Genomic DNA, 141,733 nt, shown 5'->3' with positions numbered 1-141,733 from the left:
GCTCAGAGGTGGCACCTGGGCTTTGGACACTGCAGGGACAGAACAGCAGCCAGGGGGGTTGGCAGCCCTGAAACACAACAGGGGAGCCACGAGTCCGTGTGGGACAAACCCCTGGGGCCAGAGCAAGAATCATTTCTGGGAACAAAGGGCTGAGCCCTGCATTGCTGATTGTTCAAGGGCAGGGGGGCTGGGGGACACACAGAGCCAGCCCGAGGGGACAGGGACAGGGACAGGGATGGGACAGGGACAGGGACAGCAGGGACAGCAGGGACAGGGACAGGGACAGGGACAGGGACTGGGACAGGAATTGGGACAGGGACAGGGACAGGGACAGGGACAGGGACAGCAGGGACGGGGACAGGGACAGGGACAGCAGGGACAGCAGGGACAGGGACAGGGGCAGGGACAGCAGGGACAGCAGGGACAGGGACAGGGACAGGGACAGCAGGGACAGGGAAAGGGACAGGGACAGTAGGGACAGGGACAGGGAAAGGGACAGGGACAGGGACAGGGACAGGGACAGGGACAGGGACAGCAGGGGCAGGAGGAGCAGGCTGGGCAGGGAAGGAGCTGCAGATGAATTTGGCAGTGCCCAAATCACATCGTGCAGAGCAGCAGCAAAGCCCGTGCCTGCCCAGGCTCTGCTCCTGAGATGAATTTTCTGTCCCAGCACCGAACACCCCCCCTGCAGCTCCTGGGATGAGCAAGGCAAGGGAAATTCAAACCCTTCCTCTTGGAAAGCCCCTTCTGAGCCCTGCCTGCCTCTGGGCTCACCTCACCGGGCTCTTCAGCTACTCAAATGATATTTTACAGACAGGATTTTTTCCACTTAACAAATTCCTTGCCTTTGTATGGTGCTGAATCAATGCTGAATCCGTGCAGCCTCTCCAGAGGATGTTTCCAGCTCTCCAGCTGCATCCCCTGGATCTCACTGTCCCTGCAGTGCTGGGGGCTGTGCCAGGTGTGCACACCTGGAGCCACCCTCAGCCCAGGGCTCCGTGGGCTGCTCCAGGACTGGGACAGTGGCCCAGACCAGCCCGAGTGCCACATTCCCCCTGGGAATGCCCAGCCCAGTTGTGCTGCTGGAGCCAGAGAAGGCTCCTGTTTTGGGGGGAGGACAAAGGATGGAGCCCGGGGGTGGGGCAGAGCTGTGCAGCAGCTGTGGCACCTCCAGGAGCATTTCCCACTCTGGCTGAGTGGAAGGAGCAGCGATCCAGGATGTCCCAGCTCCAGCCAGGGGATGGATGGATGGATGGATGCAGGTTCCCTGCTAGCCCAGGGCTGAGGCAGCATTTGCATTTAGATGGGAGCAGTTAAGAGCTCAAACAGCCTTTTGTCACCACAGCTGCTGCTCACAGCTGCTCCCCGATGGAAAAAGGTCCCTTCTGGTGGTCAGGCACTGCAGTGCTGGGGTGTCTTCCCCCCTTCATCCCAATAAAAATGTTAAAAGAGGTGCCAGACAACACAAAATTCCCCGGTGGAATTTCCCTTTCCTCTCTGACAGAGGGGTGGGAGGGGGAGGCTGTGCCCCCCCAAGAGCATTTCTGTGTCAGGGGTGACCCAGGACAGGGAAGGGGCTGCACATCATCCACACGGGCTGCAAAGGGACACAGCTCCTCTGGTCCCCAAAGGGACACGGCTCCCCTGGGCCGCAAAGGGACACAGCTCCCCTTGTCCCCAAAGGGACACGGCTCCCCTGGGCTGCAAAGGGACACAGCTCCCCTGGGCTGCAAAGGGACACAGCTCCCCTGGTCCCCAAAGGGACACAGCTCCCCTGGTCTGCGGGCACAGAACACTAAAGACAATTTAATTTAATTTAATTTAATCCCACCCCTACCAGGGAACAATTCCTGCCCCAGATCCCACCATTCCTGTCTCTCCAGGCCCTGTCCCAAGCCCCTCTCCAGATCTCTTGTGCCAATCCTGGTGCAACCCCTGCAGCTCTCCATGCAGGGACCCTCCAGGTCAGACACCCCAAGTGCCAGCACCCCTCTGCCTGCCAGGAGAGGAGCCAAGCCCAGCAAACACAGCCTGGGGCTTGGGCATGTGATAATTGATAAAAGATCCGTGTCAATCACAGAAATATTGGGGTTTGTATAAACCAAAATACAAAGTGAAGTGAAGCATGGACCCTTGACGGAGGAAAAATGTGATTAAATCATTCTGGTTTAAACCCCCCTGTTATGAATATTATGTTCCTAAACAATTTGTATCTACTACCAGTTTGTAAAATCAGACTTTGCAATAGTCTGATTGATTTTGCAAACTCAGACTTCCTGCCTTTGTTTCATCAATGACTGCCTAACTACAAAGATGAGAATGTCCCAATTTCTGCCAGTTTTATCTACCAAGGCCATGATCCCACTGATCCCACTGATCCTGCTGATCCCACTGATCCCACTGATCCCATTGATTCGTGCATTGCCAGGATATCCCACTGATCCCAGTGATCCCATTGATCCCATTGATCCCACTGATCCCAGTGATCCCATTGATCCCATTGATCCCACTGATCCCGCTGATCCCATTGATCCCATTGATTCCTGCAGTGCCAGGATATCCCACTGATCCCACTGATCCCACTGATCCCACTGATCCCTGCAGTGCCAGGATATCCCACTGATCCCACTGATCCCATTGATCCCATTAATCCCATTGATCCCTGCAGTGCCAGGATATCCCACTGACCCCACTGACCCCATTGATCCCATTGATCCCACTGATCCCTGCAGTGCCAGGATATCCCACTGATCCCACTGATCCCACTGATCCCTGCAGTGCCAGGATATCCCACTGATCCCACTGATCCCACTGATCCCTGCAGTGCCAGGATATCCCACTGATCCCACTGATCCCACTGATCCCACTGATCCCACTGACCCCACTGATCCCACTGACCCCACTGATCCCACTGATCCCATTGATCCCTGCAGTGCCAGGATATCCCAGTGATCCCACTGATCCCACTGATCCCACTGATCCCACTGACCCCACTGATCTCACTGACCCCACTGATCCCATTGATCCCATTGATCCCAGTGATCCCAGTGATCCCAGTGATCCCACTGATCCCATTGATCCCACTGATCCCACTGATCCCACTGATCCCAGTAATCCCACTGACCCCACTGATCCCACTGATCCCAGTGATCCCATTGATCCCATTGATCCCACTGATCCCAGTGATCCCTGCAGTGTCAGGATATCCCACTGATCCCATTGATCCCACTGATCCCACTGATCCCACTGATCCCATCGATCCCACTGATCCCACTGATCCCACTGATCCCACTGATCCCTGCAGTGCCAGGATATCCCATTGATCCCATTGATCCCAGTGACCCCACTGACCCCACTGATCCCATTGATCCTACTGATCCCACTGATCCCATTGATCCCATTGATCCCATTGATCCCACTGATCCCACTGATCCCATTGATCCCACTGATCCCACAGATCCCATTGATCCCATTGATCCCATTGATCCCACTGATCCCACAGATCCCATTGATCCCATTGATCCCACTGATCCCAGTGATCCCATTGATCCCACTGATCCCACTGATCCCTGCAGTGCCAGGATATCCCATTGATCCCATTGATCCCACTGATCCCACTGATCCCATTGATCCCATTGATCCCATTGATCCCACTGATCCCACTGATCCCATTGATCCCACTGATCCCAGTGATCCCATTGATCCCACTGATCCCACTGATCCCACTGATCCCATTGATCCCACTGATCCCATTGATCCCAGTGTTTTGGGGATGGGAAATGACCCCGGATGTGGGGGAGCTGCCCCTGTCCCCTCCTGAGCTGGGATGGGATGGAAGCCAAGCAGCCAGGAGCTGTCCAGGGACACAACCCCGCTGGTTCCCTCTCCACAAGTGCCCCCTGCCCCTGCAGATCCACTGCTGATTTGTTTACCAACCTAATTTCAAAACCAATATTAACCAGCATTAGGCTCTTGACAGGGATGGGTTTTTCCCCTTCAGTGGTGAAATTGGATGTGAATTTTGAATTTTCCAGTCAATTGAGCAGGCTAAGCACTGGTGATGCAACAGGCCCTGTAACGTGTGCATGTTTTATTCCATTTTTCCTTGAGGGATCTGTAGCAGAATAGACACAAGGAAAAGACAAAAAGAATGGGAGATACTGTAAATTACAGGGTCAGTCCTTAGGGGACCCTGAAATCCTTTCCAGGTGATTTTCCTTTGCATCCTGGGGCTGCCCCAGGCTCCCCCCAGGCAGTGACACCCCTGGCACTCCACACCTGCCAGGTTTGGGGGCTGCAAGGAAAAAGGGTTTGAACAGAGCTGGGAGGAGCAGAGGCTGGAAATGGGACCCTTGCTCAGCACAGACAGCAGGAAATGGCCATTCTGGGATGGAAATGGCAATTCTGGGACGGAAATGGCCATTCTGGGATGGAAATGGCAATTCTGGGATGGAAATGGCCATTCTGGGATGGAAATGGCAATTCTGGGATGGAAATGGCAATTCTGGGATGGAAATGGCAATTCTGGGATGGAAATGGCCATTCTGGGATGGAAATGGCAATTCTGGGATGGAAATGGCCATTCTGGGATGGAAATGGCAATTCTGGGGTGGAAATGGCAGATTTCCCATGGAACCAGGAGTCCTGGGCCAGGTTTAGGAGTTCAGGAGCAATTCTGGAAATCCTGGATTTAGGAGGGGTCAGGGCAAACCTGGAGCTCAGACCCGGACTGGGGTAACCCAGGAAAGCAAAGATGAACCAGTCTGGGCTCTTCCCATGGATCCATCCCCATCCCTGCAGCACCAGGGGAGGTTCCCAGTGCCAAACCCTGGACACAGACCCCAGCAGCTCCAGGGGCCACACAGCTATGGGTCTGTCCCCAGTGCATTTTTATTACAAACAAATTTTTATTTACAAATTTCCCAATGAGCTAGAAACACGAATCTGAAGCATTTCTTCTAAACCTGATAGAATTCTGGTTCTGTAGTACAAAAGTGGTGTTAATCCTTAAGCATATATATATATTAGATCTATGTCTATCTATCTCTATCTCATCTATATCTATATATTTATATATATCTGTATGTCTATATATCTATATATATAGATATCTATATAGCTATATATATGTCTCTGTCTATATTTATACAACTAATTCTATCTGTTCTAGCTGAGGAATATAAGCAATATTCTTACCATGTTTTTATTATGTCCAGAACTATGTTGTTGAGCTCTCACTTGTTTTTTACACTTGATTCCAAGGCTTTTGCTCTTTAAGGCACTTAAAACATAATTAACTTACTTAAAACTTAGACTTGCACCTTTATTTCATATCTGTGCAACTTAATAATATTTCTACTTACTTAAAACTGAACCTTACACATCTATTTCATGTCTGAGTGGCTTAATATATTTTAATTTCTCTCAAAGCTGTGATTCAAACCCCACATTTTGATCTCCCTCTGAGGAACTCAGAGATCTCTGTTTTTCCCTCTCCAGTTTCAGGATGAGGAGGAGCTGAGGGTCGGGCCCTTACTGCCTGCAGAGCTCCCAGAGCACAGATCCAGTGGGACAAAGGCGAGTTCCACCAGCAGGGAGCTGGCCCTGGCTCTGAGCAGCCTTTAAATCTGCATTTGGGCAAGCAGGGCTTATTCACCATATGCTCCTCTTGACACAGTTTGTTTTATGTGAGGATGGATTTGCATCAGGAGCGCCCTGGGGAGCGGCAGATGGGCACGAACAGCAGGGCAGGGAGGGCTGTGCCAGGGCTTGGCTCTGCTCACCCTGCTCAGAGCTCATCCTGCTCAGGGCTGGGCTGGGCTCTGCTCACCCTGCTCAGAGCTCAGGGCTCATCCTGCTCAGGGCTGGGCTGGGCTCTGCTCACCCTGCTCAGAGCTCAGGGCTCATCCTGCTCAGGGCTGGGCTGGGCTCTGCTCACCCTGCTCAGAGCTCATCCTGCTCAGGGCTGGGCTCTGCTCACCCTGCTCAGAGCTCACTCTGCTCAGAGCTGGGCTCTGCTCACCCAGCTCAGAGCTCAGGGCTCATCCTGCTCAGGGCTCATCCTGCTCAGGGCTGGGCTCTGCTCACCCAGCTCAGAGCTCAGGGCTCACCCTGCTCAGGGCTCATCCTGCTCAGGGCTGGGCTCTGCTCACCCAGCTCAGAGCTCAGGGCTCATCCTGCTCAGGGCTGGGCTCTGCTCACCCTGCTCAGAGCTCAGCATCTCCTCACCCTGCTCAGGGCTGGGCAGTCCTCATCCTGCTCAGGGCTCAGCATCTCCTCATCCTGCTCAGAGCTGGGCTCTGCTCATCCTGCTCAGGACTGGGCTCTGCTCATCCTGCTCAGGGCTGGGCTCTGCTCACCCAGCTCAGAGCTCAGGGCTCACCCTGCTCAGGGCTGGGCTCTGCTCACCCTGCTCAGGGCTGGGCAGTCCTCATCCTGCTCAGGGCTCAGCATCTCCTCATCCTGCTCAGAGCTGGGCTCTGCTCATCCTGCTCAGGGCTGGGCTCTGCTCATCCTGCTCAGGGCTGGGCTCTGCTCATCCTGCTCAGGGCTGGGCTCTGCTCAGAGCTGGGGTCTGCTCAGGGCTGGGCTCTGCTCACCCTGCTGGGCACTCATCCTGCTCACGGCTGGGCACTCATCCTGCTCAGGGCTCAGAGCTCATCCTGCTCAGGGCTGAGCTCTCCCCACCCTGCTCAAGGCTCAGCATCTCTTCATCCTGCTCAGGGCTGAGCTCTGCTCATCCTGCTCAGGGCTCCTTCCTCCCCCAGCCTGGGCTGGGTGTCCAGTCCCAGTGTGAGTCAGGGCACTGACAGAGAGTCCCTTTCCTGTCCCCTGTGTGACTGTCCCCAGCCTGAGCAGGGTTTGCAGGAGCTCTGCTTCCCAGGTGCTCTGCATCCAAACCTTTGGGATGTTCTTACAACAGACAGGGACAGAGTTCCTATTTTTAACCTGAATTTTGATGCCCAGAGAACAGTTCTGTCTGAAATGCTGCTCAGGTTTCCCATTTCTTTAGGATTTCCACTCTCCCCAGTTCCCTCCTGCCTCCTGGCTGTTCTGAGCTCCCAGCTCAGACATTTCCCTGTTCCCTTGCAAGGGTTAACAAATCACCTGTGAGTCCCAGGCTCCCACTCCCAGAACCTGTTCTCAGGGACCTGCTGCCAGTGCCAGAACACATTTGTGTCCCACAGCTCCCAGCCGTGTCCAGGGCACTGTGAGTCACAGTGAATTTGCTGTGCTCCTGCAGCTCTGTCACCGAGCGTTTGCTGCGGCTCTGCAGGAGATGTCCCTGCTCTGGGCAGGGCTGCAGAGGGGACACGCTCATTTCCCAGCTCACACGGGGTGTCATAATTTTATTAAACCCCAGACAAGCCTGACACCTTGGTGACAGAATATAATTTCCCTAACCAAGTGTCTTGACACCAAAAATTAGGCTAAATTGCATTATTTCAAAGGAGCAGATGGGAATGCTAAACATGTGGCCAGGGAGAAGCTCGGACTGCCACAGTCCTTGGTGCCAGCAGGGCTGGGAGCCAGAGCCAACCCTGGCTGGGATCCTGTGCTGCTTCCCAAGCACAGCTCTGCTCCTTCCCAGGGAACAGCTCAGCTCCTTCCCAGGGAACAGCTCTGCTCCTTCTCTGCTCCTTCCCAAGGAACAGCTCTGCTCCTTCCCAAGCACAGCACTGCTCCTTCCCAAGGAACAGCTCAGCTCCTTCCCAGGGAACAGCTCTGCTCCTTCCCAAGGAACAGCTCAGCTCCTTCCCAAGGAACAGCTCTGCTCCTTCCCAGGGAACAGCTCTGCTCCTTCCCAAGGAACAGCTCTGCTCCTTCCCAAGGAACAGCTCAGCTCCTTCCCAGGGAACAGCTCAGCTCCTTCCCAGGGAACAGCTCAGCTCCTTCCCAGGGAACAGCTCAGCTCCTTCCCGAGGAACAGCTCTGCTCCTTCCCAGGGAACAGCTCTGCTCCTTCCCAAGGAACAGCTCTGCTCCTTCCCAAGGAACAGCTCAGCTCCTTCCCAGGGAACAGCTCTGCTCCTTCCCAAGGAACAGCTCAGCTCCTTCCCAAGGAACAGCTCAGCTCCTTCCCGAGGAACAGCTCTGCTCCTTCCCAAGGAACAGCTCTACTCCTTCCCAAGGAACAGCTCTGCTCCTTCCCAGGGAACAGCTCTGCTCCTTCCCGAGGAACAGCTCAGCTCCTTCCCGAGGAACAGCTCTGCTCCTTCCCAAGGAACAGCTCTGCTCCTTCCCAAGCACAGCACTGCTCCTTCCCAAGGAATAGCTCTGCTCCTTCCCAAGCACGGCACAGGGTGCTGGGTGCAGAATCCTGGGGTCACTGGGGCTGGAAAATCCCTCCCAGGTCACCAATGCACCCTTGATCCCCCCCTTGTCCCCAGCCCAGGGCACTGAGTGCCACCTCCAGCCCTTCCTGTGCCACCTCCAGGGATGGGAACCCCTCCCTGCCAGTGCCCATCCCACCCCAGTCCATGGGGAAATCCCTGGGGACACAGGACACGACAGGCTGAGCCTCCCAGCCTCGTCCCTGTGCCTTGGAACCCCTCTGCCCACACTGCCCTGGGGGCAGCAGCAGAGAGGGGAACCCCTGGGAGAATGGGCTCTGGAAAGGCTGACCTGGAACAGAGACAGGCAGAGCAAAAGGAATAAAACAGGGATTTATGGAAGGGAATCAAACAGGGACTTGTTGAAAGGATTCACCTTGGGCAGAGCAAGAGCTCAGCCAGGGCTGCACCCCAATCAAATCCCAGATGGGCACGAGTTTCACACTTTTATGAGTTTTGGTTCACCTTGGGGTCATTCTCTAAGCACAGCCCCAGGCTGTGAAGTCTCAGCCCCTGGCTCTGCCCCCTTCCCCTCATTTCTGATTTTTGGGTACCAGATGTCCTTGGTTCTCACTGGGAAGGAATTATTTTGTCACTCCCTGTGAACAGAACTCACTGACACCTCACATGAAATTTCAGAGTTGCACACCAAGCAGCAGAGATTCTGGAAAACACAAAAGCTCGACCCCAAGGCATCGAGAGGAGGGAGGGGAAGGAAGGAAGGATGAGCAATCTGTGTGACCATGGCAGGAGCTGCAGGAGGGACAGCAGAGGGGACAGCAGAGGGGACAGCCCTGCCAGGTCAGTGCCACCCCTGGCACCCAGGGCTCCTTGCAGGGCTCAGCTGAGCCCAGCCCAGCCCAGCCCAGCCCAGCCCAGCCCAGCTGCCCAGGCCAGGCTGCACTGGAGCACTCTCAGCCCCAGAGCTGGGAAAGCCCCCGATTGTGCCAAATGAGCCTCTCGTGCCCCCTGGAGCTGTTTGGAGCTGCAGCAGCGAGCAGCAGTGACAGTGACAGTGACAGTGACAGTGACAGTGACATCCAGGCTGGCACTGCCCTGCACAGCCAGGCTGTCACAGCCTGCACTTAGAGCAGCTCCTCTCAGGAGGCTTTCCAAGGGCTCAGGGTGCTGCTGGATCCCAGGCTCCAGCTCCACTGTCACACCCACAGCCACACTTTGGAGCAGGGTGACACGTTTGGCCCTCTGAGCACTCCCCTGTTCCGTGTGCAGCTCCTCATCCCTGGTCTGGAACACCACCAGCTGGAAGTCCCTGCACAAATAAAACAGCCCAAAAGCTCCGGGGGATTTCTGTAAATGCCAACCCAAGAGCAAATCGGAGCAGATTGGGCAATTTCTGCACACTCAGGAAGCAGAAATGCAAAGAGATTTTAGGAAACAGTTGGGGAGAAAGCAATCAAAAGGACAACAACAACAACAATCAAAAAAAAAGAGATGTAGATGTGGGGAAAAAAATGGTGTGCTGGAAATGGCAGCGTTTATCTGGAAAGGAACCCCCCAGGAGAGCAAACAGAAAATGCTGAGGGAGCAGGAGGTGGGGAAGCAGCAAAAGGAGCAGAGGCTGAGCTGGGGGAAGAGAGAACACAAACCATGGTTAATTAGGGGAGCAAACAGCAATAATGAGCAGCAGATTGCAGGGAGCTTTGGCAACGAGCAGCCCTGCTCCTGAGAGCAGCTCTGCCCCTGCAGGGACAGCAGCCCAAGGCAGGGGGCACAGCTGGCACAGCTGGCACAGGTTTGGCACAGGGAACTTACAGCTGGGATTTACAGCACAGGACAGAAGGGTTTCATCAGCCTGGGCACAGAAATGACCTGAGGAGCCCAGATCTGTTCTGGGAGTACATCTGGGCACCTGCCCTGCCTTTCCCTCCGTGTTTCCAAGGCCTTTCCCAGCTGTGCAGGCAAGGCCATGGAACAAGCTCTAACTCCTGCAGAGCTGAAGGAAAATAAACCAAACAAACCACGGAGTCCCCTTGAAACCCACTGGGCTGGGACACAGTGAGTGAAATATTTATGACAGTTCCTCCATCCCAAGGGATGAGGGAAACCTGGGCTGAGGCTGTGGGTGAGGAGCAGGGGCAGGCTCTGTCAGTCTGCTGCAGCCACAAGAATTTCAGATGCAAACACATTGGTGTTTGAAAAGAAACTGCTTGGTGTGGCTTTGTTTGCTTGGGAGAGCTCTCCTTTTTCATCTTTTCTTATTCTTGGAATTATTGAAGTATTCAAGACAACTCTTGCAAATCAGATGTGAGCCCTTCCACCTTTCACTTCTCCCTCAAAGAAACCTTTTCACCAATTAAAAACGAGGGGAGTTCAAAGCCTGACTGAAGGCACATCTCATTGTCTGGAAATCTTGGAAAACACAAAGTGTTCCAATTGCAGTTTAGCTCTGTTTTATATCTCTGTCATTCTGGGGGAACAGTGCAAGCCCCACTCTTGCCCGTGGGTCTGGGAACTGATTCCAGAGCATCCCATGGCAGGAACCCTCCCAGGCTGCAGCTCAGGCTGAACCTCACCCCTGTGCTGGTATTTATTGGTCACCATCCCTTGCTCTTCCTCCTCAGCTGACTTTGCTCCTGCTCCTCTCAGAGTGCCATTCATTTCTCAGCTAAACATTTCATTCAGGAGCAATGCATTCTTTTTTGGGCTAAATGGCTGTCACTGTCTCCTCTCAGCAGCAATTAAAGCTCTCAGCATCCCAGGTGACGAGCAGTTCGTGCCTCCTGTCACGGGTGACAAGTTCTGGGGAAGGAGCTGGCAGCAATCCCACTGCCAGGAGCCCCTGCCAGCTCCTGCATCTCCAGGGAAAAGGCACTGGGGCCCAGCACGCTGCTCTGGGGATGCATTCGGATTTCAGCTTTTCTATTTCCACAGATTTGTAATCCTGCAGTTCTTTGGTGTAGAACTCCCAACTCCATATCCAGTGGGAGCTGCTGCTTCCTCATTTGGGTCAGACACAACAATTCCTGCCCATCCCATCCCATCCCATCCCATCCCTTTATTCCATCCCATCCCATTCCATCCCTGTATCCCATCCCTGTATCCCATCCCATTCCCATTTTTCTCCTCTCTCCCATTCCCATTCCCATTCCCATCCCATCCAGTTCCTCTCCCGTTCCCATTTTTCTCCTCTCTCCCATTCCCATTTTTCCCCTCTCTCCCATTCCCATTTTTCTCCTCTCTCCCATTCCCATTTTTCCCCTCTCTCCCATTCCCATTGTTCTCCTCTCTCCCGTTCCTCTCCCATTCCCATTTTTCTCCTCTCTCCCATTCCCATTTTTCCCCTCTCTCCCATTCCCATTGTTCTCCTCTCTCCCGTTCCTCTCCCATTCCCATTTTTCTTCTCTCTCCCATTCCCATTTTTCTCCTCTCTCCCATTCCCATTCCATCCAGTTCCTCTCCTCTCTCCTGTTCCTCTCCTCTCTCCCATTCCCATTTTTCTCCTCTCTCCCATTCCCACTGTTCTCCTCTCTCCCATTCCCATTTTTCTCCTCTCCTCTCTCCCATTCCCATTTTTCTCCTCTCCTCTCTCCCATTCCCATTTTTCTCCTCTCTCCCATTCCCATTTTTCTCTCTCCCATTCCCATTCCCATTGCTCTCCTCTCTCCCATTCCCATTTTTCTCCTCTCTCCCATTCCCATTTTAATCCTCTCTCCCATTCCCATTCCTCTCCTCTCTCCCTTTCCTCTCCCATTCCCATTCCCATTCCCATTCCTCTCCTCTCTCCCATTCCCATTCCTGTCCTCTCTCCCATTCCCATTTTCCTCTTCTCTCCCATTCCCATTTTTCTCCTCTCTCCCATTCCCATTCTCTCCCCCCTCCCACCCCGCTCGGTTCCATCCCACCCCAGCAGGACTCCCGGTGCAGCAGTGGATCCCTTCCAAGGCAATCAGAGCACAGAACTCCCCGGTGTCCGGGTGTGCCGGAGCCGGAGCGTGTCCCTGATTTGCATTTCCATTGTCCCCGAGCAGCAGCGCAGCGCCGTGCCCGTGTTCGGACCGAGCACACACCGAGAGGTTTTGTCGCTTCCCTGAGTGCAGAAGGATTAACCCCAATTACACATTTTCTGTTCTCCCCGTTCGCAGCTCCTGCTCCACCTTTGCTGGAGTCCAGGTTTGATCCTGTCTGAGGTGCACCCCATCATTTCTCAAACATCCTGCAGCCCCAGAAGGAAATCGGTGTTCTGGGGGTGGGACCTGCATTTCTGTGCTCTGTGGACCTGCATTTCTGTGCTCTGTGGACCTGCATTTCTGTGCTCTCTGGACCTGCATTTCTGATTTCTGTGCCCACTCTCTCTGTTCACCCCGCCAGGAGAAGCCAAGGAGGTTTCAGGGCTCTTTGTGGCTCCTTTCCAGGCACATCCTGCCAGGGTTATTCCACTTTTCACTCCCCAGCCCCAGGATCCGAGCTGTCACCAATTAACACCCTTTTCTCACACTTCCCCGGCTGCAGGGAGAGCAGGAACAGACACCTGGGTTTGTTTTTCTGCTCAAACAGAGAAACTCTCCCGGCTCAGCCTCATCCACAGCCCAGCAAATGGATCTGCTTTCCACAGAACCGCTGGAAGTGCAACCAGAACCGTGGGGAGCGAGGACCAGCTCCAGCTCAAATCGGCTCCTTCATCAATAAATAACACAGGGAGACGTTTGTGGGTGCTGGGAGTGCTCTGAGGGTCTCCATCCATGGGGGAAAACATTCCCAGCAGGGGAGGAAGCAGCACCAGGCACGGGGGCTTGGGAGGGCAGAGGGAACTGCTGGGGCTGGGGTGGGATGGGAGCAGAGGAATCCCCAGGAGGAGGGAGGGGCTCAGAGGGGATGGGGATGAGAAATCGGCTGTGTCAGGAGGTGTGGAGGGTGCTCAGGGTGAGCATCTGGGGTGAGGGGACTTGGACTTCAGCCCCACAGCCTGGGCAGGGAGCGCAGCTGTGCACCCCCAGAGCTGCACCCCAGCACAAAACCAGGGGAAACTGGAACCAGGGGAAAAACTGGAACCATGGAACCAGGGGAAACCTGGAACCAGGGAAACCTGGAACCAGGGGAAACATGGAACCAGGGGAAACCTGGAACCATGAAAAAACCTGAAATAATGGGAAACCTGGAACCATGGAACCAGGGGAAACTGGAACCAGGGGAATCTGTAACCAGGGAACATCCTGAAACCATGGAACCATGGAACATCCTGGAACCAGGGGAAACCTGGAACCAGGGGAAACTGGAACCAGGGGAAACCTGGAACCATGGAAAACCTGAAATAATGGGAAACCTGGAACCAGGGGAAACCTGGAACCATGGAACCATGGGACATCCTGGAACCAGGGGAAACCCGGAACCATGGAAAAACCTGAAATCATGGGAAAACCTGGAACCATGGAAAACCTGAAATAATGGAACCATGAAAAAACCTGGAACCAGGGGAAACATGGAACCAGGGGAAACCTGGAACCATGGAACATCCTGGAAGCAGGGGAAACATGGAACCAGGGAAACCTGGAACCAGGGGAAACCTGGAACCAGGGGAAACATGGAACCAGGGGAAACCTGGAACCATGAAAAAACCTGAAATAATGGGAAACCTGGAACCATGGAACCAGGGGAAACTGGAACCAGGGAAATCTGGAACCATGGAACATCCTGGAACCAGGGGAAACCTGGAACCATGGAACCATGGAAAAACGTGAAATCCTGAAACCATGGAAAAACCTGAAATAATGGGAAACCTGGAACCATGGAACATCCTGAAACCATGGGAAACCTGGAACCATGGGAAAACCTGAAACCACGGAAAAACCTGAAATAATGAGAAACCTGGAACCAGGGGAAAACCTGGAACCATGGAACCATGGAACATCCTGGAACCATGGAACATCCTGAAATCATGGAAAAACCTGAAATCATGGGAAAACCTGAAATCCTGAAACCATGGAAAAACCTGAAACCATGGAAAAACCTGGAACCATGGAACATCCTGAAGCCATGGAAAAACTGAAATCATGGGAAAACCAGAAATCATGGGAAAACCTGAAATCCTGAAACCATGGGAAAATCTGGAACCATGGAACCATGGAAAAACCTGGAACCATGGAAAACCTGAAACCATGGAACATCCTGAGCTGGCAGGGACCCCAGGGACCATCAGTGCCACTCCTGCCCAGGACACCCCAAGGCTCTAAAGTGTGCCCCAGGCACAGCTCGGTGGGAACCAGGGGGATTGCATGCAGCAGGGAAATCTCCTGTTCTTTCTGAAAGGATCCTGTGAAAGGGTTTCAGTGTCACGTCCTCCAGGATCCACAGCACCGGGAAAGGATCCTGGAACGCCGAGCTTGGACTGAGTTCCACTGCCAGAACCTTCTCCAGGGCCTGACCCTGCTCAGGTGTGCACACCTGGCTCAGGTAAGAGCAGGACCCTGCTCAGGTGTGCACACCTGGCTCAGGTAAGAGCAGGACCCTGCTCAGGTGTGCACACCTGGCTCAGGTAAGAGCAGGACCCTGCTCAGGTGTGCACACCTGGCTCAGGTAAGAGCAGGGCTGTGCTCAGGTGTGCACACCTGGCTCAGGTAAGAGCAGGGCTGTGCTCAGGTGTGCACACCTGGCTCAGGTAAGAGCAGGACCCTGCTCAGGTGTGCACACCTGGCTCAGGTAAGAGCAGGACCCTGCTCAGGTGTGCACACCTGGCTCAGGTACCAGGACAGGAACAGGACCCTGCTCAGGTGTGCACACCTGGCTCAGGTAAGAGCAGGGCTGTGCTCAGGTGTGCACACCTGGCTCAGGTAAGAGCAGGGCTGTGCTCAGGTGTGCACACCTGGCTCAGGTAAGAGCAGGACCCTGCTCAGGTGTGCACACCTGGCTCAGGTAAGAGCAGGGCTGTGCTCAGGTGTGCACACCTGGCTCAGGTACCAGGACAGGAACAGGAAACCCCTCCCTGCTCCAGCAGGGCTCCCTGCAGCTCCTCATGCCGCAGTTTGGGATCCTGGCCTGGGAGGGGCTGAGCACAGCTCTGGGATTAAGGCATGGAACCGAAGCAAAACCTCCCTTTGCTCCATCCCCAAAGCTGCACTTTTCCATTTCTCACTGGAACAAAATAAACACATTTTGTGTACGTGGAAACTTCCCACTTAAAATAAATACTTGTGTTTTAAGCTGAAGTGAAACGAGGGAAATATTGTTTCAAACAGAGACGTCAAATGGTTTTTTTGGGGGTAAAAAAGGTAAATTGAAGCTTTTCTCTTTCAAAATTGTCTGGTTTGGTTATTTCAACCCAAACAAGAGACTGAGATTGATATAAAACCACAGCATGTTGCAGGTGACCTGAAAGTGGATCTGTCAGAGGAAAAAGTTCCAAGTGAGAATGTTTTCCTGGCTCCACAACAATTGATTCCTGAGCAGAATTAGGAGTTAAAGCCTGGGCCACACAGTTTAATCCACTCCCCCCAAACCCAGTGAAATCCTTTTGGGGCACCACGGGGAGGAGGAGAAGGGGGGCAGAGAAATCTGCAGGGGAAATGAAGGAGCAGACACAGAGGGCTCTGGTATCCACTCAACTTGAAAATGAGAAAGAAAGCAGGGAAAGAATAGCACAATTAGAGCCCGAGCATCACAGCCCTTCCCAAAGCTGAGAGGCAGCAGGGGGAATTAATGGACAGAAATGCAACCCAGTAATTAATTGATAAATGGCATTAGAGAGTTTTCTAAAGGAGAGCCGACGTGACTTATCTTCCCCCAGGCAGGAGAGAACTTCTCCCTCCTTTCACCTTGCAGATAAGGACAGGGGAGGGGAATCTTTCCTTTGGAGGCCCGGGAGGGATCTGGAAGGTGAAGACAAAAGCAGCAGCAGCTCAGGGCTGAGTGATGAGCAGCTGGGGAAGAACAGCCGGGAGCCACCCAGGAATTCCTGCAGGGATGGGGGCAAAGGGGGAATGGGACTGAGGTGACTCCTGAGCACAGGGATCACCCCTGGAAGGAGGAGAGTGACCAGGACTCACCTTCCCCAGCTCTGCAGCAGGGCCTCTCCTGGCTGGGGTTCCCTGAAGGATTCCTGGAATGGTGAATGCCTCCTGGAGGCTCTGGGCTCTCCAGCTGTGCCCTGTGAATTCCTCCTGGACAGCTCTGGGCTCTCCAGCTGTGCCCTGTGAATTCCTCCTGGACAGCTCTGGGCTCTCAGCTGTGCCCTGTGAATTCCTCCTGGACAGCTCTGGGCTCTCAGCTGTGCCCTGTGAATTCCTCCTGGACAGCTCTGGACTCTCAGCTGTGCCCTGTGAATTCCTCCTGGACAGCTCTGGGCTCTCAGCTGTGCCCTGTGAATTCCTCCTGGACAGCTCTGGACTCTCAGCTGTGCCCTGTGAATTCCTCCTGGACAGCTCTGGGCTCTCCAGCTCTGCCCTGTGAATTCCTCCTGGACAGCTCTGGGCTCTCAGCTGTGCCCTGTGAATTCCTCCTGGAGGCTCTGGGCTCTCAGCTGTGCCCTGTGAATTCCTCCTGGACAGCTCTGGGCTCTCAGCTGTGCCCTGTGAATTCCTCCTGGAGGCTCTGGGCTCTCCAGCTGTGCCCTGTGAATTCCTCCTGGAGGCTCTGGGCTCTCCAGCTGTGCCCTGTGAATTCCTCCTGGACAGCTCTGGGCTCTCAGCTGTGCCCTGTGAATTCCTCCTGGACAGCTCTGGGCTCTCAGCTGTGCCCTGTGAATTCCTCCTGGACAGCTCTGGGCTCTCAGCTGTGCCCTGTGAATTCCCCCTGGACAGCTCTGGGCTCTCAGCTGTGCCCTGTGAATTCCTCCTGAATGCCTCTGGGCTCTCAGCTGTGCCCTGTGAATTCCTCCTGGACAGCTCTGGGCTCTCCAGCTGTGCCCTGTGAATTCCTCCTGGAGGCTCTGGGCTCTCAACTGTGCCCTGTGAATTCCTCCTGGACAGCTCTGGGCTCTCAGCTGTGCCCTGCTGCTGCAGCTGTCCCCATGCCCTGCTGTCCCCTCCTGACACATCCCACCTGTGCATCCCACAGGGACCAGCCCTGCAGAAATCATTCTTCAAGGGTGAATAAACCAAATAATTGTGACACTTCTCTGCTGCCCTGGCAGACCCTTCTGTTCCCAGGCACACGGGATCCCTCAGGCAGGACTGGTGGGAGCACAAAAACCCCAGAGTCTGAGTGAGACCACTCCTGTCACAGCCAGGCTGAGCCAGGCTCAGCCCAGGGGCCTGGATCAGTTCTGTGTGATCCCAGAGCTCAGCTCAGTGACCTGGATCAGTTCTGTGTGATCCCAGAGCTCAGCCCAGGGGCCTGGATCAGTTCTGTGTGATCCCAGAGCTCAGCTCAGTGACCTGGATCAGTTCTGTGTGATCCCAGAGCTCAGCCCAGGGGCCTGGATCAGTTCTGTGATCCCAGAGCTCAGCTCAGTGACCTGGATCAGTTCTGTGTGATCCCAGAGCTCAGCCCAGTGACCTGGATCAGTTCTGTGTGATCCCAGAGCTCAGCCCAGGGACCTGGATCAGTTCTGTGTGATCCCAGAGCCCAGCTCAGTGACCTGGATCAGTTCTGTGTGATCCCAGAGCTCAGCTCAGTGACCTGGATCAGTTCTGTGATCCCAGAGCTCAGCTCAGTGACCTGGATCAGTTCTGTGTGATCCCAGAGCTCAGCTCAGTGACCTGGATCAGTTCTGTGTGATCCCAGAGCCCAGCTCAGTGACCTGGATCAGTTCTGTGTGATCCCAGAGCTCAGCTCAGTGACCTGGATCAGTTCTGTGTGATCCCAGAGCTCAGCTCAGTGACCTGGATCAGTTCTGTGTGATCCCAGAGCTCAGCTCAGTGACCTGGATCAGTTCTGTGTGATCCCAGAGCCCAGCTCAGTGACCTGGATCAGTTCTGTGTGATCCCAGAGCCCAGCTCAGTGACCTGGATCAGTTCTGTGTGATCCCAGAGCTCAGCTCAGTGACCTGGATCAGTTCTGTGGGATTTAAGGTCCCTTCCCACCCATCCCATCCCAGGATTCCATGAAAGGGGCAGGACACCGGGATATTTGGGGTTGCTCAGGGCAGGAATTTCTCCCCAGCCAATTGTCCCTGGGGTTTTTCACTCGGCCTCGTGCCAGGGGTCCCAGAGGTACCAGAGGTTCCATGTGTACCAGGGGTCCCAGATGTACCAGGGGTCCCAGAGGTGCCAGGGGTCCCAGGGGTGCCAGGGCTGCTTTTCTCATCCACCACACCTGAGCACAGGCACGGCTGATTTGATTAACGCCGTGTTCTGAAACCTTTCTGCATCTCGTTCAAATTGATTTTCTTTTGCTTCTGCTCAGAAAGGGGAAGGGAAGAAAAGCACACAACAGAACAGAACCCAAAAAGAGCTGCAGCCAAGGGAACATCAAAGGAGCTGGGCTGTTTTCGGTGCTGCTGCACAAACCACAGCCATGCAGAGAGCAAACTGCACCAGTGATGATAATAAAGTGCCCGGGAACAGAGCCCTGCAGAGGGCTTGACTCAGGCCTGAGATGTTTGCAACACAAAAGCTTCACATGAGCTAAACCCTCGCGGGAAGGGCTCTGCTGAGGAGAAAAACCCTGCCAGGAATCCTTTGGAGCTCAAAGAATGACTAAGCTTTGTCTCAGAGCCACGGCTTTTCTTCCTGCAAAGGGCAGCCAGGGGCACCAAACAGAGCGAGCAGGAGGATAAACAGTGGGAAAAGCCACCTGTGCTTGTGTGAGAGCAGGAAATGAGGCTGGCTCCACTGAGCCAGGCCAGCAGAGAGGTTTGGGTCACCTCAGTGGGGACCAGGTCCCTGCTGTCCCTTTGGTCACCCCAGGTCAGTCATTGGGGACCAGGTCCCTGCTGTCCCTTTGGTCACCCCAGTGGGACCAGGTCCTGCTGTCCCTTGGGTCACCTCAGTGGGGACCAGGTCCCTGCTGTCCCTTTGGTCACCCCAGGTCAGTCATTGGGGACCAGGTCCCTGCTGTCCCTTTGGTCACCTCAGTGGGGACCAGGTCCCTGCTGTCCCTTTGGTCACCCCAGGTCAGTCATTGGGGACCAGGTCCCTGCTGTCCCTTTGGTCACCCCAGGTCAGTCATTGGGGACCAGGTCCCTGCTGTCCCTTTGGTCACCCCAGGTCAGTCATTGGGGACCAGGTCCCTGCTGTCCCTTTGGTCACCCCAGTGGGGACCAGGTCCCTGCTGTCCCTTTGGTCACCCCAGTGGGGACCAGGTCCCTGCTGTCTCTTGTCCCTGGGTGACATTTGCACTCTTTCCATCAAAAGCCTCGTCCTCATCCTCACCTTTGCCATGGTCCCAGCTCACCTTCACCTCACAGCACCAGGGCTGGACAGGCTCTGAGCTCTCCAGGATCACCTCAGAACTCAGGAGATGAGGCTGGACAGGCTCACACCCTCCAGGATCACCTCAGAACTCAGGAGATGGGGCTGGACAGGCTCTGAGCTCTCCAGGATCACCTCAGAACTCAGGAGATGGGGCTGGACAGGCTCTGAGCTCTCCAGAATCATCTCAGAATTTGGGAGATGGGGCTGGACAGGCTCTGACCCTCCAGAATCACCTCAGAATTTGGGAGATGGGGCTGGACAGGCTCTGACCCTCCAGGATCACCTCAGAACTCAGGAGATGGGGCTGGACAGGCTCTGACCCTCCAGGATCACCTCAGAACTCAGGAGATGAGGCTGGACAGGCTCTGAGCTCTCCAGGATCACCTCAGAACTCAGGAGATGGGGCTGGACAGGCTCTGAGCTCTCCAGGATCACCTCAGAATTTGGGAGATGAGGCTGGACAGGCTCTCACCCTCCAGGATCACCTCAGAATTTGGCAGAGAGCCATGGGCTCTGGGCAGCCCTTCAGCACCAGCACTCCCCAGTGTCTGACACGGGCTGTGCCACTCTAAAGGATTTTTCTCCCTCTCTCCATGTGCACAGAAGAGCAGATGCAGAGAGCCCAAACCCAGCTGAGCTCTGTGATTCCATTTCTGATGGAATTCCATTTCTGTCCCTGGCCCCAGGAGGGCCTGGCCAGCCTGGGTGGCTGCAGAGAGCTCCTGCCCAAGCCAAGCCCAGCAGGGACAGAGCAGGGCTGCAGGGTGATGAATGGCCCGGCTCCTGGGCTGCAGGAGCTCTTCATTACCCGCTCCACTGCTTGTTTTCCCTTTCTCTTTGATTTCCTCCTTTGGTCTGTGCGTGTCTGGCTGCCTGCAGCTCCTGTGCTGGGATGTGCTGCTTGCCCAAGGCTGGGTGCTCCTGCTCCAGGAGCCCGTTCCCCTCCTCTCCTGCAGCCCAGCACGCTGCACAGAGGGAGAAAATAAAAGAGAAAAGAAATTTAAAAAAAAAAAAAAAAGAGAGAAAAAAAATAAAAGGGAAGGGAAAATTTTAAAAAAAAAAAAAAAAGAGAGAGAAAAAAAGAAAATATAAAAGGATGAGAAAATAAATGGAGTTGTTCAAAAGTCATTTGGCAGGGCACTCAGGCATGGGGTGAGGTTCTTGGAGTGTCCTGCACAGGGCAGGAGTTGGCCTGGATGATCCTGCTGGGTCCCTTCCAGCCCAGGATATTCCATGGTTTTCCATGGTTTTATTCCAAGGTTCACAGCAGCAGTGTCACTGTGTCCTGCACCCTGGGGACAGAGCCTGCCTGGGCCAGGACACCCCAGCAAACTGGGCCAGGACACCACAGCCTGCCTGGGCCAGGACACCACAGCCTGCCTGGGCCAGGACACCACAGCAAACCGGGCCAGGACACCCCAGCAAACTGGGCCAGGACACCACAGCAAACCGGGCCAGGACACCCCAGCAAACTGGGCCAGGACACCCCAGCCTGCCTGGGCCAGGACACCCCAGCAAACTGGGCCAGGACACCACAGCAAACTGGGCCAGGACACCCCAGCAAACCGGGCCAGGACACCCCAGCAAACTGGGCCAGGACACCCCAGCAAACCGGGCCGGGACACCACAGCAAACCGGGCCGGGACACCACAGCAAACCGGGCCGGGACACCACAGCAAACTGGGCCGGGACACCACAGCAAACTGGGCCGGGACACCCCAGCAAACCGGGCTGGGACACCCCAGCAAACTGGGCCAGGACACCACAGCAAACTGGGCCAGTTCACCACAGCAAACCGGGCCAGGACACCCCAGCCTGGCTGGGCCAGGACACCCCAGCAAACTGGGCTGGGACACCCCAGCAAACTGGGCCAGGACACCACAGCAAACTGGGCCAGGACACCACAGCAAACCGGGCCAGGACACCACAGCAAACCGGGCCAGGACACCCCAGCAAACTGGGCCAGGACACCACAGCCTGCCTGGGCCAGGACACCACAGCAAACCGGGCCAGGACACCACAGCAAACCGGGCCAGGACACCACAGCAAACCAGGCCAGGACACCACAGCAAACTGGGCCAGGACACCACAGCAAACCGGGCCAGGACACCACAGCAAACTGGGCCAGGACACCACAGCAAACTGGGCCGGGACACCCCAGCAAACTGGGCCAGTTCACCACAGCAAACTGGGCCAGTTCACCACAGCAAACTGGGCCAGGACACCACAGCAAACTGGGCCAGGACACCACAGCAAACTGGGCCAGGACACCACAGCAAACTGGGCCAGGACACCACAGCAAACCGGGCAGTGCTGGGCCACTCCCAGTCCGGGCTCCAGGAGGAAACGTCCCCAGCTGAGGGGTTTGGTTTGGTTTGGTTTGGTTTGGTTTCCCCAAAGTGCCCCAGGAAAGCTCCAAGGGCTGAACTCCCCGGGCACTGCAGGGATCCAGGGGCAGCCACAGCAAATCTGGGAATTCCAGCCCAGGCAGGAATTCCTTGCCCACATCCCAGCCCAATCTCCCCTTTCCCAGTGAAGCCATTCCCTGTGTCCTGTCCCTCCAGCCCTTGTCCCCAGTCCCTCTCCAGCTCTCCTGGAGCCCCTGCAGGGACTCTGAGCATTCCCTGGCATTTTCCCTTCTCCAGGGGAACATTCCCAGCTCTCCCAGCCTTGCACAAATTCCACTCGGTAAAAGGAAAGCTCCACAGAGAGCAGCTGGAAGCTGAGCGAGTCACCAGGAGCGCTCAGCAGCCTCGGCTCACCCAGCCGATGATTTTAATGGGTTTGTAAATGATGGGGCAGGGGAGAGAGATCAAGGGGAATAGCAGCGCTTGAGGCTGCGGTCCATGGAAATCGCAGCAGTTTAGAGAGGAGGAGCAGGAGATCCGCGGCCGTCTGCTGCCACCTGGTGCCACCGGGCACCCGAACTGAATTGCTCCTTCATCCCGAACTGATCCAGCACCCGAACTGAACTGCTCCTTCATCCCGAACTGATCCCGCAGCCCAAACCCCAGCCCTGCCCGTCCCACGGACCACTCGTGTGGGTGTGCCAGGATGGACACGGACACCTGAGTGCCCCACCCTGAACCAGCAGGATCCCACACCCCTGAACCAGCAGGGTCCCACACCCCTGAACCAGCAGTGTCCCCTGTCCCAGCAGTGTCCCACACCACTGAACCAGCAGTGTCCCCTGTCCCAGCGGTGTCCCACACACCTGAACCAGCAGTGTCCCCTGTCCCAGCAGTGTCCCACATCCCTGAACCAGCAGGGTCCCACACCCCTGTCCCAGCAGGGTCCCACACCCCTGAACCAGCAGTGTCCCCTGAACCAGCAGGGTCCCACACCCCTGAACCAGCAGTGTCCCCTGAACCAGCAGGGTCCCACACCCCTGAACCAGCAGTGTCCCACACCCCTGTCCCAGCAGGATCCCACACCCCTGAACCAGCAGGATCCCCTGTCCCAGCAGGGTCCCACACCCCTGAACCAGCAGTGTCCCACACCCCTGTCCCAGCAGGATCCCACACCCCTGAACCAGAGGATCCCACACCCCTGAACCAGCAGTGTCCCACACCCCTGAACCAGCAGTGTCCCCTGTCCCAGCAGGGTCCCACACCCCTGAACCAGCAGTGTCCCCTGTCCCAGCAGTGTCCCACACCCCTGAACCAGCGAGGATCCATCCCCGAACTGGTCCGGACTGGGCTGTCTGTGCTGCTCCCTCTGAAAACGGGCTGGGAGGGCTGGTCCTGCCTCAGCCTGTCCCGGGCCAGCCCGGGCTGTGCAGGGACATCCCGGAGAGGGCAGAGGGGTCTGTGGGCACGGGTTGTGCTGTGAGCCCAGCCCCGGGCCAGCCCAGCAGCCCTGGGGCACGAAGGGGGCTCTGCCAAGTCCTCCCAGCTCAATCCTGTCCTGCCCTGCCCAGGTGTGTGTGAGCCAGCCCAGCCCAGCCCAGCCCAGGTGTGTGTGAGCCAGCCCAGCCCAGCCCGGCCCGGCCCGGCCCAGCCCAGCCCGGCCCAGCCCAGCCCAGCCCAGCCCGGCCCAGCCCAGCCCGGCCCAGCCCAGCCCAGCCCAGCCCAGGTGTGTGTGAGCCAGCCCAGCCCAGCCCAGCCCAGCCTAGCCCAGCCCAGGTGTGTGTGAGCCAGTCCTGCCCAGCCCAGCCCAGTCCAGCCCAGCCCAGGTGTGTGTGAGCCAGCCCAGCCCAGCCCAGCCCAGCCCAGCCCAGCCCAGGTGTGTGTGAGCCAGCCCAGCCCAGCCCAGCCCAGCCTAGCCCAGCCCAGGTGTGTGTGAGCCAGTCCTGCCCAGCCCAGCCCAGTCCAGTCCAGCCCAGCCCAGGTGTGTGAGCCAGACCAGCCCAGCCCAGCCCAGCCCAGCCCAGCTCAGGTGTGTGTGAGCCAGTCCTGTCCAGCCCAGCCCAGCCCAGCCCAGCCCAGCTCAGGTGTGTGTGAGCCAGTCCTGCCCAGCCCAGCCCAGCCCAGCCCAGCCCAGCCCAGCCCAGGTGTGTGAGCCAGCCCAGCCCAGCCCAGCCCAGCCTAGCCCAGGTGTGTGAGCCAGTCCTGCCCAGCCCAGCCCAGCCCAGCCCAGCCCAGGTGTGTGTGAGCCAGTCCTGCCCTGCCCAGCCCAGGTGTGTGAGCCAGGTCCTTGTCCCTCAGGGCTTGTGACCACAGCGCTGCCACCCCTCCTCTGTCACTGAGCTGAAGGTCTGATCCTCCAGAGGGGTTTTCTGCAACCACCTCAGCACTGCAGGGACTCCAAACCTTCTCTGCACTGCTGAACACCCACAGGGAGCTGCCTCCCTCTCCAGCAGCTCCACAGGCTCTCCCTCAACTCTGACCATGCCAGAAATCCTTGGGAGATCCCTAAAGAAATGGGACTTTGGGAATGTTTAGGGATCAGTTCATTAATCCTGTCCTGGAGCTCGTCTGAGGATGAATTCGAGAGATCCTTTCCAACCTCTGATTTTATACCAGAGTAAGAGGAGATGTTGGATCCTTGATCCCAGCTGCATATCCACGAACCAAGAAAGATCTGGAGGTACCAGGGATCACAGAACCCCAGAATGATTTAGCTTGGAAAATCCCTCCAAGGTCACTGAGTCCCAGCTGTGCCCAGTCCCCACCTTGTCCCCAGCCCCAAGCACTGAGTGCCACCTCCAGGGATGGGCACTCCCAACCTCCCTGCCAATGCCCATTCCACCCCTTTCCATGGAAAACTCCTCCTGAAGATGCTTCAGGGAAGAACCAGGTGCAACAACTTCAAAACAAACCTGGGGGTAAGGGCAGTTTAAGGGTTAAGGTGGCCCCAGCCAGTTCTGTCCCTTCTTCTGTGACAGTGGGACAATGGAACACCACAGCAGCTGCCCAAGGGCTGTCCCTGAGCCCACACATGGCTGGACAGTCCCCAAAGGGTTTTTCCCAGGTGGGATGGGAGCTGTGCTGCTGTAGCTGACAGGTCACACACAGCTGGAGCCTGGTTCATGGGACCCCTGGGACCTGTTTGGATCAGGTCACAGCCTGGAGATCCCCTGCAGTGTGAAGGGTCAGGGGACAGGGAGCAAAAAAAGAGCCAGAGGAGCCAGGGGACTTCACAAAGTCTTTGTTGTCATTTCAGACCCTGATCGAGCCGCAGGTCAAGTCACAGGAAAGTGGCACCAACTGTGCAGGTCAACAGCACCTGGGATGGAGGGCTGGGAATCCCTCCCAAGAATCCCTTTGTCAAACCTCACAACAGCCCTGTGAGGTAGGAAACACCCCCGAGGGGGGACTGAGGCACAGAGAAATGCAGCCAAGGCTTCGGACAAGCCAAAGACACGGGCAGGAACCATCCTGTTCCTTTGGGCAGGAACAATCCTGTTCCTGTTCCCTTGGGCAGGAGCCATCCCGTTCCCTTGGGCAGGAACAATCCTATTCTCTCAGGCAGGAACAATCCTGCTCCTGTTCCTTGGGCAGGAGCCATCCTGCTCCTGTTCCTTTGGGCAGGAACCATCCTGCTCCTGTTACTTGGGCAGGAGCCATCCTGCTCCTGTTCCCTGGGGCAGGAACAATCCTGCTCCTGTTCCTTGGGCAGGAACAATCCTGTTCCTTTGGGCAGGAACCATCCTGCTCCTGTTCCCTGGGGCAGGAACCATCCTGCTCCTGTTCCCTTGGGCAGGAACCATCCTGCTCCTGTTCCTTGGGCAGGAACAATCCTGCTCCTGTTCCCTTGGGCAGGAACAATCCTGCTCCTGTTCCCTTGGGCAGGAACCATCCTGCTCCTGTTCCTTGGGCAGGAACAATCCTGCTCCTGTTCCCTTGGGCAGGAACCATCCTGCTCCTGTTCCTTGGGCAGGAACCATCCTGCTCCTGTTCCTTGGGCAGGAACAATCCTGCTCCTGTTCCTTTGGGCAGGAACAATCCTGCTCCTGTTCCTTTGGGCAGGAACAATCCTGCTCCTGTTCCTTGGGCAGTAACCATCCTGCTCCTGTTCCCTGGGGCAGGAACAATCCTGCTCCTGTTCCCTGGGGCAGGAACCATCCTGCTCCTGTTCCCTTGGGCAGGAACCATCCTGCTCCTGTTCCTTGGGCAGGAACAATCCTGCTCCTGTTCCCTTGGGCAGGAACACTCCTGCTCCTGTTCCTTGGGCAGGAACCATCCTGCTCCTGTTCCTTGGGCAGGAACAATCCTGCTCCTGTTCCTTTGGGCAGGAACAATCCTGTTCCTCGGGCAGGAACCATCCTGCTCCTGTTCCCTGGGGCAGGAACCATCCTGCTCCTCTTCCCTTGGACAGCAACAATCCTGCTCCTGTTCCCTTGGGCAGGAACCATCCTGCTCCTGTTCCCTTGGGCAGGAACCATCCTGCTCCTGTTCCCTTGGGCAGGAACAATCCTGCTCCTGTTCCCTTGGACAGGAACAATCCTGTTCCCTTGGGCAGGAACCATCCTGCTCCTGTTCCCTTGGGCAGGAACCATCCTGCTCCTGTTCCTTGGGCAGGAACCATCCTGCTCCTGTTCTTATGGGCAGGAACCATCCTGCTCCTGTTCCTTTGGGCAGGAACAATCCTGCTCCTGTTCCCTGGGGCAGGAACCATCCTGCTCCTGTTCCTTTGGGCAGGAACCATCCTGTTCTTGTTCCCATGGGCAGGAACCATCCTGTTCCCTTGGGCAGGAACCATGCTGCTCCTGTTCCCTTGGGCAGGAACCATCCTGCTCCTGTTCCTTGGGCAGGAACCATCCTGCTCCTGTTCCTTTGGGCAGGAACAATCCTGCTCCTGTTCCCTTGGGCAGGAACCATCCTGCTCCTGTTCCTTTGGGCAGGAACAATCCTGCTCCTGTTCCTTTGGGCAGGAACCATCCTGCTCCTGTTCCCATGGCTGGCCTGGCCCAGGAGCAGGGAACAGGGAACAGGACACGTTGGGAGGGCTGCTGAGCCCCTCAAAAGCACCCTGGGAAGCGGCTGGCACCGGCTCTTTGGGCATTCAGTGCCCCAGTGGCACTTGGGGCATTCAGACATTCCCAGTTTCTCCCTGCAGGTGACCCCAGCGCCGTCACCTCTTCCTTGTGCAATCGGACAGGAGGTCAGGAGGAGCCTGAGAACTTGGATCCTTCATGGAAATGTCCCAGCACTGCTGTCATGGCAAAGGTCTCTGGAGCTGGGGGGGCTCACCAGGCCTGCAGGAGAAGGAGGAGGTAGCTACAAGGACACCACACTGTCACCAGCATCGTCCTTGGGTGGGGACGTCCCTGCCCGGTCACTTGTCCCAGCCCGTGTGCAGTGTCCGAAGGAGCTGGGGCTGGGAGGGGAACTGGCCAGGCAGCAGTGCCAGGAGCTGTGGTGGGATCTCCTCATGGAGACCACACCTGCAGCCAAGCCCTGGCTCAGCCGTGGTGCCAATGCCCCCTTGTCCACCCCCACCGGCAGTTCGTGTGCTGAGTACAAATTCTGTCCTACAAAAATAGTCTCTGGTATCAAAAGGGTTACTGAGACAAGAGGAACGGGAGAGCCCTGTGGCCACAGCAGTGCAAATCAGGAGAGCCAGCTCAGCAGGGGTGGGCAGGTGTCCTGGCATTGTCACTTCTTTGAGAAGGAGGATTGGGCTTTGATGGCTGGGACTGGCCTGGAGCAAGAGAGGAGAGAAAGGGGAGGGGGTGTGAGTGCAGGCACAGCCATCCCAGCACCACCTCCCCGGGTCAGGAATTCCTCCCTGGACACGGCTGGGCTCAGGAGAGGATCCTTGGGGCTCCTCTGCCCCACCCCAGAGGATTCAGCAGTGCTCAAGGGCTGGGAGCAGGAGTGACACTGCAAAGGACCTGGGCTTCACCTCCCAACTCTGAACTGGAAAACCCACATCTCCATTTCCTGGGACACAGAAACCCACATCCCCATTTCCTGGGACACAGAAACCCACATCCCCCATTCCCTGGGACACACAAACCCACATCCCCCATTCCCTGGGACACAGAAACCCACATCTCCATTCCCTGGGACACACAAACCCACATCCCCATTTCCTGGGACACACAAACCCACATCTCCATTCCCTGGGACACAGAAACCCTCATCTCCATTCCCTGGGACACAGAAACCCACATCCCCCATTCCTTGGGACACAGAAACCCTCATCTCCATTCCCTGGGACACAGAAACCCACATCTCCATTCCCTGGGACACAGAAACCCTCATCTCCATTCCCTGGGACACACAAACCCACATCTCCATTCCCTGGGACACACAAACCCTCATCCCCCCCTCCCTGGGACACACAGACCCTCATCCCCCACTCCTTGGGACACAGAAACCCTCATCCCCCCCTCCCTGGGACACAGGAGCCCCACCCCAGCTGGGACATGTCCTGCTCATCCAGGAGCCCCTGGGAAGGAGGGCTGCTCCCCATTTCCCACCCAGTGCTCACCCAAGGGCCAAGCCCAGCACAGGTAATATAAATGTTCTCTACTCACCTCTGAGGTGGCATTGGTCTGCAGAGGGAAGGGCAGAGGTCAGCAGCCATCCCTTCCCCCAGTGCCCAGCACAGCCCCAGCAGCTCCTGCCAGGCTCTGGGCACTCCCAGGGGTGGCACCTCCCTCACCCAGCACCTTCCACCTCCCAGCCTTGGCCATTTACCCATCCCAGCCAGACCTGGGGTCACTCCAGCCCTTGGGGAGGTCACTCCCACGAGGCCCCCAGTGCCCCCAGCATTGGGGACACCCAGCTGTGGGGGACACCCAGCTCCTCCCCACTCACTTGAACGGCCTCGAGGGGTGGCTCGAGCCACTTGTCCCCGACACTTTGAAGTTGGAAGGAGGGACCATGACCAGCAGGGTCTGTCCGTGGGCAGGAGGCAGCTCCTTGGCCAGGAGGGGACTGCCCGGCAGCGGCCGGCGCGGGGCTGGGTGCTTTGGGACCACCTGGGGGCATGGGGAGACAAAATCCTTAAAGGAACATCCAGGGAGCTCCCACAAACCTCCCTCCCCGGCAGAGCTGGGATCCCTCAAAGCACAGAACAGCCCCAAAACCCTTAAAAGATCCTCAGCTCTAAGGGGCTTCCTGCAGTGTTAGAGCAGCTCCAGCCCTCAGGGGCTGTGACAGATCCTAAACTGAGCCCAGCCCAGACCCAACCAAACCCAGCCCAGACCCAGCCCAAACTCAGCCCAAACCCAACTGAGATCCAACTGAGACCCAGCCCAAACCCAACCCAAACCAAACTCAACCAAGCCCAACCCAAACCAAACTCAACCAAGCTCAGCCCAAACCAAACCAAAGCAAACCAAACCAAAGCAAACCAAACCCAACCAAGCCCAGCCCAAACTCAGCCCAAACCCAGCCCAAATCCAACTGAGACCCAGCCCAAGCCCAGCCCAAATCCACCCCAAACCCAACCCAGCCCAAACTCAGCCCAAACCCAACTGAGATCCAACTGAGACCCAGCCCAAATCCACCCGAAACCCAGCCCAGACCCAGCCCAAACTCAGCCCAAACCCAGCCCAAACCCAACTGAGACCCAGCACAAGCCCAGCCCAAATCCACCCCAAACCCAGCCCAGATCCAGACCAGAACCAACCCAAACCCAGCCCAAACCAAACTCAACCAAGCTCAGCCCAAACCAAACCCAACCAAGCCCAGCCCAAACCAAACTCAACCAAGCCCAGCTCAAACCAAACCAAACCAAACCAAACCCAACCCAACCCAAACCCAGCCCAGCCCAAGCCCTGGGTCCCCAGTGTGGAATGGAGCAGAGCCAGGCAGGGCAGCTCACCTGAGTGCTGCTCCCCTCAGTGCTGCTCACCTGAGGGCTCCTCACGGGGCTGCAGGGCAGGGGTTTCCTCGGAGGGGGCAGCTTGGCCTGGGAGGCGCCGGCTTTGGGGGGCACCAGGGGGGATCTGCTGGCGGGGGGAGGGGGCCTGGCGGGTCTGGGGTCCCTGGGGCGGGCGGGCACGGCGTGGGCAGCGGGGCGAAGGGGGTGCACCACGTTGATGGGCTGGGAGCCGGGCGGGGCAGCGCTGGGCTTGGGGAGGAACGCGGTCCCTGGGCCCTGCAGGGGACAGAGAAGTGGGGGAAGATCCTGGGGCTGAGCTTTCCTGGGTGATAAACTGCACCTGTCCCCTTTTCCTGGCTGCTGAACACTGATGTTCCTTTTTCCTGGCTGCTGAACAGTTCTGTCCCCGCTTTTCCTGGGCTCTCCTCTTACAGCCACCACTTGCACCATCCCACCCAAAAGCTGCAGAGGGTGATCAGTGGGGAACCTGCCAGTGTTGATGGCTGGATTTGAGGATCTCACACATGGACATTAGAGGGCATTTCCAACCTTCCTGACTCTGTGGTTCTGTGTTTGCTCCTCACTCACCCCATGGGAACACACAGGGATGAGAAAGGGGCTGGAGATCCAGAGCAGAGTCAGCTCTGGTGAACCCACACCAGATCTCCAGCAGATGGGAGACATCATCCAAAAAACCTGAATTCTTCCTAAATTTGGCCCTGGTACTCAAAAAGCACCAGTGAAGGCTAAAAGTTAAAAATTCACTGAAGTGTGGTACAGGTTAAATAAAAAAAACTTCTGGAAAATGAGGGAATAACCAAATGAAGGAATAACCAAAGCTGCAGGAGCCAAAAGCAATGACTTGAGAAGGAAGAACAGGACACCACAAATCAAACTACAAAGCCAAAGACCAACTTGGTTTGAACGTTGGGCTCATTAACATGAAAGCCCAGGACAGGCTGTGATCATCCCTTGCTCCCATCCATCCCTTTTCCATATGGGAAATTTCCCAGTGGAGGCTCCAGGTGATCACCAGGGGAGTTGGAGCTCAACAAACTCAGTTCTAGGAGGGATGGGCACACCTGGCTCAGTGCACACACGAGGCAGGGCTTGCCCAGCTCCTGGGAGCAGGTGTGATGTCCTCAGGATTCACATCCCAGCAGGGAAAACAAACTTGGCAGCTGAGTTACCACTGCCCTGAGTGAGTTACTATAGCCTTTAATGAGTTACTACTGCCCTGAGTGAGTTACTATAGCCTTTAATGAGTTACTACTGCCCTGAGTTACCACTGTATTTATTAAGTAACCACTGCCCTGAGTTACCACTGTATTTATTAAGTAACCACTGCCCTGAGTTACCACTGTATTTATGAAGTTACCACTGCCCTGAGTGAGTTACTACTGTATTTATTAAGTTACCACTGCCTTTAGTGAGTTACCACTGTATTTATTAAGTTACCACTGCCCTGAGTGAGTTGCCACTGTATTTATTAAGTTACCACTGCCTTTAGTGAGTTACCACTGTATTTATTTTATTAAGTTTTCACTGTATTTATTAAGTTACCACTGCCCTGAGTGAGTTGCCACTGTATTTATTAAGTAACCACTGCCCTGAGTTACCACTGTATTTATTAAGTTACCACTGTATTTATTAAGTTACCACTGCCCTGAGTGAGTTACCACTGCATTTATGAAGTTACCACGGCCCTGAGTGAGCTGTCACTGACCTTAGAGGGGTGGCTGGAGGCTGAAATGTTCCTCAGGGTGAAAGCAGCTTTGGGATGGGCACTGCTCGACTTCCGCCCGATGGATTTGTTCCTGCTGGGGATTAGGGACGTGGCAAAACAAAACAACCAGGTGAGCACCAGCTGCCTCAAAAGCCAGCAGCTCCTTCTCAATTAACACCTCATTAACAGCCAGCCCTCACTGCTGGGGAGCAGAGATGGTCAGTGTGTGATGGGCAGGGATGGTCAGTTTGTGACAGGGATGGTCAGTGTGTGATGGGCAGGGATGGTCAGTGTGGGACAGGGATGGTCAGTGTGTGATGGGCAGGGATGGTCAGTGTGTGATGGGCAGGGATGGTCAGTGTGTGATGGGCAGGGATGGTCAGTGTGTGATGGGCAGGGATGGTCAGTGTGTGACAGTGACGGTCAGTGTGTGATGGGCAGTGATGGTCAGTGTGTGACAGTGATGGTCAGTGTGTGATGGGCAGGGATGGTCAGTGTGGGATGGGCAGTGATGGTCAGTGTGTGACAGGGATGGTCAGTGTGTGATGGGCAGGGATGGTCAGTGTGTGATGGGCAGTGATGGTCAGTGTGTGATGGGTAGGGATGGTCAGTGTGTATTGAGCAGTGATGGTCAGTGTGTGACGGGCAGCAGAGATGGTCACTCTGTGATGGGCAGCCTGCAGGGAATGTGAATTCTCCTCAATACCAGGAGGAGGATTCACCAGTCCCTGGGACTGTCCTGTCCAGGGGCCCATTCGTGTGCTGGGCTCAGGAACTGCTGAGCCTTGGACAAAGCTGCTCAGACTCAGAGCAGGGTCTGTGCAGCCCCAGCTCCCCACAGCCCTGCCAGGCTGTGACACAGCCCCAGACCCCAGTGGGAGCTGGGCAGGGCGGGTTTGGGGTGCCCCACAGCCCCAGACCCCAGTGGGAGCTGAGCAGAGCGGGTTTGGGGTGCCCCACAGCCCTGCCAGACTGTGACACAGCCCCAGACCCCAGTGGGAGCTGAGCAGAGCGGGTTTGGGGTGCCCCACAGCCCTGCCAGGCTGTGACACAGCCCCAGACCCCGGTGGGAGCTGGGCAGAGCAGGTTTGGGGTGCCCCACAGCCCCAGACCCCAGTGGGAGCTGGGCAGAGTGGGTTTGGGGTGCCCCACAGCCCCAGAGCCCAGTGGGAGCTGGGCAGAGTGGGTTTGGGGTGCCCCACAGCCCCAGAGCCCAGTGGGAGCTGGGCAGAGTGGGTTTGGGGTGCCCCACACACAGGCAGACCCCAGTGGGAGCGGGGCAGAGCGGGTTTGGGGAGCTCCACAGCCCTGCCAGGTTGTGACACGGTGGGAGCTGGGCAGAGCGGGTTTGGGGTGCCCCACAGCCCCAGACCCCAGTGGGAGCTGGGCAGGGCGGGTTTGGGGTGCCCCACACACCTGCCAGGCTGGGTCTGTGCAGCCCCAGACCCCAGTGGGAGCTGGGCAGAGCGGGTTTGGGGAGCCCCACAGCCCCAGACCCCGGTGGGAGCGGGGCAGAGCAGGTTTGGGGAGCCCCACAGCCCCAGACCCCAGTGGGAGCTGGGCAGAGTGGGTTTGGGGTGCCCCACACACAGGCAGACCCCAGTGGGAGCGGGGCAGAGCAGGTTTGGGGAGCTCCACAGCCCTGCCAGGTTGTGACACGGTGGGAGCTGGGCAGAGCGGGTTTGGGGTGCCCCACAGCCCCAGACCCCAGTGGGAGCTGGGCAGGGCGGGTTTGGGGTGCCCCACACACCTGCCAGGCTGGGTCTGTGCAGCCCCAGACCCCAGTGGGAGCTGGGCAGAGCGGGTTTGGGGAGCCCCACAGCCCCAGACCCCAGTGGGAGCGGGGCAGAGCAGGTTTGGGGAGCCCCACAGCCCCAGACCCCAGTGGGAGCTGGGCAGAGCGGGTTTGAGGAGCCCCACAGCCCCAGAGCCCGGTGGGAGCTGGGCAGGGCGGGTTTGGGGTGCCCCACACACCTGCAGGCCCCGTGGCTCCTGTGCCTCGTCTCCTTGAGCCACCTGCTGAGCAGGGAGTTCTCCTGCTGGTACCAGTAGTAGATGCTCAGCATCAGGGCGGGCAGGAGGAACAGCGAGACCACAACCAGGGCGATCAGGACGGACTCGTGCTCTGCAGGGCAGGCACAGGGACCAGTGAGGGGCTGCAGGGGCCACCAGCCCCTGGCCTCACTCCCTGTGAGTGCTGACCCCACCTGCCCATTCCTGGGCACCCCTCGGGGAAGGGAACAGGCCCTCAGTGGCCTCTGGTGACAATGGGTGCCACCAACAGCCAGAGCTGGGCACAGGGTGTGGGGCTGCCTGAACAGGTCCCACCCAGCCCCTCTGAAGCACCCAGACCCCCTGGTACCACTGGGACACCACTGCAGCCCCCCTGGCACCACTGGGGCACTCCTGGCACCACTCCAGCCCCCCTGGCACCACTGCAGCCCCTCAGGCACCTCTCCAGCCCCCCTGGCACCACTGCAGCCCCTCCTGGCACACTGAGCCCTGAGACACCCAGCCCCCTGGTACATTCCAGCCCCCCTGGCACCACTGCAGCCCCTCCTAGCACACTGCAGACCCCCAGCACCACTGCAGCCCCCCTGGCACCTCTCCAGCCCCCCTGGCACAGTGCAGCCCCCCTGGCACAGTGCAGCCCCCCTGGTACACTGAGCCCAGGCACACTGCAGCCCCCCTGGCACCACTCCAGCCCTCCTGGCACCACTGCAGCCCCCCTGGCACCACTCCAGCCCCCCTGGCACACTGCAGCCCCCCTGGCACAGTGCAGCCCCCCTGGCACCACTGGGGCACTCCTGGCACCACTCCAGCCCCCCTGGCACCACTGCAGCCCCCCGGCACACTGCAGCCCCCCTGGCACACTGAGCCCTGGCACCACTCCAGCCCCCCTGGCACCCAGCAGCCCCCCTGGCACCCTGAGCCCTGGCACCGCTGGCACTCACGGTGGCTCTGCACGGGGCCGCTGTCCACGCTGCCCCCCAGGCCCGGCTTGTCACAGAACGGGGGGGCCCAGCCCGGGTCACAGTGACAGTTCTTGTTGCTGTTGCAGACCTGGGGACACAGGAGAGGGTTGGACACCCCCGGGGATGTGTGGGAGCGATGCTCCATGGGCATGGACAGGTGGTGACACAGGTCTGGAGGAGCTTCACCCCTGACAAGGCTGCCCCTTGAGATCACAGAGTCCTGGGGTGGTTTGGGTTGGCAGAGACCTTAAAAATCACTCAGTGCCACCCCTGTCATGGCAGGGACACCTCCCCCTGTCCCAGGTGGATCCAGCCTGGCCTTGGGCACTGCCAGGGATGCAGGGGCAGCCACAGCTGCTCTGGGCACCCTGTGCCAGCCCTGCCCACCCTGCCAGGGAACAATTCCTGCCCCAAATCCCACCCAGCCCTGCCCACCCTGCCAGGGAACAATTCCTGCCCCAAATCCCATCCAGCCCTGCCCACCCTGCCAGGGAACAATTCCTGCCCCAAATCCCATCTCCATCTCTTCAGTTTGAAGCCATTCCCCCTGGTCCTGTCACTCTCTATTTTGTAAGCCCCTTTTAGTGCTGGAAGGTGCTGGAAGGGCTCCCCAGACCCTTCTCTCCTCCAGGCTGACCAGCTCCAGCCCTGAGAGCCTTAACCACTCTGGGCAGAACAAAAGGGTAGATCTGGATGTTCTATCTCTCACAAAAGGGCAAGTCAGATGTTTTATGTTTATGCTGTTTTATCCCTCCCATAACCCAGCAGGAATTCCCACAGCAGTTTCTGTTGCCTCATCTGGCAAAGCCCTGCTCTCCACAGAGCTCAAACCACTGGGACCTTCCAGCTTTGGTTCTCCTCCCATTCCTGACCCATTTCCTGCCTTTCTGCTGCCCCAGCTCTCTTTCCAGCTCCGGCTTTGCTCTCAGGGGGCCCAGGCACCTGCTCTGAGCTGCAAACACTCCCCAGCTGGGCTCAGACCTGATCCAAGTCCCCACAGCACCACCAGAGTCCTTCCCCTGGCTGGGACACGCTGAGCCCTGCTGGGGCTGGCACATGGGACAGAAAGCAGAAACCCTCGAGGTGCCAGAGCCCATTCCTGTGGCTGGTCTGGCCCCAAGCCCTGCCCCAGGCTCACCCCGTGGCCGTGGCAGCGCGACACGCACTTCTCCAGCTCAAACAGGGACACGTTCTGGCACCGGCGGTCCTTGCACACCTGCGAGGGACACGAGCTCAGACAAGGACCAGGGCAGGGGACAGTGGCACCGTGGGGTCCTCCAAAGGATCTGACTGCTGGAAAATTGCACCCTGGGGTTCTCCAAAGGATCTGACTGATGGAAAATTGCTCCAAACCTGACTGGTGGTGAAACTGTTCCAGCCCATGGATTTCCCTCCCGTTCCCATACAGGACGGCTCAGCCAAGCCCAGCCACCACCCCCAGCCCTCCACACACCTGCCAGCTCCTGGGAAACATTCCCCACTTGGCCCTAAAACCCAGGCCCTGGCCAAAATAAACAATGTTGGATTTCAAAACTGGCCATATTTCCTCATGAAAATGTCACTGCTTTGGCCTTCCCAATGAAAATTTCACTGTTCAAATGCCAGGCAGGGAAAGCTGTGTCTGCACAGCCAATTCTCTCTGGAACACATCCCTCCTTCCGTGTCCTCTGCCAGCCTCTGCCCTCTGTCAGCTCAACTGACCCCTCCAAAGCCCTTGGAGAGGCAGGGGCTGCAGAGACCCTGGATTTAGCCCTGGATTTGTGACACTGAATCCTGGCAGAGATCTCCTGCTTCCTCTGGGAAACAATCCCTTCAGGAGGGATCCACCAAATCCTGGGGCAATTCCTGCAGGGGCTGCTCCACTCTGAACTGATTTGGTGCAGAGAGAACAACTTGGTGACCTAACCATTCTGAGTATTTGGTGATGCCCACAAACGCCCCAGGTGAGAAGGTGTGGCCCAGGAACACCTGGGGACTGCAGGTGAGCTGTCACCGAGCCTGCAGGGGTGGAAGGAGCTGTCCCAGGGCCTGGCTGTGACCAGAAGAGCCCTGAGCACCCTGGGCTGGACCTACAGGACAGCCCAGCCCAGGGATGGGCACTCACACCACAGGGGACACTCACCCAGGGATGGACACTCACCCCAGGGATGGACACTCACCCCAGGGATGGGCACTCACCCAGGGATGGGCACTCACACCAGGGATGGACACTCACCCAGGGATGGACACTCACCCAGAGATGGACACTCACCCCAGGGATGGGCACTCACCCCAGGGATGGGCACTCACACCAGGGATGGACACTCACACCACAAGGGACACTCACCCAGGGATGGACACTCACCCAGAGATGGACACTCACCCCAGGGATGGACACTCACCCAGGGATGGACACTCACCCCAGGGATGGGCACTCACCCCAGGGATGGGCACTCACCCCAGGGATGGACACTCACCCAGGGATGGACACTCACCCCAGGGATGGACACTCACCCAGGGATGGACACTCACCCCAGGGATGGACACTCACCCCACGGATGGACACTCACCCCAGGGATGGGCACTCACCCCAGGGATGGGCACTCACCCCAGGGATGGACACTCACCCAGGGATGGACACTCACCCCAGGGATGGACACTCACCCAGGGATGGACACTCACCCCACAAGGGACACTCACCCCAGGGATGGACACTCACCCCACAAGGGACACTCACCCAGGGATGGACACTCACCCAGGGATGGACACTCACCCCACAAGGGACACTCACCCAGGGATGGACACTCACCCAGGGATGGACACTCACCCCAGGGATGGGCACTCACCCCAGGGATGGGCACTCACCCCAGGGATGGACACTCACCCAGGGATGGACACTCACCCCAGGGATGGACACTCACCCCACAAGGGACACTCACCCCAGAATGGACACTCACCCAGGGATGGACACTCACCCCAGGGATGGACACTCACCCCAGAATGGACACTCACCCCAGGGATGGACACTCACCCAGGGATGGACACTCACCCCAGGGATGGACACTCACCCCAGGGATGGACACTCACCCCAGAATGGACACTCACCCCAGGGATGGACACTCACCCCACAATGGACACTCACCCCAGGGATGGACACTCACCCCAGGGATGGACACTCACCCCAGAATGGACACTCACCCAGGGATGGACACTCACCCCCAGAATGGACACTCACCCCAGGGATGGGCACTCACCCCAGGGATGGACACTCACCCCACAAGGGACACTCACCCCGGGATGGACACTCACCCCAGGGATGGACACTCACCCCAGGGATGGACACTCACCCAGGGATGGACACTCACCCCAAAAGGGACACTCACCCCAGGGATGGACACTCACCCAGGGATGGACACTCACCCCACAAGGGACACTCACCCCACAAGGGACACTCACCCCAGGGATGGACACTCACCCCACAAGGGACACTCACCCAGGGATGGACACTCACCCAGGGATGGACACTCACCCCAGGGATGGGCACTCACCCCAGGGATGGACACTCACCCCAGGGATGGACACTCACCCAGGGATGGACACTCACCCCAGGGATGGACACTCACACCAGGGATGGACACTCACCCAGGGATGGACACTCACCCCAGGGATGGACACTCACCCAGGGATGGACACTCACCCCAGGGATGGACACTCACCCAGGGATGGACACTCACCCCAGGGATGGACACTCACACCAGGGATGGACACTCACCCCAGGGATGGACACACACCCAGGGATGGACACTCACACCAGGGATGGGCACTCACCCAGGGATGGACACTCACCCAGGGATGGACACTCACCCCACAAGGGACACTCACCCAGGGATGGACACTCACCCAGGGATGGACACTCACCCCACAAGGGATACTCACCCAGGGATGGACACTCACCCCACAAGGGATACTCACACCAGGGATGGACACTCACCCCACAATGGACACTCACCCCAGGAATGGGCACTCACCCAGGGATGGACACTCACCCCAGGGATGGACACTCACCCCAGGGATGGACACTCACCCCACGGATGGACACTCACCCCACAAGGGACACTCACCCAGGCATGGACACTCACCCCAGGGATGGGCACTCACCTCAGGGATGGGCACTCACCCAGGGATGGACACTCACACCAGGGATGGACACTCACCCAGGGATGGACACTCACCCAGGGATGGACACTCACCCCTGGAATGGGCACTCACCCCAGGGATGGACACTCACCCCAGAATGGACACTCACCCAGGGATGGACACTCACCCCAGAATGGACACTCACCCCAGGGATGGACACTCACCCCAGGGATGGACACTCACTCAGGGATGGACAGTCACACCAGGGATGGACACTCACCCCAGGGATGGGCACTCACCCAGGGATGGGCACTCACCCCAGGGATGGGCACTCACCCCAGGGATGGACACTCACCCCAGGGATGGGCACTCACCCCAGGGATGGACACTCACCCCACGGATGGACACTCACCCCACAAGGGACACTCACCCAGGCATGGACACTCACCCCAGGGATGGGCACTCACCTCAGGGATGGGCACTCACCCAGGGATGGACACTCACCCAGGGATGGACACTCACCCCTGGAATGGGCACTTACCCCAGGGATGGACACTCACCCCAGAATGGACACTCACCCAGGGATGGGCACTCACCCCAGAATGGACACTCACCCCAGGGATGGACACTCACCCCAGAATGGACACTCACCCCAGGGATGGACACTCACCCCAGGGATGGACACTCACTCAGGGATGGACAGTCACACCAGGGATGGACACTCACCCCAGGGATGGGCACTCACCCAGGGATGGGCACTCACCCCAGGGATGGGCACTCACCCCAGGGATGGACACTCACCCAGGGATGGGCACTCACCCCAGGGATGGACACTCACCCCAGAAAGGACACTCACCCCAGAATGGACACTCACCCCAGGGATGGACACTCACTCAGGGATGGACACTCACCCCAGGGATGGACACTCACTCAGGGATGGACACTCACCCCAGAAAGGACACTCACCCCAGAAAGGACACTCACCCCAGAATGGACACTCACCCAGGGATGGGCACACACCCAGGGATGGACACTCACCCAGGAAGGGACACTCACCCAGGGATGGACACTATGGGTACCCCCCACCCCAGAATGGACACTCACCATGCCATCCCCACACTTGGTGCCCGTCAGGACCAGCCCAGGGTCGGACAGGTCCTCCTGGTCGTCCTTGGCGCTGTAGACGAAGGTGCCGCGGCACTTGACCTCGCGGCCCTTGAAGCGGATCGTGGTGTCGATGGACACCGTGTTGGTCCCCTGGGGCTTCTTGGCAGAGCTCTGGCACTGGATCTTCCCACACATGGCATCCCTGGAGCGGGCACAGCCAGCACAGCTGGGACCCCTCGCCCTCCCAGCCCCACCATCCCACTCCCGTGGATTTCTGGAGGGGCTCAGCAGGTTCAAGGGACAGCACAGAAATGGTGGAGGGGACAGCCAGGGGAGGGGCAGGCCCCAACATCCCTGGGAACACCAGAGAGCACACACTCCCTGAAAACCATGCACTGGCTTTGGTTTTCCATCAGGCTGGGCTGGGAGGTGCTGGGACAATGGAACCACAGATTGCTGGGCTGGGAAAGACCTGGAGATCACCGAGGCCAGCGTCCCAGAGCGACAGGGACACAGCCCAGGAGGGACTGGTGGCTCCCTGGGGTACAAACCAGGGCTGCCCCGAGGCTGGGGCACTGCCAGTGCCGTGGCAGGGGCTGCAGGAGGGGTCACAGGGGCTGCACCCACCTCTTGTCACACTTGACGTAGCGGCCCTGGCTGTCCTTGCCGCAGTTGCCGTAGGTGTTCCCAGCCATGTTCACGTCCTGGAAGCAGGCGTCAGGCGCTGGCCACGCTCCTGCACACGGGGAGAAGTCCTGGGGAACAGCAGCCAGGAGCCCCCAGAGCAGCAGCAGCAGCAGCTGGGTGCTCACGGAGGGGCTGGCACAGGTGCCAGAGCGGCTGTGGCTGTCCCTGGAACCCTGGCAGTGCCCAAGGCTGGACATGGAAAGGTCTCCAAGAGCTGCTGCTGTGGGTGCTGGGCCAAGGACAGCAGGGTGAATTCCCCATTTTTCTGGAGCCTTGTGGAGGATTTTGGTCATAGAATGGTTTGGAATAGACCCCAAATCCCACCCATCCCACCCATGCCATGTCAGGGACCCTCCCACTGCCCCAGCTGCTCCAACGTGGGGCACTGCCAGGGGTCCAGGGGCACCCCCAGCCCCAGGAGCAGCCCCAGGGGGACCCGGGGAGCAGGGCTGACCTGGCCCCCAGAGCTGCACGCACTGCTGCTGGTGGGTCATGCACATGCCGGTGCTGCAGTAGGCGTGCCCGTGCGCGCACTCGGAGCCGTCCAGCAGGTACACGTTGGCCGGGCAGTACGGGGAGGAGCCCGTGCAGAACTCGGGCAGGTCACAGGATCCTGCAGCCTCCCGGCACATCGTCCCTGCCGCCTTCAGCTGTGGGGAGAGCGCGGGTCAGCACACAGCACAGGGCACAGCTGGCACAGCTGGCACAGCTGGGAACTGTAAACACCTCACGGGTGCCCTGTGAGCCCGCTGGGAACTGCCGGGGTGCAGGGACACGCTCCTCAGCTGGACCTCAGCCACAAAGATGGAATTCTCCTGGAGAGGGACTGGGGACAAGGGAGGGAGGGACAGGACACAGGGAATGGCTTCACTGCCACAGGGCAGGGCTGGGTGGGATTTGGGCAGGAATTGTTCCCTGGCAGGGTGGGCAGGGCTGGGTGGGATTTGGGCAGGAATTGTTCCCTGGCAGGGTGGGCAGGGCTGGGTGGGATTTTGGGCAGGAATTGTTCCCTGGCAGGGTGGGCAGGGCTGGGTGGGATTTGGGCAGGAATTGTTCCCTGGCAGGGTGTGAGGCCCTGGCACAGGTGCCCAGAGCAGCTGTGGCTGCCCCTGGATCCCTGGCAGTGCCCCAGGTTGGACACTGGGGCTGGAGCCCCTGGGACAGTGGGAGGTGTCCCTGCCATGGCAGGGGTGGGATGGGTGGGATTTGAGGTCCCTTCCATCCCAAACCATCCCAGGACTCTCCTGCAGACACAAGGCTGCACATGAGCCCTGCCCAGCGGGCACAGGGACTGTCACCTTATGGACAAGGAGTGCCAAGGGAATGGCAGGGCCGGGTCCCACCTCATCCCATGGGCAGGGGGTGGGCAGGGTGGGCACAGGGTGGGCACAGGGTGGGCACAGGGTGGGCACAGGGTGGGCAGGGGGTGGGCACAGGGTGGGCTGGGTGGGGTCTCACCTTGCAGCTGTGGCAGCAGTCGCCGTGGGCACACTGGGCCCCCTCCTTGAGCGTGCAGTTGTGAGCGTTGCAGCAGGGGTTGGTGCATTCCTGCAGGGACAGGACATCTCCATGGGCACAGGTCCCACCCCTTCCCCTGCACTGCCCCCAGACCCCTCCCCAGGATCACTGCACTGCCCCAGCCCCTCCCCACCCATCCCTGCACTGCCCCCAGACCCCTCCCCACCCATCCCTGCACTGCCCCCAGACCCCTCCCCAGGATCACTGCACTGCCCCAGCCCCTCCCCACCCATCCCTGCACTGCCCTGCTCGTCCTGCAGCGGGGGAAACTGAGGCACAGAGGGCACGAGGAACAACTGGGCACTCAAGGGAAAAGTCAAGGAGAAATCAGGACTGGGATAAACGGATTCAGGAAAATGGGACTGGGAAAAGCCCTTGGGATGGAGTCCCTGTGGTGACAGCAAACTCTTCCCTTGGAAATGCCCTGTGCAGGAATTCCCTCAGCTGAGGTGGGCGGCAGGAGGGTCACTCTGCCCCCAAATTCCAGCAGGGTCACTCTGTCCCCAAATCCCAGCAGGGTCACTCTGTACCCCAAACCCAGCAGGGTCACTCTGTACCCCAAACCCCAGCAGGGTCACTCTGTATCCCAAATTCCAGCAGGGTCACTCTGTACCCCAACCCCAGCAGGGTCACTCTTTACCCCCAATTCCAGCAGGGTCACTCTGTACCCCAAACCCCAGCAGGGTCACTCTGTCCCCCAAATTCCAGCAGGGTCACTCTGTCCCCACAATCCCAGCAGGGTCACTCTGTATCCCAAATTCCAGCAGGGTCACTCTGTCCCCCAAATTCCAGCAGGGTCACTCTGTCCCCCAAACCCAGCAGGGTCACTCTGTATCCCAAATCCCAGCAGGGTCACTCTGTCCCCCAAATTCCAGCAGGGTCACTCTGTCCCCCAAATTCCAGCAGGGTCACTCTGTCCCCCAACCCCAGCAGGGTCACTCTGTCCCCCAAATTCCAGCAGGGTCACTCTGTACCCCCAAACCCAGCAGGGTCACTCTGTACCCCCAAACCCAGCAGTACCCCTCAGCACCCCAATCCCCTGAGACCCCCAGCACCTCCTCCTCCCCGCAGTCACAGTCCTCTCCCTCCTCCCTGAAGCCGTTGCCACATTTCCGAGCCACCACCAGGTCCTTGGTGTCGGGCAGGTTGAAGAGGCACATCCCTCCTCCCTTCTGGAAGTAACTCTCCAGCTGCCTCCTGCTGCACGAGCTGAACACGCGAGGGAAGGGGTGGCTGTGGGAGAAGGGGGGACAGTGAGAACTGGGGAGTTAGGACAAGGACCTGGGGATTTGGGACAGGGACCTGGGGATTCAGGACAGGGACCTGGGGAGTTAGGACAGGGACCTGGGGAGTTAGGACATGGACCTGGGGAGTTAGGACAGGGACCTGGGGAGTTAGGACATGGACCTGGGATTTAGGACAGGGACCTGGGGATTTGGGACAGGGACCTGGGGAGTTAGGACAGGGATCTGGGGAGTTAGGACATGGACCTGGGGAGTTAGACAGGGACCTGGGGAGTTAGGACAGGGACCTGGGGAGTTAGGACAGGGACCTGGGATTTAGGACAGGGACCTGGGATTTAGGACAGGGACCTGGGGAGTTAGGACAGGGACCTGGGGAGTTAGGACAGGGACCTGGGATTTAGGACAGGGACCTGGGAGTTAGGACAGGGACCTGGGGACTTGGGACAGGGACCTGGGGAGTTAGGACAGGGACCTGGGGATTTGGGACAGGGACCTGGGAGTTAGGACAGGGACCTGGGGATTTGGGACAGGGACCTGGGGAGTTAGGACAGGGACCTGGGGATTTGGGACATGGAGCTGGGGATTTGGGACATGGAGCTGGGGAGTTAGGACAGGGACCTGGGGAGTTAGGACAGGGACCTGGGGATTTGGGACATGGAGCTGGGGATTTGGGACATGGAGCTGGGGAGTTAGGACAGGGACCTGGGGAGTTAGGACAGGGAACTGGGGAGTTAGGACAGGGACCTGGGGAGTTAGGACAGGGACCTGGGGAGTTAGACATGGACCTGGGGAGTTAGGACATGGACCTGGGGAGTTAGGCATGGACCTGGGGATTTAGGACAGGGACCTGGGGATTTAGACATGGACCTGGGGATTCAGGGCAGGGACAGAGTGGCACAAACCCTCCCAAGAGCAGTTCCCCATTGCTCAGTGAGCCCAGGAACATTTCCCACCCAGCTGGCACAGCCACACCAACAGCCAGAACGGGGTGGGGCAGGCAGAGTCCGTCACCCCTGGACACCAACCCCCCCTCCTGGGGCTGAACCCCAGGTGTGAGCCCCAGCTGCAGGTGCCAGCCCAGCAGTGCTCTGGGTGTCACCACAAACCCCTGCAGGGCCCCTCTGCTCTCACCAAACCCTTCCTGCTCTCACCGAACCGCCACCAACCACCCACCCGGGCTAACCCACACCTGGGGTGGCTGAAAACCACTGAACATTAACAAAATATGGAAAATAAACACCAGAAATAACCCAGAGACCAGCAAAAAAATTAAAATAGAGCCTACAGAGTGTAGGGAGCTGAGAAACAGGAGAAATGCTCCTTTTCTACAGAACCTCTGAGCAAGGTTCTTCTGTAATTTCACGGTTTGGGAGGTTTTGGCGGTTTATGAAGAAGAAGGAAACATTTCCTCCTTCTTAGAAGCAGTTTCATTTCCTCTAAAAGCTGAAAAATATTTTCATACCAGGACATCTCAAGATGACTCAGAGAGCATTTTACAAAAGTGGTTTTGAGATCTCTTGAGCTGGAGGGGAAGCTGAAGGTGCCTGCAGGTTGTGGAGCTGGGCAGTTTGTATTCACACCCATTCGTGCAGGGCTGGGCAGGGGGCACAGGCTGAGCACACACAGAAATTTGCTTTTCACCACCACAATCCCCCAGGCAGAGCTTAAATCCTGTGGGATCCTGCTGGGCTCTGGCAGCCCCAAACCACAAATGGGGTCCCACTATTGCCTCCTAACTGGAAGAGCAGGTGGGTTCAAACTCCAGGGAATAAACAGGGAGTGAAATCCCTGCTTTTCCTCAGGGATGTCTGGGCTGGGAGCATCGTCAGCAGCTGGAAATCCCAAAGGGAGGAGAACTCTGGGGGGGGAAACTGGCACCAGGCAGATGGGTTGTGGTGCCAGCCCTGCCAGGGCAGGGACAATCCCACTGTCCCAATGTCCAGCCTGGCCTGGGACACTGCAGGGATCCAGGGAATTCTCTGGGAATTCCAGCCCAGCCCCTCCCCACCCTCCCAGGCAGGAATTCCTTGCCCAGATCCCAGCCCAATCTCCCCTTTCCCAGTGAAGCCATTCCCTGTGTCCTGTCCCTCCAGCCCTTGTCCCCAGTCCCTCTCCAGCTCTCCTGGAGCCCCTGCAGGGACTCTGAGCATTCCCTGGCATTTTCCCTTCTCCAGGGGAACATTCCCAGCTCTCCCAGCCTGGCTCCAGAGCAGAGGTGACAACATTCCCTGCCCACTGCCACCTGCACACAGCACCCACAGCCTGCTGGTGGCTTTGGGGACACATCCCAGGGCTTTGGGGGACACATCCCACAGCATTGGGGACACACCCAGGGCTTTGGGGACACACCCCAGGGCACTGGGGACACTCCCCAGAGCATTGGGGACACACCCAGGGCATTGGGGACACACCCAGGGCTTTGGGGACACACCCAGGGTATTGAGGGACACACCCAGAGCATTGGGGACACACCCACATCGTTGGGGACACACCCAGGGCGTTGGGGGACACTCCCAGGGCTTTGGGGACACACCCAGGGCTTTGGGGACACACTCAGGGCACTGGGGACACATCCAGGGCTTTGGGGACACACCCACAGCTTTGGGGACACTCCCGGGCCAGCCCCACTCACCCGGTGGCCGCTGCCATGACACAGCCGCCCTGCTCGGGGGTGGCCTCCCGGCAGCAGCCCTGGCTGTCGTGCACCAGGCCGAAGTTGTGGCCGATCTCGTGGGCCATGGTGGCCGCGGCCCCGATGGGCTGCTCCGCGTGGTCCTGCGGGGGGACAGCTCAGCATGGCCACCAGGGCCGGGGGACAGGGCCACACACGGCAGGGATGGCACAGAGGGGACACGGCAGGGATGGCACACAGGGGACATGGCAGGGATGGCACACAGGGGACACGGCAGGGATGGCACACAGGGGACATGGCAGGGATGGCACACAGGGTCACCCACGGCAGGGATGGCACAGAGGGGACACGGCAGGGATGGCACACAGGGGACACGGCAGGGATGGCACAGAGGGTCACCCACAGCAGGGATGGCACACAGGGGACACAGCCCTGGGCTGGGGCAGGCTCGTGGCAGGGATGGGCTCTGGTCTCTGATGTTCCCGGCTGCTGGAGCTCCTGGCTGGAGCCAGCTGCTGAAATCCCAGGGCACATCCCAAACCCGCACACCTGGGTGCCACCAGCGCCCTGCCCTGGGACCAAAGGTCACCAAGGCCACCACGAGCACCCCACCATGGCCAGGGCCACCATCAGGAGGAGGAGGAGGAGGAGGAGGAGTTATCTGGGCAGAGGTGATCCCAGAACAGGGAGTGGACAGGGGCTCTGCAACATCAGCCCTCCCTTGAGGCTGCACCCCAGCCCCAGAGAGGTGGCACAGGGACCCCCAGCCCCAGAGAGGTGGCACAGGGACCCCCAGCCCCATGGAGAGGTGGCACAGGGACCCCCAGCCCCAGAGAGGTGGCACAGGGACCCCCAGCCCCAGAGAGGTGGCACAGGGACCCCCAGCCCCACGGAGAGGTGGCACAGGGACCCCCAGCCCCAGAGAGGTGGCACAGGGACCCCCAGCCCCACGGAGAGGTGGCACAGGGACCCCCAGCTCCATGGAGAGGTGGCACAGGGACCCCCAGCCCCAGAGAGGTGACACAGGGACCCCCAGCCCCAGAGAGGTGGCACAGGGACCCCCAGCCCCATGGAGAGGTGACACAGGGACCCCCAGCCCCATGGAGAGGTGGCACAGGGACCCCCAGCTCCATGGAGAGGTGGCACAGGGACCCCCAGCCCCAGAGAGGTGGCACAGGGACCCCCAGCCCCATGGAGAGGTGGCACAGGGACCCCCAGCCCCAGAGAGGTGGCACAGGGACCCCCAGCCCCACGGAGAGGTGGCACAGGGACCCCCAGCCCCACGGAGAGATGGCACAGGGACCCCCAGCCCCAGAGAGGTGGCACAGGGACCCCCAGCCCCCTTACCACGCTGACCCCCCCGGAGTTGTCGGCGCTGCACATCCCCTCCAGAGGAGCCATCCCGATGGTGGTGCCCCCAAAGGTCTTCCCCCTGCCCGGGCAGGAGAGCGGGGCAGCTCAGCACTGGGGGGGTTTGGAGTGCCAGCCCCAGCTGGGACCCCAGCCCTGTCCCCAGCTGGGACCCCCAGCCCTGTCCCCCCCAGCCCTGTCCCCAGCCCTGTCCCCAGCCCTGTCCCCAGCCCTGTCCCCAGCTGGGACCCCCAGCCCTGTCCCCCCCAGCCCTGTCCCCAGCCCTGTCCCCAGCCCTGAGACCCCCACCCCTGTCCCCAGCCCTGTCCCCAGCCCTGGCACCCCCAGCCCTGTCCCCACCCCTGTCCCCAGCCCTGTTCCCAGCCCTGTCCCCAGCCCTGTCCCCAGCTGGCACCCCCAGCCCTGTCCCCAGCCCTCGCACCCCTGTCCCCAGCCCTGTCCCCAGCCCTGTCCCCAGCCCTGACACCCCCAGCCCTGTCCCCAGCCCTGTCACCCCTGTCCCCAGCCCTGTCCCCAGCCCTGGCACCCCCAGCCCTGTCCCCAGCCCTGTCCCCAGCCCTGTCCCCAGCCCTGGCACCCCCAGCCCTGTCCCCAGCTGGGACCCCCACCCCTGTCCCCAGCCCTGTCCCCAGCCCTGGCACCCCCAGCCCTGTTCCCAGCCCTGTCCCCAGCCCTGTCCCCAGCTGGGACCCCCAGCCCTGTCACCCCTGTCCCCAGCCCTGTCCCCAGCCCTGTCCCCCCTGTCCCCAGCCGTGTCACCCACGTCAGCAGCTGGGCGTTGTCGTGTTTCTTGCGTGCCCTCAGCGATTTTCTCCACTGCAGGAATGCCCAGAGCGTGGCGTTGGCGTCGCTGCTGACCGCGCACTGGTCCCGCTCCGTCCACACCTCCAGCCCGATCAGCGCCACCTTGATGTTCAGCAGCCTGTAGAACTGAGGGGGACAGCTGGAGGGGCTGGGGACAGCAGGGCCCTCCTGGGGTGGCTGTGTCCCCTCTGGCTGTCCCCAAAGCCACCGGCAGGCTCGGCCTCACAGGCACAGGGGGCACAGGAGCCAGGGTGGCACGGGGACACTCAGTGACAGCACCTCAGCCTGTCCTGCCTTGCCAAAGATGCCAGCACTGATCCCAGGCAGGGCCCAGAACTTCCCTGCTGAGCTCAGCCCATGGGGACAAAGCTCAGCCCACCAGGGACAAAGCTCAGCCCAAGTGGGACAAAGCTCAGCCCAGGGGGACAAAGCTCAGCCCATGCAGGACAAAGCTCAGCCCAGGGGGACAAAGCTCAGCCCACGGGGACAAAGCTCAGCCCATGGGGACAAAGCTCAGCCCAGGGGGACAAAGCTCAGCCCATGGGGACAAAGCTCAGCCCAGGGGGACAAAGCTCAGCCCATGGGGACAAAGCTCAGCCCACGGGGACAAAGCTCAGCCCATGGGGACAAGGTTCAGCCCACGGGGACAAAGCTCAGCCCAGAGGGGACAAAGCTCAGCTCATGGGGACAAAGCTCAGCCCATGGGGACAAAGCTCAGCTCATGGGGACAAAGCTCAGCTCACAGGGGACAAAGCTCAGCCCATGGGGGACAAAGCTCAGCCCATGGGGGACAAAGCTCAGCCCATGGGGACAAAGCTCAGCCCAGGGGGACAAAGCTCAGCTCATGAAGGACAAAGCTCAGCCCAGGCGGACAAAGCTCAGCCCAGAGGGGACAAAGCTCAGCCCACGGGGACAAAGCTCAGCCCATGGGGACAAAGCTCAGCCCAAGGGGGCCAAAGCTCAGCCCACGGGGACAAAGCTCAGCCCATGGGGACAAAGCTCAGCCCATGGGGACAAGGCTCAGCCCATGGGGGACAAAGCTCAGCCCAAGGGGGACAAAGCTCAGCTCACAGGGGACAAAGCCCAGCCCACCAGGGACAAAGCTCAGCCCATGGGGACAAAGCTCAGCCCATGGGGACAAAGCTCAGCCCAGAGGGGACACAGCTCAGCCCATGGGGGACAAAGCTCAGCCCAGGGGGACAAAGCTCAGCCCATGGGGACAAAGCTCAGCCCATGGGGACAAAGCCCAGCCCAAGGGGGACAAAGCTCAGCTCATGGGGACAAGGCTCAGCCCACCAGGGACAAAGCTCAGCCCAGAGGGGACAAAGCTCAGCCCAGAGGGACAAAGCTCAGCCCAAGGGGGAACAAAGCTCAGCTCACAGGGGACAAAGCTCAGCCCATGGGGGACAAAGCTCAGTCCAGAGGGGACACTTGGATGTGGCACTTGGGGACATGGCAGCGGTGGCCCTGGCGGAGCTGGGAGTGGTTGGACTGCCATCATTCCGTGTCACCTGCCCTGGTGGCACGGGGACAGTCCCTACAAGGCTCTGGCAGTCCCTCACCTTGTCCACGTAGTTGGCGATCTCCACAATGCGCTGCTTGGTGCGGCCCAGGTTGAGGTTCTGGTTCCTGTACTGCAGAGGGACGAGCATGGGGCAGGGTCAGGGGGTAAATCCAGGGTGGGGACACTGAGGGGCCCTGGTTTCTGTCCCCAGCACTCACCAGGGTGTGATCAGCGACGATGAAGAGCTCCATGTACTTCATGGTCCTCCAGGCATCTCTCCTGGCCTGCAGCAGGCACAGGGCTCAGCAAGGAGGGGCAGCCCCGGCCCTGGCACCCTCCAGACACCAGGGCTGCTCAGCAAGGAGGGGCAGCCCCCAGCCCTGGCACCCTCCAGACACCAGGGCTGCTCAGCAAAGAGGGGCAGCCCCCAGCCCTGGCACCCTCCAGACACCAGGGCTGCTCAGCAAAGAGGGGCAGCCCCGGCCCTGGCACCCTCCAGACACCAGGGCTGCTCAGCAAAGAGGGGCAGCCCCGGCCCTGGCACCCTCCAGACACCAGGGCTGCTCAGCAAGGAGGGGCAGCCCCCACCCTGGCACCCTCCAGACACCAGGGCTGCTCAGCAAAGAGGGGCAGCCCCCAGCCCTGGCACCCTCCAGACACCAGGGCTGCTCAGCAAGGAGGGGCAGCCCCAGCCCTGGCACCCTCCAGACACCAGGGCTGCTCAGCAGGGACAGCTCAGAGGGGAAACTGAGGCACGGGGTGACAGGGAACATCTGGGTGCTCCAAATCCCACACTGTAGGGTGCAGCACCGACACCCAGCCCACACATCCCCTGGGGTCTCCTGTCCAAACTCAATTCACTCACACAGACCCTCCCAGCCCTGCACAGCCCTGCCCAGGACATGGGAGCAGTGCCAGGACACCCTCCCAGCCCTCTGCCTGTCCCCAGACAGGTCCATGGGGATTTACCCAACTGGATTTACCACGAGGATTTACCCACCAGAATTTACCTGTGAGGATTTACCCACCAGAATTTACCTGTGAGGATTTACTACAAGGATTTACCCACCAGAATTTACCTGTCAGGATTTACCATGAGGATTTACCCAACTGGATTTACCCATGAGGATTTACCATGAGGAATTACCCAACTGGATTTACCATGAGGATTTACCCACCAGAATTTACCTGTGAGGATTTACCCACCAGAATTTACCTGTCAGGATTTACCATGAGGATTTACCATGAGGATTTACCCACCAGGATTTACCGTGAGGATTTACCCAACTGGATTTACCCATGAGGATTTACCTGTCAGGATTTATCATGAGGATTTACCTGTCAGGATTTACCCACCAGGATTTACCCATGAGGATTTATCCATAAGAATTTAACACGATGATTTACCCATGAGCATTTAGCATGAGGATTTACCCATGAGGATTTACCATGGAATTTACCATGAGAATTTACCTGTAAGGACTTACCATGAGGATTTCCCTGAGTGGATTTACCCACAAGGACTTCCCTGAGTGGATTTACCATGAGAATTTACCCATGAGTGGATTTACAATGAGGATTCCCTGAGTGAATTTACAATGAGCATTCCCTGAGTGGATTTACAATGAGCATTCCCTGAGTGAATTTACAATGAGCATTCCCTGAGTGGATTTACAATGAGCATTCCCTGAGTGGATTCACCATGAGCATTCCCTGAGTGGATTCACCATGAGCATTCCCTGAGTGGATTTACCCGTGGGTGCTGTGGCTGGAGGAGCTGGGCAATGCCAGCCACGGTGCTCGCCAGGTGCTGGCCGTGCCCACAGGTGCCCCCTGGCATGGGCAGGTGCTCTGCTCGGTGGATGAGGTGCAGACCTGGCTCAGGGGTCCCCAGGGGGCTCAGGTAGTAGCTGGTGTTGCTGCTCAGCACTATGAGGCCCCTGGAAGTGGGAACAGCCCCAGTGGCTCCTGTCGTGCTCCCACCCCACAAACTCTGCCCATCAGCCTGGTCTGTGCCCAGGAGTTGGGGAGCTCTGCCCAAACAGCCCCAGGGCCTTGCCCCCTGCAGGGATCAAATTCCTGGGAGTAAAATAGGGTCCCTGCCCAGTGTGGGGTTGGGTGAAGGGTGGGAGAAGGGAGAAGGACAAGATGGGAGCAGTGGGAAATCAGCCCCAAAGAGGATTTGGGGCTGGGCTTGCAGGAGCTTTGGTGCTGCCCTGGGTGGTCCCAAAGGGGATCCCTGCAGAGACAGGAGCAGTGGATCCATCCCACCCTTTGTCAGCCCCACAGCGCCCTGACCCTGCATTCCTCCAATCCCAGTTCCCATTCCTTGCTCCTTCCTTTATATCCTGCTCCTTCCTTTATACCCTGCTCCTTCCCCCATTCCCTACTCCCTTCTGCATACCACAGTCCGCCATTCCCAGTTCCCCCATACCATATTCCCCCATTCCCAGTTGCCCCATTCCCTGTTCCCAGTTCCCCCAGTTCCCCCATACTGTATTGCCCCATTTCCAGTTGACCCAGTTCCCCCATACCGTATTCCCCCATTCCCTGTTCCCAGTTCCCCCAGTTGGCCCAGTTCCCCCATACCGTATTCCCCCATACCCAGTTGCCCCATCCCCCATTCCCAGTTCCCCCAGTTCCCCCAGTTCCCCCATACCGTATTCCCCCAGTTGCCCCAGTTGCCCCAGTTGCCCCAGTTCCCCCATACTGTATTCCCCCATTCCCAGTTCCCCCAGCTGCACCAGTTCCCCCAGTTCCCCCACACCATATTCCCAGTTCCCCCATACCGTATTCCCCCAGTTCCCCCAGTTCCCCCATACTGTATTCCCCCATTCCCAGTTGCCCCAGTTCCCCCATTCCCAGTTGCCCCAGTTCCCCCATACCGTATTCCCAGTTGCCCCAGTTGCCCCAGTTCCCCCAATTCCCCCATTCCCCATTCCCAGTTCCCCCATACCGTATTCCCCCATTCCCCATTCCCAGTTGCCCCATTCCCCATTCCCAGTTCCCCCAGTTCCCCCAGTTCCCCCATACTGTATTCCCCCATTCCCAGTTCCCCCAGTTCCCCCAGTTCCCCCATACCGTATTCCCGAGCAGGTGCTGATCACGGCCCAGGAGCCGCGGTGGCCGCGGACGTGGCCGTGGTAGTGACAGTGCTCCTGGAGAGAGGGACAGAGAGAGAGAGAGAGACCTGGCTTAGGGCAGCAGCCCCCAGTGCTGAGCCCAGACAGCTCCCCAGTGCCACCTCCCCTGTGCCACCCCTCCTGTGCCACCTCCCCAGTGCCACCTCCCTTCTCCATCTCCCCATTTCCCCTCCCCATTTCCATCTCCCCATTTCCCCCCTCCCCATTTCCCCATTTCCATCTCCCCATTTCCCCTCTCCATTTCCCATCTCCTCATTTCCCCTCTCCATTTCCCCTCCCCAGTTCCATCTCTGCATTTCCCATCTCCCCATTTCCCCATTTCCCTTCCCCATTTCCCCTCTCCATTTCCCTCTCCTCATTTCCCCTCTCCATTTCCCCTCCCCATTTCCCATCTCCCCATTTCCCCTCCCCATTTCCTCTCTCCGTTTCCATCTCCCCACTTCCCCTCCCCATGTCCCCTCCCCATTTTCATCTCCCCATTTTCCCACCCCATTTCCATCTCCCCATTTCCATCTCCCCATTTCCATCTCCCCATTTCCCCTCTTCATTTCCCCATCCCATTTCCATCTCCCCATTTCCCATCCCCATTTTCCCATCCCCATTTTCCCCTCCCCATTTCCATCTCCCCATTCCCCCTCCCCATTTCCATCTCCCCGCCAGACGAGCGCTGTGCCCGCAGCGGGGGTGGCAGGAGCTGCGTTCCTGCAGCCAGGGAGGGGAGCCCCCAACACACCGGGGGGAGCCCCGAGGGGAGCCCCGAGCACCGGGGGGAGCCCCCAACACGGAGCAGAGCCCCCCCTGCACGCACCGTGTGGTTGGGGGTCACGGTCACGGGCTGGCCCTGCTCGCTGTAGTGCGTCTCGGTGTAACCTGGGGCCAGCAGCCTGTGAGAGAGAGGGTCAGGAGCCTGAGCCTGAGCCTGGCTGAGCCATGTACACAGCCCTGAGCTGAGCCTGAGCCTGGCTCAGCCATGCACACAGCCCCTGAGCTGAGCCTGAGCATGGCTCAGCCATGCATACAGCCCCTGAGCTGAGCCTAAACCTGGCTGAGCCATGCACACAGCCCCTGAGCTGAGCCATGCACACAGCCCCTAAGCTGAGCCTAAACCTGGCTGAGCCATGCATATAGGCCTTGAGCTGAGCCTGAGCACGGCTGAGCCACCCACACATCCCCTGAGCTGAGTCTAAACCTGGCTGAGCCATGCACACAGCCGCTGAGCTGAGCCTGAAACTGGCTGAGCTGAGTCTAAACCTGGCTGAGGCATCCACACATGCCCGACAGGAGAGGAAGGAGAAAAAGGGAAGAAAAAGGAAAAAGGGAAAAGGAAAAAGGAAAAAGGAAAAAGGAAAAAGGAAAAAGGAAAAAGGAAAAAGGAAAAAGGAAAAAGGAAAAAGGAAAAAGGAAAAAGGAAAAAGGAAAAAGGAAAAAGGAAAAAGGAAAAAGGAAAAAGGAAGGAGTTTTCCTGCATTGCCCAGGTCTGTGTGAGCTTGCCCAGATCCCAGGGTGATGGGATGGCAGGTCCCAGAGGGGATGGCAGGTCCCCGTGGGGATGGCAGGTCCCAGAGGGGATGGCAGGTCCCCCTGGGGGTGGCAGGTCCCAGAGGGGGTGGCAGGTCCCCCAGAGGGGATGGCAGGTCCCCATGGGGATGGCAGGTCCCTGAGGGGATGGCAGGTCCCAGAGGGGATGGCAGGTCCCAGAGGGGGTGGCAGGTCCCAGAGGGGATGGCAGGTCCCAGAGGGGATGGCAGGTCCCAGAGGGGATGGCAGGTACCCCAGAGGGGATGGCAGGTCCCCCTGGGGATGGCAGGTCCTGTGGAAGGGCAGCACCAGAGGACACAGCCAGCCAGGTTCTCCCTGCTCTGTTTTGGGGGTTTGGCGCCGTCCCAAAGGTTTAATTGTGCAGGAGGAAATGAAGCAGCAGCACTCCCAAAATAGCTCCCGCCTCTCTCCCGCTGGTTTGCAGCCAGAGTGGCCCAGACACGTCCCTGTGGGCACGTTTGTGGCTTCACCCTGCCTGGCACCAGTGACCCCAGCCACAGCCCAGACAGGACACGGCAGCTCAGACAGGACACAGCAGCCCAGCCTGCTCCTGCCAGGACACGGGGGGGCTGCAGGGCGAGGGCCTGGCCAGCGTGGGGACACAGGGACAGGGTGGGGACAGGCACAGGGGACAGATGGGCTGAGGACACGGGAAAGGCAAATCCTACCATGGCCAGGGAGCAGGGACTGAGCTGGTCCCATCCCAGCTGAGCCAGGGATCAGGCAGAGGGACAGGGGACAGGGGGCAGGGGACAGGGGACAGCACAGGGCACAGGGGACAGGGCACAGCACAGGGCACAGGGGACAGGGCACAGGGGACAGGCTCTGTCCTTGCCCCAGGGGAGCCCAGGCTGCCTGAGTGGCACAGGGGACAGGGGACAGATGCTGCTGTCACCTGCATCCAAAGAGAAGCAGAGAAGTAGCCCAGAAAGGGGTGACCAAGGTGGCAAAAGGAGCATTTCAGCCCAAATGGAACCACACTGGGCTGTCCCCTCCCTGCTGGGCAGGTGCCAGACCCTTCCAGCCCCAGTGGGACCCTGGCAGGGACCCCCAGTGTCCCCTCTGTGCTGGGCAGGGTGCCAGACCCTTCCATCCCTGGTCGGACCCCGACAGGGACCCCCAGTGTCCCCTCTGTGCTGGGCAGGGTGCCAGACCCTTCCAGCCCTGGCAGGGACCCCCAGTGTCCCCTCTGTGCTGGGCAGGGTGCCAGACCCTTCCAGCCCTGCTGGGACCCCCAGTGTCCCCTCCCCAGTCCCAGCCCAGCACTCACTGGTTCCTCTCCAGCACCAGCACCAGCTCTCTGCCCTCGGCCGTCACAGCCACCTCTGCCCGGGCAGGCGCCGGCACCTGCAGGGAAAGGAGGGAACGGGGTTAGGAAAGATCCAGAACCTTCTGCAGCCAGAACCTCGCTCTGCCCCCAGCTCCAGGGCATCCCAGCCTCTCCTCCCCGGGCTGCTCCTCCTGCTGCTCCCCTGCCACGGGGAAAGATGATTTCCCTGAACTGCCAGCCCAGCAGGGATTACACAGGATTCACACGAGATTCGGGGCTCAGGCAGCAAATCCCAGAACCAGGATGGGAGCCAGGCTGAGGAGCAGCACCAGGAGCATCCTGAGCAGGGCTCTGTGTGCTCCATCCCACCCAGTTCTGTCCCACTGGGGGTCTGATCCACGGAAAAGGGCCCCAGCCCTGGGAGGGTTGGTGGCCACGTGCACCCCTGGGGACATGGAAATGGCCACCAAGCCCCGGGCACCGGATAAGGGCTGTTAAAAATACCTCAGAACACCGGGCAGAGAGAGGAAACAGTGAGTCAGCTTCCCCGGGATGCCGCTGCTTTTACTCATTCCCTCTCTTCGGAGGGTGTGAAATGGGAACCTGGCTCTGGATCCGCCCCAGCACGGCCCAGGGGCACTGACAGGATGGGCTGGAGCCCCAGGTGCTGCCCTTCCCTGTGTCCCCACGCCCTGGGGACACTCAGGTCCATGGCTGGGCTGTCCCTGTGTCCCCACACCCTGGGGACACCGAGAGCCTCATGTCCATGGCTGGGCTGTCCCTGTGTCCCCACGCCCTGGGGACACTGAGAGCCTCACGTCCATGGCTGGGCTGTCCCTGTGTCCCCACACATGTCCATGGCTGGGCTGTCCCTGTGTCCCCACACCCTGGGGACACTCACGTCCATGGCTGGGCTGTCCCTGTGTCCCCACACATGTTCATGGCTGGGCTGTCCCTGTGTCCCCACACCCTGGGGACACTCAGGTCCATGGCTGGGCTGTCCCTGTGTCCCCACACCCTGGGGACACTCACGTCCATGGCTGGGCTGTCCCTGTGTCCCCACACATGTCCATGGCTGGGCTGTCCCTGTGTCCCCACACCCTGGGGACACTCATGTCCATGGCTGGGCTGTCCCTGTGTCCCCACGCCCTGGGGACACTGAGAGCCTCACGTCCATGGCTGGGCTGTCCCTGTGTCCCCGCACCCTGGGGACACTGAGAGCCTCACGTCCATGGCTGGGCTGTCCCTGTGTCCCCACGCCCTGGGGACACCGAGAGCCTCATGTCCATGGCTGGGCTGTCCCTGTGTCCCCACACATGTCCATGGCTGGGCTGTCCCTGTGTCCCCACACCCTGAGGACACTCACATCCATGGCTGGGCTGTCCCTGTGTCCCCACACCCTGGGGACACTCATGTCCATGGCTGGGCTGTCCCTGTGTCCCCACACCCTGGGGACACTCATGTCCATGGCTGGGCTGTCCCTGTGTCCCCACACCCTGGGGACACTCAGGTCCATTGCTGGGCTGTCCCTGTGTCCCCACGCCCTGGGGACACTCATGTCCATGGCTGGGCTGTCTCTGTGTCCCCACACCCTGGGGACACTGAGAGCCTCACGTCCATGGCTGGGCTGTCCCTGTGTCCCCATGCCCTGGGGACACTCATGTCCATGGCTGGGCTGTCCCTGTGTCCCCACACCCTGGGGACACTCATGTCCATGGCTGGGCTGTCCCTGTGTCCCCCAGCAGGCTGCCAGCCCTCGGGGTCACCACGGGACCCCTGACCTGCCCGTGGCCCTGGCGAGGTTTGCCCGGCTCTGGAGGGACAGGGGACAGAGGAAGGGGTGGCTTTGGTCACCCTTGGCACCCCTGGGCTGGCACTGGAGCACAGGAATGCAGCAGGAGGGGCAGAGCTGCCGAGCCCCTGGCACTGCTGTCCGGGTTTGTGCTCCCAGCTCCTGCACATCCAGCCCAGCAGGAGCTGAGCACTGCTGCCAGCCCAGAGCTGCTCAGCCTGGCCAGGGTGGCTGTGGCTCCAAGGAGCCCCACAGGGCTCCACAGGACACAGAGGGGACACGGAGGGGACACGGAGGGGACACGGAGGGGCTGCTCCCCAGGCAGGATTGGGGATGGGTTGGGGTGTGTGAAACAGAATTGTCTCCGAGTCCTTCAGAGAGAAATCAGCAATCAGCAGGGATTGAATTAAAACTGCTAAAGAAATTAAAGTGCATTAAGTCACAGACATAAAATACAAGTGTAAGCTTTAGTTTTAAGTAAGCAGAAACATTATGATGTTGCATAGATATTAAGTAAAAAATTTAGTTTTAAGTAAGTAAGAATATGCCTCAGTGTTTTATGAAAAGTAAAAAAATCTAGAATTTAGAACAAAGTGTACTGGGATGGAGCTGGGAATGGGGATAGGAATGGGGCTGGAGATGGGAATGGGGCTGGAGATGGGAATGGGGATGGAGATGGGAACAGGGATGGAGATGGGAATGGGGATGGAGATGGGACTGGCTGAGCTCCCTCTGCCTCCGGCTCCATCTGCCCAGCTCCAAAAAAGGCGAGTGGGCACAGTGCCCAAGAAGAGAACCTCACAGCACAGCCCAGCGAGTGTCCCCAGCTCTGGCACTGCCCAGCGAGTGTCCCCAGCTCCAGCACAGCCCAGCGAGTGTCCCCAGCTCTGGCACAGCCCAGCGAGTGTCCCCAGCTCTGGCACAGCCCAGCGAGTGTCCCCAGCTCTGGCAGAGCCCAGAGAGTGTCCCCAGCTCTGGCACTGCCCAGCGAGTGTCCCCAGCTCTGGCAGAGCCCAGCGAGTGTCCCCAGCTCTGGCAGAGCCCAGCGAGTGTCCCCAGCTCTGGCAGAGCCCAGCGAGTGTCCCCAGCTCTGGCACTGCCCAGCGAGTGTCCCCAGCTCTGGCACAGCCCAGCGAGTGTCCCCAGCTCTGGCACTGCCCAGCGAGTGTCCCCAGCTCCAGGAGAGCCCAGCGAGTGTCCCCAGCTCCGGCACTGCCCAGCGAGTGTCCCCAACTCTGGCACTGCCCAGCGAGTGTCCCCAGCTCTGGCAGAGCCCAGAGAGTGTCCCTGGCTCGGCTGTGGTGCTCTGTGCTCTGTGCCCTGTCTCCGGTGGTCTGTGCCAAGCCTGTCAGTGCCCTGTGCTCAGTGCCCTGTGCTCTGTGCCCTGTGCCCTGCCCATCAGTGCTCTGTGCTCAGTGCCCTGCACTCTGTGCCCTGTGCCCTGTGCCCTGCCCATCAGTGCTCTGTGCTCTGTGTCCTGTGCTCTGTGTCCAGCCCAGCCCGAGCAGAGCCCTGTGTTCTATGCTCTATGTTCTGTGCCCAGCCTGACCAGAGCCCTGTGCCCTGTACCCAGCCCATCAGTGCCCTGTGCTCTATGCCCTGTGCCCACCCCGTCAGAGCCCTGTGTTCTATGCTCTATGTCCTGTGCCCAGCCTGACCAGAGCCCTGTGCTCTGTGCCCTGTGTTCTATGCTCTACATCCTGTGCCCAGCCCATCAGTGTGCTGTGCTCTATGCCCTGTGTTCTGTGCTCTATATCCTGTGCCCAGCCCGTCATAGCCCTGTGCCCAGCCCAAGCAGAGCCCTGTGTTCCATGCTCTATGTTCTGTCCCCAGCCCTCCCCGTCAGAGCTCTGTGTTCCATGCTCTATATCCTGTGCCCAGCCCAAGCAGAGCCCTGTGCTCTGTGCTCTATGTTCTGTGCCCAGCCCGTCAGAGCCCTGTGCCCAGCCCTGCCCAGCAGTGCCCTGTGCTCTGTGTCCTGTGCCCAGCCCAAGCAGAGCCCTGTGCTCTGTGCTCTATGTTCTGTCCCCAGCCCTCCCCGTCAGAGCCCTGTGTTCCATGGTCTATATCCTGTGCCCAGCCCAAGCAGAGCCCTGTGCTCTATGTTCTGTCCCCAGCCCTCCCCGTCAGAGCCCTGTGCTCTGTATCCTGTGCCCAGCCCAAGCAGAGCCCTGTGCTCCGTGCCCTGTGTTCCATGCTCTGTATCCTGTGCCCAGCCCATCAGTGTGCTGTGCTCTATGCCCTGTGTTCTGTGCTCTATATCCTGTGCCCAGCCCAAGCAGAGCCCTGTGCTCTATGTTCTGTCCCCAGCCCTCCCCGTCAGAGCCCTGTGTTCCATGCTCTATATCCTGTGCCCAGCCCAGCAGTGCCCTGTGCTCTGTGCTCTATGTTCTGTCCCCAGCCCTCCCCGTCAGAGCCCTGTGTTCCATGCTCTATGTCCTGTGCCCTCCCCGTCAGAGCCCTGCAGCCCCGCTGGAGCCGGGCAGGGGCTGCAGCTCCCCCGGCGGCGCTGGGAACGGGCGGTATTTTTGGAACACGATCTTGTACAAACATCGCTGCCTGGCCAAACATGGTCTGGACATTTTTCTTGCCGTTTCCCTCCTTTCCCCCGTCTTGCCCTCCCTTTTTTTCTCCCCGTCTCTGATCTCCCCAACACCCGCTCCCTGCAGCCCTCTCCTCCTCCTCCTCCTCCTCCTCCTCCTCCTCCCCAAGCCCGGGGGTGCTCCCGGCTCAGAATTCCCCAGCAATGACTCCGTGCTGGACTCCAGGGCCGTTACTGGCACAGTTCTTCCTTTCCCAGCTGCTGTCTTAAAGAGACCCGAGCGTGTCCAGGGTTATCCGGCACTGGCAGCTCCATCCCCTCTCCCCTCTGCCAAAGGCTGCTGATGGATTTGTGTCCCCTCCCTCTGAGGGCATGCACCACCAGCTCTCCTCTCCCCCGTGCCTCAGTTTCCCCCGTGGGAGCAGGGGAGGGATCCTGGTGCCAGCTCAGCTCCTGCAGGGATCAGGGCAGTGGAAACAGGGAAAGGGGAATGTGGGCAGTGCTTGTGCCAGGCAGGAGCCCAGGACCCAACCCTGGGCCAGGCAAGGTGCTGGCACTAATTAAACACTGCTCATTGTGCCTGGGGCACTAATTAAACACTGCTCATTGTGCCTCGGGCACTAATTAAACACTGCTCATTGTGCCTCGGGCACTAATTAAACGCTGCTCATTGTGCCTGGGGCACTAATTAAACACTGCTCATTGTGCCTCGGGCACTAATTAAACAAACACTGGCCTGAGCCCAGGGCTCCTGCCACGATGCTGCAAACTGGGAATGGTCCAGGATCAGCCTCTTCCTGCACTCCTGCATCCTCCTGGCTCCAGCATCTTCCAGCTTCCAAAATCGTACCAGGCTCCAAAATAATCCCAGGCTCCAAAATAATCCCAGCTTCCAAAATCATCCCAGGCTCCAAAATCATTCCAGGCTCCAGCATCTTCCAGCTTCCAGCATCATTCCAGGTTCCAGCATCATCCAGCTTGCAAAATCATACCTGGCTCCAAAATAATCCCAGGCTCCAAAATAATCCTAGCTTTCAACATCATCCCAGGCTCCAGCATCATCCCAGATTCCAAAATCATCCCAGGCTCCAACATCTTCCAGCTTCCAAAATCATCCCAGTTTCCAGCATCATCCCAGGCTCCAACATCATTCCAGGCTCCAAAATCACCCCAGGCTCCAAAATAATTCCCACTTCCAATATCGTCCCAGGCTCCAGCATCATTCCAAGGTCCAGCATCACCCTGCATTCCAGGACATTCCCAACTCCAGCATCATCCCAGGCTCCAGCAACATCCCAAGCTTCAGTATCATCCCAGGGTCCAACACAATCCCACACTCCGGCATCATCCCAGGCTGCAGCACATTCCAAGCTCCAGGATCATTCGAGGGTCCAGCATCACCCCAGGCTCCAGCACTGTCCTGGGCTCCAGCACATTCCAAGATCCAGCATCATCATCCTGGGCTCCAGCAACATCCCAAGTTCCAGTATCATCCTGGGCTCCAGCAACATCCCAAATTCCAGTATCATCCTGGGTTCCACCATGACCCAGGCTCCAGTGTCCTCCTGGATCCCAGCAATGCCCACAGGTTCCAGTCAGTCCCATCCTGGATCCCAGCAATGCCCACAGGTTCCAGTCAGTCCCATCCTGGATCCCAGCAATCCCCACAGGTTCCAGTCCCATCCTGGATCCCAGCAATCCCCACAGGTTCCAGTCCCATCCTGGATCCCAGCAATCCCCACAGGTTCCAGTCCCATCCTGGATCCCAGCAATCCCCACAGGTTCCAGTCAGTCCCATCCTGGATCCCAGCAATGCCCACAGGTTCCAGTCAGTCCCATCCTGGCTCCCAGCAATGCCCACAGGTTCCAGTCAGTCCCATCCTGGATCCCAGCAATGCCCACAGGTTCCAGTCAGTCCCATCCTGGCTCCCAGCAATCCCCACAGGTTCCAGTCAGTCCCATCCTGGATCCCAGCAATGCCCACAGGTTCCAGTCAGTCCCATCCTGGATCCCAGCAATCCCCACAGGTTCCAGTCAGTCCCATCCTGGATCCCAGCAATGCCCACAGGTTCCAGTCAGTCCCATCCTGGATCCCAGCAATCCCCACAGGTTCCAGTCAGTCCCATCCTGGATCCCAGCAATCCCCACAGGTTCCAGTCAGTCCCATTCTGGATCCCAGCAATCCCCACAGGTTCCAGTCCCATCCTGGCTCCAGCCCTTCCCCAGCTCCCCCTGCTCCCTGATCTCCTTTTTCCAGCAGCCATGCCCAGAGTGTCCCAGTCCTTGCCCAGGCTGCAGGACCCCCCTGCTCAGCCCTGGCTGGGTGTGCAGGACATCCCAGCACAGCCAGTCCCACGGGAATTATGGAATTATGGAATTATGGAATTATAGCATTGTGGAACTGACTCTGCCCTGGCCAGGCCCCAGCCCAGGACTGGCCCAAGGACCCTCCAGGTCCAGCTCAGGTCTGGTTTCATTTCTCACTCCATTGTTCAGACTCAGCACTCCTTGCAGAGGGCCAGGGGGTTGAGCTGTTCCCTGTTTCCCCACAGCTCCGAACATCCTCCCCATCCAGCTCCTCCAGCCCTGCTGGGAAGCTCCTGCTCCAGGAGCAGGCTCAGGGAGCACCGAGTTCCTTGGGAAAGCCAAGCCCAGCCCAAAGCCCGGCCCAAAGCCCGGCCCAAAGCCCAGCCCAAAGCCCAGCCAGCTGCTCGGGCAGCTCCCACAAGCCCTGAGCTCCTGAGGAAGCTCCAGAGCCGGATGTTGGGAGGACGGGGAAGGTTCCAGGAGATGTTCTGTGGAGGATTCACTGATGGGATCTGCAGCTGCTGGAGCAGCTCCGGCCTCCCCAGGCAGCTGATCCCGGCCCTGGGGCTTTGAGGAGCAGCTCAGGGATTGCATCACTTGGCCAACACCAGGGGCAGGATCCAGGAGCCCATGGAGCAGCCTCCTCTCTGGGAAAGCATCCCTGGGAGTCAGGCTCGGGCCAGGGCAGGGATGGTGCACAACAAACCTGGTGGGGTTTGTTCAGTCTGGCCACAGCTCCAGGGGGAAAAGAAAAGGGGAAAAGGGGAAAAAGGGGAAAAGGGGGAAAGGGGATGGAGGGGAAAAGGGGATGGAGGGGAAAAGGGGAAAAGGGGAAAAGGGGATGGAGGGGATGGAGGGGAAAAGGGGAAAAGGGGAAAAGAAAGGGGAAAACGGGAAAAGGGGAAAAGGGGGAAAGGGGGAGAGGGGGAAAAGGGGGAAAAGGGGGAAAAGGGGGAAAAGGGAAAAGGGGGAAAAGGGGGAAAAGGGGGAAAAGGGGGAAAAGGGGGAAAGGGGAAAAGGGGATGGAGGGGAAAAGGGGATGGAGGGGAAAAGGGGAAAAGGGGATGGAGGGGATGGAGGGGATGGAGGGGATGGAGGGGATGGAGGGGATGGAGGGGAAAAGGGGATGGAGGGGAAAAGGGGATGGAGGGGAAAAGGGGATGGAGGGGAAAAGGGGAAAAGGGGAAAAGGGGATGGAGGGGATGGAGGGGATGGAGGAGCAGGATGTGGTGCAGGGTCCGAGGGAGCTGTTTGCAATCAGGGTTCCCCGTGACCCCCTCCCAAACTCCTGCCATGTGTGCTCAGCAGCTGAGCCCGAACAATGGCACAGGGGAGGGGCAGGGGAGGCAGGGCCGGCCCACCCAGCGCTGCTGCCCGCACACGATGGCCCCGCGGGGCCAGCACCGCCCCAGGGCTGGGGAAAAGGAGACTCGGGCATGGCCAGGGACTGTGGGACACCCGGAGCGTCCCAGAGCACCCCAGAGCATCCCAGAGAGCCCCAGAGTGTCCCAGAGCATCCCAAAGCATCCCCAGAGCATCCCAGGGCATCCCAGGGCATCCCTGCATCCCAGAGCATCCCAGAGCATCCCAGAGCATCCCAGAGAGTCCCAGAGCGTCCCAGAGCATCCCTGGGCATCCCAGGGCATCCCTGCATCCCAGAGCACCCCAGAGCATCCCAGAGCGTCCCAGAGCATTCCAGAGAGTCCCAGGGCATCCCTGGGCATCACACAGCATCCCAGAGAGTCCCAGAGCATCCCAGAGCGTCCCAGAGCATCCCAGAGCATCCTATGAGGAGCAGCCCCAGGGCAGGGGTGAAGGGATGAAGGGATGGAGGGATGAAGGGATGTAAAGGGATGAAGGGATGGAGGGATGAAGGAGCAGCCCCAGGGCAGGAATGAAGGGATGAAGGGGTGAAGGGATGAAGGGATGAACGGATGAAGAGATGAAGAGATGAAGGATGGAGGGATGAAGGAGCAGCCCCAGGGCAGAGCCTGGGGGGTCACCAGGCTGAGCCCATCACTCCCTGGGCTGGGGTGCTGTCTCCTGGCACAGGCACTCCCACAGATGTGGGAATCCCAAGGATTCCCAAAGGATCACACAGGTTCCAGGATCTTTGCTGGAGGGCAGGAGGGGACAGGATGGGGACAGAACAGACTAAATTGATCCTAAAAATACAAACCTCAGCAGTACCAGGGCTAAAAGGGCCAGTGGGGCTCATGCCATCCTCTGCCTGGTCACCCCCATCCTTCCCCCCCAAATCCCCCCTCTCCAGCACCGACCACGCCTCTGTCCCCTCCCTCCCTGCTCCACGAACAGGAGGCTCCTTGTTCCAGGCTGCCTGGGGCTGCAGCAGAGCACATGCCAGGAAACACAGCAGCTCCTGCCCAGCCACTGCAGCCCCCAAATCCCCCCCAAAATCCCCCTGCTGTGGTTTGCACCCCCTGCACCACTTGGGCACGGGGTGTTGGCAGGAGCAGGAATAAACCTGCCCTGCCACGTGTCCCCATCTCAAGTGGTTTCCAAATTAAATATAGAGCTGGGACTGCCAGGGAGGGGACATTTCTGCCCCCAGCCCTGAGGAGCAGCCAGGGCAGGGGGGACAGGGCAGGGGGGGCCAGGGCAGCACCGGGCCCTGAGCCCCTGATGGCTTTGGCACCTCCTGGAGCCAGGAGGGCTCACCTGGAGCATCTCAGGTGTGGTGGCACCAGAGTCCCCTCCCAGCAGAGCCAACCCCAGCTGGGGAGGGGCTGGAGCTGCCCAGAGCCCCCGGCCCCTCCCAGGGACAGCTGCAGCTCCGGCTGAGCCCAGAGCGGGCAAGGGGCCAAGCCCCGGCCAGGGTGGCCACAGGCAGCTCATGGAGGGATCTGGGGACAGCGGGGACACCAGGGAGGGGTGACAGCCCTGGGAGGGGTGACAGCCCCGGGAGGGGACATCCTCTGCTCCCCCATGGCTGTTCCAAGGGCACAGCTCTCCAATCTGGCAGCACTTTCCCTTTCCCTCTATCCCGGCCAAACCACGAGCTGCCATCAGCTCCAGCTCCTCTCTCCCAGCTCATGGATCCCTTCCCCTCACCCTGCAGCCCCTGGCCATCCTTCCTCCTGCCAGCATCATTAACACCATGCTTAATTAACCCACTGCTGCGTGCTCTGCTTCCCTGTTCATCACCTGAGGATGGAGATGGATCCTGAAACTCCAAATCCACTGGATCCTGAAACTCCCAAACCCTGCTCATGGATCCTGAAACTCCAAACCCACTGGATCCTGAAACTCCAAACCCTGCTCGTGGATCCTGAAATTCCAAACCCTGCTCATGGATCCTGAAACTCCAAACCCTGCTCATGGATCCTGAAACTCCACACCCTGCTCATGGATCCTGAAACTCCAAACCCTGCTCATGGATCCTGAAACTCCAAACCCTGCTCATGGATCCTGAAACTCCAAACCCAACGGATTTTGAAATTCCACACCCTGCTCATGGATCCTGAAACTCCAAACCCACTGGATCCTGAAACTCCAAACCCTGCCCATGGATCCTGAAACTCCACACCCTGCTCGTGGATCCTGCAGCTCAGGGCCTCCATCCCCATCCCAGCAGCACAGGAGGGAGCAGCCCAGCCCAGCCCTGCCCTTACCTGCTCCTCCAGGCTGACGGCTCTCCGGGCACGGCCCCCCAGCAGCCAGTGTGGGGTGACCCGCTCTCCGTGGGACTGCGGCCCTGGGGAAGACAGGAGCTGGTGAGCAGAGCCTGGGAGCTGGGGAAGGGACAGGGCTGAGGGCCAGCACCCAGAGCCTCCTCTCAGGTGCTCCTGGGGATGGACACAGCACAAAGGCAGTGTCACCCCCTGCCCAGCTCAGCCCAGCCCAGCCCAGCTCAGCCCAGCCCAGCCCAGCTCAGCCCAGCCCAGCCCAGCCCTGCAAGGCTCCCAGGCTCCTGAACAGCGCCCTAAATCCCCTAAATCTCCACCCTGGAGAAGCAGCTGGAGCTGTGGCTGCCCCAGATCCCTGGCAGTGCCCAGGGCCAGGCTGGACCCTGGGGTTTGGAGCAGCTGGGACACTGGGAGGGGTCCCTGCCGTGGCTGGAGAGGGGCTGGGAGGGCTTTAGGGTCCCTTCCAACCCAGACTGCTCCATACTGTGATTCCTGGGACAGGGCAGTGGGGTCCCACCACCCAAACCCAGCCCTGCCCCTGCAGCCCGAGCTGGGCTGGAGCTGTGGCTGTCAGGGCTGCTCTGAGCCATCCCAGCACAGCACAGCCCATTCCTTGGCTCCATCCAAGGCAGACCGACTTTCTAAGATTATTTTTTTCCTAAACAATGAGCTGGATTTGACTGCAGCACAGGGAGCAGCCACTGATGACTTAAGCCTGGATGACAGCAGAACAAAAAATTAAAATCTGAAGCCGCTGCAGAGAGGGGATGAGGCTGAACAAAAATGTCAAGGCTTGGGCCACCTTGCCAAGCCAAATGTTGTCAGGGAGAGCTTGGATGGAATCAAGTTCCCCAGCAAAGTTATTTACTTAGGGAGTGCAATAACAGGGCTCAGGGCCCTCGTTTTATGGGCTTGTTTTGGTTCCTCGTGCAGACACCCAGGGCTCTGGCTCCAGGGGAGATGAAGTTGTTGAGAAGACAAAAGAAAAGCCAGGGTGGGGCTATGGGCTGGGAATCGCTGCTGGAGCTCGCTGGGACCGGGTCACCCCGGCGCTATCGCCGAGGTATTTAATCAGTGCCATTAAATATAGCCTGGAATCAGATTCCAGGAATAACTGCAGATAAGGGGTGGCACCAGCCCGGCCTCCCCCTGCTCACCCCTCCGAGAGCCCAGCCCGGCCCCCGCCCCAGCCACACTCTGCTCCTGCTCGCGGGGAAACTGAGGCACGGGCCCGCCGGGGATTGGTGCTCTCCCATTCCAGAGAGAAGGAAGGAATCCCGAAATTCTCAATTCCCAAGGGAGAATTCCCAAGGGGAGGGCAGGGAGCCGCTGCTGCCCCAGCCCCAATAAATCCCGATATTCTCAATTCCCAAAGGAGAATTCCCAAAGCCGCTGCTGCCCCAGCCCCAATAAATCCCGATATTCTCAATTCCCAAGGGATTATGGCAGGGAGCTGCTGCTGCCCCCGTTCTCAATAAATCCCGATATTCTCAATTCCCAATGGAGAATCCCCAAAGCCGCTGCTGCCCCAGCCCAATAAATCCCGATATTCTCAATTCCCAATTCCCAAAGGAGAATTCCCAAAGCCGCTGCTGCCCCAGCCCCAATAAATCCCGATATTCTCAATTCTCAATTCCCAAGGGAGAATTCCCAAAGCCGCTGCTGCCCCAGCTCTCTCCCACGCCGCCCGGGAGGCGATGGGACCCAGGGGCGGCTCTGCTGGGCCACGGCCCAAAAATCCCTCAGCTGGGAGATTCCAGAGATGAGATCTCAGTTGTGATATTTTAAATTTCCCACTGCTTTGTCTCTGGTTTTCTGGGAATCTGAGAGACTGGGAGCGCGAGACGGGGCCTCAAAAACCCAACTCAAATAAACCCAAAGGCAGCACGGAAAGGGTTTCCCACACCCCCCTTCCCCTGGTTTCCTGGAAAACGCATTCCCAGCCCTTTTGGGGAATGCTGCGGGAGCAGCGCTGCTTGGCCCTTTGGGATGGGGGCACCGAGCCCGGACCCTCCCGGAGCAGCATCGATCCCTTCTCCCCCGGTTCTGGGACCAAGCTCCGGCTCCCCCGCCCTCCCCGTCCCTCCCCAGCTGCTCCCGGCTCTCTCGGAGCTGCTGCAAAACTCTCACAGCAGCCAGAGACAGCCCGGCAAAGCTCGGAAGTGAAAAAAAAAATAATAACCAAAAATGTGCTCCGGGTAGAGGAACATCAGCCCTGACCTCTTCATGGCTGGGGAAGGAACCAGGGATGAGGAAGAGGCTCCAGGCGGCCCAAGGGGAACTGGAACCCCCTGTCCTGCTCTGGCTCCCATTTACAAAGTGATAGGAGCCTCTGGAGAAAATCCTGCATTTCCTCAGCACCGAACGAGCCGCGATTCACCCCAAAACCCGCAGGGCAGCAAAGCCCGAGCTCCTTCCGAGAGCCACGGCCGGGAGCTGGCAGGGCTGGGCAGGGCTGGGGGCTCTGAGCCGGGCTCGGGGGGCTCTGAGCCGGGCTCGGGGGGCTCTGAGCCGGCCCCGTCCCTGTGCCGGGGGTCCCGCTCCCGATCCCGACCCCTCCCCATCCCCTCCCATCCCTGGGGGAGCCGCAGGGCGAGCGCGGCAGCGCCGGGACGGGAGCGGAGCCGCGGGGTCCGGGGGCTGCCCGGGGTCTGGGGGCTGCCCGGGGTCTGGGGGCTCCGCGGGGTCTGGGGGTTCCGCGGGGTCTGGGGGCTGCCCGGGGGGAGCGAGCGCAGCCCGGAGCCCCCCATCCCCATCCCCATCCCGTCCAATCCCTATCCCATCCCTCCCATCCCCATCCCACCCCGTCCCACCCGCGCCCCCAGCCCCCCGTACCTGCCGGCCCCGCCCGGCCCCGCGGGGGGAGCCCCAGCAGGACCCCCAGGAGGGCGAGGCGGAGCCCCCAGCCCTTGGCCGAGCCCCGGCGGGGCCCGGGGGGGCCCGGCCCGGCCATGCCGCCGCTCCCGGGCTGTCACCGCCCCGACTCGGCGCCTCCGGCCCGACCTCCTCCTCTTTATGCCGTCGGGTCCCTCCCCCGGCGCGGCCCCGAGCGCGGCCCGGCCGGGGGGCGGCGGGGAGGGGGCGGCTTTGTTCGCCGTTATTTATTGCTGTGTTTCTTGGCCCGGCCCGGCCGCGTAATGAGAACCAGACCCGCGGATCGGCGGCTCCCAGGCTTCCCCCGCCCGCGCGGCTCCAGCCATCCATCATCCCCCATGGATTCATGGATCCATGAACCCATCCATCCATCATCCCCCATGGATCCATGGATCCATCCATCAATCATCCCCCATGGATCCATGAATCCATCCATCCATCCATCCATCATCCCCTATGGATCCATGAACCCATCCATCAATCATCCATCCATCCATCCATCCATCCATCATCCCCCATGGATCCATGAACCCATCCATCAATCATCCCCATGGATCCATGAACCCATCCACCCACCCATCATCCCCCATGGATCCATGGACCCATCTATCAACCATCCCCCATGGGTCCATGAACTCATCCATCCATCCGTCATCCCCCATGGATCCATGAACTCATCCATCATCCCCCATGGATCCACGGATCCATGAACCCATCCATCATCCCCTATGGATCCATGAACCCATCCATCAACCATCCCCCATGGATCCATGGATCCATCATCCCATCCATCATCCCCCATGGATCCATGAATCCATCCATCCATCCATCATCCCCTATGGATTCATGGATCCATGAACCCATCCATCAATCATCCCCCATGGATCCATGAACCCATCCATCATCCCCCATGGATCCATGAACCCATCCATCATCCCCCATGGATACATCCATCATCCCTCATGGATCCACGAACCCATCCATCAATCCACCCATCCATCATCCCCCATGGATCCATGAACCCATCCATCCATCCATCCATTCATCCATCATCCCCCATGGATCCATCCATCCATCCATCATCCAGCCATCCGTAATCCCCTCATCCATGGATCCATCCATCATCCCCCAGGGATCCATGGATCCATGAACCCATCAGTCATTCCCCATGGATACATGAACCCGTCCATCATTCCCCACAGATCCATGGATCCATGAATCTGTCCATCATCCCTCATGGATCCATGAACCCATCAATCATCCCCCATCCATCCATGGATCCATCCAGCCATCATCCCATATCCATCCATCCATCATCCCCTCATCCATGGACCCGTGGATGCATCCATCCATGGACCACCCACCATCCCCTCATCCATCCCTCCCTCCCTGCAGCCATCCATGGATGCACCCATCCCTCCATAATCCTTCCATGGATCCATCCCACAGGCTGCCTGCACAAGGAGAGGAAGGAAAAGTGAGGAAAGCAACGAAATAACTCCACACATCCCACCAGAGACACCTCTGTGACCCTCAATCCGCTCCACAGCTGTTATTAATAATATTAATTACACTGATTGTTGTCATTAGTATTTATAATATTATTTATAATATTAATTAATAATATTAATGCCATTATTAGCAGACTCCCAGAATAGGATGGGTTGGGTTGGAGGCACCTTAAAGCTCAGCTCATTCCACTCCATCCCAGAGTGTCCCAGTGTCCAGCCCAGCCTGGGACACTCCAGGGATGGATGTCACTGACACCACCCAGCCAAAGCCCTCAGGGCAGGAGCAGTGTGGGCACGAGGGAATGCTCACTTCCCTTCCCTTCCACTCCTTGGGGGCTTCCCTGGGCTCTCCCAACTCTCCCTGCCCCATTCAGGGCGAGGATTCATCAATAGTTATTAAAATCCCAACAGCAATATTGATTAGCAGCAGTAATTAAAGCTTTGCAATGATTTTATCCTGAAAATGGGGGCACTTCCAGGCCCCCTACCCAGAGTGCTGCAGGCACCCCTGCCCAAGGTGACATTTGGGGACAGGAAGGCACAGGGGGCTTTCCTGGGCTTTCCTGGCACAGAAGATGAACTGAAAGAGCCCAGCCTGGCAGCAGAGTCAGAACCCAGCTGGCACCAAACTCCTGCAGCTGCAAACATCTGGATGGAGGTGGGGACTTCCCCAGCACCCCCGGGCCCCCAGCTGGGCCAGGGGCACTCAGCTGCTCCTCCCATCACCAGAGCTCTCCCTTTAGGAGAAACTGCTCCCTGGGAGGGGGGAGAAGGGGAGAAGCTGGGGCTGATCCCTGGCAGTGCCCAGGCCAGGCTGGTTGGGGCTGGGGCAGGGGGATGTCCCTGCCATGGCAGGGGGCTCTGGGTGGGGTTCCATGGACTTGTGCCCTTCCTGGGCCACTCTGCACAGCCCCAGGGCTCCCTGCAGCCTCAGCTCAGTGAGGGGACAAATGCTCCAAATCCCTGCAGAGAGGGTCCCTGTGGGAGCGTGGTGGGAATGGGCACGGCAGGGCCAGAGCAGCCCTGGCACAGCCAGGAGAGATTGCAGGGCTCACCAGGAACCATCAGGGCACAGCAGAGCCTGGAAGGGCAGGGCTGGCATGGAGCAGGAGCAGAGGGAGCCCTGGGCAGGCAGGGACAGTCCCTGGTGTCCCCAGCCGTGTCCCAGAGCGTGGCCTGGCTGTTCCCCCATGGAACAGGGCATTTCTGCTCCCCCATGGAACAGGACATTTCTGCTCCCCCAAGGAACAGGACATTTCTGCTCCCCCATGGAACAGGACATTTCTGCTCCCCCAAGGAACAGGACATTTCTGCTCTCACTTTGAACAGGACATTTCTGCCCCCCAAGGAACAGGACATTTCTGCTCCCCCATGGAACAGGACATTTCTGCTCCCCCAAGGAACAGGACATTTCTGCTCCCCCATGGAACAGGGCATTTCTGCTCCCCCAAGGAACAGGGCATTTCTGCTCCCCCATGGAACAGGAGATTTCTGCTCTCACATTGAACAGGACATTTCTGCTCCCCCAAGGAACAGGACATTTCTGCTCCCCCATGGAACAGGACATTTCTGCTCTCACATTGAACAGGACATTTCTGCTCCCCCAAGGAACAGGACATTTCTGCTCTCACATTGAACAGGACATTTCTGCTCCCTGCCCCTCCTCAGGCAGCAGCAGCAGCCTCTGCTTCCCAGCAGGAACGTGAGCAGGGCTGGCAGCAGCAGCTGGACCTGGTGCAGAGCCACAAAAGGCTTTTGTGGGCAGGAACAGGCACTGTCCTGTCCCCAGCACGGGCAGCAGCTGGGGCTGGCATTCTGGAGAGAGCCAGGGCAGCACGTGGGGACAGGGGCTGGGGTCATCCAGAGCAGGACAGACCCTGGGGACAGGGGCTGGGGTCACCACCATCCATCCCAGAGCCCTGGGACTGCAGAGGAGAGACCCTGGGGACAGGGGCTGGGGTCACCATCATCCATCCCTGAGCCCTGGGGAGAGGGGCTGGGGTCACCCAGAGCAGGACAGACCCTGGGGACAGGGGCTGGGGTCACCATCATCCATCCCTGAGCCCTGGGACTGCAGAGGAGACCCTGGGGACAGGGGCTGGGGTCACCCAGAGCAGGAGGGACCCTGGGGACAGGGGCTGGGGTCACCCAGAGCAGGAGGGACCCTGGGGACAGGGGCTGGGGTCACCCAGAGCAGGAGGGACCCTGGGGAAGGGGCTGGGGTCACCCAGAGCAGGAGGGACCCTGGGGACAGGGGCTGGGGTCACCCAGAGCAGGACAGACCATGGGGACAGGGGCTGGGGTCACCATCATCCTCCCAGAGCCCTGGGACTGCAGAGGAGGGACCCTGGGGACAGGGGCTGGGGTCACCCAGAGCAGGAGGGACCCTGTGTGTGTGACCCTGCCAGGCTCTCCCTGTCCCCAGCATGGGGACACAGGCACAGCAGGGTGACCCTGGGCAGCCACAGCTCGATCCTTCAGGGGATCCCCATCACCCCAAACTGGCACAGCTCCTTCTGCAAAGGCCACCCCAGGTGTGACAGTCACAGAATCGGGGCAGCCTTGGGGCTGGAAAAGAGCTCCAGGATCAGCTGGGTCCCAGCTGTGCCCAGTGCCCACCCTGTCCCCAGCCCAGGGCAGTGCCACCTCCAGGGATGGGCACTGCAACCCTCCCTGGGCAGCTCTTCCCAAGCACCTTTCCATGGAGAAATTCCCCAATTCCCACCCTGAGCTGTTCCCTGTGTCCTTTCCCTGTTCCCAGATCCCAAATCCCCCCGGTGTCCCCTCCTGGCAGGGACTTGTGCAGAGCCACAAGGGCCCCCTGAGCCTCCTTTTCTCCAGGCTGAGCCCTCCCAGCTCCCTCAGGAATTCTCCAGCCCCTTCCCAGCTCCCTCAGGAATTCTCCAGCCCCTTCCCAGCTCCCTCAGGAATTCTCCAGCCCCTTCCCAGCTCCTCAGGAACTCTCCAGCCCTTTCCCAGCTCCAGTGGACATCTCTGTGCCCTGACAGACCCAGAGCAGGCTCCTCAGAGCAGATGTCCCCTCCCTGCCACCCCAGGCACAGCTCAGTCACACTCATGGCACAGGAACTCGTGTCCCCTCCTCCTGTCAGTCCCAGGGCCCTTCCCAGTCCGGAGCAAGGTCAGGGCTGGCTCAGCGATGAGCCAGGAGCAGCCTGGACAATCCATGGGATGCTCCCAGCCCGGCTGGGGGATCGGCACAGCTGGGGAGAACAACCTGGAATCTCTTGGGCACTGGGAGGTTGGAAGGAGCCTCTGGTGAAGCACCAGGGCTGCAGCACATGGGTATATGAATAAAATCGGATTTAGAACTCTCCTTTTCCCCTAGGAAGGCTCTCACAAGTGGCCTCATCCCGCTGGAATTTGAGCTCCTTCCAGCACCATTAATCACCGTGGCTCCCATTTGTCACGGCGAGGTCACTCCCCTCCTGCAGGGTCCCACTGGCCGGGAGAATTCACTTTATCTGCTGATCTAGGGAGAAAAATATTACTGAAAGCTTGACTTCCAAACCTTCCTCGTGTGAAAGCGTGGGGCCTTTCCCATCTCCAGCCAAATTCCTGCCCCAGGCTGAATTCCTGCCCGGCCCAGCACTGACTGCAGCTGGCCCCAAGTGCATCACTGGCTCATAAAGGCAGCACAGAGGAAACAATATATTAAAATCTGCTTCACTGGATTAGAGGGGGATCTGCACTAATGAACAGCCCAACAGGAAGCCCTGTCTTCCTCAGGGAGTTGTTTCAGGAAAAGTGAATTATAATCCAGGATGTAGTCACAGAAAAAATGAGATGGACTTTGGGGAGGGCTGAAGCAAGATCCATTTAATCCATTTAATCTGATGAAAAATCCACAATCCATTTAATGTGATGCAAAATCTATAATCCATTTAATCTCACAAAAAATCCATAATCCATTTAATCTGATGAAAAATCCACAATCCATTTAATCTGATGCAAAATCCACAATCCATTTAATATGATGTAAAATCCACAATCCATTTAATCTGATGTAAAATCCACAATCTGTTTAAGTTTAGGTGCCACTGCAGGGCACTGTGTGGTCTTTAAGGTCCCTTGCAATCCAAACCATCCTGGAATTCTGGGAGAGGTTTCCTTACCTGCTTTGGCACAGGGCAAATCCTTCACCTTCTCCACAAAGTGTTCCAATTGTGCTCTCAGCAACACAAAAAAAGAGATCTTGGGTAGGGTCCTCTGCAGCCAGGACAGACAGAGGGACAGCAACACTGACAACAGACTGGGGGAACTTCATTTTCCAAGGAAATCAGGAACTTGAGTCATGTTTTCATCATCACTGCAATGAATTTCCAAGGAAATCTGCCCAGATCCAGCAGGGAACACAGACACCCAAAAAAAAGAGAGAACAGACACCCAGCAGAGAGAGAACAGACACCCAGCAGAGAGAGAGAGAGAACAGACACCCAGCAGAGAGAGAACAGACACCCAGCAGAGAGAGAACAGACACCCAGCAGAGAGAGAACAGACACCCAGCAGAGAGAGAGAGAGAACAGACACCCAGCAGAGAGAGAACAGACACCCAGCAGAGAGAGAGAGAGAGAACAGACACCCAGCAGAGAGAGAACAGACACCCAGCAGAGAGAGAGAGAGAGAGAACAGACACCCAGCAGAGAGAGAGAGAGAACAGACACCCAGCAGAGAGAGAGAGAGAACAGACACCCAGCAGAGAGAGAGAACAGACACCCAGCAGGGAGAGAGAACAGACACCCAGCAGAGAGAGAACAGACACCCAGCAGAGAGAGAACAGACACCCAGCAGAGAGAGAACAGACACCCAGCAGAGAGAGAGAGAGAGAACAGACACCCAGCAGAGAGAGAGAGAGAACAGACACCCAGCAGAGAGAGAACAGACACCCAGCAGAGAGAGAGAGAGAGAACAGACACCCAGCAGAGAGAGAACAGACACCCAGCAGAGAGAGAGAGAGAACAGACACCCAGCAGAGAGAGAGAGAGAACAGACACCCAGCAGAGAGAGAGAGAGAACAGACACCCAGCAGAGAGAGAGAGAGAACAGACACCCAGCAGAGAGAGAGAGAGAACAGACACCCAGCAGAGAGAGAGAGAGAACAGACACCCAGCAGAGAGAGAACAGACACCCAGCAGAGAGAGAACAGACACCCAGCAGAGAGAGAACAGACACCCAGCAGAGAGAGAGAGAGAGAACAGACACCCAGCAGAGAGAGAGAGAGAGAACAGACACCCAGCAGAGAGAGAGAACAGACACCCAGCAGAGAGAGAGAGAGAGAACAGACACCCAGCAGAGAGAGAGAGAGAGAGAACAGACACCCAGCAGAGAGAGAACAGACACCCAGCAGAGAGAGAGAGAGAACAGACACCCAGCAGAGAGAGAGAGAGAGAGAACAGACACCCAGCAGAGAGAGAACAGACACCCAGCAGAGAGAGAACAGACACCCAGCAGAGAGAGAGAGAGAACAGACACCCAGCAGAGAGAGAGAGAGAGAGAACAGACACCCAGCAGAGAGAGAACAGACACCCAGCAGAGAGAGAACAGACACCCAGCAGAGAGAGAGAGAACAGACACCCAGCAGAGAGAGAGAGAGAACAGACACCCAGCAGAGAGAGAGAGAGAACAGACACCCAGCAGAGAGAGAGAACAGACACCCAGCAGAGAGAGAGAGAGAGAACAGACACCCAGCAGAGAGAGAACAGACACCCAGCAGAGAGAGAACAGACACCCAGCAGAGAGAGAGAGAGAACAGACACCCAGCAGAGAGAGAGAGAGAGAACAGACACCCAGCAGAGAGAGAACAGACACCCAGCAGAGAGAGAGAGAGAACAGACACCCAGCAGAGAGAGAGAGAGAGAACAGACACCCAGCAGAGAGAGAGAGAACAGACACCCAGCAGAGAGAGAGAGAGAGAACAGACACCCAGCAGAGAGAGAGAGAGAACAGACACCCAGCAGAGAGAGAGAGAGAGAACAGACACCCAGCAGAGAGAGAGAGAGAACAGACACCCAGCAGAGAGAGAGAGAGAACAGACACCCAGCAGAGAGAGAGAGAGAACAGACACCCAGCAGAGAGAGAGAACAGACACCCAGCAGAGAGAGAGAGAGAGAACAGACACCCAGCAGAGAGAGAGAGAGAACAGACACCCAGCAGAGAGAGAGAGAGAGAACAGACACCCAGCAGAGAGAGAACAGACACCCAGCATGGAGAACAGACACTCAACATGGAGAACAGACACTCAACAATCACCCAGCAGTGAGAACAGAGAACAGACACCCAACAGACACCCAGCAGACCCCACCCAAACCCTGCCAGCCCCTGAGGGAGAGAGGCTCTCCATGGGTGGGTTCCCAAAATCATCCAAACCTGTTGAGAGGTTCTCAGTGCGAGGGGCTTCCAGAAACCCCCAAATTGAGAGGGATTCTCCACAGGAAAGACTCCAAACCATCCAAAGGAGAAAGGTTCTCCACAGGGGGGATTCCAAAGTCATCCAAAGCAGTTGGAGAGGGGCTCTCCTTGGGAGGGATCCCAAAATCATCCACATGGGGAGGGATTCTCCATAGGAGAAACTCCAAAAACATCCAACTGGAGAGGAGCTCTCCATGGGAGAAATTCTAAAAACATCCCAACCAGTTGGAGAGGGGATCTCCATAGGAGGGATTCCAGAAACATCCAGATTGAGAGGGGCTCTCCATAGGAGGGATTCCAGAAACATCCAGCTGGAGAGGGGCTCTCCATAGGAGGGATTCCAGAAACATCCAGATTGAGAGGGGCTCTCCATAGGAGGGATTCCAGAAACATCAGCTGGAGAGGGGCTCTCCATAGGAGGGATTCCAAACCCCCCCAGGGCTGCCCATGACACAAAGGATCAGGGTTGATCCCTTGGGATGGAATTTACAGCCCAGAGGAAGAATGAGTGGAAATGGCCACAAAGGAAGAAATGGGAGGTGCTTCTGAAGGGAAAAAAAGGCTCTGATTTTAAAACAAAGGTGGATTTTTACACCTCTTTTCCATCCCATCCAGGTTTCCCAGCTGCAGCTCAGGCTGTGGACACACAGCAACCCCTGGGGTGGTGCTGATCAAGGGACAACTCTGAGTATCTGAAAACACAAAAAACCAGCCCTGCTCTAATTCCCCTTGCAGAGCCCTGCAGAATTTACCCTAAAATCTGAGCCCAGTGGGTTTGGAGGGGGTGACTCCACCTGCAAGCAGCACCAGACAAGCACAGGTTCCTGAGGTTTGGAAGGAAGCTTGGTGGGTTGGAAGCAGTGGCTGCAAATGTCCCTCTCCAGAATTACAAACACTGGAGCTCTGCCCCCACAGGAGCTCCCCACAAGGCAGGGAATGGCCTTGGGGCAGGCAGAAATCAGGGCAGGATGGAGGGGAACACCCCCACTGCCAGTTCTGGGGAAATTCCATCACCCAAAGGAGGGGTCTCACAGCCCTGGGCAGGTGGCACTTGGGGACAGGGCTCAGGGTGGCCCTGGCAGTGCTGGGGGAGCACTGGCCTTGATCTCAGAGGGATTTTGGAGCAGCAAGGCCCTCGAGCTCCCTCCATGTGTCCTCACTGAAAGTTCAAAAGCACAAACCAGCAGCTGAGTGGCCTTGAAGGAGCTGCAAGTGAGGCAGGATCTCATCAGAGCCCCAACAGCCCGGGCTCTGCTCCCAGATCTGTCCCTGAGTGTCCCAGGGATGCATCACAGAGCTCAGCCCCAGCACTCTGTGCTCCAGAACACACAAAGCTCATCCCCAGGATAAAATCCCAAAGGCAAGGCAGCAATTCCACCCCACCTGGTGCCAAGGACAAGGCAGTGGAAGGAGCAAAGTCCAGTTCAGGCCAGGCTGGGCAGGGCAGGGGTGGCACTGGATGGGCCCCAGGTCCCCTGAACCCAAACCAGGCTGGTTCTGTGATGAACAGGGAAATTGGCTTTGGGGAAGGTGTGAAAGCCACAGGCTGAGCTGATTTATCCCAGCCATGGATGGTGTTATTTGTAATCTGCATTTTAACTTTGATTCCTGAGACCAGGCCAGGGAATCCTGGAATTGTTTGGGTTTGGAGAAACCTCAAATGTCACCCTGCCTGCACTGTCCCAGGTGCACCCAAATCCATCCCAGCCTGGCCTTGGACACTCCAGGGATCCAGGGGCAGCCCCAGCAAATCTGGGAATTCCAGCCCAGCCCCTCCCCACCCTCCCAGGCAGGAATTCCTTGCCCACATCCCAGCCCAATCTCCCCTTTCCCAGTGAAGCCATTCCCTGTGTCCTGTCCCTCCAGCCCTTGTCCCCAGTCCCTCTCCAGCTCTCCTGGAGCCCCTGCAGGGACTCTGAGCATTCCCTGGCATTTTCCCTTCTCCAGGGGAGCATTCCCAGCTCTCCAGCCCTGCAGGTCCTCTCCAGAACCTTCCCTGTGCAGCCCAGCCCTCCCAGCTGTTCCAGCTGTGCCTGAGCTCAGTTGCCACAAACAGCTCACACCCACCCTGCTCTCAGATCTCTTTTCCTGTTTATCCATCCCATGAGCTGCTCTTGCTGATCACAGGAACTGAAAGCAGCACTGCATGAACCTCAGCCCTGCACCTTCCCAGGGGTCTGGCAGGACAGGACCCCCCAAAAGGGGATTGTGCCAGGAAAGGCCTGGAAGCTGAGGAGTGTCTGTGCTCAGCCCTGCTCCCTGCACACACACAGCTCTGTTACAGCTCAGCTCTTTTATTCAGGTACAAAACACAACAAGTGGATTTGCTACATTGAGACAGGAATTAAAAAAATAAAAAACAATCCTTGTTAAAACCCGTTGAAAATAAAGATATAAAACTGCTATTCCAATCAGGGAGTTATAAATACACCATGACCCAACTTTTTCCAGACTCTGTTTCCTCTGGAAGTGCCTAACACCACTATAAAACCCCAGCTATTTATTTAAAGCCCTGACCCACCCCCAGAGCAGCGATTCTCACACAGGGCAGGGTTAATTAGCACAAAAGGAGCCATTAGCACCACGTGGGGCTGCAGAATCATTTACTGCCTCCCCTGGCCAGCCTGGCTGCAGGGCTCAGCTCCAGGACACCTTCTTGCCCAGGACACGGTTGGTGATTTTCTGAAAGGGAAAACAAAGGGCACAGGTGAGTTTTAGTGCTTGGGAAATGAAAAATGCTGAGCACAGATTGCTGTGGAATCCCAGAGTTTGGGCCACTCAACCCCATCCCACTGTCCCAGCCTGGCATCAGGGGGCAATAAACACCCCAAAATGGGGATTTACCCTTCAGCACAATTCAAACAGCTCAGCTCTGCTCACTGAGAGCAGCAGGACATCCCTGTGCTGGCTGCAGGGCCATGGGCAGGACACCAGACATCAACCCATGCCATAAATAATCCTTGGGGCTGGCTGAGGCTCCCTCAGGCACACATCCCCAGCCCTGAGAGCCCCAGGCTGGGATGGAGCAGGAAAATCCCCAGGAAAAGCAGCAGAGCTCCAGGGAACAGGCACAGGGAGAGTGCAAGGCACAGATTTATTTCCACCAAAAACCATGGAATAAACCAGGACTTCTTGAGGGAGGGATGAGCCAGGGCTGGGGAAAACTGAACCCAAAACAGGGGAAAATCTGAACAGAGAACAGGGGAAATCTGAACAATCCTGAACCCAGAACAAAGGGAAACCTGAACAGAGAACAGGGAAATCTGAACAATCCTGAACTCAGAACAGGGGAAATCTGAACCCAAAACAGGGGAAAATCTGAACAGAGAACAGGGGAAATCTGAATCCAGAAGAGAGGGAAACCTGAACAGAGAACAGGGGAAATCTGAACAATCCTGAACTCAGAACAGGGGAAATCTGAACCCAGAACAGAGGGAAACCTGAACCCAGAACAGAGGGAAACCTGAACCCAGAACAGAGGGAAACCTGAACCCAGAACAGAGGGAAACCTGAACAATCCTGAACCCAAAACAGAGGGAAATCTGAATCCAGAAATCTGAACCCAGAAGAGGGAATCTGAACCCAGAAGAGGAAATCTGAACCCAGGACAGGGAATGTGCACAGTCCTGACCACAGAACAGCCACTTACAAACTGCCCACCAGGATGGAAATGCCTGCTGGTGGCTGGTAAAGAACCAGAGCACAGCAGACCCAGCCCACATCCCCTGGTCTGTGAGCCCTGCATCCAGGAGGGCTCTCAGGTCCCTTCCAGCCCCAGTGGTTCCAGAACCTTCCCCCAGAGCTCAGAGCCTCCAGGGCAGCCTGGCAGCCCCAGAGCTGCTGCTTTCCCTTTGGGGCAGTGACACCTGCTGGTCCCTGCCTGCTCAGGACATCCCATCCCTGCAGAGAGCCAAAAAATCCAAAAACGCTCAGGCTCAGGGCACAGAGGGAGGTGTTGGCCTCTCCCTGCTGCTCCCTTTGGGGAGCTCTCCCCATTTACTGGGATCACAAACTCACTGCACCTCAGCAGTGGGGCCAGTCTGCATCTGCTGGACTCACAGAATCCATTCCCACTTCAGTGGGGCTGGCACTTCTGATTGCTGCTGCCCTCAGAGCAGGACCTGCTCCCTCTAAAGTGTGCAGAATGCCAGGGCACTGCCCATGCCCTGCTCTGACTGGGATGATGTTATGCTCTATTTGAAATTAAAAGTGCAAGAGCCAAGGGCTGCTGGGGCAGGACATCAGCCCAGATCCACGTGCACCCTCTGATAAAAACAACTTTGCCAGAAGTACTGAACAATTTCACAGATTAGGGAGGGCTGGGCACTCCAGCCCAGGGATTTTCATGGTTCCAGCTCTAGGTGGGCCCATGTTGTTCCCCCCTCACTCAGTGCCAACAAAACTTCTCATTATTCTCTTTTCACCTCAGTGAGCTGCCCCAAACTGTCACAGAAATGTCCTGAAGGCAGCCCTGGCAGCCCTGCCCTTCCCAGAGCCCTGCAGGGATATCTGCAGATTTTATTCACATATATTCACTGATTTGGGGTCTTGTTTTGACTCAAACTCAGCTGCCTCTCAGCCTGGACACAGGGATTGTCCCTCACTGGATTTTCACCTCCATGGAGCTCTTGAGCAGCTCCTTCCTCCCCCAGAGCTCTGTCTCATCTTTGGAGTCATTCCAGGAAATCCTGGTTGGTTTTTCAGGCACGAGGAGCTCACTGCTGCTCCCCCCCATCCTCACCCCTGATCTCCAGCTCCCCTCAGTGCTTTCCTGCTCCAGCAGGGAGAACTCCAGCACTGGGAGGATTTACTGCCAGGAATCACCACCTCCCTGCCAGCCAGACCCAGATTTATGCACACATAAATCCTCTTCCCTCCCTGCTCCCAGCTCCCTCTGCACTCCAAGTGACTGCCAGAACTCATTCATTAACCACCCAAACTTTACTGTACCAGCATCTGGAATTCTCAAACCAGGGGAAAAAAGTCCTGAAAATACCCAGCCCAAGTAGAGCAGCAAATTAAAGGCTTTAAATTCCCCAAATTAGAGCAGGAAGATGTTCTGGAGAATCCAATGACTGCTGTTCCCAACAAATACCCAAACAGCCAAGCCTATTATTCCAGCTCTGGATTGCTCCAGGAAAGGAGTTCAACACTAAAACTGAAGTGCAGGTTTAAGATCCAGAGTTAAAAGAAGGCCAGTTTTAGTTCCACTGATTCTGGTCTGTCCCTGAGCTTCCCAGACTGGGGTCCTGTTTTAGTTCCAGTGATTCTGGTTTGTCCCTGAGCTCCCCAGACTGGGGTCCTGTTTTAGTTCCACTGATTCTGGTTTGTTCCTGAGCTCCCCAGACTGGGGTCCTGTTTTAGTTCCACTGATTCTGGTTTGTTCCTGAGCTTCCCAGACTGGGGTCCTGTTTTAGTTCCAGTGATTCTGGTCTGACCCTGAGCTCCCCAGACTGGGGTCCTGGCTGCTCCAGTGCTGGCCCAAGAGAAACTGAAATCAGAGTTAACTGGGCAGCACTGCCAGCTTTACACTGCACTAAGGATAATCCAGGCTTGGTTAGGCATGGCTGGGAATTCCCTGAGCCAAACCCAGCACCTGAACATCTCTGAGCTCCCTGAGCCCAGTGTAACCATCTCCAGAGAGAAAATCCTGATGGACATGAACAGCCATGAGCTGAACTCTCTGAGCTCCCTGAGCCCAGAGTAACCATCTCCAGAGAGAGAAAATCCTGATGGACACAAACTGAGCCATGAGCTGAACATCTCTGAGCCCCCTGAGCCCAGTGTAACTATCTCCAGAGAGAAAATCCTGATGGATGTGAACAGCCATGAGCTGAACATCTCTGAGCCCCCTGAGCCCAGAGTAACCATCTCCAGAGAAAATCCTGGTGGACATGAACTGAGCCATGAGCTGAACATCTCTGAGCCCCCTGAACTGAGTGTAACCATCTCCAGAGAGAAAATCCTGGTGGACACGAACTGAGCCATGAGCTGAACATCTCTGAGCCCCCTGGACTGCTGAGCAGGGCTAACACTGCCTGCTGACAGCCATGGCACTGTGAGCTGTGTGTAAATAAATACCCATGAATTTCAGATGTGTGAATAAAGACCTGGCCGTTCTGCACAAGAGCAGATCTGTCCATGCCCACTGCCCCAGGCACTCACAGTTTTGTAGAGCTGAGCCCTCAGGCGGTAGGAGCTGTACTCCAGCCTCCTCTGCTCCTCCTCCCTCTTCCTCCTCACCTCGGGGAGCTGCTCGTAGATCCTGCAGTGGGGGAAAGGCACAGAGGGTGATTGGGAACTGCCTGATCCTGAAACCACACCCTGTGCTCATCCCCACCCTCCCCAGGGGCTGCTGGACACACAATCCACACCCTGTGCTCATCCCCACCCTCCCCAGGGGCTGCTGGACACACAATCCACACCCTGTGCTCATCCCCACCCTCCCCAGGGGCTGCTGGACACACAATCCACACCCTGTGCTCATCCCCACCCTCCCCAGGGGCTGCTGGACACACAATCCACACCCTGTGCTCATCCCCACCCTCCCCAGGGGCTGCTGGACACAAAATCCACACCCTGTGCTCATCCCCACCTTCCCCAGGGGCTGCTGGACACACAATCCACACCCTGTGCTCATCCCCACCCTCCCCAGGGGCTGCTGGACACACAATCCACACCCTGTGCTCATCCCCACCTTCCCCAGGGGCTGCTGGACACACAATCCACACCCTGTGCTCATCCCCACCTTCCCCAGGGGCTGCTGGACACACAATCCACACCCTGTGCTCATCCCCACCCTCCCCAGGGGCTGCTGGACACAAAATCCACACCCTGTGCTCATCCCCACCTTCCTCAGGGGCTGCTGGACACACAATCCACACCCTGTGCTCATCCCCACCTTCCCCAGCTGGCCACACAATCCACACCCTGTGCTCATCCCCACCTTCCTCAGGGGCTGCTGGACACACAAACCACACCCTGTGCTCATCCCCACCCTCCCCAGGGGCTGCTGGACACACAATCCACACCCTGTGCTCATCCCCACCTTCCCCAGGGGCTGCTGGACACAAAATCCACACCCTGTGCTCATCCCCATCCTCCCCAGGGGCTGCTGGACACACAAACCACACCCTGTGCTCATCCCCACCCTCCCCAGGGGCTGCTGGACACAAAATCCACACCCTGTGCTCATCCCCACCTTCCTCAGGGGCTGCTGGACACAAAATCCACACCCTGTGCTCATCCCCACCTTCCTCAGAGGCTGCTGGACACACAATCCACAGCCTGTGCTCATCCCCACCCTCCCCAGGGGCTGCTGGACACACAATCCACACCCTGTGCTCATCCCCACCTTCCTCAGCTGGACACACAATCCACACCCTGTGCTCATCCCCACCCTCCCCAGGGGCTGCTGGACACAAAATCCACACCCTGTGCTCATCCCCACCTTCCTCAGGGGCTGCTGGACACACAATCCACACCCTGTGCTCATCCCCACCTTCCTCAGGGGCTGCTGGACACACAATCCACACCCTGTGCTCATCCCCACCCTCCCCAGGGGCTGCTGGACACACAAACCACACCCTGTGCTCATCCCCACCTTCCCCAGGGGCTGCTGGACACACAATCCACACCCTGTGCTCATCTCCACCTTCCTCAGCTGGACACACAATCCACACCCTGTGCTCATCCCCACCTTCCCCAGGGGCTGCTGGACACACAATCCACACCCTGTGCTCATCCCCACCCTCCCCAGGGGCTGCTGGACACACAATCCACACCCTGTGCTCATCCCCACCTTCCTCAGGGGCTGCTGGACACACAATCCACACCCTGTGCTCATCCCCACCTTCCCCAGGGGCTGCTGGACACACAAACCACACCCTGTGCTCATCCCCACCTTCCCCAGGGGCTGCTGGACACACAAACCACACCCTGTGCTCATCCCCACCTTCCCCAGGCACATCCCTGACAAATGTGTTTGGAGTTTGCTGGTGTCCCACTGGGAAAACTGGAATATTGGGAATTCCTGCATCCAGGATGCCTCCCTCACCCCGGGAATAGAAATAGAATAGGAAGAGGAATAGAATAGAATAAAATGGAATAGAAAAAGGAATGGAATAGAATAGAATAAAATGGAATAGAAAAAGGAATAGAATAGAATAGAAAAAGGAATAGAATGGAATAGAAAAAGGAATGGAATAGAAAAAGGAATAGAATAGAATAGAAAAAGGAATAGAATAGAATAGAATGAAATAGAAAAAGGAACAGAATAGAACAGAACAGAACAGAACAGAATAGAATAGAATAGAATAGAATAGAATAGAATAGAATAGAATAGAATAGAATAGAATAGAAAAAGGAATGGAATAGAAATAGCAATGGAATAGAAATAGGAATAGAAATAGGAATAGAATAGAATAAGAAATAGAAATAAAATAGAATAGAATAGAATGAGAAATAGAATGAGAAAAAGAATAGAATAAGAAATAGAATTAGTGGAATCCTGGAATGGTTTGGGTTGCAAGGCCCTCCCAGCCCATCCAGTGCCACCCCTACCACGGGCAGGGACACCTTCCCCAGACACCCTAAGAATACTTTAAAATGCTAAAAATCATTTAAATGTATGACCAAAATCGTTCAAATAATTAAAAACCATCAAGGGGGTTATTTGTGATTATTTCCAGGGATTGAGGCTCTGCCCCAGCACTTCCCACCCCATTCCCAGCAAAATCCACGTGCAGCACCTCCCCTTCTCACCATCCCTGCCCACCCCCTCTGCAGGAATTCCCCTTCTCACCATCCCTGCCCATCCCCTCTGCAGGAATTCCCCTTCTCACCATTCCTGCCCACCCCCTCTGCAGCACTGCCCCTCCAAGGGCAAATCCCCAGTGCTGGGCACTGCACACATCAACCACTGCCCTAAAAACAACACAAAACCTCTCCTAAGGTGGCTTTTCCAAGGGTCAGGGTCTCTGTATTCCCTTGGGGTGGTTATTGCTTCCTTTGGGGGAGATGCTGCCTCACTGCTGCCCCAATTACCCAATTGTTAATTGGGAACTCCCTCAGCTGCCCCCAGCCCAGCCCAGTCCCCTCCCTGTGGGACCCAGGCTGCTGTGGGTGCCTGACACTGCAGCATCCTCAGGTCCAGCTGCAGAAATCCCTTTCCCAAAATGATTTTGGGTCCTGGAATTTCTGGCTGGGCCATTTCTCCCTCTGATGAGGCCCCTGCATTTCTCACTGGGAAAGCTGAATTATTTACACACCCATTCTGTGACTGCAGCCAGGATCCAGAGCTCCTCCCCACCCAGGGCACTGACCCACCCAAAACAAAACTCCCTGAACTTTACCTTTTAGACCTTTCAAACATCTCCCTCTTGGGAATTGCTCTTCTTTCTTTCACCAGGAAACCTGAAGGGAAAATTTTGAGAGAAGGGAACGATGAGTTTGCTACTGCCACCAAGTGAGTGAGTCCTTTGTAAGCTTCAGAGAAGCTTTTACAAAAAATTCTGTGTAAGATCTTACAGACAACAGAGTCAAATAACGAGAAATACATCATAGAAATTTATTTCTTTGTGAGAAATAAATAAGAAAAAAATAGAAAAAAATTAGGAAAAAAAAGGAAAAATAAAATAAGGAAAAAATAAGAAAAAAATAAGAAAAAAATAAGAAAAAAATAAGAAAAAAATAAGAAAAAAATAAGAAAAAAATAAGAAAAAAAAGGAAAAAATAAGGAAAAAATAAGGAAAAAATAAGGAAAAAATAAGGAAAAAATAAGGAAAAAAAAAGAAAAAGATAAGAAAAAAAAAAGAAACAAATACACCCTGCAGCCTAACGTGGAGAATTCAGAGCAGAGCCCTGAGTACCTCGGCTGGACACCAGGTGAGTCTCACTCCTGCTCTCCTTCCTCTTCCCTGCAGGCTGCAGCAGCTCTTGGGCTGGCAGCAGCTGTTGCAGCTGTTCCCTCTGGGCTGGCAGCAGTTGTCCCAGTTGTCCCAGCTGTTCCCTCTGGGCTGGCCCCAGCTGTCCCAGCTGCTCCCTGTGCAGCCTCCTCTGCTCCCTGAGCAGCCGCAGGTGCCGCAGGCGCTGCCCCGAGCGCGAGATGAAATCGGGGCGGTGCAGGGCCAGCGCCTCCTGGGGGGACACAGACACAGCCTGGGGCTGCCACTGGGGCTCCTACAACCACCCAAACCACACAGACACGGCCTGGGGCTGCCACTGGGGCTGCCACAACCACCCAAACCACACAGACACAGCCTGGGGCTGGCACTAGGTCTGCCACTGCAGGGACAAACCATCCAAACCACACAGACACAGCCTGGGGCTGCCACCAGGGCTGCCACTGCAGGGACACCCAAACCCTCCTCACAGACACAGCCTGCAGGTGTCACCGGGGCTGCCACTGCAGGGACAAACCACCCAAACCCTCCAAACCATCCCCACAGACCCCAAAAACCCCAGCACAACCGTGGGTGTAATGGAAAACTGCTGTCCTTAACCTGGGTTAACAATGTGGAAATTAACTGGCCAGAAAGGACAACAACTACAATAATAACAAATAATAAAATCTCATTCTGATCCCATGCTCTGGACACAAGTGTGGTGGGATGCTCTGCCAGCTGCATCCCTCTGGCTCCTGCAGCCCAGCATTTAATCCCTGCAGCACCAGACCAGTCAAATACTGGGGAAATGAACTGGGGAAGTGTTCTGGGGAAAGGCAGACTGCCACAATTCCCTGAGTGCCACAACTCCCTGAGTGCCACAATCCCTGAGTGCCACAGCTCCCTGAGTGCCACAATCCCTGAGTGCCACAATTCCCTGAGTGCCACAATCCCTGAGTGCCACAATCCCTGAGTGCCACAATTCCCTGAGTGCCACAGTCCCCTGAGTGCCACAATCCCTGCCCTCACCTGCAGTGTCAGCTTCCCCAGGGGCTGCCCCAGCCCCCTGGCAGCCCCCTGGGCCCTGCTGGGCTGCTGCTCCCAGTTCCTCTCCCTCAGGGGCTCTCTCCAGGGCTGGGTGCTGCCCCAGGGCTCAAACCAGGCTGGCCCAGCAATGGCACTGCCTTGGTTTTCTTTCCTTGATTCACATTTCAGGTCCTCAGCCTGGACAAGCCACGGGGTCCCTGTCAAAGGAGCAGGAAGAGAAAGGTTTGAGACAATTCCTGTGCCTGCTGTGCATCCCAGTCATGGTCCTGGAGCAAGCCCAGAGAGCTGGGAGGGGACACAGCCAGGAGAGGGGACCCCAGCTGACCCAAGGGGTGCCCAGATTGTGGGCAGAGAGCTGGGGAAGAGGAGCACTGGGAATGATGGGGTAACTGGGAATGATGGGGGGGAACTGGGAGTGATGGGGGGGAGCACTGGGAGTGATGGGGGAACACTGGGAGTGATGGGGGGAGCACTGGGAGTGATGGGGGAGCACTGGGAGTGATGGGGGGAACTGGGAGTGATGGGGGGAGCACTGGGAATGATGGGGGAGCACTGGGAGTGATGGGGGGGAGCACTGGGAGTGATGGGGGAGCACTGGGAGTGATGGGGGGAACACTGGGAGTGATGGGGGGGAACACTGGGAGTGATGGGGGGGAACACTGGGAGTGATGGGGGGGAACACTGGGAGTGATGGGGGGAACACTGGGAGTGATGGGGGAGCACTGGGAGTGATGGGGGGGAACACTGGGAATGATGGGGGAACACTGGGAGTGATGGGGGGAACACTGGGAATGATGGGGGAACACTGGGAGTGATGGGGGGGAACACTGGGAATGATGGGGGGAGCACTGGGAGTGATGGGGGGAACACTGGGAGTGATGGGGGAGCACTGGGAGTGATGGGGGGGGAGCACTGGGAGTGATGGGGGGAACTGGGAATGATGGGGGAGCACTGGGAATGATGGGGGGGAACACTGGGAGTGATGGGGGGGAACACTGGGAATGATGGGGGAGCACTGGGAGTGATGGGGGAACACTGGGAGTGATGGGGGGGAGCACTGGGAGTGATGGGGGGGAACACTGGGAGTGATGGGGAGAACACTGGGAGTGATGGGGGGAACTGGGAGTGATGGGGGGGAACTGGGAGTGATGGGGGAACACTGGGAATGATGGGGGAACACTGGGAATGATGGGGGAGCACTGGGAGTGATGGGGGGGAGCGCTGGGAGTGATGGGGGGAGCACTGGGAGTGATGGAGGGGAACTGGGAGTGATGGGGGAGCCCTGGGAGTGATTTAAGGTGGGATTTAAGGTCCCTCCCAACCCAAACATTCCAGGATTGTCCCAGAGCAGAAGGAATTCCTGCTGTGCCCTTGTTGTTTTTCCTCTCCCTGTTCACCTGTCCCTGCCCCAGCCCAGTGTCCCCTCACTGCCACCCTGCCCATCCTGTCCCACATCCCCTGGGAAGGGAAGGACCAGGGGGCTCAGGGGCAGCAGAACCCCAGCAGTGCCCAGGTGTGCAGACAAACCCCAGGTGAATTCCACTGGGAATCCCACAGGGAAACACCTGGGGCAGGTTCAAGAGAACGCCTTCCCCAGGTGTCCCAGTACCAGCCAGTCTTTATCAAAACCTCACTTCTGAAAAGCCCAGAATTGCTCATTTCCCAGCAATCCCACATTTTTCAGGAGCCTCTCTGCTGGCCTCCCTGTGGCTCTGGATCCATTTTTTGGAAGATCAAATGCTTCCCATGTCCCAAATGCTCAATGTGTCTCCAGGAACTCAGCTACTCACAGTTTACACACACAATGATGTGAGTGCATCAGCTGTGGTCTGAGCAGATATTCTGAATTTTCCAAATTAAACCCTCATGAGAGGGAACCATCAGTCCCCACAACAACAACAGTGATGAGTAAGGGAAATATTTTTAAACATTTAATTGTGAAGAGTGGCAGGAATTTAAGAGACAAAAAAAAATTTAAAAATTAAAAAGTTAGGAGACTCCAGCAGCAGCCTAAAAATGCAACTTTCAAAACCAGTTGAGTTCTTCCCAATTTTCACTCTGGAAAAATCTCCTGGGAAACCTCAGGGCATGAGACACCAAGGACCAGTTGTGACCAGCACTGAGAGTTTAACAGGAGGTTTTGTATCCCAGAAATTAACATTAAATACCTACAAGATTCCCAGCTCTGTGTTTTGTTTATTCCTCCCCTGTGTGTAACAGCCATTTCCTGCCTGCACATGGCCCCAGGGCCTGGCAGGGTTGGGCTGGGCTCTCATTAAATCAGGCAGGGACAGCCCAGGGGGTGCTGACCTTGCTGGAAGTGCAGCCTGCTCCTCCTTGTCCTCTGTCTGTCCGTGCCCTGCTGTGCCCAGGGCTGCTGCCAGCCTCCTGCTGGCCCCTCCTGGCACGGCCCTGGGGGCTCCTGGCTGCTCCTGGGCGTGGGGAACGTCACCCCAACGTCCCTTGTGTTCCTCCTGGTGGCACTGCTGACGATCTCCAGGGGTCCTGGAAGGGCAGCAAGGCAGGGACAGTTCACTGTGTGTGTCAGGGCAGGGACAGGGACAGGGACAGCTCACTGTGTGTGCCAGGACAGGGACAGGGACAGCTCACTGTGTGTGCCAGGACAGGGACAGGGACAGCTCACTGTGTGTGTCAGGGCAGGGACAGGGACAGCTCACTGTGTGTGTCAGGGCAGGGACAGGGACAGCTCACTGTGTGTGCCAGGACAGGGACAGGGACAGCTCACTGTGTGTGCCAGGACAGGGACAGCTCACTGTGTGTGCCAGGACAGGGACAGGGACAGGGACAGCTCACTGTGTGTGCCAGGACAGGGACAGGGACAGGGACAGCTCACTGTGTGTGCCAGGACAGGGACAGTTCACTGTGTGTGCCAGGACAGGGACAGGGACAGGGACAGCTCACTGTGTGTGCCAGGACAGGGAGAGCTCACTGTGTGTGCCAGGACAGGGACAGGGACAGCTCACTGTGTGTGCAGGACAGGGACAGGGACAGCTCACTGTGTGTGCCAGGACAGGGACAGGGACAGGGACAGCTCACTGTGTGTGCCAGGACAGGGACAGGGACAGGGACAGCTCACTGTGTGTGCCAGGACAGGGACAGGGACAGCTCACTGTGTGTGCCAGGACAGGGACAGGGACAGGGACAGCTCACTGTGTGTGCCAGGACAGGGACAGGGACAGCTCACTGTGTGTGCCAGGACAGGGACAGGGACAGCTCACTGTGTGTGTCAGGGCAGGGACAGGGACAGGGACAGCTCACTGTGTGTGCCAGGACAGGGACAGGGACAGGGACAGCTCACTGTGTGTGTCAGGACAGGGACAGGGACAGCTCACTGTGTGTGCCAGGACAGGGACAGGGACAGCTCACTGTGTGTGCCAGGACAGGGACAGGGACAGGGACAGGGACAGCTCACTGTGTGTGCCAGGACAGGGACAGGGACAGGGACAGCTCACTGTGTGTGCCAGGGCAGGGACAGGGACAGGGACAGCTCACCCTGTGTGCCAGGGCAGGGACAGGGACAGCTCACCCTGTGTGCCAGGGCACAGCTCACCCCATTTTCCAGGGCAGGGACAGCCCCCATTCCAACCCAGAGGGAAAAATCCCTTTCCTCACCCACCTCCAAACCAAAACCTTTTCCATTCCCACTTCCCCAAACCAAGGGGAGCTTCCAGTGCTTCAGGATTGTTACTGAGTGCAATTATAAACCAAGTACCCCAAGCAAAATCTGCATTTATCTGGGGGTGGGAATTCAACTGGAATTAACTGTGCCCTATGAAAATCCTTCCCTGAGCCAATCTGCTTGCACACCAGCAGTAATAAATAAATAATTGCTGTATCTGATGAATAAACCAAGGCCATTACTCAATGTGATGATGGGGAGTTGGCGTGGAAATGAAAGCAATGAAGGAACTGCTAATTGCCACCAGAAAAAATCCCAACTGCAGAACTGCACCAGGCCAGGAGCAGCTCAGACTGAAATAGAATTTAACACCCAAAATACTCCCAGGAAGAACACAGAACACTGCACTGCCTTCTGAAATAGCATATGCCTACAAAAGCCATTCTGGGAGGAACAGATGCCTTGGGAAAAAACAACAGATAAAAAAAGGCAGCTCACCTTTCCACTGAAACAGAGCTGGGGTTAAACAACTCCCCAGAGAGAAAATGGTTAATAACTGGTTATCAGAGCAGCCCAGATGTTCCCTGAGCACAGCACCCTGCTCTGAGTGCACTGGAGAGATCTGGGCAGTGCAGACCCACAGCACAAACCCACAGGAGGGGCTGCAGGGCAGGGCAGGGCAGGGTAGGGCAGGGCAGGGCAGCCCAGGGAATTGCAGCCCAGGGAATTGCAGCCCAGGCAATTGCAGCCCAGGGAATTGCAGCCCAGGCAATTGCTGCCCAGGGAATTGCTGCCCAGGGAATTGCAGCCCAGGGAATTGCAGCCCAGGGAATTGCAGCCCAGGGCTCACCTGCCTGGATCCCCTTGCTCAGCATCCGCGCGCGGCGCTTGTGGCTCAGGGCAGAGCTGGGCCCCCAGGAGCTGCTGCTGGCACCGGTGGAGTCCCAGGAGAAGGGCATGGTGCTCTGCAACAACAGCCAAGAGAACAGAAACCCCTGGAATCACAACCAGAATGAGCAGAGAACAGACACAATTCAAACAGCACAATTTCAGCACTGCCCTTCCCCTGCTGAGCTTTTCTAACCTGCTGTCATTAGTGCTGTACCCACTGTTCTGTGCCACTGCTCCCACACAACCCAGCCCTGGCTCCAGGGGCACCTCCAGCAGCCTGGGTTTGTGGGAAAAACACATTTCTGAGCTTTATAAAAACCACATCACTGCTGTGGGGAGAGCCTGGGATCAGCCAGGGCAGCCCTGGGCATCCTCCAGCTCAGCTGGAGGGAGAGCTCAGAGCCCCTTGCAGGGCCTGGAGGGCTCAGGAGAGCTGGGAATGCTCCCCTGGAGAAGGGAAAATGCCAGGGAATGCTCAGAGTCCCTGCAGGGGCTCCAGGAGAGCTGGAGAGGGACTGGGGACAAGGGCTGGAGGGACAGGACACAGGGAATGGCTTCACTGGGAAAGGGGAGATTGGGCTGGGATCTGGGCAAGGAATTCCTGCCTTGGGAAGCAAAATCCTTGCAAAGCACAGGGAGCTCCCTCAGCCTGTGATCCCCACCACAGAATCCTGCAGGAGAAGCTGAGCTCAGTGAAGGGGCAGAGGGACAAGGGGAGCCTCACACCCCCAGCCAGCTGTGAGCTGCAGGGCTGAGCTCTCCCATTAACTCCAATTAATAAATTTAAATAGCAGGAATCCTGTCCCTTGGCTCTGTGACCTCCAAGGACCTGGCAGCACCCCCAGCCCCAGCCCTAATTACAGAACTCCCCTCTGCACAGCAATTAGGGATCTGGAGAAAATGAACTGGTGTGCTGTGAGTAACCCCCCACACCCAGCATGGAAACCTCTCTATTCCCTCCCACTTCACCCCAAACTTCACCTCAATGCTAAAAGGTGCAGCTTTGACTCTCATAAACCTGGCTTTAATTTCCTGTAACTACCCCAGCTCCAGCAGAGATCCAGATTTTCTTCCAGAAAACAGAGCACGTGAACGTTTGGATTGTGAACGTGTGAATCTGAACGATGGGCTGGGCAAAAATGGAAAACCAGGGAAAAAAACCCCAAAATATCCCTGCTCGTGCAGCACTGAGCAGCAGCAGCACAGCACAGCCCTGAGCACTGCCAGGACATCCCAGTTGGGATGGGAACACTCCAGTTGGGAGGAGAATGTTCCAGTTGGGATGGGAACGTCCCAGTTGGGATGGGAATGTTCCAGTTGGGATGGGAAGGTCCCAGTTGGGATGGGAATGTTCCAGTTGGGATGGGAATGTTCCAGTTGGGATGGGAATGTTCCAGTTGGGAGGGGAATGTTCCAGTTGGGAGGGAAAGGTCCCAGTTGGGATGGGAGTGTCCCAGTTGGGATGGGAAGGTCCCAGTTGGGAGGGGAAGGTCCCAGTTGGGAGGGGAACACTCCAGTTGGGAGGGGAACACTCCAGTTGGGATGGGAGCGTCCCAGTTGGGAGGGGAAGGTCCCAGTTGGGAGGGGAAGGTCCCAGTTGGGAGGGGAAGGTCCCAGTTGGGATGGAAACACTCCAGTTGGGATGGGAAGGTCCCAGTTGGGAGGGGAAGGTCCCAGTTGGGAGGGGAATGTTCCAGTTGGGATGGGAATGTTCCAGTTGGGATGGAAACACTCCAGTTGGGAGGGGAATGTCCCAGTTGGGAGGGGAAGGTCCCAGTTGGGAGGGGAATGTTCCAGTTGGGATGGGAACACTCCAGTTGGGATGGGAATGTTCCAGTTGGGATGGGAATGTTCCAGTTGGGATGGGAATGTCCCAGTTGGGATGGGAGTGTCCCAGTTGGGATGGGAGTGTCCCAGTTGGGAAGGGAAGGTCCCAGTTGGGAGGGGAACACTCCAGTTGGGAAGGGAACATTCCAGTTGGGATGGGAACGTCCCAGTTGGGATGGGAACGTCCCAGTTGGGATGGGAACGTCCCAGTTGGGAAGGGAATGTCCCAGTTGGGAGGGGAATGTCCCAGTTGGGAGGGGAATGTCCCAGTTGGGAAGGGAATGTCCCAGTTGGGAAGGGAATGTCCCAGTTGGGAGGGGAATGTCCCAGTTGGGAGGGGAATGTTCCAGTTGTGATGGGAAGGTCCCAGTTGGGAGGGGAATGTCCCAGTTGGGAGGGCAATGTCCCAGTTGGGAGGGGAAGGTCCCAGTTGGGAGGGGAGGGTTCCAGTTGGGAGGGGAGGGTTCCAGTTGGGAGGGGAACACTCCAGTTGGGATGGGAACGTCCCAGTTGGGAGGGGAGGGTTCCAGTTGGGATGGGAACACTCCAGTTGGGATGGGAACGTCCCAGTTGGGAGGGGAAGGTCCCAGTTGGGAGGGGAAGGTCCCAGTTGGGATGGGAAGGTCCCAGTTGGGAGGGGAATGTCCCAGTTGGGATGGGAACGTCCCAGTTGGGAGGGGAAGGTCCCAGTTGGGAGGGGAGTGTCCCAGTTGGGAGGGGAGTGTCCCAGTTGGGAGGGGAGTGTCCCAGTTGGGATGGGGAATGTCCCAGTTGGGATGGGGAATGTCCCAGTTGGGATGGGGAATGTCCCAGTTGGGATGGGAAGGTCCCAGTTGGGAGGGGAAGGTCCCAGTTGGGAGGGGAAGGTCCCAGTTGGGAAGGGGATGTCCCAGTTGGGAGGGGAATCTCCCAGTTGAGATGGGAACATTCCAGTTGAGATGGGAACATTCCAGTTAAGAGGGAAAGGTCCCAGCTGGGATGGGAATTCCCTGCTCCCCATCCTTTATTTCTGCACCTGCTGCCAGGTGGCAGCTCCAAGATGGACTGGGGGAGAAAAAAAAACCCCTGGGATGGCTCTGGCAGCTATAAATATATATAAAAATATAGATAGATATAAACATAGATATAAACATAGATATAAATATAGATATAAATATAGATATAAATATAGATATATAAAAATATATATACACATATATATAATACATAAATATATATATAATACATAAATATATATAAAAATATAGATAAAAATATAGATCTATATAAAATATAGATATAAACAAGGCTCTCCTACAAAGTTTTCAGTGATCCCCAGGCAGCAGGGCCTGCCCAGCAGTGGGAATCCCAAGGACCCGTTCAGGTGAGCTCTTACCTGGCTCTGCCCCTCCCCAGGGCTCTCAGCAGCCCCCTGGGCACATCCCCCGCTGGCTGCTGCCCTCTCCTCGTCCCTCTTCTCTGAGCGCCTCCTCTGCTGCCTGATGGCCCTGTACAGCTGGGCCAGCCTTGGGGACAGCTTGGGGGACAGCTTGGGGGACAGCTTGGGGGACAGCTTGGGGGACAGCTTGGGGGACAGCTTGGGGGACAGCTGTGGGGCCAGCCCCAGGCGGTGGTGGCCAAAGGCCCGCAGCAGCCGGGCCGTGTCGATGGTGGATGGGGACAAGGAGCTGCTGTCCCCTGAGGCTGGGGACGTGTCCGGCCCTGCCAGGGTCCCTGTGTCCCAGCCTGAGGTGCTGCAGGTGCTGGGCTCCTCGCTCAGCCTCGTCTCTGAGGAGCCCTCACTGGGAACTGCCACGGGCTGCTGCTCCTGCAGAGCCCTGTCCAGGTTCTGAGTCACCCTGTGCCCTGTGCTGGGTTCTTCCAGAGCCCTGTCCAGGTTCTGGGTCATCCTGTGCCCTGATCTGGGCTCTTCCAGAGCCCTGTCCAGCTGCTGGGTCACCCTGTGTCCTGGTCTGTCTGTCCTGGGCTCTTCCAGAGCCCTGTCCAGGTTCTGGGTCACTCTGTGCCCCTGTCTCTGCTCCCTGAGCTCCTGCAGAGCCCTGTCCATCTCCTGGGCCACCCTGAGCCTGGCTCTGTCTGTCCTGGACTCTTCCAGAGCCCTGTCCACGTGCTGGGTCACCCTGTGTCCTGTCCTGGACTCTTCCAGAGCCCTGTCCATCTCCTTGCCCACCCTGTGCCCGGCTCTGTGTGCCCTGGGCTCTTCCAGGCTGGTTTTGCCATGGCTCTCCCCTGCTCTCTCTCCTCCTGGTGCTGCCCTGGGCTCGGTGCTGCTCCCAGCCCTGGCTTTTCCTGCCAGTGCCCCTCCTGGCTGTTCCCTGCCCTGCATTTCCTGCATTTCCTGCATTTCCTGCACTCCCTGCAGCCCCAGGCTGTGCCTGATGGGGCTCTGCAGGAGCCTGGCCAGGCGCTCCAGGCGCTCCACCAGGGACAGCTGCCCCTTGCTGCCCCAGCCCTGCTGCTGCTGCTGCCTCTGCAGGAACCTCAGCCACAGCTCATCCAGGCTGGCCCTGGGCTGGCTGCCCTGGCCCTGTGCCCTCCCCAGGCCCTGACCCAGCTCAGCTCTCTGCCCAGGGGGCTCAGGGGCACCCCCAGCAGCTCCTGGGAGCCCCATGGCAGCCCCATTCCCAGAGGGTGTGCTGGCACTCAGCTCCTCCTGCCTGCTCTCATCGGGCTCTGCAGGCAGGGACAAGAACTCCTGCAGCCCCCCTGAGCCCTGGGGGACACCAGAGAGGGGCTCCTGCAGCCCCCCTGAGCCCTGGGGGACACCAGAGAGGGGCTCCTGCAGCCTCTCTGTACCCTGGGGGACACCAGAGCAGAACTCCTGCAGTCTCTCTGTACCCTGGGGGACACCAGAGAACAACTCCTGCAGCCCCCCTGCACCCTGGGGGACACCAGAGAGGGGCTCCTGCAGCCCCCCTGAGCCCTGGGGGACACCAGAGAGGGGCTCCTGCAGCCTCTCTGTACCCTGGGGGACACCAGAGCAGAACTCCTGCAGCCTCTCTCTACCCTGGGGGACACCAGAGCAGAACTCCTGCAGCTCCCCTGAGCTCTGGGGGTCACAGGGACCAGGCTGGGCTCGGGCCAGGGCAGCCCCTGCGGGGGCTCTGTGCCTGCACAACGCCCTGGGCTCCAGGCAGCAGCTCCCAGGGACAGCACTGCTGGGCTCCACGCTCCTGCAACGATCCCTCAGCTCTGCAAGAGAAGAAAACATTTCAATGTTTCGTTTCTGTGGAGGATTTTCACCCTGAAACCTCCAAAACTCATCAAAGGGGTAAAAGCAGGAACATCCAAAACTCATCAAAGGGGTAAAAGCAGGGTCACTGAGCTGGTTCCCAATGGAATTCCCATTGGAAATGCAGTTTGAGCATTATTAAAATCACATAAATCATCTTTTCTATCATTTCAACGTGGAATCCAATGGAACACCATCTCCAAGTGAAGGTGGGCAGGAGCCTAACCCCACCTGAGGGAGCTGCCCTGAGCCCTGAGCAGCCCTGGGAGCCCAGCAGGGCCAGGGCAGGGTCAGTCCCACTGCCCCAGGGGCTCCAACCCCCCAGCCTGGCCCTGGACACTCCCAGGGATGGGGATGCTCACAGGCAGTGCCAGGACCACTCTCCAAAACAGCTGTAACCTCGTTTTTAACACAATGCCAACATGACCAAGTTACAAACGTGCCTGGTGCTGTGTTTTTGTCCCCAGCACTGCCTGGATCTCCCTTCCAGCAGGGGCTGGGGTGGAACAGGGACCGAGGATGCTGCAGCCAGGCCCAGCCTCACCAACCCTGCAACTGCAGGAATTTTTCTTCCCATACAAGGGCAATGTTTATAAACTTGTGTAAGAGGCTTCCTCCACATCCTCCTGACAAATGAGATCAGGCTTGGGAATGCCAGGCAGAACTCTGCTATTCCTGGCTTTTTAGAAAGTTACCAAGAAATGGAAGGAATGTAAACAGGCAAAAAATAAAAATAAGTTTGTATAGAGAAACTTTTTTTTTCAAAAAATACATAACTTGCATAATTTTAAGCTCTAGACAAGCTCTGTGGGTAGAGGTAATCTTTTATTAGATCATCTAAAAATACAGTTGAATAAGTCAGGGAAGATTTAAGACATTCAAGTCTTCTGAAAGCTCCTAAAGTTCCAGCTGCACTGGCTGCCTTCACAAAAGATTCTTTCTCTTTTCTTACCTGGGCCTTTAGACCATCACAGCTATAAAAAATGTTAGGAAATAATTTTAAATTAACACTTTTGTTCCCCTCTCATTTTTACCCAGGTTATTGATGTTGCAGCCTTACATAACCACTGAAATCTTCCCTCTGCAAATAAAAATTGGCTGCTGGAAACACCAGAGGAACAACACTGGGAGGAAAAGCCTCAAAGAAAAAAAACCAAACCTCACCTGAAGTGAACAATGAGAAGAATCAGCTGGGATCCCTACCCAGCATGGGGACAGCTCCCTGACAGGGTGGCAGCACCCAGGGGTGCCCAGGTCAGGGCAGCACCCAGGGGTGCCCAGGTCAGCCCAGGGTTCCTCTCAGTCCCAGTTTAGGAGCTCAGGGCAGCACCCAGGGGTGCCCAGGGTTCCTCTCACTCCCAGTTCAGGGCTCAGGGCAGCACCCAGGGGTGCCCAGGGCTCCTCTCAGTCCCAGTTCAGGGCTCAGGGCAGCACCCAGGGGTGCCCAGGGCTCCTCTCAGTCCCAGTTCAGGGCTCAGGGCAGCACCCAGGGGTGCCCAGGGCTCCTCTCAGTCCCAGTTCAGGGCTCAGGGCAGCACCCAGGGGTGCCCAGGGCTCCTCTCAGTCCCAGTTCAGGGCTCAGGGCAGCACCCAGGGGTGCCCAGGTCAGCCAGGACTCCTGTCAGTCCCAGTTCAGGGCTCAGGGCAGCTCCTGTCACCACAGCCACACCAGGCTCAGCCCAGCTCACCCACACAAAGCCTGGGGTGGTCACTGCAGGAGAAACCCCAAAAAGCTTCCTCCAGCAAGGCCAGCATGGCAGGGACAGGACAGGGACAGCAGCTGGAGCTGGGGACACCCAGGAGACAGCAGAACCTGATGTGACATCACAGGACAGCAGAGTGTCTGTGGGCAGGGACAGCCCAGCCCAGCAACCAGCTGGGACCCCTGACAGCCCCAGAGAGGAACCCCTGAAAATTCCACACAGGATCCCAGCTGGAATCCCTGAAAATCCCACACAGGAACCCCTGAAAATCCCTGACAATCCCAAAGAGGATCCCAGCTGGAATCCCTGATAATCCTACACAGGATCCCAGTTGGATTCCCTGACAATCCCAAAGAGGATTCCAGCTGGGTCCCCTGAAAATCCTAAACAGGAATCCCTGACAATCCCAAAGAGGAACCCCTGACAGTCTCAAAGAGGATCCCAGCTGTAATCCCTGACAATCCTAAACAGGAACCCCTGACAATCCCACACAGGATCCCAGCTGCAATCCCTGACAATCCCAAAGAGGATCCCAGATGTAATCCCTGATAATCCTAAACAGGATCCCAGCTGCAATCCCTGACAATCCCACACAGGAACCCCTGACAATCCCAAAGAGGATCCCAGCTGCAATCCCTGACAATCCCACACAGGAACCCCTGACAATCCCAAAGAGGATCCCAGCTGCAATCCCTGACAACCCCACACAGGCTCTGGGACACAGGAGTGCCAGTAAATGCTGATTTCATTCAGTATTCCAGGGAATCCTGGAATGGTTTGGGTTGGAGGGACCCCAAATGCCACCAGAGCCCCCCCTGGCATGGCAGGGACACCTCCCCCTGCCCCAGGTGCTCCCAGCCCTGGGCACTGCCAGGGATGCAGAGTCCACAGGCTCAGGGCAATCTGCATTTTATCACTCAGGGGAAGCAGAAAGGAGAGGAAGAGCAAACAGAGTCAAATTTAGCATTTTCTGCAGACTGTCAGCAGTGTCACCAGAAGCAGGGATCCTGAGATGCCAACCTCCTGCTCTGACTCCCTTCACATGCACAAACACACACCAGCAATCACACAATTAAAGCCACATTCTAATTACCTGCAAACTGCTCCAGTGGTGTCCTCTGCTCCTGAGCCCAGGCCAGCCTGTGGCCATGGGCTGTCCCTCCCTGCTGGGCAGTGTCCCTCAGAGCCAGCACTGGGGCCAGGAGCCCTGCAGGAGCCTCCTGAGAGCCTGCAGAGAGACAGCAGCATGAGCACCACAAACCAGGGACAGGGAGCACAGAAATGGCACCAGGGACAGGCACCAGGGACAGAGAGCACAGGAATGGCACCAGGGACACAGAGCACAGAAATGGCACCAGGGACAGAGAGCACAGAAATGGCACCAGGGACAGAGAGCACAGAAATGGCACCAGAGCCAGCAGCCAGGGACAGAGAGCACAGAAATGGCACCAGGGACAGAGAGCACAGAAATGGCACCAGGGACAGAGAGCACAGAAATGGCACCAGGGACAGGGAGCACAGAAATGGCACCAGGGACAGCAGACAGGGACAGAGAGCACAGAAATGGCACCAGGGACAGGGAGCACAGAAATGGCACCAGGGACAGAGAGCACAGAAATGGCACCAGGGACAGGGAGCACAGGAATGCCACCAGGGACAGGGAGCACAGAAATGGCACCAGGGACACAGAGCACAGAAATGGCACCAGGGACAGGCACCAGGGACAGAGAGCACAGAAATGGCACCAGGGACAGGGAGCACAGAAATGGCACCAGGGACAGAGAGCACAGAAATGGCACCAGGGACAGGGAGCACAGAAATGGCACCAGGGACAGGCACCAGGGACAGAGAGCACAGAAATGGCACCAGGGACAGGGAGCACAGAAATGGCACCAGGGACAGAGAGCACAGAAATGGCACCAGGGACAGAGCACAGGAATGGCACCAGGGACAGGGAGCACAGAAATGGCACCAGGGACAGGCACCAGGGACAGAGAGCACAGAGATGGCACCAGGGACAGAGAGCACAGAAATGGCACCAGGGACAGAGAGCACAGAAATGGCACCAGGGACAGGGAGCACAGAAATGGCACCAGGGACAGAGAGCACAGAAATGGCACCAGGGACACAGAGCACAGAAATGGCACCAGGGACAGGGAGCACAGAAATGGCACCAGGGACAGGCACCAGGGACAGAGAGCACAGAGATGGCACCAGGGACAGAGAGCACAGAAATGGCACCAGGGACAGAGAGCACAGAAACGGCACCAGGGACAGGCACCAGGGACAGAGAGCACAGGAATGGCACCAGGGACAGAGAGCACAGAAATGGCACCAGGGACAGCAGGCAGGGACAGAGGGCACAGAAATGGCACCAGGGACAGAGAGCACAGAAATGGCACCAGGGACAGGCACCAGGGACAGAGAGCACAGAAATGGCACCAGGGACAGAGAGCACAGAAATGGCACCAGGGACAGAGGGCACAGAAATGGCACCAGGGACAGAGAGCACAGAAATGGCACCAGGGACAGCAGGCAGGGACAGAGGGCACAGAAATGGCACCAGGGACAGAGAGCACAGAGATGGCACCAGGGACAGAGAGCACAGAAATGGCACCAGGGACAGCAGCTGGGGACAGAGAGCACAGAAATGGCACCAGGGACAGAGAGCACAGAAATGCCACCAGGGACAGCAGACAGGGACAGAGAGCACAGAAATGGCACCCTGAGTGGCACTCAGGAGCCCTGAGTGTCCAGGCCAGGCTGGACTGGGGCTCCTGGGGCAGTGGAAGGGGTGCCCATGGCAGGGTGGGCTGGGCTTTAAGGTGATTTCATGATTCCATCCCTGGCAGCATGAGGAGCTCAGAGCTGTCCCCAATCTCCCACCTGCTCCATCCCCTGCATTTCCTGCTCCCCCTGAGCTGAGCCCTGAGAGCAGCAGGGACTGGGCAAAACAAAATGTGTTTTTTCCTCCTGCTCTGTGTTTTCCTAGAACTTGTGCTGCCTCATTTGCATAGTGAATTTTTATCATCGTTTCTGCAAAACAACAGATTTGTACCACACTTGTTCCTCTCCCTTTGGACACGTTTCCCCAGCTAAACTTGGAACAGGTCAAGAGCAGGGACACCTGGACCTTGCCCAGCACAGCCTGTGGCTGCAGGGACTGATCTGGGCACTCCTGGATCAGCCTGATCCCTTGCAGGGGTTCAGGAACTGGACAGCTCTAACATGAGCTGTACAGATAATTCTGGATATTCAAAAGTTCTGAGTGAAACCAACCTGCAAATAAAACCTGCAATGCCCAGTGATCCAGAAAAAGGGGCAGGGATCTGAAAGGATCCCAGGTGAGCAGGAGGAAAAGTGAGGGATGGCCAGGCTGTAAAACACTGAGTTCTGTTCCTTCTCAGAGCCAGAATGGGGCAAGAGCCCCCTGGAACCCAGAGATGGAGAGCAGAGCCTGCAGGGAAGAACTGTCCCCTGGGGCCACAGCCAGGGACCACAGGGAATTCAGCACCCAGGGATCACAGGGAATTCAGTATCTATGGATCACAGAGAATTCAGCACCCAGGGATCACAGGGAATTCCACAGCCAGGGATCCCAGGGAATTCCACAGCCAGGGACCACAGGGAATTCCACAGCCAGGGACCACAGGGAATTCCACAGCCAGGGATCACAGGGAATTCCATACCCAGGGATCACAGGGAATTCCACAGCCAGGGATCACAGGGAATTCCACACCCAGGGATCACAGAGAATTCCACAGCCAGGGATCACAGAGAATTCCACAGCCAGGGACCACAGAGAATTCCACACCCAGGGATCACAGAGAATTCCACAGCCAGGGATCACAGAGAATTCAGCACCCAGGGATCACAGGGAATTCCACAGCCAGGGATCACAGGGAATTCAGTACCCAGGGATCACAGGGAATTCCACAGCCAGGGATCACAGGGAATTCCACAGCCAGGGATCACAGGGAATTCAGCACCCAGGGATCACAGGGAATTCCACAGCCAGGGATCACAGGGAATTCCACAGCCAGGGATCACAGGGAATTCAGCACCCAGGGATCACAGAGAATTCAGTACCCAGGGATCACAGGGAATTCAGCACCCAGGGATCACAGGGAATTCAGCACCCAGGGATCACAGAGAATTCCACAGCCAGGGATCACAGGGAATTCAGCACCCAGGGATCACAGGGAATTCCACAGCCAGGGATCACAGGGAATTCAGCACCCAGGGATCACAGGGAATTCCACAGCCAGGGATCACAGAGAATTCCACAGCCAGGGATCACAGGGAATTCAGCACCCAGGGATCACAGGGAATTCCATACCCAGGGATCACAGAGAATTCAGCACCCATGGATCACAGACATTTCAGTATCCATGGATCAGAGACAATTCCATGTCCATGGGTCACAGATAATTCAGTATCCATGGATCACAGATAATTCAATATAATCCCATACCCATGGATCACAGATAATTCCATATAATTCCATGTCCATGGATCACAGATAATTCCATATAATTCCACATCCATGGATCACAGCCAATTCCATATAATTGCACATCCATGGATCACACACACTCCCAGAGCCATGGCTCACAGATAATTCCATATAATTCCATATCCATGGCTCACACACACTGCCATGTCCCTGGCTCACAGATAATTCCATGGCTCACACACACTGCCATGTCCCTGGCTCACACACAATTCCATGGCTCACACACACTGCCATGTCCCTGGCTCACAGATAATTCCATATCCATGGATCACACACAATTCCATGGCTCACACACACTCCCATGTCCCTGGCTCACAGATAATTCAATATAATTCCATGTCCCTGGCTCACACACACTCCCATGTCCCTGGCTCACAGATAATTCCATATAATCCCATGTCCCTGGCTCACAGATCACAGAGCAAACACTCCTCCCCCTGGATGAGGATGCAGTACCTGGCTGGGAGCTGTCTCCAGGGCTCTCCCTCTCCCCTGGGCACAGGCTGTTTCCTGCTCTCTGCTGAGGCACATAGTACATCCCAGAGCTGCCCCAGGGCTTGTAGGGCAGCAGCAGGGGCTGGGCTGGGGGTGAAAGCAAACAAAAAACCAGTGAGCAGGAGCCAGGCTGGAAACAACAAGGCAGCAGCTGGGGAGGCTGCTCAGGGTGTTCTGCTGCTAAAATCTGAGGAATTCCCTGCTCTTTAGGTAACTATTTCATTAATTCTATTAAATTAATTTTTAATCCCCACCCACAGGTAGAAGGTTACCTGGAAAAACTGCTTCAACTATTCAGTATTAAACCTGTGCTCAGTGACTCACAGAAACATCTCCTGCAGCCATCCCAACCTCCCAACTGTACCCAACAAACCCCTCAGACTGAAGGTGGATTTAAGGTTTAAGGGTTGGGTTTTCCCCCATATGAGCAACCTCAAATATCCCAGTTATCTCCAGGATGTTCTTTCCACCAAAGAGCTGGGTTTGCTTTTGATCTTTAACACTATCAATGTGATAAATTGTACAAATCCAAGTGCACAGACACACAGAACAGGGATGTGCTCACCAGGCTGCCTGGGGAAGGGAGGAATCTCCCTGTGGGATGGAATCTCCTCGTGGGATGGAGCTGGCCCAGCACTCCCCTGCTGGGGATGCACACACACCTCTGCTGACAGCCTGGTTCTGCTGGCACTCTCCATGGTGATCTGGGTGGCAGCATCAGAGACCCTCCTGGCAGCAGGGGCAGAGCTGGGGGTCCCCTCTGCCTCCTGAGCCCCTGAACCCCGGAGCTGAGCTCTGGCCCTGCCCTGCCTGGAGGGGAGCAGCAGGCTGGGAGCTGCTGGGGCTGCTGGCACAGCTGGGCTGGGTCCCTGTGCAGGAGGGGACTCAGCACCCCCTTCCACTGAGGCTGCTGGAGCTGCTCTGGAAGGCTGAGCTGTGGATGGGGGCTCGTCCCAGCCCTCCCTGGCAGCCCCAGCACGGACCCTGGAGGACAGGGTGATGTGCACACAGCTCAGGAACTTCCTCACTGGGGCTGAGGGAGCCTCAGGCAGGCTGGGTACAGCCTCCAGTGCAGGGGAAGGGGGAGAAGGACCTGTCCCAGCCTCCTCTGGAACCAGGGGTGGCTCCTGGGGGCTTCTCCTCCCCTCTGCCACCCCCTCACTGGAGCCCTGCAGCAAAGGCACCTGTGCAGCTGCACCTGAGCCACCCCAGGGCTGGCTGGGACTGGGGATCTGCTGCTGCTGGGCAGGTCTGACAGGGTGGGGCTCCCTCACTGCATCCATCTCCTGGCTGGCTCTGTCCCCCTGGGCCACTCCTGCAGTCACACACTCGGGCTGCTCTGCACTCAGCCTCTGCCCTGGCTCCTGAGCAGCCCCAGCCCTGGCAGCAGGGGCAGGAGGAGCCTGTGCAGCATCCCCAGGGCCAGCCCTGGCAGCAGGGGCAGGAGGAGCCTGTGCAGCATCCCCAGGGCCAGCCCTGGCAGCAGGGGCAGGAGGAGCCTGTGCAGCATCCCCAGCCCCAGCCCCAGCCCTGGCAGCAGGGGCAGGAGGAGCCTGAGCAGCCCCAGCCCTGGCAGCAGGGGCAGGAGGAGCCTGTGCAGCATCCCCAGGGCCAGCCCTGGCAGCAGGGGCAGGAGGAGCCTGTGCAGCATCCCCAGCCCTGGCAGCAGGGCCAGGAGGAGCCTGTGCAGCATCCCCAGGGCCAGCCCTGGCAGCAGGGACAGGAGGAGCCTGTGCAGCATCCCCAGCCCTGGCAGCAGGGACAGGAGGAGCCTGTGCACCATCCCCAGGGCCAGCCCTGGCAGCAGGGGCAGGAGGAGCCTGTGCAGCATCCCCAGGGGCACAGGGAGCCTCCCCAGGCAGGGTCCTGCCAGGGCTGGGGCTGTGTGCCAGGGGGGAGCAGGGCAGGAGGGAGGGGCTGGGCTTGCCCAGCTCCCCCTGGGCATGGGGGGCACGCAGGGGGGCAGCTGCAGAGCTCCCTGCACGGGGATGCCCTGCCAGGGGGGCACTGAGCTCTGCCATGGCACTGGGGCACCCCACTGCTGGCTGCTGCTGGCACACGTGCAGCTCAGAGCTGTCCCTGGGGTCCTGCAGCCCAGAGGTGTCCCAAGGTTTCAGGTGCAGGTCCTGCAGCTCAGAGGTGTTCCTGGGTTTCAGATGCAGGTCCTGCAGCTCAGAGGTGTCCCAGGGTTTCAGATGCAGGTCCTGCAGCTCAGAGGTGTTCCTGGAGTCCAGCTGCAGGTCCTGCAGCTCAGCAGTGTCCCAGTCTTTCAGCTGCAAGTTCTGCAGCTCAGATGTGTTCCTGGGGTCCTGTTGCAGGTCCTGCAGCTCAGAGGTGTTCCTGGAGTCCAGCTGCAGGTCCTGCAGCTCAGCAGTGTCCCAGTGTTTCAGCTGCAGGACCTGCAGCTCAGAGCTGTTCCTGGTTTTCAGCTGCAGGTCCTGCAGCTCAGAGGTGTTCCTGGTTTTCAGGTGCACGTCCTGCAGCTCAGCAGTGTCCCAGGGTTTCAGGTGCAGGTCCTGCAGCTCAGAGGTGTTCCTGGAGTCCTGCAGCTCAGAGGTGTCCCAGGGTTTCAGGTGCAGGCCCTGCAGCTCAGAGGTGTCCCAGGGTTTCAGGTGCAGGTCCTGCAGCTCAGCAGTGTCCCAGGGTTTCAGGTGCAGGTCCTGCAGCAGGGAGCAGTCCCAGGGCTCAGCTGCAGGGGATGGTGGTGCTGGGGAGCTGGGCTGGAAGGGCTCCCAGCTCCTGTTGAGCTGCCTGTGCCTGTCCCTGGCAGCCTGGAGCTGCTCCAGGTCCTGTTCCTGCTTCCTCAGGTACTCAGGAGCTGCTTCCAGACCACGGAGCCACGGACCCTGGAACAGAGCACAGCTCACAGGGTGTGAGGAGAGCCCCCCAGCCTGGCCAGGGCCAAAGGTGAGAGCTGGGACTAACCCCGGGTTTGGCAGCGGGGAGGGAGGGAGCTCAGCTGCTAACGACCCAATTACAACTCCTCCTTTGGAACTGCCCATTCCCATTCCAGCCATTTATCACATCAGTCCCTGGGAGGTGCTGGGTCTCAGGTGCTGCTGAGATCTCACCTGGATTTTCAGTGACTGAACAGAGCTACCCCACCCTGACAGAATTCCAAACCTATCCCAGAGCTGTTCCCACCCTGACAGAATTCCAGAACTATCCCAGAGCTGTTCCCACCCTGACAGAATTCCAGACCCTGCACAGAACTATCCCAGAGCTATCCCAGAGCTGTTCCCACCCTGACAGAATCCCAGAGCTATCCCAGACCTATCCCCACCCTGACAGAATTCCAGAGCTATCCCAGAGCTGTTCCCACCCTGAAAGAATTCCAGAGCTATCCCAGAGCTGTTCCCACCCTGACAGAATTCCAGAGCTATCCCAGAGCTGTTCCCACCCTGACAGAATTCCAGAGCTATCCCAGAGCTGTTTCCCACCCTGACAGAATCCTAAACCTATCCCAGAGCTATCCCAGAGCTGTTCCCACCCTGACAGAATTCCAGACCATTCCAGAGCTATCCCAGAGCTGTTCCCACCCTGACAGAATTCCAGACCATTCCAGAGCTATCCCAGACCTATCCCCACCCTGACAGAATTCCAGAGCTATCCCAGAGCTGTTCCCACCCTGAAAGAATTCCAGAGCTATCCCAGAGCTGTTCCCACCCTGACAGAATTCCAGAGCTATCCCAGAGCTGTTCCCACCCTGACAGAATTCCAGAGCTATCCCAGAGCTGTTTCCCACCCTGACAGAATCCTAAACCTATCCCAGAGCTATCCCAGAGCTGTTCCCACCCTGACAGAATTCCAGACCATTCCAGAGCTATCCCAGAGCTGTTCCCACCCTGACAGAATTCCAGACCATTCCAGAGCTATCCCAGAGCTGTTCCCACCCTGACAGAATCCCAGCCCATCCCAGACCTGTCCCAGAGCCATTCCCACCCTGACAGAATCCCAGATCTATCCCCACCCTGACAGAATCCCAGCCCATCCCAGACCCTGCACAGACCTATCCCAGAGCTGTTTCCATCCTGACAGAATTCCAGACCCTGCACAGAGCTATCCCACAGCTATCTCAGACCCATTCCCATCCTGACAGAATTCCAGACCTATCCCAGAGCTATCCCAGAGCTGTTCCCACCCTGACAGAATCCCAGCCCATCCCAGAGCTATCCCAGAGCTGTTCCCATCCTGACAGAATCCCAGAGCTATCCCAGAGCTGTTCCCAGAGCTGTTCCTACCTTGACAGAATTCCAAACCTATCCCAGAGCCATTCCCACCCTGACAGAATCCCAGCCCATCCCAGAGCTATCCCCAGAGCTGTTCCTACCTTGACAGAATTCCAAACCTATCCCAGAGCCATTCCCACCCTGACAGAATCCCAGCCCATCCCAGACCTGTCCCAGAGCCATTCCCACCCTGACAGAATTCCAGAGCTATCCCAGAGCCGTTCCCACCCTGACAGAATTCCAGACCTATCCCAGAGCTGTTTCCATCCTGACAGAATTCCAAATCTATCCCAGACCTATCCCAGAGCTATCCCAGACCTATCCCAGAGCTGTCCCCACCCTGACAGAATTCCAGAGCTATTCCAGAGCCATTCCCACCCTGACAGAATCCCAGCCCATCCCAGACCCTGCACACCCCGTGCCAGGGAGCTGCTCCTGTGCCATCCCTGCCCTCAGCTCTGCTCCACGGGGCAGGATCAGGGCTGGGGACACTGCCAGGGGACAGGACAAAGGCACCACTCCAGGGGGATCCAACCCTCCCACCCCAGGGATCTGGGGTCACAGAGCTGCTCCAGGGGATGTTCAGACAGGATCTCAGGAAAAACTCCCTGGGGCTGCCAGGCACTGGAGCAGGGAACTGGAGGAGTCACCATCCCTGGGACTGCTCAGAAATCCGAGCAGGGGCACCTGAGGACACTGCAGTGCTGGCTGAGGGTTGGACTGGATGATCTTGGAGCTCTTTTCCAACCTGAATGGTTCCAACCAGCAACATAAATGTATTCATTCAAGTGCAGCCCAGAATTCCAACACTTCCAGTGAAGAGAGTAAATCTGAGATAAATGTGCTGCCATGGAGATGGGCCAGATAAGCTCCATGACAGAAAAAGACAGGAAAATCGAGGTTATATTTACTTTTCCTACTGCTGGGACAATGTGGAAGCAGCAGAGTGCACTCAGCACCACGGGTGAGAGCAGCCCCACCAGCACTGGGAATTTGGCAACAAGAAGCAGTGGGAAACATTTCTGGTGTAAACCAAACATGTAAACAAGTATTTCACAACAGCTTTCCCAGCCTCTCTCCATCCCAAATGTCACAACAGCAGCCACTGCTCCAGCAGGGCCTGGGTCACTCCCCCACTCTCCCATTCCTTTATGGATTGCAAGGCCATAAATCAGTTTATTTGGCATTTCCTGCAGCCAGGATGATCCCAAACCTCCCCTCCCTGCACCACGTGCCAGCTGAGCAGCCTGAGTGAATCCAGAGCAACTCCCACAGCAGAGCAGGCTCGGGAGCTGTGACAAACTCATCTCCCCAAGCCTTTCACATGTTGCATTGTGCCTGTTATGTGTCATCCTTCCAAAAAAGCTCCCTGGGCCATATGATCCACAGGAGCCTGCAGAGCAAATTTAGAGCCACAGCTCCCTGAACTCCCTGCAGAAGGGGGAGAGCTCCAGGAGTGGAAAAGTACAGCAGGAAAATGCACCAAGGGGAGAGATCAGAGCACAGGGGACAGGGGAGCTCAGGGGACAGGGGAGCTCAGGGGACAGGGGAGCCTGGCACCCCAAAACACAGCTGGGGACCAGGGACACGACCCAGGGGAAAATCCTGAGGTGGGAGATGCTGGAACTCGATTTACATCCAACAGCAACTGCAAACCTGCAGGGCAGGGACACCCCCACTGTCCCCAATGTCCAACCTGGGCTTGGACACTCCAGGATCCAGGGAATTCTCTGGGAATTCCATTCCAGCCCCTCCCCACCCTCCCAGGCAGGAATTCCTTGCCCAGATCCCAGCCCAATCTCCCCTTTCCCAGTGAAGCCATTCCCTGTGTCCTGTCCCTCCAGCCCTTGTCCCCAGTCCCTCTCCAGCTCTCCTGGAGCCCCTGCAGGGACTCTGAGCATTCCCTGGCATTTTCCCTTCTCCAGGAGAACATTCCCAGCTCTCCCATTTGGACATTCCAGGGGTTTGAGCCCCTCCTGAGCCCAGCCAGAACTCCTCAGGGCTTTCCCTGCCTGTCACAGACTGCCCCAAAAATGGAAAATCTTCCCAAAAATCCCAGAGGAGTTCCCCAAAGTTCCCTGCTCCTCTCTCTGCTCACACACCTCCCGTGGCAAACAAGAAAATACCAAAACAAATGAAACCTGGAGTTGTCTGACTCCTCCCAGCCCTGATCCTGCAGGAATTTCACCTGAGCTGCAGGAACACTTTGTCTTCCCCAGCCTGAAAATTTCCTAGAAGGAAAATGTTCTTTCCTCATCTGTGCCCTGTTCTTTTCCAGTCCATGCATGGCACTTTGGCTCCAGCACCTCCACACTGACTGTACACAACATTAAATTCACAGGAGATTGTTTTGCCTGCCTGGGTTCTTTCAGTGCAGCAGTTTTGAACATTCTGTATTTTTCAGTGACAGTGTTTGTCTTGGAGGGAAAAATACATTTATCTCAAGTACAATAAAAAAAACAAACCTCAGTCACCTTCACTCTGCAAATTCAAACCATTTTTTAGCTCAAATTAAAAACATTGCAGTGCAAAAATATTTTCAAGATCAAAGCACGAGGTGCTGAGGTTGAACTGCAGCAATTTCTTGGGAGCTTGGTTTGCAGAATTGTGGTGAAATTCTTACTCCAAATGGGGATAAAACAATCCCCAGCTGACAGTGAGTCACAGAAAGGTAAAACCTTGGTGCCACTGCACACAGCTCATCCTAGGGACAGAGCTGTGAGCAAACAAATCTAAAAGTTGGGGGGAAAAGCTTTGATGCCTCTGTTTTTATTTGTGTTTTGTTTCTCTTTTTAAAGAAATCTGAATTCTGAGAAACGTTAATTTCTAAAATATTAAATATTGTATATATTAAATAATTTAGATATATAATATTTAATAATTCATAAATATCTATAATATTTAATATTTTAGAAATTAACATTTCTTAATATTTGGATTTCTTTAGAAAGAGGAACAATATATATATAACATAATACAATACCAATATAATATAATGTAATAATACTCTAATAATAATAAAATAGATATTATATATATATATATATATATAATTTGTGTATATACTAATTATTAATAAAAGAGTCACTTCCATCTTCCCCAGCTGCCCAGATTCCCCCAGCCAGGCACAGCTGGGAGGTTTCTGCTGCAGGGTTGGGATCTGTTGTCTCTCCTCCCTGCCCTGCTCTGAGCTCTCCTAAAGCTCTGGCTGGCACTGCTGCTAATGCAGGGCTCTTCATTACAACAAACAAACCATGCCCTGCTCCTCCTGGGGGCACACAGGGAAAAAATCCAAGGAAAAGGAATCTCTTCCTGAAGCTCAGGGCACCAGCAGCAAGAGCAGCCCCTGAAATCCCTGCCACACTCACCCTGCACAGCAGGGCAGGGCCAGAAATGGAGATGGGAGAACAAGGGGAGCACACCCTGCTCACAGCAGCTCCAGCCCAGAGGGGCATTTTGTACAGGGGTATTTCATATGGGAACATTTTATATATGGGAATATTATATACAGGGATATTTTATATGGGAACATTTTATATATGGGAATATTATATACAGGGATATTTCATATGGGAACATTTTATAAAGGGATATTTTATATGGGAACATTTTATATATGGGAACATTTCATACAGGGGTATTTTATATGGGAACATTTTATATTTGGGAACATTTCATACAGGGATATTTTATATGGGAACATTTTATATTTGGGAACATTTCATACAGGGATATTTTATATGGGAATATTATATACAGGGATATTTCATATGGGAATATTTTATATCTGAGCATTTCATACAGGGATATTTTATATGGGAACATTTCATACAGGGATATTTTCTACCTGAACATTTTCTACCTGAGCATTTTCTACAGGGATATTTCATATGGGAACATTTCATACCTGAACATTTCATACAGGGATATTTCATACCTGAGCATTTTCTACCAGAATATTTTCTACCTGCACATTTTCTACCTGAACATTTCATACAGGGATATTTTCTACCTGAACATTTCATACCTGAACATTTTCCACACGAACTGGAAACCCCCAGGGAGCTGCACAAACCATGGCAGCTCCAGGGCGAGTTCTCCAGACCATGAGAGCTGCAGGATCCTGAACCTGCTGATCCCTGAGCCTGCCCAGCCCCACACACCTCCCCAGCTCCCCCAGCTCCCCCCTCACCTGCAGGAACCCTGGAGCAGCCTCTTCCCTGTGACCCAGCTCAGGACAATTCCCCTGCCCCAAGGAGCTTTTGGAGCCCAGCTCCAGGTGGGGAGTGCCCAGGGACATCCCAAGGACACCCAGCTCCAGGTGGGGACAGCCCAGGGACATCCCAAGGACACCCAGCTCCAGGGGGGGAGAGGCCAGGAACATCCCAAGGACACCCAGCTCCAGGTGGGGACAGCCCAGGGACATTGATGGACACCCAGCTCCAGGGGGGGAGTACCCAGGGACACCCAGCTCCAGGTGGGGACAGCCCAGGGACATCCCAAGGACACCCAGCTCCAGGGGGGGAGTGCCCAGGGACATCCCAGGGACACCCAGCTCCAGGTGGGGAGTGCCCAGGGACATCCCAGGGACACCCAGCTCCAGGTGGGGAGTGCCCAGGGACATCCCAAGGACACCCAGCTCCAGGTGGGCAGTGCCCAGGGACATCCCAGGGACACCCAGCTCCAGGTGGGAACAGCCCAGGGACTGATGGACACCCAGCTCCAGGTGGGGAGTGCCCAGGGACATTGATGGACACCCAGCTCCAGGTGGGGAGTGCCCAGGGACATTGATGGACACCCAGCTCCAGGTGGGCAGTGCCCAGGGACATCCCAAGGACACCCAGCTCCAGGTGGGCAGTGCCCAGGGACATCCCAAGGACACCCAGCTCCAGGTGGGCAGTGCCCAGGGACATCCCAGGGACACCCAGCTCCAGGTGGGGAGTGCCCAGGGACATCCCAAGGACACCCAGCTCCAGGTGGGGAGTGCCCAGGGACATCCCAGGGACACCCAGCTCCAGGTGGGGACAGCCCAGGGACATCCCAGGGACACCCAGCTCCAGGTGGGAACAGCCCAGGGACATCCCAGGGACACCCAGCTCCAGGTGGGAGTGCCCAGGGACATCCCAGGGACACCCAGCTCCAGGTGGGGAGTGCCCAAGGACACCCAGCTCCAGGTGGGAGTGCCCAGGGACATTGATGGACACCCAGCTCCAGGGGGGGACAGCCCAGGGACATCCCAGGGACACCCAGCTCCAGGGGGGGAGTGCCCAGGGACATCCCAGGGACACCCAGCTCCATGTGGGGACAGCCCAGGGACATCCCAGGGACACCAGGCACAATCAGCACCCCCACAAATATTTTGTGGGAAGAAATTCCTGCAGCCAGTGCAGAAGCAGGAGCTTTGGGCACTGCCCCAGAGCAGCACCAGCTCTCCCCCACATCCCTGTCCTTCACTCTGGGACATGTGCAGCTGAGTGTCACCTCCCCAGCCAAACCACCCCAAGTGCCTGGGAAAGCCAGAAATAAACCCTAAACCCCTGAGAGCAGCCTGAGCTGGTCTGTACCTTGGCTTGTGCAGATTTCCTGGCCCTGGGCAGCAGCTGTGCCTCTGTCCCCTCCATCCTGAGCTGGCTCTGTCCATCCCAGCCTGGCCCAGACTCCTGGGACAGCTTCAGCTTCACCCAGGCTGCCAAAAACACAAAGCATTGCTCACAACTGCACTGCATGAGCCATTTTTAAATGTTCACCTGCAGTTTAGCAAACTTTCTGGAACTCTTCAAAGCTACTAAAACATAAATTGTGCTGAATTGAGAAAGAAAAAGCTGAAAATCCGAACACCAAAATTTAAAAAGCCAAGAGAGAGGCGATGCTCTGGACTGAACCAATCGACCTGCAAGGCTCAGGCAAAGCACAAAAACAAAATAAAGCACCAATCCAAAATGCACCAGCAGCAGTTTCAGAATGGACAAGTAGGGTGAAAAGTAAACAATAAATCAGCTTCTCCATGACCACACTGATGTTCTGTGCAGTCCCCAGAGACCCCAGCTGTGCTCTCACCTCGGATCCTCCTCTCCTGCTCCTCTGCACTCCTCAGGATCCGGCTGGCATCGATGCCAGGGGAGCCAGCCCCCAGGAGCTCCCTGACCCGGGCACTGAGGGAGTCCCCACTGCTGCTGCTGCCACTGCCACTGCCTGCCAGGGTCCTGCCACTGCCTGCCAGGGTCCTGCCAGCCCCAGTGCCCACCTGGGTCCTGCCAGCCCCACTGCCTGCCAGGGTCCTGGCAGCTCCATCTCTGCTGCCACTGCCACTGCCTGCCAGGGTCCTGCCACTGCCTGCCAGGGTCCTGGCAGCCCCACTGCCCACCTGGGTCCTGCCAGCCCCACTGACCACCCATGTCCTGCCAGCCCCACTGCCTCCTGCCAGGGTCCTGGCAGCCCCACTGCCTCCTGCCAGGGTCCTGCCAGCCCCACTGCCCACCTGGGTCCTGGCAGCTCCATCTCTGCTGCCACTGCCTGCCAGGGTCCTGCCAGCTCCACTGCCCACCCAGGTCCTGGCAGCCCCATCTCTGCTCCCCACCTGGGTCCTGGCAGTCCCAGCTGTGGGCAGGATGCTCTGTAAAGCCCCTGGGGCACTGCCCTGCTGCTGGAACCTCTCAGGCTGCCCCAGGAGCTCCCTGACCTGGGCACTGAGAGAATCCCCACTGCTGCTGCCACTGCCTGCCAGGGTCCTGGCAGCCCCATCTCTGCTCCCCACCTGGGTCCTGGCAGTCCCATCTCTGCTCCCCACCTGGGTCCTGGCAGCCCCAGCCCCATCTCTGCTCCCCACCTGGGTCCTGGCAGCCCCATCTCTGCTCCCCACCCAGGTCCTGGCAGGCTCAGCCCCGGGCAGGATGTTCTGCAATGCCCCTGGGGCACTGCCCTGCTGCTGGGAGCTCTGAGGCTCCCCCAGGAGCTCCCTGACCTGGGCACTGAGGGAATCCCCACTGCTGCTGTCCTCGCTGCCCCGTGTCCCTGGTGCTCTGCCAGACCCTGCAGCCTGGGACAGGGAGCCCTGGGAGGCTGCCAGGGCCCTGGGGACACTGCCCAGGGGCTGCAGGGCAGGAGGAGGGCCCAGCTCTGGAGCTGGCCCAGCTCTCAGGGGGCTGCCAGGACCCAGCCCCACTCGGGCAGCCTGGTTCCTGTCCGTGGTCACGCTGCTGCACCCCTCTGGCTCCGACCTTCCCGGGGACTTTCCTGTCCCTGGCTCCTGGGCTGGTCCCTGCAGCCCCTCCCTGTGCTGCCAACCCACAGCTGCAGGATGTCCCCAGCCCCAGGAACCCACGGCAGGGATCCCCAGCCCCTCTCCCTGCACAGCCCTCGGGGTCACAGCCCCATCCCAGCACAGCTCAGGGGTCACAGCCCCATCCCAGCACAGCTCAGGGATCCAGTCCCTCCCTAACCTGGAGTCCTTGGGGTCACCCTCGTGCCTGGCCAGCCCTGGGGGACACTCCCCAGTGGGGAGAGCAGGATGGGAGCTGGCACTGAGACCCTCTGCCTGTGCCAGCAGCTGCTTCAGCTCCTGCAGCTCCTGCAGAACCCCAGATCCCAGCAGGGAATCCCTGTCCTGCACTGCCCCAGATCCCAGCAGGGAATCCCTGTCCTGCAGAACCCCAGATCCCAGCAGGGAATCCCTGTCCTGCACAGCCCCAGATCCCAGCAGGGAATCCCTGTCCTGCACTGCCCCAGATCCCAGCAGTTCCTGCAGAACCCCAGATCCCAGCAGGGAATCCCTGTCCTGCACAGCCCCAGATCCCAGCAGGGAATCCCTGTCCTGCACAGCCCCAGATCCCAGCAGGGAATCCCTGTCCTGCAGAACCCCAGATCCCAGCAGGGAATCCCTGTCCTGCACTGCCCCAGATCCCAGCAGGGAATCCCTGTCCTGCACAACCCCAGATCCCAGCAGGGAATCCCTGTCCTGCACAGCCCCAGATCCCAGCAGGGAATCCCTGTCCTGCACTGCCCCAGATCCCAGCAGGGAATCCCTGTCCTGCACAGCCCCAGATCCCAGCAGGGAATCCCTGTCCTGCAGGACCCCAGATCCCAGCAGGGAATCCCTGTCCTGCAGAACCCCAGATCCCAGCAGGGAATCCCTGTCCTGCACAGCCCCAGATCCCAGCAGGGAACCCCTGTCCTGCCCCTGGCTGCTCTCATTTCCCACCCTGGAGCTCTGGGACCCTTGCTCTGACTCCCCCTGCCTCCCAGCTGCAGACAGAGCCCCAGCACCCCATCCCTGCAGGGCACCCCAGCTCCTGGGCTCCAGCCCAGCAGGGGCATCCTGAGCCCCTGTGCCCCCAGCCTGGGGGCTCTCCCTGCCTGAGGAGCAGCTGGGCAGCTCCTGCTCTGCTCCAGCACACCCTGGGGACCCTGGGGCAGCCACCTCCTCCAGCTGGGCACCTGGCACACTGCCCTGTGTGCCAGAGAGCTGGGGGGACATGGGACAAAGCCCCTGGGGGGAAATGGGACCCAGACCCTGGGGGGAAATGGGACACACATCCTGGGGGGACAGCTCAGAGGCAGCCTCGGAGCCCAGGGCGAGGGACACGCTCAGAGGGGACATGGCTGAGTCACAGCTGGCTTGGGACAGCTCAAAGGCTGGCAGCAGTGCACCTGCAAAGGAACACAGCACTCATTAGTGGGGTTCAGAACACACAGGGGACAGCAAATGTCCTGTACTAGAGAGCACAGAGGGGTCACCAAATATCCCATCCTGTGCTAGAGCACACACAGGGACAGCAAATATCCCATCCTGTGCTAGAGAGCACACACAGGGACAGCAAATATCCCATCCTGTGCTAGAGAGCACACAGGGACAGCAAATATCCCATCCTGTGCTAGAGCACACACAGGGACAGCAAATATCCCATCCTGTGCTAGAGAGCACACACAGGGACAGCAAATATCCCATCCTGTGCTAGAGAGCACACAGGGACAGCAAATATCCCATCCTGTGCTAGAGCACACACAGGGACAGCAAATATCCCATCCTGTGCTAGAGCACAGGGACAGCAAATATCCCATCCTGTGCTAGAGCACACACAGGGACAGCAAATATCCCATCCTGTGCTAGAGAGCACACACAGGGACAGCAAATATCCCATCCTGTGCTAGAGAGCAGGGACAGCAAATATCCCATCCTGTGCTAGAGCACAGGGACAGCAAATATCCCATCCTGTGCTAGAGAGCACACAGGGACAGCAAATATCCCATCCTGTGCTAGAGAGCAGAGACAGCAAATATCCCATCCTGTGCTAGAGCACAGGGACAGCAAATATCCCATCCTGTGCTAGAGCACACACAGGGACAGCAAATATCCCATCCTGTGCTAGAGCACAGGGACAGCAAATATCCCATCCTGTGCTAGAGAGCAGGGACAGCAAATATCCCATCCTGTGCTAGAGAGCAGAGACAGCAAATATCCCATCCTGTGCTAGAGAGCACAGGGACAGCAAATATCCCATCCTGTGCTAGAGAGCACAAATATGCAAAACATTTAAGATGTTGTTCTTAGGATGAGACTTGAACTGAGATTTCTAGCCACAGAGAATTGTCTCCAGAAAGAAATCTCTGGAGTATTTCAGATAAATATCAGTGAAAATACAGAACTTCTCAGAGTTGTAGATCTGGAGTTGGGTGGGCTCATCCATCCAGCCCTGGCCCTGCACAATCCCACCCTGGGCATCCCTGGGGGCTCCTGCAGCCCTGGCAGAGTTGGGTGGTACAAAGCCACACTAATTTGGAGGATGATGATGATGGGTGGATGGATTTAGGAACAGATCTGGTCACCTATAAAAACACTGACAACTTTCTGTCTCACTGAGCACACCAAGAAATCCCAGAATGCAGAAGCAGCCAAGGACTATTCCTCTCCCAGGAAGGAAGAGTCTGGTCCCTTTCCTACAATCCCAGGATACAAACATTTCCTCCTGAAGGACTCTTGGAAAATGAGAAATCAAGGAAATACAGACCCTGTGTCCCTGCAGCTGCCCCCCAGCCACACTCCTGATTTCTCAGGAACTTCCCAAAGGTGTGAATCCTTCCCCAAGCCCAAACCTCTGCTGGGGATGGGAGAAGGGTCCCAGGACATCCCTATCCTTCCCAAACCTCTGCTGGGGATGGGAGAAGGGTCCCAGGACATCCCTGTCCTTCCCAAACCTGCTCTGGGGATGGGAGAAGGGTCCCAGGACATCCCTATCCTTCCCAAACCTCTGCTGGGGATGGGAGAAGGGTCCCAGGACATCCCTATCCTTCCCAAACCTGCTCTGGGGATGGGAGAAGGGTCCCAGGACATCCCTATCCTTCCCAAACCTGCTCTGGGGATGGGAGAAGGACCCCAGGACATCCCCACCCTTCCCAAAGCCCAAACCTGCTCTGGGGATGGGAGAAGGGTCCCAGGACATCCCTGTCCTTCCCAAAGCTGCTCTGGGGATGGGAGCAGGACCCCAGGACATCCCTATCCTTCCCAAACCTCTGCTGGGGATGGGAGAAGGGTCCCAGGACATCCCTATCCTTCCCAAACCTCTGCTGGGGATGGGAGAAGGACCCCAGGACATCCCTGTCCTTCCCAAACCTGCTCTGGGGATGGGAGAAGGGTCCCAGGACATCCCTATCCTTCCCAAACCTGCTCTGGGGATGGGAGAAGGACCCCAGGACATCCCTATCCTTCCCAAACCTGCTCTGGGATGGGAGAAGGGTCCCAGGACATCCCTGTCCTTCCCAAACCTCTGCTGGGGATGGGAGAAGGGTCCCAGGACATCCCTATCCTTCCCAAACCTCTGCTGGGGATGGGAGAAGGGTCCCAGGACATCCCTATCCTTCCCAAACCTCTGCTGGGGATGGGAGAAGGACCCCAGGACATCCCTATCCTTCCCAAACCTGCTCTGGGGATGGGAGAAGGGTCCCAGGACATCCCTATCCTTCCCAAACCTCTGCTGGGGATGGGAGAAGGGTCCCAGGACACCCCTGAGGGATGTGAGCCCTACCCTGTGCCTGGGGGGGCAGCCTGGCCAGCGTGCCCAGGGGATCCTGCAGGCTCCTGAGCTGCCAGGGGGAGAACTGCAGCTCCTGGAGGGGCCCCTGGGGCAGGAAGGGAGGCAGGATGGAGCGGGGGGACTGCTCAATGCCCAGGTTCCGCAGGTAGATCTGGAAAACAAACACCAACAGCACCTCTGAGAGGTGTGAACAACCACAGACAAACACTGCTCACAAAAACACTGCCAGTACTCTGAACAGGCTTTTCTTCCAAAGGGAAAGAGCAATCTGTGCTCAAGGGAGGGAGTTCCCAACCCAGAAATGCAATTTATTTCATCCAGGCTCATTGGTTTCCAGGCACTCAGGGCAGGGATGGACCCTGGGCTGGCACAGCTCCTCCAGCCCAAGCTGGGCACTGCAGGAATGAGAATTCGGGGTTCTACAGGGCAGGAATTGGGGCTCTCCAGGGCAGCAGTGAGAACTGGGGCTCTCCAGGGCAGGAGTGAGAATTTGGATTTTCCAGGGCAGGAATTGGGGCTCTCCAGGACAGGAGTGAGAATTTGGATTTTCCAGGGCAGGAATTGGGGCTCTCCAGGACAGGAGTGAGAATTTGGATTTTCCAGGGCAGGAATTGGGGCTCTCCAGGACAGGAGTGAGAATTTGGGGTTCTCCAGGGCAGGAATTGGGGCTCTCCAGGACAGGAGTGAGAATTTGGGTTCTCCAGAGCAGGCTGGGCTTCAGCCCCACCTGCTGAAATGCCATTTCCCTGGGAGCAGAACACAAAGGTTTGGGGTAAATCCCAGTCCCTCCCTGCTCTGTGCTGCTCAGGAAGCACTGGCACACTCAGCACTCAGGCAGCAGCAGGGAATGAGGAATGAGGAGCTCTCCTCATTGTCAGGACAATGAAAAGCTCAAGGAAAATGCTCAAGGAAAAGCTGGGAGCATTTTGTCACAGCTGGTTTACACACAGACATTACACCCTCTCTTTGTCCATGGTAAATATTACTGCAAGTTATTTTTCCACCTCCATTTAAGATAACCTGAACCAAACTGAGCCAAATGGAACTCACTGCAGCACAACCCTGTGTAAAACCATTGGTTCTGGTTTGCAGGGATTAAATCCTCTCCTAAAAGAGTGGTGGGGGGGAAATGGAAAAGTGGGGGAAAAAAAAAAAAAAAAGGAAAACTGAAAAAATAAAAAAAAAGGAAAACCCTGAAAAACACACGGAAAACTCTGAAATTTAAAAAAAAAATGGAAAACACTGAAAAACACATGGAAAACTCTGGGGGGAAAAAAAGGAAAACTCTGGGGGGAAAAAAAAAGGGAAAACTCTGGGGGGGAAAAAAATTAAAACTCTGGGGGGAAAAAAAGGAAAACTCTGGGGGAAAAAAAAGGGAAAACTCTGGGGGAAAAAAAAGGGAAAACTCTGGGGGGAAAAAAAAGGGAAAACTCTGGGGGGAAAAAAAAGGGAAAACTCTGGGGGGAAAAAAAGGGAAAGTCCAAAAAACAAATGGAAAACTCCAAAAAACAAATGAAAAAAAAAAAAAAAAGGAAAATTCTGAAAAAACACATTAAAAATTCTAAAAACACAGAGAGAACTCTGAAAAGCAAGTATAATTAAAAAAAGGATAACTCAGGGAAAAGAAATGGTTAACTGGGAAAAACCACAAAACTCTGGCAGGAGAGCTGAAATTCAGAATTCAGAATTGAGGCAGACTCACCGGGATCCTCTGCTCAATGTCCATCTCCTCCTTGCTGGGAGTGCCTGGCAGGGCTGCAGGGCTGGAGCTGGAGCTGGAGCTGGAGCTGTCCCCTGCTGCCCTGGCCAGGGCACAGCCTGCAGCCCCTGCAGCCCCTGCAGCCCCTGCAGCCCCCAGAGCCCCCCCAGCCCCATCCAGGCTGTGCTGGCCAGGGGGGATGTGCAGCTGGAGGGAATCACTGTCCTTGTGCTCACAGTCCTGGTGCCCAGCTGTGGGGCTGCCATCCCTGCCCAGGGGCACAGGAACATCTGGGGCCCAGCTCCTGCTGCTGCAGCTGTCCACATCTGGAGCAGATGTTGTGTGCTGTGTGCTGGAGTCCAACTGAGCAGGGCTGCAGTGTCCTGGGGGCTGCAGGGGCTCAGAATGGGACCTGCTGTGCCCTGGGGGCTCAGAATGGGACCTGCTGTGTCCTGGGGGCTCAGAATGGGACCTGCAGTGCCCTGGGGTCTCACACTGGGACCTGCTGTGCCCTGGGGGCTCAGGATGGGACCTGCTGTGCCCTGGGGGCTCAGAATGGGACCTGCTGTGCCCTGGGGGCTCAGACTGGGACCTGCTGTGCCCTGGGGGCTCAGGATGGGACCTGCTGTGTCCTGGGGGCTGCAGGGGCTCAGATTGGGACCTGCTGTGCCCTGGGGGCTCAGGATGGGACCTGCTGTGCCCTGGGGGCTCAGAATGGGACCTGCTGTGTCCTGGGGGCTCAGGATGGGACCTGCTGTGCCCTGGGGGCTCAGGATGGGACCTGCTGTGCCCTGGGGGCTCAGATTGGGACCTGCTGTGCCCTGGGGGCTCACACTGGGACCTGCTGTGCCCTGGGGGCTCAGAATGGGACCTGCTGTGCCCTGGGGGCTGCAGGGGCTCAGAATGGGACCTGCTCAGGGCAGGGCTCACAGCAGCACTGGCAGGGAAATGCAGAGTGCCCAGAGAGCCTGTGAGCCTGCAGGGAGCAGCAGCACAGCCCTGGGAGTCCCTGAGGCTGCTCTGGGCTGCCAGGACCCGGCTGCAGGTGCTGGGAGGGGTGCTGGAGGCTCTCCTTGCAGGAAATGCAGCAGGAAATGCAGCAGGGAATGCAGCAGGGAATGCAGCAGGGCCAGCACACTGCCCTGCACTCACATCCCAGGCTCCCACCTTCTCCAGGAAGGTCAGACAGGGCAAGGGCTGCACCCTGCCAGGGCAGGGGGGTCCCAGCCCCAGGCACTCCCAACGCTCACAGGTTTCCTCCACAGCCCTCTGGGGAGGATGGCCCTGCCCCAGGGATGCAGGGGAACCCCCTGAGGCCCCACCAGAACAGGAGGCAGAGTGTGAAGGGATCTCCAGGGCTGCAGCTCCCTCTGCCCTGCCAGCCCTCCTGAGGAACAGCCCTGGGGTGGACTGGAAGTTGGGCTGGGGCAGCAGCACCGAGAAGGAGCCCTCAGCTGCCAGGCTGGAGGGGGAGATCCCTGTGACTCTGTGTCCCCTCTGGATGGAGAGCTCAGAGCTCAGCTCCTCCCTGCCTGCTGCGGGCTCTGCTGGCCCTGGGGAGTGCCCAGGGCTGGGGGCAGCGCCCTGGGGCTGCCTGGCAGTGCCACCAGGCTCTGTGCCACCAGCTCCTGTGCCACCAGGCTCTGTGTCACCTGCCCCTGTGCCACCAGGCTCTGTGCCAGCAGCCCCTGTGTCTGCAGCCCCTGTCCCTGCAGCCTCTGTGCCACCAACCCCTGTGCCACCTACACGCCCTGGGCCACCTGCTCCTGTGTCACCAGCCCTTGTGCCACCAGCCCCTGTGCCAGGAGGTTCTGTGCCACCAGCCCCTGTCCCTGCAGCCCCTGTGCCCATCCTCCCTGCTGGCTCCTGCAGCTCCCCAGGGCCAGCCCTGGGCCCCCCAGAGCCCAGCCCAGGCTCCTGCCCCCCTGCCCCAGCACCCTGAGCCCAGCTCTGAGCCCAGCTTTGAGCCCAGCTCTGAGCCCAGCCCTGCCCCAGCCCACCAGAGCAACCATCTGACAAAGCAGGCACCTTCCTGCCCTCCTCCTGCTCCCCCAGGCCTCCTGCTGCCCCCCCAGCCCCCTGCTCCTGCTGCAGCCCCTTCCCAGCCCCCTGCTCCTGCTGCAGCCCCTTCCCAGCCCCCTGCTCCTGCTGCAGCCCCTTCCCAGCCCCCTGCTCCTGCTGCAGCCCCCTGCCAGCCCCCTGCACCAGCTGCAGCCCCTTCCCAGCCCCCTGCTCCTGCTGCAGCCCCTTCCCAGCCCCCTGCTCCTGCTGCAGCCCCCTGCCAGCCCCCTGCTCCTGCTGCAGCCCCTTCCCCGCCCCCTGCTCCTGCTGCAGCCCCTTCCCAGCCCCCTGCTCCTGCTGCAGCCCCTTCCCAGCCCCCTGCTCCTGCTGCAGCCCCTTCCCAGCCCCCTGCTCCTGCTGCAGCCCCCTGCCAGCCCCCTGCTCCTGCTGCAGCCCCTTCCCAGCCCCCTGCTCCTGCTGCAGCCCCTTCCCAGCCCCCTGCTCCTGCTGCAGCCCCTTCCCAGCCCCCTGCTCCTGCTGCAGCCCCTTCCCAGCCCCCTGCTCCTGCTGCAGCCCCCTGGCAGCCCCCTGCTCCTGCTGCAGCCCCCTCCCACTCTGCCCCAGCAGTTTGGTCACAGCAGTTTTATAGGAGGATGAGGATGAGGAGGAGGATTCCTCCTGCCCTGGGGGCTCCCTGTCCTTCTGTGAGAGCTCAGAGGCAGCAGCTGGGCCAGCAGTGTCCTGGGAGGGGTGACCAGGGCAGTGACCAGGGCAGTGACCAGGGCAGTGACCAGGGCAGTGACCAGCCCTGCCAGCTGTGCTCCAGCTGTGCCCCTCTGCAGCTGCCTGTGCTGGATCCCCCCCAGGACCCGTGGGCTGGGGATGCTGGGATGAACTGGGAGGGGCTGGGGATGCTCCCCCCTGCTCCAGGGATGCTCCAGAAACATCTGGGGTGGCTCTGGAAGGGACAAGAAAAGAGAATTTCTGGTTATTTCTTTCAGTTCTCTGGTTGAAATCACAGCCAAAAAAACCTCAGGGGACAACTGGGGATCAGCAACATTCACACAAGTGCCTCCCCTGGAGGGGAAAAACCTGAAGGAATGCAAGAAATAACAAAATATCTCCTATAAAATAAAAGCTCAATATTAATAATTATAATTATTAATATATCATTAATATTATTAACAATATAACAATATTAATAATACAATTTCTACTTAGTATGGCAGCATTTTTCAACCTGTTCAGAACTGAAGCATTTTTTATTGACTGCCTGTTATTGGTTACATAAATAAATAAAATTAGCTAAGTAAAATATGCAATATGTACTTACACAAATCTGAGCTTGCCTGTGATTTTTTAATATAAATCACCTGCTTCAGTTCATTACATCAATTATTTTTTAAAGGATATAAAAGCAGCCAGGTCTCTTCAGATAAGAAACATATTGCTATAAAGTTCTAATACTCACACTGGGGATTGCTTAATTAATAGTTCCTTTACATTAAACCCTAATTTATCAAACCCTAATAAATATTATCCCATGCAAGCAGAGCACCTCGCAATGAAGGTGACAAATCCTGTTACTGAAACAGTTCTTTCTTTATGATTTCAACCCAAATTTGTGGTGTTAATTACACACATACAGCACATACAAACCACAACACTGTGCTTTGTACATTTATATTCTGTTTGTACATTTTATTTACACCCACGTGTGTTTTACTCCTGTAAACACAGAAACCTGGTTTGTGTCCCCAGAATCTCAGGAAGTTTATTCCAGAGCCTAAGAAAGCTGCAGGGATGCTGAAGAGGGGGGAGTTCCTCATTTTCCCAATTTCTTGGTTACCCCAGCAGGCTCAGAGAGCCTGGTCCTGCCTTCCCTTGTTCCAGCTCCTCTGACAGCAAAATCCAGAGGTGTCCCCTGTGCCCAAACCCCCATTCCTGTGCCCAAAGTGCCATTAGCCATTTATTATCCATTCATTATCCATTTATTATCCATTCATTATCCACTCTTTATCCATTATCCACCACCCAGGGCAGACCACGGGGAAAGGAACAGCCCCAGCAACCCCAACCCACCTCAAGGGGAGGAAATCCAGCTGGGATCCCTGCAGGAACGACTCAGCCGGGGCTGGGCTCAGCAGCAGGGGCAGGCAGGGGGAGAATCTGCTCTCCTGGACATCTGGGGGAGAGAAAAACACCCCAGGGCACTGAGAGCTGCCAGCACGGCCTCAAAATCCCAAAGATCCCGGATTCATATTCCCAGAGATCCCAGTTCCACATCCCCAAAGATCCCAGCCTCGAAATCCTAAAGATCCCAGCTCCAAATCCCCAAAGATTCCAGATTCATATTCCAAACAATCCCACATTCATATTCCCAGAGATCCCAGCCCCACAGTCCCAAAGATTCCAGCTCCAAATCCCCAAAGATTCCAATTCCACATCCCCAAAGATCCCAGGTTCAAAATCCCAAATATCCCAGCTTCATAATCCCAAAGATCCCAGATTCATATCACAAACGATCCCTGCTTCACATCTCCAAAGATCCCAGTCCCACATCCCCAAAGATCCCAGCCTCAAAATCCCAAATATCCCAGCTTCATATTCCCAAAGATCCCAGTCCCACATCCCAAAGATCCCATCTGCAGGGAAGGGGAGGGAATCCCCCCCTTAAACCCCTGCAGCCTCCCCCATCCCAGATTAAATCCAATTTTCTTATCCCATAACAAATCCAGGTCTCCAACCACTCACTCCTGGCACTGCCATCCCCAACTTATCCTAAAATTCCTTCTGTGCCATCCCAAATTTAGCCTAAAATTCCTTCTGTGACATCCCAAATTTAGCCTAAAATTCCTTCTGTGACATCCCAAATTTATCCTAAAATTCCTTCTGTGCCATCTCCAGCTTATCCTAAAATTCCTTCTGTGACATCCCCAACTTATCCTAAAATTCCTTCTGTGCCATCTCTAGCTTATCCTAAAATTCCTTCTGTGCCATCCCCAACTTATCCTAAAATTCCTTCTGTGCCATCCCTAATTTATCCTAAAATTCCTTCTGTGCCATCCCAAATTTATCCTAAAATTCCCTCTGTGCCATCCCCAACTTATCCTGAAATTCCTTCTGTGCCATCCCAAATTTATCCTACAATTCCTTCTGTGCCATCCTGCTCCTCCCTCCTGATTTCCAGGTGGGATCTCACTGGATTTTTTCCCATCACCTTTTCTTTCTTTACCAACCAAGGATCCCCCTGGTGCCTTCCCCACTCTCTGTTTCTCCATTCCCAAATCTTGTTTTCCATTTAAAAGGACATTAATGAACAAATAATATCAATGGCAGTTATCAGACCAGCTCCATCATGGCACACTTCAGGTGGCAGAGCTGCCTCTTTATTTTCATGCAAGAGAAGAGGAAAGCAAGAGTTTCTGATTTCAGCTTACTGCTCCCCTTGAATGAAAATGTATTTTCAAGCTAATTGAAAAGCAGGAGTGATTAAAAGATTTTTCCACACTAAAGAACCCCCAAACCTGGATGTGCTTTGAAGAAACAAAGAGGACTAAGGGAGGGAGCAGAGAATAATTGGGGTAAAAAGCTGTCAAAAGCAGATGTTGCCAATCTCTTGTGTGTATAAATTAATAAAGCAAATGTGCACGTACAGACCCCACAAATCACAACATCTGGCTGATAAATCAGAGCTTGCAGGCTCTGTTGTACCAACAAAACCCAAGTGCCACTCGACATTTGTGTTAGCAAACTCCAAGAGATGAAAAAGTGACTGAAGGTTCTCCAGGCAGAGCAGGAACAGGAAACTCTCCCTGCACTGAGGCTCTTCAGGAGCCAAAATTCCCAAATTCCCTGCCCTGCTCCAGAGATCCCACCCAGACCATTCCCAGATCAAACCATTCCCATCCCAACCCAAACCATTCCCAATCCAAACCATTCCCAACCCAACCCAAACCATTCCCAGCCCAACCCAAACCATTCCCAATCCAACCATTCCAAATCCAACCATTCCCAACCCAAACCATTCCCAGATCAAACCATTCCCAACCCAAACCATTCCCAACCCAAACCATTCCCAGATCAAACCATTCCCAACCCAGACCATTCCCAGATCAAACCATTCCCAACCCAACCCAAACCATTCCCAATCCAACCATTCCCAACCCAACCCAAACCATTCCCAATCCAAACCATTCCCAACCCAACCCAAACCATTCCCAACCCAACCCAAACCATTCCCAATCCAACCATTCCCAACCCAACCCAAACCATTCCCAGATCAAACCATTCCCAACCCAGCCCAAATCATTCCCAACCCAAACCATTCTCAATCCAACCCAAACCCTTCCCAGCCCAATCCCACAGCCCTGTCCAGCTCTGCCTCCTTTGGCTTTTCACTTTTTCACACAGCACAAGAACCTCCTGTGTGTCAGTCCCTGCTTCTCCTCTGGGGCAGAAATCCTGGGAGCACATTTGGGATGCTCAGGATGGATCCTGGAGCACATTTGGGATGCTCAGAGGGCTCAGGATGGATCCTGGGCACGTTTGGGATGCTCAGGGGCTCCTAGGCTGTGCTGCAGCACATTTAGGATGCTCAGGATGGATCCTGAGGCTGTGCTGGAACACATTTGGGATGCTCAGAGGGCTCAGGAAGGATCCTGGAGCACATTTAGGATGCTCAGGGGATCCTAGGCTGTGCTGCAGCACATTTGGGATGCTCAGGATGGATCCTGGAACACATTTAGGATGCTCAGGATGGATCCTGGGCACGTTTGGGATGCTCAGAGGGCTCAGGATGGATCATGGAGCACATTTAGGATGCTCAGGATGGATCCTGGGCATATTTGGGATGCTCAGGAAGGATTCTGGGCACGTTTGGGATGCTCAGGGGCTCCTGAGGCTGTGCTCAGCACATTTAGGATCTCAGGATGGATCCTGGGCACATTTAGGATCTCAGGGTGGATCATGGAGCACATTTGGAATGCTCAGAGGGCTCAGGATGGATCCTGGGCACATTTGGGATGCTCAGGATGGATCCTGAGGCTGTGCTCAGCACATTCAGGATCTCAGGAAGGATCCTGGAGCACATTTAGGATGCTCAGGATGGATCCTGGAGCACATTCAGGATGCCCAGGATGGATCCTGAAGCACATTTGGGATACCCAGGGTGGATCCTGAGGCTGTGCTCAGCACGTTGGGGATGCCCAGGATGGATCCTGGAGCACATTTAGGATCTCAGGATGGATCCTGAGGCCGTGCTCAGCACATTGGGGATGCTCAAAGGGCTCAGGGTGGATCCTGGAGCATGTTTAGGATCCCAGGAAGGATCCTGAGGCTGTGCTCAGCACATTTAGGATCTCAGGAAGGATCCTGGGGCTGTGCTCAGCACATTCAGGATGCCCAGGAAGGATCCTGGAGCACATTCAGGATCTCAGGATGGATCCTGAAGCACATTCAGGATCTCAGGAAGGATCCTGGAGCACATTTAGGATGCCCAGGAAGGATCCTGGAGCACATTTGGGATGCCCAGGATGGATCCTGGAGCACATTCAGGATCTCAGGATGGATCCTGGAGCACATTTAGGATACCCAGGGTGGATCCTGAGGCTGTGCTCAGCACATTCAGGATGCCCAGGAAGGATCCTGGAGCACATTTAGGATACCCAGGAAGGATCCTGGAGCACATTTGGGATACCCAGGGTGGATCCTGAGGCTGTGCTCAGCACATTTGAGATGCTCAGGATGGATCCTGGAGCACATTCAGGATCTCAGGAAGGATCCTGGGGCCATGCTCAGCACATTCAGGATGCCCAGGAAGGATCCTGGAGCACATTCAGGATCTCAGGATGGATCCTGAAGCACATTCAGGATCTCAGGAAGGATCCTGGAGCACATTCAGGATCTCAGGATGGATCCTGAAGCACATTCAGGATCTCAGGAAGGATCCTGGAGCACATTTAGGATACCCAGGAAGGATCCTGGGGCCATGCTCAGCAGAGCCCAGGCTGCAGCAGGCAGTGATGCCCGTGCTGCTCTCCCAGAGCCCCTGGTGTCACCACAGGGATTTTTCCTGCTCCAGCCCAGGGTCAGGAGCTGCAGAGTGGAGCTCACTGAGCAGGCAGAGCTGGGCTGTTGATTTTTCTGCAGGCTGCTGACAGCTCTGAATGCCACACTGCCATTTGGGGGGATAAAAAAGGAAGGCAAACAACAACAAGGGCTCAGCTCTGCCAGGCTGCTCAAGGAGCAGCAGGAGCACTTGAGTACAGCTGGCACTGCCATCCCTCCCCTGCTGCCACCAAAGCCAAGGCACTTCTTGAGGAGAAGGAGGAATAAATGAGCATTGCAGTGATGGTTGCCTGCCCCTGGGAGCTCAGAGCTCACCCAGAGCCTGCAGCCCCTGCCCATGGCTCAGATCAGCCCAGGAGGGGCTCTCAGCTCCCATCACATCCTGAGCCCCTCTGCTCCTCACCCCCAGCACTGCCAACACAAGGCTGGACAAACCAGGAGCTCATCCTGATTAAATGGCTCCCAGTTCCTAAACAGCAGTAATGGGGGAAATAAAACCACAGCAAACACAAGAACCCTGCCCACAGGAGGGGGCACGGCCAGCCTTCCCTGTCCTCCCACCCTGAGACCTGCCTGAGCCCCCAAAATCAGGATTTATTCATGCCTGGGGTGCACACACAGCCCTGCAGCTGCCTGGGGGGACACCCAGGGATGGGCTCCTTCCAGGGAGGAGAAAAACTCAGAAACATCTCCCAGGTGGCTCCAGAGCAGAGCAGTCAGTGCTCACTGCTGCTGGGAATGAACTCACTGAAATCTTTTAAACCACATCACCAAAGTCACCAAAAGCCAGCTCAATCCTTGCAGGGAATGCAACAGCCCAAGTTCAACTCCCTGGCTCTCAAGAGCTGTTTAACTCCCAAACAAAACCCCAAAAAAAACTCAGCTACACACAGGTAATGGCAAATTGCACAGCTCAACGTGCACTTAGCTGTAAGCACAGAAAATATCACAATTATGTTATTTGTCTCTCAATAATTTGTTTGTTTGTGCAGAAACTGGTGAAGCTGAGCAGCTTTGGAGGCACCTTCACTCCCCAGCTCCAGCCACATCCTGGAAAAGTGAGTCCCAAAGGAAAATCCTCAGGGACCAGTGCAAGCAGAACCACCCTGGGCTGGGAAGAGCATTTTTAAATTGTGTTTCCAGCGAGGTGAGCTGCCCCCAGGACACTCTGAGTGCACACAAAATGGAACCAAGGTGAAATGTTAAACCCTGGGATTTCTCCAAGCCCCCCTGAATGCTGGGATCAGATGTGAAAAGGAGCAGGAGAGGCAGAACTGGGCTGAACTGAGCCAGAGCTGCAAAGCCTCAGCAGCAGAAACTGCAGCCAGGGCCAAGGGGAGCAGGGAGGAATAAAAGCAGCAGCATGGTTTGGGTGGGAGGGATTTTACAGGGACAGGGAAATCCCAGTGCCCAGGCTGCTCCAGCCCTGGGGCACTGCCAGGGGGAACCTGCATCCTCTAGCAGCTTAAATAATAACAAATTAAATAAATAAGATTTATTGCTAATTCCACAGGAAGACAGGAGCCAGGCTTTCCCTGGGACAAAAGGAACCTGCTCACTGTTGGAAGATCCAGGGAAGGCACACAGACCCTTCCTGTCACCTTGAGGGGGGCTTGGATAACAAAACCACACCAAACACCATTCCCAAACCTCATTATTCCCAATCCTCACTATTCCCAAACCTCATTATTCCCAAACCTCACCATTCCCAAACCTCACTCCCAAAGCTCATTATTCCCAATCCTCACTATTCCCAAACCTCACCCCTAAACCTCACTATTCCCAAATCTCACCATTCCCAAACCTCATTATTCCCAAACCTCAACCCCCAATCCTCACCATTCCCAAACCCTTCTCCCCAAACCTCATTATTCCCAAATCTCATTCCCAAACCTCACTCCCCAACCCTCACCATCCCCAGCCCTCACCATTCCCAACCCTCACCATTCCCAAACCTCACTCCCCAAACTCCCCAAACCTCATTATTCCCAAACCTCACTCCCCAAACCTCATTATTCCCAAACCTCACTCCCCAAACCTCATTATTCCCAAAGCTCACCATTCCCAAACCTCCATTATTCCCAACCCTCACCATTCCCAACCCTCACCATTCCCAAATTTCATTATTCCCAACCCTCACCATTCCCAAATTTCATGTCCCAACCCTCACCATTCCCAAATTTCATTATTCCCAACCCTCACCATTCCCAAATTTCATGTCCCAACCCTCACCATTCCCAAATTTCATTATTCCCAACCCTCACCATTCCCAAATTTCACCATTCCCAAATTTCACCATTCCCAAATTTCACCATTCCCAAATTTCATGTCCCAACCCTCACTCCCAGAGCAGAAATCCCAACCCAGGAGCAGCACAGCCCGAAGTGTGCAGCAATCCCTGTGAACTCACCCAGGGGTGAGGCTGGGGCTGCAGAGGGCTCTGCACAGGACAGCAGCCCCTCCTCCAGCGTGGGGAACCCAGCCAGGCTCCAGCTGTGCCAGCTGTGCCAGCTGTGCCAGCTGTGCTGCCCCTCTGCATCCAGCTGCTCCTGCGGGAGGGAAGCACCGAGGCTGGGTGAGACTGCAGCAAAAAAACCAAAATACTGCTCCTAAATCTCCTAAATCTGTGCCAGCTGGGCCATGGAAGAACCACAGCTCACAGCTGGGACCCTGGAAAATGAGAATGTGAGAGTTTCTGAGCCCAGCAGAGCTCTGCCCTGCTCCTGAGGCTGTGGAGAAGCTTCCAGAGTGGAATGGCAGAGCTGGGACCATGGGGGTGCAGGGGGGACAGAAGGGTGTGAGATCACAGGGGGACACTCACAGGGGCAGGGCTGGAATGGATAATAAATATAAATAATAAATATAAATAATAAATATAAATAATAAATATAAATAATAAATAATAAATATAAATAATAAATAATAAATATAAATATAAAGCAAGGTGGGGCTCTAGGGCAGAGCTTTGTCCTTCTCCTTCACCTTCTCCTTCATGGCTTTGGGGGATTTTGTGAGACTGGACAGAAAATTCCACACTGTGAGCCACGGGGGGTTGGGCATTGGTTAAAAGTGAAAATAATTCAGGTGTCATTTCTTAATTGGACAATTTATCCCTAAAAGGCCTTGGAGAGAGAGATGGGGCTCCATTTTCAGTCTGGGCTCCATTTTTAGTTTGGGCTCCATTTTTAATTGGGGCTCCATTTTCTGTTTGGGGCTCCATTTTTAGTTTGGGGTTCCATTTTTAGTTTGGGCTCCATTTTCAGTTTGGGGTTCGATTTTCAGTTTGGGGCTCCATTTTTAGTCTGGGTTCCATTTTTGATTTGGGCTCCATTTTTACTTTGATCCCTTGAAGTGCTGTAGAACTCACAGTCTGCAATATAGATCAGAACTAATAAACATCTCAGTCCCAACAAGAAATTCCCCCTTGTGCATTTAATCCCCAGCCTGGAACAAGAAGCTAAAATGTGCTAATTGATGAATAACAGCAGGGAGCTCTCGCAGGGAGCTGTAAAAGCCCAGCACTGTCCCTGCTGAAGCTCCTCTGCCTGTGCAGACACCACCAAGGTGTCAGAGCTCCTCCCCACAGCAGAGTTTTGCTGTATGAGCCAGGATTTTTACACAGCCATCTGGAAATCCAATTTTATTTTTTTTATTTAGACCAGGCTGATAACACTCAGCATTGTGACACCTGGGAGCTGAGGGAATTCCCAGAGCAGCTCAGTGTGTGGTAGATCTGAGACAGCGAGGTCTGGATTGCACATAAAGCACCGCCACTAATTGCAATCATGTCATTAACCCTCAGCCAAGCCAGCCCAGCTCAGCACAGCCTGGCAGCAGCAGCTTCCTGAGGGATGGCTGATCCAGGGACACACAGGGACCCACAGGGACACCCCAGGGACACCCCAGGGACATCCCAGGGATCCACAGGGACACCCCAGGGACCCACAGGGACATCCCAGGGACATCCCAGGGACCCACAGGGACACCCCAGGGACACCCCAGGGACACCCCAGGGACATCCCAGGGACCCACAGAGACACCCCAGGGACACCCCAGGGATCCCAGAGATATCCTAGGGACATCCCAGGGACTCACAGGGACCCACAGGGACATCCCAGAGACATCCCAGGGATCCACAGGGACATCCCAGGGACCCACAGGGACACCCCAGGGACACTCAGGGACACCCCAGGGATATCCCACTGATCCCAGAGACATCCCAGGGACCCACAGGGACATCCCAGGGACCCACAGGGACACCCCAGGGACACCCCAGGGACCCACAGGGACACCCCAGGGACCCACAGGGACATCCCAGAGACATCCCAGGGATCCACAGGGACATCCCAGGGACCCAGAGGGACACCCCAGAGACCCACAGGGACATCCCAGGGACACCCCAGGGACCCACAGGGACATCCCAGGGACATCCCAGGGACATCCCAGGGACCCACAGGGACACCCCAGGGACCCACAGGGACATCCCAGGGACACCCCAGGGACATCCCAGGGACCCCCCAGGGACCCACAGGGACATCCCAGGGACACCCCAGGGACATCCCAGGGACCCACAGGGACACCCCAGGGACCCACAGGGACATCCCAGGGACCCACAGGGACATCCCAGGGACATCCCACTGCACCTGCACTGGCTAAAGTCACCAACCCTGGCTAAAGTCACCTAAAGTCACTGACCCTGGCTAAAGTCACCGACACCCACTGTGCTGTGCAGGCACAGAGGTGTGGCAGCAGCAGAGCTGTCCCTGCCCCATCTGACCCCAGGATGTACATTGGCTGTGCAGGCACAGAGGTGTGTGACAGCAGAGCTGTCCCTGCCCCATCTGACCCCAGGACCCACATTGGCTGTGCAGGCACAGAGGTGTGGGGCAGCAGAGCTGTCCCTGTCCCATCTGACCCCAGCAGAATCCACATTTTGCTGTGCAATGCCCCACAATCCCATTTATCTTTGCCCACACACTGAGACAGGCACAGGAACACCCACAATCCCAGGGCTCTGCAGCCTGAATGAGCAGGTGAAACGAGCCCTGGAATAAAGGTGTGGATCACACTCAGATAATGACTGCCTGCTGCAGCTCTGATTCATGGGGGCTGGCACTGTCACAGCAATGTTGAGCCCCAAACACAGAGGGGCCTGCACAGAACTGCACACAAGGATGTTTGGGAGTTAATTCCTGCTGGAGCAGAATTCAGAAGGTTTGCAGCATGCACCTCATGGATCTAAGCAGGAAATATTCTTTTTTTTATTATTTGAGGAAGGAGAAAACACCCAGGACAACAGAGAATATCACAAAACACTCCAACCCCACCCAGGTTTGTTCATTCCCATTCCCACCTCAGTTTGTCCCCACTTCTTATCCAAGTGCCCCAAGCTCCAGAACTGCCTGCAGTGCTCCTGGGGGTGGCAGAGGAAGGTTTGGTTAGGGGGTGGAAGGGAGATAAATAGAGAAAGGAATGTATTTATAATCAGGAATTCTCCACAGTCCACCAACCCCGAAAAAGCAGCACCCAGCAAGCCCAAAGCTCCAAAACCAGGGAGCAAACCCAGCTCTGGAGCAGGCACTGCAAATGTCAGAGCAACCCCCAGGGTCACTGTCTGACCTGTGCCACCCTTGGATCATCACAGGAACCATGGCCAGGGGTCCCACAGGGATTCAGGGACAGGACACAGGGAATGGCTGCACTGGGAAAGGGGAGATGGGGCTGGGATCTGGGCAAGGAATTCCTGCCTGGGCTGCAATTCCCAGGTTTGCTGTGCCAGGCTGGACTTTGGGGACAGTGGGAAGTGTCCCTGCCATGGGAATGGGATGGGATTTAAGATCCCTTCCACCCAAATCATTCTGGGTTTCTACAGCACCAATACATTCCATAAAATCATTCCAGGAAAAAGCTACAATTCCATTGGAGTTTGCTCTTTCCAAATTTCCTTCAAAGAAAGCAGAATGCTGAGTTTTCCAGCAGAGCATTCACCCACCTCTGTTTACCCAAATGTGATGCTCTGGGGAGGATCCAAAGCCAGCCTGAGACTGAATCCAGGATGATGGAACACTGGGATCCCTGAGGCTGGAAAAGCTCCCCCAGCCCATGGAGCCCCAGCTGAGCCTGCTCCCCTCCCCAGAGCACCCAGAGCCACTCCAGAACCCCTGGGACACCTCCAGAAAACACCATCCATCCCTTCTGGACACATCCCAGCTGAGCTGTGCTCCCCATGGGGTGAATCACGGGATAATCAATCCATCAGGAATTATTCCAGCTCCAATCCTCACTCCAGAGGGCACCATAAAGGAAAGAGCCCAGGGTGGGAAATGGCCCCACGTTAGCACTGGGTGTGCCAGGGCACAGAGAAGCAGGAGGAAAGATTTACTAAATGGGTTCAATCATCTCTGAGCGCTCCCAAATCCTTCAAATTAAATGAAGGAAATTTAACAACAATTTCTGCCTGCAATTCAATACACTGGTTCTGCTGCTAAATACACAAAGAGGGGAAAAGACAGAAATAAAGCTGAACAGCTCCAGCCACCCCCACAGCACAGTGCCTTGAATTAAAGAGCTGGAAAAGCAGCTCTGAACTCTCACTGCAGCTCAGGGACAGAAATATCAAAGTTACTGAACCACTTTGAACATCCAGGTCAGCTCTGCTGTGTTATTGTGCCCCACAGACCACTGAGATATCCCAGAGCAGAACATGGGAGAGCAAAGCAAAAATCTGGGTAGGCAAGGGGGAGATGTCCCCAGGTAATTAATGCCAATTATCTGATCTGCCAGGACATCAGAAATATTCTGATTTATCCAACACCTCCAAGCACAGCCCCAACCACAGCCACTCCTGCTCTGAACATCCCAGGGATTCTGACTGCAGCACTGCCAGCCCATTCTGGGAGGAAATTCCCCCCAATATCCAATTTAACCCCCCTGGCACCCCCAGGGCTGCTCCCTGCTGCCCTGGTTTTGTTACCTGGGACTCTGAAATCTCTGCTTGGCATTTGTGAATTATTCTGTGCCCAAACTGAACGTGGCAGCGATTCAAAATGTAAAAGCTGGCACAAACAAGAGGTAAATTAAACTTTCCAGCCTGCCCTTTGTGCCTGGTCTGCAGTGCAGTGAGAGCCTGGTGCCACTGGGAGTCAGCAGCCACTGCTGCAGGGCAGGCAAACTGGGCAAACTGGGGAAACTGGGATGGGCCTGGGAAAACTGGGATTGAGCTGGGAAAACTGGGATTGAGCTGGGAAAACTGGGATTGAGCTGGGAAAAAACTGGGATTGAGCTGGGAAAAAACTGGGATTGGTCTGGGAAAACTGGGATTGAGCTGGGAAAACTGGGATGGACCTGGGAACAAACTGGGACTGAGCTGGGAAAACTGGGATTGAGCTGGGAAAAAACTGGGATTGAGCTGGGAAAAAACTGGGATTGAGCTGGGAAAACTGGGATGGGCCTGGGAAAACTGGGATGGACCTGGGAAAACTGGGATTGAGCTGGGAAAACTGGGATTGACCTGGGAAAACTGGGATTGACCTGGGAAAAAACTGGGATTGAGCTGGGGAAAAAACTGGGATTGAGCTGGGGAAACTGGGATGGGCCTGGGAAAACTGGGATTGAGCTGGGAAAACTGGGATTGAGCTGGGGAAACTGGGATTGAGCTGGGGAAACTGGGATGGACCTGGGAAAACTGGGATTGAGCTGGGAAAACTGGGATGGACCTGGGAAAAAACTGGGATTGAGCTGGGAAAAAAACTGGGATTGAGCTGGGAAAAAACAGGGATTTGCCTGGGAAAAAACTGGGATTGAGCTGGGAAAACTGGGATTGAGCTGGGAAAACTGGGATTGACCTGGGAAAACTGGGATGGACCTGGGAAAACTGGGATTGAGCTGGGAAAAAAACAGGGATTGATCTGGGAAAAAACTGGGATTGGCCTGGGAAAAAACTGGGATTGGCCTGGGAAAACTGGGATTGACCTGGGAAAAAACAGGGATTGACCTGGGAAAAAACTGGGATTGGCCTGGGAAAAAACTGGGATTGGCCTGGGAAAACTGGGATTGACCTGGGAAAAAACAGGGACTCACTGGGGAAACTGGGATTGAGCTGGGAAAAAACTGGGATTGAGCTGGGAAAACTGGGATTGAGCTGGGAAACTGGGATTGAGCTGGGAAAAAACTGGGATTGAGCTGGGGAAACTGGGATGGACCTGGGAAAAAAACAGGGATTGATCTGGGAAAACTGGGATTGAGCTGGGAAAAAACTGGGATGGACCTGGGAAAAAACTGGGACTGACCTGGGAAAAAACTGGGATTTGCCTGGGAATAAACTGGGATTGGTCGGGGAAAACTGGGATTGAGCTGGGAAAAAACTGGGATTGAGCTGGGAAAAAACTGGGATTGGCCTGGGAAAACTGGGATTGGCCTGGGAAAACTGGGATTGAGCTGGGAAAAAACTGGGATTGGTCTGGGAAAACTGGGATTGGTCTAGAAAAAAAACAGGGATTGGCCTGGGAAAAAAACAGGGATTGATCTAGGAAAACTGGGATTGGCCTGGGAAAAAAACAGGGATTGGCCTGGGAAAATTAAAATTCACAGGAAAAACACAGGGATTGGTCTGGGAAAATTGGGATTGGTCTGGGAAAAAACTGGGATTTGCCTGGGAAAAAACAGGGATTGACCTGGGAAAACTGGGATTGACCTGGGAAAAAACAGGGATTGGCCTGGGAAAATTGAAATTCACTGGAAAAACACAGGGATTTGCCTGGGAAAAAAACAGGGATTGATCTGGGAAAAAACTGGGATTGATCTGGGAAAAGTGGGATTGACCTGGGAAAAAACAGGGATTGGCCTGGGAAAATTGAAATTCACAGGAAAAAAACAGGGATTTGTCCAGGAAAATTGAAATTCACAGGAAAAAAACAGGGATTTGCCTGGGAAAATTGAAATTCTCTGGAAAAAACCAGGGATTTGCCGGGAAAAAAACAGGGATTTGCCTGGGAAAAAAACCAGGGATTGGCCTGTGAAAAAGCTGGGATTGATCTGGGGGAAAAAAAAAAATCCACAACAGCCCAACCCTTTATGGTGGTTTTATAGCCCATATCAACCCTGTTACATGTGCAAAGAAAACGTTCATAAAAAAATCGAAATCCCATTAAACTGCAGAATCAAGTTTTACATCTCATTTCTGGCCAGAAGCCCAGTGGCACAAATGAGATAAAGATGAATGACATTTAAATCCAGCTACTGAAAGGGATAAAAACTCCCACTGTAGGCAAACAGCTCAGCACTGGGAGCTCATCTGTGAACACACCAATAAACAGAGATTTAAAGAGTCAGAGAATCACCTCTGCTGATTGCTGCTGGCTTGGAGTCCCCTAAAAACAGAAATTACCCCTGCTGGGCTCCTGACACCAACAGATTTATGGAGGGGACAAATCCAGGGGGAGATGCAACAGTGCTGCTGTGAGCTCAGCTCCTGTCTGCCCCAGGAAAGCAAAAGTGCAGAGGGGAACAGCACTGCCTGCCCCAAGCACACCTGGGCTGCCACCCAGGGAATCTGATGTACCCCAGGGAATCTGCTGTACCCTCACCCTGTGCACACAGGGAATCCTGCTGTACCCCAGGAAATCCTGCTGTACCCCAGGAAATCCTGCTGTACCCTCACCCTGTGCACCCAGGAAATCCTGCTGTACCACAGAAAATCCTGCTGTACCCTCACCCTGCTGTGTCCATCCCTGAAAACCCAGAAAATCCTGCTGTACCCTCACCCTGTGCATCCCAGGAAATCCTGCTGTACCCTAGGAAATCTGCTGTACCCCTCACCCTGCACTGTTTGCATCCCTGTGCACCCAGGAAATCCTGCTGTACCCTCACCCTGCAGTGTATGTATCCCTGTCCACCCTCTGCAGTGACCCCAAACCCCTCCTGCCCTGCAGTGACCCCAAACCCCTCCTGCCCTGCAGTGACCCCAAACCCCAAACCCCTCCTGCCCTGCAGTGACCCCAGACTCCCCCTGCCCTGCAGTGACCCCAAACCCCTCCTGCCCTGCAGTGACCCCAAACCCCCCCTGCCCTGCAGTGACCCCAAACCCCTCCTGCTCCACAATGACCCCAGACCCCCCCACTCATCACCACCTTCCAAAAACCAGCCAGGGCCCTTCAGGTGCCATCCCAGCTCCCCCAGCCCCACCCGCCCAGTTTATCCCAGCTCCCCTTTCCTGAGCCCCCCAGGCTCAGCCCCAAACTCTTGTGCCAGGGCAGGAACAGCTCACAGCACTGTGGGTTACCCCACTCCTGTCCAGCTGGAGCTGGAGCCCTCTGTTAATTCTGAACTGAGTATTTTGGGATTCATGGAGCAGCTCAGAAGGGACCTGGGGAGATCAGCTGGGTCAAGCTCTCATGGGAAAATAAAGCACACAGCAGAGCTCCCAGTGCTGCTGCAGCCCCTGAAACCAACCCCAGAACTGCCCTGCAACTCCAGCCTGCTCCTGCCCCACTGCAAATAACACCCAGGGCAGCTCTGCCACCACAGCTTCACTCCTGTGCAAAGCCCCTCAACTGCCTGCTGCCCAAATCCCAGCTCCAGAATGAGCATTTAACAGCATTTCTGTTATTTTATGGAATGAGAAGCTTCACACTCTCGGCTTTGGACAGCTAAAAAAGCACTGACTATCCCCTGATTTCTCATTTATTCTTTATTTTAAGCCATACTTAAAAAAGAGTTTGCAACCCACTGTCCTCCACCTTTTAGGAAATGCTCATCCCTACATCTTTCCACCACTGAAATAAAAGGCACCTCTGTCAGCAGGTACCTTAGCTTGCTATCCCCACTTACCTCTAACAAAGAAAAAGCAGAATTTCAAGGAATTATGGACATTCTGGAATGTAGCCATCCATTAAGAATGAAAAGCAGAAACCTGATCCTGCTGGGTCTCATTTGTCACACTCAAGTTTAGCTCAATGTAGAACCAAAAGCTTGGTAGGGCAGGGCTTAAATCACCCTCAGCATCAAAACAAACTGAAAGGGGAACTGGACAAAGTTGATAAAGCTGATGTTAAATGTGGCATAAACAGAGAAGCCATTCTGTGGGTTACAGAATTCCTCCCCACTGTTACACTCCATGCCAAAACACCTTGAAATTACCTCAAACTGGGACACCATTCCCAGCTCTCCTCAGTGACAGGAGAGGGAAGGGCTGACAAGTTTTTGAAGCCAATTTGAACCCCAGCCCACTGCAAATCTGTCACAACGTGTGACAAAACAGCACAGGGGCCAGCACAGCTGAGCAGGGCACAGCTCAGGTCACTCCTGGGCTGGGCTTGATCCTTGGGCTGCCACAAGGTACCAGCACAGATTTTCTGGAATGAGCTGGGAATGGCACAGAAGGGACAGCAGAGGTGGCAGAGCAGGAATCCTGCACCTGCAGCCCTGGGAGCAGCAGCAGAGCTGGGCTCAGCTCCAGCTGGGATTGCCAGAGCCCAGCTCAGGTTGTCAGAGCAGCACTCACACCCCAGGGCAACACAAACACAGAGGGAAGCAACGGGCACAGCAAACAGCAGCAGCTCCAAAAGGAGCAGTTCTCCAAAGGGACCCCAAAAACTGCCCTGGGACGAGCAGGACCAAGGTGGCACCAGGAACAGGAGGCAAATTCCCTGCTTTACAACACCACAGCTGGGAGATCCACCTGTAAATCAGCACTCAGGAACATCATTTCTAATTAGAGACAAGAATAAGCAGCAGAGCAAGACCCAGCCCTGCTGTCCTGTGGCAAGTTACCCTTCCTGCAAACACAGGGAAGCTCCTTCTGCAGGTTTATGGAAACTGCACCGAGTTCCCATGTCCATCAAAGCCAGACTTGCCTTCAGGGTGTCCCAGTTACTCCCAGTTTCCATCCTTTGTCCCAGTTTTCATTATTTGTCCTGGTAAGACTGAGCCTGCACCAGCCTGTCCTTCCTCCCAGGGAATGTTTCTAGAAGTTGATAAGGCATCTGCCTCTGATTTCCACGAGGCTGCTGCAGCTCTGAGATCCTTCCTGGCTCTGGAGTCACCACCTGGGGACTTCTCTGAGAGCAGGGGACAGCAAGCACCAAGGGTCAGAGCAGGGGACAGCAATCACCAAGGACCAGAGCAGGGGACAGCAATCACCAGGGGACAGCAACCACCAAGGGCCAGAGCAGGGGACAGAGCAGGGGACAGCAATCAACAAGGGCCAGAGCAGGGGACAGAGCAGGGGACAGCAGTCACCAAGGACCTGCCCAGGGCTCCCAGTCGGTGCCAGCGCAGCAGGACACTGATCCCTGCATGGATGGCACTGAAAGCATGTCCAGAGATCTGTTCCCAGCTCCACAGGGATGTGAGCACAGAGCTGGGTGTGAGCCCTCCATGGACAGAGCTGGGTGTGAGCCCTCCATGGACAGAGCTGGGTGTGAGCCCTGCATGGACAGAGCTGGGTGTGAGCCCTCCATGGACAGAGCTGGGTGTGAGCCCTGCATGGACAGAGCTGGGTGTGAGCCCTCCATGCACAGAGCTCTGTGTGAGCCCTGCATGGACAGAGCTGGGTGTGAGCCCTGCATGGACAGAGCTGGGTGTGAGCCCTGCATGGACAGAGCTGGGTGTGAGCCCTGCATGGACAGAGCTGGGTGTGAGCCCTGCATGGACAGAGCTGGGTGTGAGCCCTGCATGGACAGAGCTGGGTGTGAGCCCTGCATGGACAGAGCTCTGTGTGAGCCCTGCATGGACAGAGCTGGGTGTGAGCCCTGCATGGACAGAGCTGGGTGTGAGCCCTGCATGGACAGAGCTCTGTGTGAGCCCTGCATGGACAGAGTTGGGTGTGAGCCCTGCATGGACAGAGCTCTGTGTGAGCCCTCCATGGACAGAGCTCTGTGT

General features: G+C 56.9%; 2 protein-coding genes and 1 long non-coding RNA gene across 3 annotated transcripts; all 3 read right to left on the bottom strand.

Moving 5' to 3' along the window:
- Nucleotides 1-26,937: 26,937 nt before the first annotated feature.
- Nucleotides 26,938-68,736, bottom strand: LOC116996866 (disintegrin and metalloproteinase domain-containing protein 33-like). The gene is made up of 24 exons (XM_033060888.1): nucleotides 68,619-68,736; nucleotides 65,769-65,851; nucleotides 55,496-55,572; nucleotides 53,495-53,570; nucleotides 52,625-52,701; nucleotides 51,297-51,483; nucleotides 49,762-49,827; nucleotides 49,602-49,673; nucleotides 47,999-48,165; nucleotides 47,212-47,296; nucleotides 45,865-46,007; nucleotides 43,044-43,221; nucleotides 41,929-42,018; nucleotides 40,925-41,120; nucleotides 40,411-40,519; nucleotides 39,781-39,985; nucleotides 35,699-35,776; nucleotides 34,540-34,648; nucleotides 33,560-33,710; nucleotides 31,586-31,676; nucleotides 29,890-30,135; nucleotides 28,848-29,011; nucleotides 28,565-28,582; nucleotides 26,938-27,723 (listed from the first exon to the last, which is right to left on the bottom strand). The coding sequence occupies exons 1-24, from the start codon at nucleotides 68,734-68,736 to the stop codon at nucleotides 27,678-27,680; spliced, it is 2,832 nt and encodes a 943-aa protein (XP_032916779.1). The 3' UTR covers nucleotides 26,938-27,677.
- A 10,136-nt stretch (nucleotides 68,737-78,872) lies between these two features.
- ALMS1 (ALMS1 centrosome and basal body associated protein) lies at nucleotides 78,873-96,007 on the bottom strand. Its single transcript, XM_033061257.1, has 9 exons — nucleotides 95,259-96,007; nucleotides 92,016-92,130; nucleotides 89,836-90,030; nucleotides 87,508-87,722; nucleotides 86,594-86,731; nucleotides 86,464-86,542; nucleotides 85,948-86,008; nucleotides 82,760-82,859; nucleotides 78,873-79,276 (listed from the first exon to the last, which is right to left on the bottom strand). The coding sequence occupies exons 1-9, from the start codon at nucleotides 95,928-95,930 to the stop codon at nucleotides 79,232-79,234; spliced, it is 1,620 nt and encodes a 539-aa protein (XP_032917148.1). The 5' UTR covers nucleotides 95,931-96,007; the 3' UTR covers nucleotides 78,873-79,231.
- A 27,646-nt stretch (nucleotides 96,008-123,653) lies between these two features.
- Nucleotides 123,654-131,400, bottom strand: LOC116996171. Its single transcript, XR_004417893.1, has 3 exons — nucleotides 131,265-131,400; nucleotides 124,868-124,970; nucleotides 123,654-123,743 (listed from the first exon to the last, which is right to left on the bottom strand). It is a non-coding gene; the product is annotated as an uncharacterized LOC116996171 (long non-coding RNA).
- Between the last annotated feature and the right edge of the window lie 10,333 nt (nucleotides 131,401-141,733).

The sequence above is a fragment of the Catharus ustulatus genome, chromosome 5 (assembly GCF_009819885.2).
Source record: "Catharus ustulatus isolate bCatUst1 chromosome 5, bCatUst1.pri.v2, whole genome shotgun sequence".
Classification (NCBI taxonomy): Eukaryota; Metazoa; Chordata; class Aves; order Passeriformes; family Turdidae; genus Catharus; species Catharus ustulatus.
Note: the sequence above shows the minus strand (reverse complement) of the source record. Positions and strands in the feature narration are given on the sequence as shown.

Coding starts and splice junctions, on each gene's coding strand:
- LOC116996866 (XM_033060888.1), bottom strand. CDS start 68,736: ATGGCCGGGCCGGGCCCCCCCGGGCCCCGCCGGGGCTCGGCCAAGGGC. Junction 55,573..65,768: donor CCGTCAGCCTGGAGGAGCAG/GTAAGGGCAGGG, acceptor CTTTCCCTGCAG/GTGCCGGCGCCTGCCCGGGC. Junction 39,986..40,410: donor TACGTCAAGTGTGACAAGAG/GTGGGTGCAGCC, acceptor TGCCCGCTCCAG/GGATGCCATGTGTGGGAAGA.
- ALMS1 (XM_033061257.1), bottom strand. CDS start 95,930: ATGGACAGGGCTCTGCAGGAGCTCAGGGAGCAGAGACAGGGGCACAGA. Junction 92,131..95,258: donor CTGGGGAGGGGCAGAGCCAG/GTAAGAGCTCAC, acceptor CTGTTGTTGCAG/AGCACCATGCCCTTCTCCTG. Junction 79,277..82,759: donor GGGCTCAGCTCTACAAAACT/GTGAGTGCCTGG, acceptor TTTCCCTTTCAG/AAAATCACCAACCGTGTCCT.